Raw genomic sequence first — 107,065 nt, forward strand, 5'->3', positions numbered from 1 at the left:
TCAGCTACTTTTCCGTTATCTTCTAGACGAAACTCACTGTGCCGATCAGAAAGGCAGCCTGATTCTGTGGCTTACGAGCGGGAGATTTCCCTTGTATCTTTAGGAAACATCCAGAGATTCAGATCCGTTTTCCAATGCCTCATTTCCTAAGTTCCGTGATGCACAGCTTCCATAGCCTTAAGTCATACTTTGACAACACAGTGCTAGTAGTGGGTTCAGTGAGAATTCCCACCAGCTAGCTGTTGGGTAAGACCAAGCCCAGGCTGTGACTGATGGCATCTGCTGCTGATCAGGGGTCTGGCATTGCAGACAGACAAGCAGCTTCAAGGCCATTCTGACAACTATGCGGTGGCTTGGTGGTGAGGTCTCTGAAATTGGAGGTCCTTTCTGGACTGAGTGGCAGTTTAGAATGTGTGAAACTTCTCTTTCCCGTCGTCGTGGATGAACACGCCTCATCCAGCTGTGCCTCTCCTTTCCTCGCTAGTCCTCCGCAGTCTGAGCTCTCACTCAATTGTTCCGCTTGCCTGGCTAATCCGTGGAATCCGCGTGAGAGTAGTGGTGCCCTGGGAGCCAATGCCCAGCAGAGGGTACAGAGGTGCTATAATCGTGTCTGATAAGGATTCAACTTTGGGCATGAGAGACTCGCTTTACCAGACGAGTCAAGATTACTGTGTTCTTTGTGGAACCAAGAGCTAAATGGGCAGCCTTTTTTGAAGATCATGAATGTCATCTATGAACACAGTGAAGAGCTTTGAAAATGGGATAGAAATTCAGACTATCCATTTAGGAAAGGGGCTTTGGGGGAGGCCAGTTTTGTCAAAAATCACATACCCTTTATATTCAGTATTTAGCGTCAGAGTTTGAACAAATCAGCGAGCAGTTTAGAAGTAAAAGAAATTGAGTAAATGAGCTGTCATTTACAATAGGGGAGAGCAGTGCCTTTTGCATCCAGGAGAAGGAGTATTAATGTGTGATCAAAGGTCTGGCAATCTGTCCTCAGAAATGTCCAATGCCATAAAACCTTGCGGGGAGCTTGTCATCACCTCAGCCTTTCCATCTTCCCTTCACGCTGGGCTTCAGTTCCTCTTCCTGCTGGGTGCGTTGTCCTTGCTACAGCAGCCGTGTTTGTCGGCTGGTTTTAAGGAATGCAGACTTGCAGGTTGCATCTTTCCCCTGTAAGTTTGAGGAGTCTGCACACACCTTCCGTGCATCGTCCTGGAGCCTGCAGGTCTTCACTGAGGGTGAAGGAGCATTTGGGGCACCAACTCTCTGAACCTTTAACATACCACAGCTGTGGAGCAGGGCCCGGAACCTCCAGACTGGCCTTTGCTTCTGCCATTTGAAAAGGCGCCCGTGCTAGGCTTGCCACCACTTTTCCTCCTGAGCCACCTGCTCTCTGCCTCTTGTTCTCTCTCCAAGTGAATGTGTGCTGTCAGCTGTTACCTACAAGTCACCAGTTCTGAAACAGAAGTGATACTGGCTGTTGTGCACATGAGGAAACCAAGGACCACAAGCGCTGACTTCCTCAGCATCTTCAGTTTCCCTGTGTGCCCTGGGCCTAGGACCTGCAGTCCTCAGCCCCTGTGTGATTGCTGTTTTCTTTAGCTTAGATCACTGCCTGAAACGAGCAGGCAGCTGCTTAGACCTGACTCAGTGCTCTGCTGGCTCTTTGCTCTAGTGTGTGTCCATTTAAGGCTGCTACTACTCGGTAGTAAAGCTGCTCTTCAGGTCATGGTGGTTTCCTTTGTGGTCACCCAAGTGTTAAATGAGCGGCAAAAGGTGCCATCTCTGGCAGGGATTCAGAGCTCACCATTCATCAGGCTTCCCCCATTTCTCCACAAGCCTTTGATTTTATGTTTGGAGGTCTGAGAATGTTGCTGCCCGTCAGCTTGGTTTGATTTTCCACATCATTATGGCAGTGAGACACATTGCTCCCCAACATGAAACTTCATCCTCTGTCAACTTGTAGAATAACCCTGAGTCATTTAGCGTTGGTTTGGTTTGAAGTAGACTTGAGTTAAAAACAGCTCAGATGCAGCTGTGCCGTGTCATTGGTGAGAAAAATGTGGTTGCCAGGCTGGCGTGACTAAATGTGATGTTTTTGTCAGTGATTAGGTAGGTCTGGTGTCCCAGCTATCAAGCTCCGTGGTTAATAGTGAACATTGTCCTGGTGTATTTTTCTTTTTCCAAATTAAAATGCCTGCTTCTCACAGTGATTAACTCCCCAGGCACGGATCTTGCCACGAGGAGGATGACCCTGGAATGACCCATCAGGGGACTGGGACCAGGAACCTGCAGAGAGGAGCGCTGTTCTGCGAGCATTTGATAAGGTCGCGTTTCTCACCAGCCCTTCTGTGGGTGCAGTGTTCAGTCTGTCGTGGTATCTAGAAAACTGAAACATTTCAAATTGGAGCTCTTTTTGCTTGAAAGCGTTTCTGCCAGGCCTTAATCCTGTTCCTCGTCTGTCACAGCATTTGGGGGACTTTCACCATGTGTTAAAAGGCTTCCCTGAGAAGGTCGCAGAGCACAGGAGTGCAAGGGTGCGTCATCCCTTGGTCGGTGGGTGGTTCGGGTGTCGTTCCTGACCTTCATCAGTGACCAACACTGAGAGGAGAGGCCTTCATCGGGAGGACAAGGAGACGTGTAATTGTATTTGACACAGCTACCCTCCGTGGCATCAGGTTACAGTCACTGATAGCAATAGGATTTTATTATTTTCAATCCAGTGATGATTCTTGAAATAGTAGATGTTTACACAAAATCTAAACAATAGCTCAAACTTAGGGATCTGCGGGTCTGTGATTTCTCCATACCCCTGCCATTTAATGGCTTGCGCCTCTCTTCTGCAGCTCAGAAGTAGATGGAGCTCCTGGGAAGATGCGCACCACGTCCAGAATGCAGGCATTCATTCCCTCATACGAGTTCTGTGTTTTGGTTTTTGTTGTTGTTGTTGTTGTTTTAGGGTTTTTCTTTGTTGTTGGTTTTTGTTTTGTTTTGCGGTGCAGGGAGTTGAATATTATTCAGTATATACTCTAGGCTAACCCTGACACCCCTGACTACCTCCTTAGTTTCTGTATAGACCGGTTATCGGTTTTGGTTAAAGGGTCATTTTTTGTTGACTTAGAAAAGATTTTAAATGTCTAGTTTCTTCAGTCAGTGCTATACCGTGTCACAGTACAGGTCTGTGTTCATCTGTGACAGCTTTCACATGCGGATTTGGAGAAATGTGATAGAAAATGGTTTTGCACATATGGTGTGAGTCTTGCTGGTGTGTGTTTAATGTGGCGACACTTGCCAAAGCTGCTTGGCAAACACGTCAAGAAGGATGCTTGAGTCACAACTCTAATGCAAATGTGTTGAAACAGCGGTGTGTGTCAGTGTGGTGTATTTTTGTAAACATGGTGGTGGCTTCTTTCAGTCATTTAAGTACTGGATAAAAATAACATTGAAACACTGGAGGAAAATGTTATTTAGCTGTTCACAAAGCTACTTGCATTATCAGCTGTGGTGTGTGTGTGTGTGTGTGTGTGTGTGTGTGTGTGTGTGTGTGTGTGTATCTGTCTGTCTCTACAGGAGAGGGACAAATTGACATCAGCAATGTGGAGGACAAAAATAGTACCCATCACCACTTAACTTTTTTAAAAGTAAAGTTTAAAGCTTTAGCTGATGCATTTGCGCATTAGAGGCCACTTGTACTCTCCATAGTATATTGAACCTTGGGAAATACTGAGAACTGGAATTCTCGCATTTAATGACTGACTTTGTCAGTCTTGACTGTTGAAGGCAGTAAATCACCAAAAACTTGGCTTCTGAGCTTCCATAACTGGCTGTGAGGTCTGTGCCCTCATTGGATCACAGTTTCCGAAATTGCAGTAAAAGTACATCTGCTAGCGAGACCCACTTGAAAACTTGGGTCACTCTGAACAGTGGCACCCGTTCAGGTAGCCCGTGTGCCTCGCCATGCTGCAAAACAGTTCGGTCCTGTCGGAGATCACTCCCATGGCAATAGTTAACTACAGCCACCTGAGTGTAACTCGATTCAACTGTGTGCTAGTTGCTTCGATAAGCACGTTAATGCATCCTTCACAGCTGCCCTAAGCTGCCACGGCCCAGGGTGCTCACTGGAGGTCACTTTGAGCTCAGTAAGCAGAATGGTCCCTTCTGTCTGCCCCAGTCAAGCATGGTTCTCAAAGTCTGCCAACACTTCAGAGTGAACGTTTTTGTTTTTTCTGATGCTGTTGAGGGAAAGCCGTTTATATCACTGAATCTGCTTTGGAGGTGTGCAGGTGCTTAGATAACAGGTGTGTGAAGCTCGGGCCTCCGGGAGTCCTCAGGGGGCTGGCATGAGTCGTGGCCTGTTTGACAACCTGTGAAGGAACCAGAAACTCAAGGAAATGGATACATCGAAGTCTAGTTCCCTTCTACTTGAGTTCTAGGTCCCTGTGCAAAGATGCAGGGGCTTAAAAGAAAACTTGGAGTTTTAAGACTAGATCCTCTTGGGGAACACGTGGTGACCGCACTGGGTATTGGCCAGTGTTCCCATCTTTGTGTGGCTAGTTTTGCAGCCTCCTGGTGACACTTACAGTTTGGTGAAACAGGAGGTTTAGCTGACACCGTCACTGTGCGGGCGATAGAGAAGGTTGTGGAAAGAGTATAGTGACCTGTTGATTCTGCCCCTGTAGTTTTAGCTTTAACATCTTTTGAGAGCATGCCAAAGCCACAAGGGGCCCGGCTTGTGCCTCTTGGGAGCAAACCCTGCCGGAGGGAGGCAGGGAACTTGGTCACTGTCCAGCCTGACCCTGCCCAGGCTAAGCCTCGCCTTCATGTCTCTCCTCTGCAGAATGACGTGTTGCAGCTAACACTGGGGCCAGTTGCCTTTATTCTATTTTCTATGATGAATACTTGTGGAGAAACTGTGACAAATCCATTGATCCTAATATTTTTATTGTTGGAGTCTTGTGGCTTCTCTGAATAATTTCTATTTGATTGTACTGTGTGGAATTCATACACACTAGGGATATGTTAATAAAGCTAAAATGCATAGTATAATATAGAATAGCAAAAAAATTTTGTGAACAATTTATATAGAAGAGTAAGTTGTTTTTTAAGTGTTAGGCCATTTCTTTTAGGAACCTAAAATGTTATAAGAGTTTTTTAAACATTCAATATTTTTAATTATAAGAGACATTTGTTACTAGAGCTAATTATTTCGGGTGTTCTAATTGGAATATTGATTTTCTTACCTCATATACCTCTAGAATGCCACATGTTCTGTTGGGGATAAAATTGCACAATAAATGTCAAGTTATCTGTTAGATGTCTTAACTTGCCTTATTTTCTCTTTTCGTGTGTGTGTGTGGTAGGTATGCATATGTGTCTGCATCCTCATGTGTGGGCTGTACTGTACATGTGTGTGCACATTGTATGCACTGTGGAATCCCAAGGTTTATCTCAAGAATCTTCCGCTGTGTCTCTGCTGTATTATTTTTGAGGTGAGGCTTTACAGTCAATCCCAGAGCATATCGATAAGGCTAGTCATACTGGCCAGCTTGCTGTGGGCATCCCCTGCCCCTGCCTTCCAGACCTGGAATTACAGGCAAGCCACCACCCACACAGTACTTATGTTGCGGTCTGGGGCTCTACACTCAGATCCTTTCGCTTACAATACAGGTATTTCAGCCACTGAGCCCTCTCCCCAGCCCCTGGCTTGCTGTATTGCCTCCTTTGCTAATTCATTATTACTGGGTTTTGTTTGTTTGTTTTTCTTTTCAGTGTTTCTAGTTTCTTGTCTAGCGTCCTTTCCTCCCAAAGCTAAGGCATTCCTGGTTGTGTCTAAACGCAAGGAAATGTTCACTGCTCAACACCCAAATAAAAGCCAGCAGGATGGCTTGGTGGGGAAAGGTGACTGCTGCCAAGCCTAAAAGCAGCCAGAGTCTGATCCTCCAGATCTCCATGAAGGAGGGAGAGAGCTAACTCCCACATGGTATCCTCTGACCTCCATGCATGCCGTAGCATATGCATATCCACACACATTGAATAAGTAGAATTTTAAAAAACCCTATCGTCTGTTATGCCAGGGAAATAACCAAACATTCATCTGACCTAGTAAGTGGGAGAGTAGGGAGGAAGTGACGTGTGGTTTGAAGGAGTATGTGCCATCAGGAAGCCTGTAAAGCTGCAGCTCCCACCTACTCCGAACCCGCAGGTACTGCCTGTGTTTGGTGCTTGAACAGTGCACTGAGCACAGAAGGAAATTGACTGGCCAAATAGGGCTGTGGCTGTGGCTCCCCGCTTTGAGTTACTGCAGAAAATATGTCTGGCATAACCATTACAGAAACGTAAATTTGAGCAAATGTTATTTCATGAGCCAGATTATGTCCACAGCTAAAGTTTTACTTTTGGGGAAAAACAAAGGTATTTATTTTTGCCCTCAAGATTGAAAATTTTAGCCGATAATTTTGTCCGAAAAGAAAATGCCTCAGGCAGAATAGTTTTGGTTAAAAATGGCAGGAAGTTCCTCTCTAGCACTGAAAGGATAAGCCTGAAAAAAAAAAAAAAACAGCTAGGTTACATGGTTCAAAAATCCAGTATAAATAAATCCAAAACTGCACGAGCAGGAAGCAGTCTAAGAAGAAAATGAAACAATTCCCCTTATAGTAGCAGCAACAGAATAGTAGACTTGAAACTTTAACGAAATAAATTCCCAACACTGCAAACTATAAAATAGGGACGTTTAAGACATAAATAATGGAAAGTTCAATAAAGGACATTAGAATGCAGTGCTCCAGCCAGCGTGATGTACAGAGTGAGTTCCAGGATAGCCAAGGTTACACAGAAACCCTGCGTTAGAAAAAAAAAAAAAATGCAGGGCTCCCAGCTCTGGTCCCTAAGGAGCAGGCAGCTGCTGCCAGGCTAACTGCCAAGGGGTCCCAGGATTCATGGGAACAGAAAGGTCCCAGATACGCAACAGGATAAAAGCTTGTTGGCAGTTAACTTGTTGAAATGGTTCCTTGGAGGAAAAAGAGCCTTAAGCAGGTGTCACTCACATGGGGACAGCAGGATAGCCACCTCCTGCAGAGATGAAATGGGATCCCAGTATCTAGCCCCTGGAGGGAGCTCAGAGCTCCCCTCAAGGACATGCCCAGAACCTAGCCCACTTGGTGTTTGTGGATCCTCTCAAGTCGGCAGAAACCATCACAGAACCCAAGAGAATCAAAATAGGTACACAGGTGTTCATGGTGTTAGGTAAACAGTAGTTAAAGGTAGAAAGACTCCCAGTGCCCAAGCGGTGCATCGACGTGTGTTTCTCCATACAGAGGACCAGTAGTTAAAGGCAGAGTGGTGACAGCATAGTACTACGTGAACAAACCTTCAAAATACAGTAAGTGAGGGGGCTGGAGAGATGGCTCAGTGGTTAAGAGCACTGCCTGCTCTTCCAAAGGTCCTGAGTTCAATTCCCAGCAACCACATGGTGGCTCACAACCATCTGTAATGAGGTCTGGTGCCCTCTTCTGGCCTGCAGGCATAGACACAGACAGAATATTGTATCCATAATAAATAAATAAATATTTTAAAAAAATACAGTAAGTGAACAAAGTCAGACACCAAAGACTTAAATGCAATAGTCAAAATTCCACAAAGGCACAGCTTAGAGGGTGCTTCTCAGGACACTTGACCTAACTGAGGAACCCGATGTAATACAATCCCTTTGAAACTGGTTATACACTCAAGCAGTGTATTTGTCCAGAGCCCGATACGCCTGAGCAGTGGCATACTTTGTTCTTGGCAAACTGTAGTATAAGCCAGGGTTTGAGCAACTGTTAAAGAAAACTGATAAGAATCTACTAATATGGGAAAAATCCCATGTTCCGCTGGGCAGCTCGTTTCCAAAGGTGAAATTGTGCTGAGAAGGGGGAATCAATCATAAGTCTGACTGTCAGACACACCAAGGTTGACCAACGTGGTCATAGCCCTGCAGTTACAGCATCATTCCTGGATGGTTTGGTGTGCTCCCAAATACTGGCTGGGTCACTTTCTCCTCTCCTTTCCCTCTCCACTTTAAAATCTGTTGGTCAGACCTCACCCAGGCAGTCTTAGTGATACCATGCCTGGCGTTCAGCCCGCAGCTGCAGAAAACATCTAATTCCAGGACTTTAGTAGAGAGTGAGCGCAAGGTGACCTGAAACTCCTCAAAATGGTCAGGCTCAGAGCTGGGAGGGCGCCTGGCAGCTGGGAGGGGCAAGGCCAGCAGGGGACTGAAACTGGAGAGGGCTCCCTGCTAGGAAACATGATCTCCATGCCATCTGAGGAGCATTGCAAGGAAGGAGCCAGATTGGGAATCAACTTGCTACCACCCTTTCCTTCCCATCTCCTCTAACTGAACACACTGGAAACCACAGTGTGAATAACCCACCGTATCCAGTCAGCCAGCCCCCACACTCCCCACCCTCTCCCACCACAGGCAGGGAAGAGAGAAGACACTAGCACAGATAAGAGGGCAAAGCAGGTGGCTGCTCCCGAGAGCTGCTTGGCCTTTAGTCATTTGAATGGTTGGCATTTAAGGGTCATTAGGTCAAAAGTTCTGTGATCATTCTTTCATTCAGTCTTCCCAGCCCACAAGGAAGTTCTGACACCCACATTGTGTGGATGAGAAAGCTGGTACTTGGAGAAGCTCCAGCGTGCAGAGCTGGGAGTCTGGCTGCTTGGCTGCTCTTGTCTCTCAGCCCTCAAAGATATTCTCTTAAGACTTTCATCACTTGATGTAAGGGGGTGATGATAAAGCCAATGAAACACTACCTACCTGTAAGTCTCCCCAGCTCTGGCTGGTCCAACAAGAATGCATCTTCCTCTGTGACCCCAAGGCTGGGCCTCAAAATCCCAAACATACTTGAGTATTGCTGAGGTTAATGTTCGTGGGTAGTCTTGTTGTGTTCATACCAGGAGGCCAAGGTAAGAACTGGCCTTCATGTTTGGGGTGGTTTGAAAGAATATGATCCCCCAAAAGGAATGGCACTATTAGGTGGTGTGGCTTTGTTGGAGTAGGTGTGGCTTTGTTGGAGGAAATGTGTTACTGTGGAGACGGGAGCTTTGAGAGCTCATATATGTTCAAGCCATTCCCAGTGTCTCAGACCACTTCCTGTTCCCTGCATATCAGGATATAGGACTCGCAGCTCCAGCACCATGTTTACCTGCATGCCACCAGGTCACACTAATGACCCATAAATGCCACAATGAGAATAGACTAAGCCTCTGAAAATGTTAGCCGCCCCAGTTAAATGTTGCTGTGGTTACAGTGTCTTCACAGCAACAGAAACCCTAAGATAATGCTAAAGAAATATGCCATACCAACTTGTTAAAACCCTGCCTTTGAGGGCTTGGGAGTGAAGCAGAAGTGGAGAGGTGTTCAAATGCTTGCTTCTCTTGGAGGGAACCTGAGTCTGGTTCCCAGTACCTACATCAGGCCATGCCCAGTCGCCTGCAACTCCAGCTCCAAGAGATCTGACATGCTCTTCTGACCTCTGTGGGCACGGTACTCACTTTTACACACCTACTCAGGGACACACTCATAAACCCACACTTTTTAAAAATAAAATCTTTTTAAAGCCAAGCATGGAGGAGCATATTTATAATCTGGGCACTGGGAAGGCAAAGCTAGGTGACCCCCAGGGCTCACTGGCCAACCTAATCTACTTGGCAAGCTCCAAGCCAGTGAGAGACCCTGCCTGTCTCAAAACGAGGATAGGCACCTGAAGAACAACACCCAAGGGTGACCACTGGTCTCCAGAGACACAGGAACACATGCCCACAAATCATCAGGCTTGCATTGTCTTGGCAATTAAAAATGCGAGTTAGTTACAGGGGGCGGGAGGGAGGGCATGCTCGCTACTTCGATTAAATAAGCAGGATGGGATTAAACATGCCTGAAATAAAGTATCTTAGTCCTTGTATTTAATAGTTGTCGATGTTTAAAAACTGGGTTAAATTGTGGTTTCAAGCCACAGCTTTGATGTAAACATTCATTCTCATTCACACGCACACACAGGAATGGAGACTGGTCTTGTTTTAAGGCATTTCCCTCTCAGTTTCTGGTATAAAACTAAATATTTGTCAAAACACGAGTGTTTAGGGATCCCACTGATGGGAGGGGGAGGTAGGGTGCACTCAGGTAGAGTTCTTGCCTGGCATGCAGGAGTCCTGAGTTTGAACTCCAACGCTGCATAGCGGGCCTCATGCTACATGCATGAAGTACTCAGGAGGTGGAGGCAGGACGATCAGAAGCTCAGCATCTTCCTTCCATCCATGGTGAGTTCAAGGACAACCTGTACTAAAAAAGATGCTGCTTCAATAACAGCATCACTAGTGCATGTGGAATAGAGTGGGTAGAAGCAGGAAGAGCAAAAACAGTGGAGCTATACCATAGATGTTTCCAATCCCAACTCTGACCTGGGCTGGTGGCTAAAATACCTCAGGCAAACAGCACTTTCGTGGGCACCAAATGAAGCATGATTAATAAAAGCTCATGAGTCTGAAACTGGGGCTCAACCTGAAGATTCAAAAAGCAAAACAGCCAGCCACTGGCTCTTACCTCGACCTCAGTCTGAAATGATGATCCTGCCTCCTAGAATCTCAGAATGATACTGTGTGTAAGAGCTGTCTCCCCCGTCTTATATTCCTCTCTAGGGCTGGGATTAAAGGTGTGCACCACCATCATTAAAAGCACGCACCACTCAGTTTCTTTAATCCCAGCTACTGGGATTAAAGGTTTGGTGTGGTGTGTGTCACTATGGCTACTGAGATTAAAGGTATGTGTTACCATAACCTGGTCTGCAAGGCTAATCAGTGGAACTGTTTTACTCTCAAGTCTTCAGGCAGTCTTTATTTATTAAAATACAGTGGAAATGCCAGTACACTGTAGTGTGTCTGGCTGCACTGTGTATGTCTGACTGTTGGTGCATATTCGTGCATCTATGTCTGTGTGATGATGCGCTCCCTATTCCAGCTGGCAACGCAGAGACACATTCAACTCAACTGCAAAACTGAAGAATTGTGTTGATTGTGGAATTTAGCATTTTCTGCTCATTATCTTTTTGTTTCTGATACATTTTGGGGGTGTGTTTTTTTTTCTTCTGCAACTATAGAAGAACATCGAATCCCAAACTAGACACTTACTGTGTGGAATAGGATCGTTAAAAATTGTCAAAGATTGGGGCCTTTCCTAACCCACCTTTCTCCTTAAGGAGACATAAATGGAGGAGTTCCGTGATCCCCCTGAACCTATGAGCGCTCTGCCTTTTCTCATAAGGAAGTGTGAAATGGAGGAAGGAAGCCATTTCTTCCGAGCTTCGTTAGCACCCGACCAGGAAATCATACTGGAAGAAAAGGAACACTCTTCGAATTCAAACAATAATTACTATGACATGGGAGAGCATGACTCAGAAAATTCCAGAACCTGCCCAAGTTCATGCTATGTCCTAAGCAGTACACTAGCTGAACCAACGTAAAATGATTCAGCCTGTCCCTGAGAACCAGCTGACTAAATTTCTTTTTTCTTTTTTTTTTTCTTTTTTCGAGATGGGTTTCTCTGTAGCTTTGGAACCTGTCCTGGAACTCTCTGCAGACCAGACTCGAACTCACAGAGAGCTGGCTGTCTCTGCCTCCTGAGTGCTGGAGTTAAAGGCAGGTACCACCACCACCTCACAAATTTCTCCTGAGTATCTGTCATTTTTCCTTGGATCCCAGCACTCACATGTCTGGGGTGCTTGAATTCCATTCACTCACTTCTGTTCTTTGTAGTCATCTTTGAGGGTTTATTTTAACCATGCTTTCTTATAAGTGTATTCAAAAGTTGTACTAGTTGAATGCCTAAACTAACCTCAGAAGTGAAATCTCTCCGCACCTCTCCCTGCTACCTACTCCCAAGTCTTAAGCCACTAACAAAACCACCTCCAGCTATTTGTGCAGCTTCTTCATGTGAGCCTATCTTGTCAGTCACCATGTTGCCGTCCCACCAGGCTTCTGTACCTGTGTCTGTAGTGATGAGAAGTCTGAGCTATGATAAGATAAAACCTAGGAACCTGCTTGGGAGGTAGTGGGTCTAGGCACACACACACAGACATGTGCCCATAGGCACACACACACACACACACACGAGTCCTGGGTGAAGGTCTTGGAATGGAACAATGGGACAGTCGCCATGACTCTTTCAGAGAGCCAGATGCCATGAAGCCAGCCACCAGGTCAGACATGCTGAATCTTTCCCAGTAAGACACCACTCGTGGTGTTACATAGATTATTAGATATGGGTTAGTCAAGATGTGAGTAAGAGGCTGAAACTAATGTGCCAGGCAGTGTTTAAAAGAATACAGTTTGTGTATTGTTATTTTGGGGCATAAGCTAGCCGGTGGCTGGGAGCAGGGCGGCAGGAACGCAGCCCGCAGCTCCTCACTACAGAACAAGCCTGAACCAACCCTTGTTATCCGAGAAGCTAGAGAGGAAGGAACTTGAGGAGGGAGAAACAGCTGCTTCCAGCGGCTGAGGGTCTCCAGGCTGGTTTGCTATGGAAGTGGAAGTTAGTCTCACTTGGAAAATATTATGAGACTAATTCTAACTTTGAGGGTCAAGTCCGTTTCCCTATCCCCCCAAAAATACACTGGTTGTCCAAGGACTTCTGAGGTTTTTTTAAAGGCTCACTCGCGGTCCCCATGTTAAGAATGCTATCAGAACCTTCACCGCACAGTGCCAGTTTTGGTTTTTGTTTGTTTTTCATGTTAGTGCTTGAACCCATGGCCATACACACATACTAGGCAAATACTCAGCAACATCGCTTTTCCTTGAGACATTATCCTATGGCGTTTAATGTCTTCCAGCCCCTGTCTGCAATATAGGAAGGCATCAGAGCCAAAAACAGAGTTCTAGAACATTACAATTGCACACCCACAGTGCTGTTTAGAATGAGGGCATCAGAAAGACATGGCTGAGATGTTCCATAAGCAGAAACCCGACTAGTACATAGATGTGTGCTATAATCATCAAGAGGAAGCAGCTTGGGGCTCCCCCAAAATCCTAAACTCTAAAGTATAGCCTGTTTCCAAATTTATGCCACACCTCAATCTTAGAGAACTGCTAGTATTAAAAAGTCCAAAAAAATACACTTCCAAGGAAATGTTTTAAAGGGACAATTACTGCATGCTAGAAGCATCCTCATTTTGTTAGCAAGACAAGCTGGCCCATTTATATTGCAAGCAGGTGCCAACTGCAGGCTGCCACCACCACTCCCTGCGTGCTCCTCCAGGCCTCTGCTCCCTTCCGAAAAGCAGATGGAATTGTTCAGCTTTCACTCTGGGCGGTGGTAACTGTTCGGTGAGCAGATGTCTCCACTGCCTAAGCAGGCAGACCCTAACCAGCAAAACGTTCGGGGAGATGATTTAAAATTTTAAATCAGGCCACCAAATTGTGTGTGTGTGTGTGTGTGTGCTTGTGTGTCTTTGTCTATGTCTGTGTGTGTATGATCTTTAAACTATAAATATATATTGCAAACAGCTATACAATAATCTAATATTATACTACTATTCTCTGTTTCTTCTAAATGTGGTCAAAATACATTGTATGCATGTATGAAATTCTCAAAGAATTAATAAAAACAGCATATTTAAAAGGTGACACATATGGTTAAAAAACCCTACAAGACTAGAGAGATGGCTCGGTGTTAAGAGCGAGCACTTGCTGCTCTTTCAAAGGACCAGAGTTTGATTCCCAGCACTGATGTCAGGCAGCTCACAGCTGCCTGGAGTTCCAGATCCAGAGGATTTGATGCCCTCCTCCAGCCTCCTTTGAGAACCTACATACATGTTCACATACATACATAAATTTTAAAAAATCTCTAAAAAAATAAATCATCCCCACTCATTTTTTAAAATAGATAACCTGCGGGCTGGAGAAATGGCTCAGTGGCTGAAAGCTTTGCTTGTTCTTCCAGGGGTCCTGGGTTCAATTCCCAGCAACCACATGGTGGCTCAAACCATCTGTGGTTAGATTTGGTGCCCTCTTCTGGCCTACAGGGATACATGCAGGCAGAACACCATATACATAATAAATTAATTTAAAAAAATAGCCTGGAGTGGGAGTTTGTTTATTTCTCCCATGGAGTCTATAAAGACTGCCATATGCTGAAAAGTTATCTTCATTTTTAAAAATAATTCTTTTTTAAATATATAATTTATTTCTATTTTATTTGCATTGGTGTTTTGCTACATGTATGTCGGTGTAAGGATGTCAGGTGTTGGAATTACAGACAGTTGTGAGCTGCCACGTACGTTCTAGGACTTGAACCCAGGTCCTACTAGGAAGAACAGTCAGTGCTCTTAACCACTGAGCAATCTCTCCAGCTCCTAAAAATAATTCTTAATGAGACCCTGACTCAAACAAACAAACAAAACCACCCTCTGTGCTGGGCACAGTGGCAGACATCAGGTAAATCTCTGCAAGTTCAAGGCCAACCTGGTCTACATAGTAAGTCCCAGAGAGCCAGGGCTACATGGTGAGACCCTGTGTTTAAAAAACAAAGAAAACATTCTTTTAGCAATGTGAGAAAGGGTAAACAGCTTTAAAGACAATCGCAGCAGATGTCGCTGGAGAGATAGCTCAGAGGCCAGCGTCTTTGCTGCTCTTACCAAAGCCTGGATTGGTTCCCAGCACCCACACGGCAGCTCACGAGTCTCCCTAGCTCCAGTTCCAAGGGATGCAATGCTCTCTTCTAACCTTTTTGAGCAGCAGTCATGCACATGGTAAACATAAACACGTGCAGGTGAATCACGTATGCACATAGAATATAATAAATCTTTCTAGTCACATTTTTAATATAATATAATGTGATCCTATTTCCCTTCCGCAGCTCTTCCCAGATCCTCCCTGACTCCCTACCCACCCAACTTTATGTTCTCAAAAAAAATTGCAAAAACCAAAAATCAAAACAAACAAACAAAAACTAGTAAGACTTCCCCCAAAAAATTCCCCAAACAGAGCAAAAATGAAATAAAAAGGCCCCCCCAAAAGAAACATCACGGAGCTTGTTTTGTGTTGGCTGGCTATTCCAGGGCATGGGGCTTACCCTGGAGTGTGGTTAATATACTTAGTGACTCCACTAGAGAATACTAATTTTCCCTTCCCCATTACATATTTGCAAAGAATTTCTTGGTTGGGGTGGAGCCCTGTGTCCACTTCCCCCTCTCAGTGCTTGTGGCCCATCTAGCCTGAACCTTTGCAAGTCTTGTGCGTGCTGCCATAGTCTCTGTATGTTCCTAAGGGCATCGTGTCTGCTGTGTCTGGAAGACGCTGTTCTCTTGGTCTCTGGCTCTGACATTCCTTCTGACTCTGCTTGGAGCCTTGAGGAGGGGTTTGATAAAGACATCCCATTTAGGGCAGTGTGCCCTAAAGTCTCTCACTCTCCACTTAACGACAGTTGTGGGTTTTCATATTCTCTCCCATCCACTGCAAGAAAGGGGCTCCTCTGATGAGGGCTGAATGATGCACTGATCCGTGGGTGTAACAATATGTCATTAGGGATCATTGTATTGCTGTGGTCCTTTAGCGCAGTGATTCTCAACCTGTGGGTCACTCCCCCTTTGGAATTTAACCACCTTTTCACAAGAGTGGTCTAAATCATCAGAAAACTCAGATACTTGCGTTACAGTTCATAACAGTAGCAAGATTACAGTTACAGAGACGCGACAAAAATAATTCTGTAGTTGGGGGTCACCACAACATGAGGATCTGTACTAAAGGGCCACAGCCTTAGGAAGGTTGAGAAGCACTGCTTTAGCAGAATAATAGCAATAGGTTTTCCACTAGACCCATGATCTATCTGGTTCTTGGTTCTAGGTTCTTGGTCCTTTACAGCATCAGGTACAAGTTCCATCTCATGAAGAGGGCCTTAAAGCTAATCAAAAAGCAACTGGCTACTCTCAAAACATTTGGGCCACTATTGTAGCGGTATGTCCTGCAGGCCATTGTTGTACATCACAGTGTCTGTAGCTGGGTGATAGTGATAATTACTTTTCTCCTTAAGTACCAGGATAGCTTCTAGCACCATGAACAACAGTCAGTAGGGGTGAAGCTTCTCGTTTGGTGCCAGCTCAACTTCTCTGTAAGTATTGTCTTTAGCGATATCACCTGTGGACAGTAACCAATAGCCTTGGCAATAGCCTGTGATGTTTCTGGGGAGAGGAGTCCATGGGACCTCTATGGTCAATGACTCAACAAGACGTAGCTCATTCCAGGCACTGGAGGTTTTACTTGGTGGCATGCTATGTCCAACTGTGGCATTGGGGATTGATACAACCTCATTTAAAATGCATTGTAAAGCTGTAGCAAATTAAGGCAGTGTGGCACTAGCCCCCAAAAGACAGAAAAGTGAATAAATCCACTGGGGGAAAGAACTTTTTCCAACAAGGAGTACTGCAACAACTAGACATCCAGCCTGTAAAAAAAATAATGTGTCTAAGCACAGACCTTGCCATCCTTTGTTAACTTAGCTGCAGGGGAACACAAAACTACAAACCTTCTAGAAGATAACAAGAATCTATGTGCTCCTGGACCTGGAAATGACTTCTTAGTTTGACAACAAAGATTATTTGTAAGAGACAGAATTGATAGCTGATTATTAAAATGTTATGTTCCGTGAAAGATATTCTCAAGAGATGAATAGATCACGATCTGCAGAAAATGTCTACCAATGTTAATTAGAATATACATGGAAATCCTAAAGAGTGGCTGACTAAAGGAGGACTCATTTCAAAAATGGGCCAAATTCCTTAGCTGGTGACTCATCAGACATGTCACACAGATGCAGGGATAGCAGCACAGCTCAGATGAGAGAGTGCACGCCCAACGTACACACAGCTCAGACAGCAGGGTGCACGCCTAAGGTGTGCACAGCTCAGATGGCAGGGTGCATACCCAATGTACACAGATCAGATGGTAGGGTGTATGTGTAAGCAGTGCACATAGCTCAGACGGCAGAGTGAGTGCACGCCTAACGGGAACACAGCTCAGATGATAGAGTACACACACAGTCCTGGGTTCAGTACCCAGGACCCCACAAACTGGCGGTGGTGGTGCACACCCGCAAACACTGGGGAGATCGAGGCAGGGGGGTTCAGAAGTTTCATATCAGCCTTAGCTACACTGAAAATTTAAGGCCAGCCTGGGCTGCATCATCCTGTCACAAAACGAAACAACAGAACCTCCTTCCCCAAAAAACAGCTGAGCTCCAGTCCACTGAGTGCAGATGAGGATGCAGCAATAGGAGCACCACTCACTACTGATGAGAAAGTGAGACGGTTCTGCCATTGTGTAACTCAGTTTGACATTTTCTCAGAAAACTCCACACACCATGCAATCAATCAGCTATCACCTTCCTTGTTAATTACCTCACTGGAGTTCTACAATCCCAGGACAGCCCACACAAGTGGCTGTGGCAGTTTTACTCTTAATTGCCTAAAGTTGGGGCAATCAAGCATCCCTTCAGCGCCTGAGTGGATAGAAAGAAGCTGCAGTACATCCAACCAACGGAATAGGGTTGAGCCGCAGCGGGAATAAGCTGTGGAGTCACCAAAAGACATGGCAGGAGCTGAAATACTCATGCCTGGGCCAAAGAAGACGGTCTTAGAAGGGTCTTCAATCACATGACATTCTGGAAAAGTCAAAACTAGAGAGACAGGAAAAGCATCAGTGGTTGTCTGGATCTGGGGAAGGGGAGGGACGAGTGGATGACTCACAGAGGACATTCAGGCACTGAGATTACTGTGCCCGGAGTTGTGACAGAGGCTGGGTCTGTGATCTCAGCAACTTGAGGGACTGAGGCAGGAAGACTGCAAGACCAGGGTCAGGTTAGGGATATATCTTGATTGTGAACTGCTTGACTGGCATAGGCAAGACCCAAGGCTCAATCCATAGCAGAAGGAAAGAAGGAAGGAAGGAAGGAAGGAAGGGAGGGAGGGAGGGAGGGAGGGAGAGAAGAGGGAGAGAGGGGATGGAGGGAGGCAGAGGAAAGGGAGGAAGGGGAAAGGGAGGGAGGGGAAGGGAGGGAGAAAAGGAGAGGGGAGGAAGAGAGGGAGGGAGGAAGGAAGGAGGGGGAGGGAGAGAGGGAGGGAGGAAGGAAGGAAGGAAGGAGGAGGGAGGGAAAAAGGGAAAAAAGAAGGAAGAAGTGGGAGAGGGAGGGAAGGAAGGAAGGGTGAGCTGTGCTGGATACAGGTCATTATAAATTTGTCATCACGTACAAGAGCAGACGTAGGCCCTACAGTAAACTTACATGCACGTATATTATGTCAGTGTAGGTTTGTTAGCTGCAGCAAGTGTTCCAGACCAGTGTGAGCTGTTGACAATGGGTTAAAGCCTTATAAAGTAGGGGCAAGGCGGGGTGGGGGTGGGTAGAGGAAAATAAAATAGTTCTTCAATTTACTTAATTAACCCACAAATGCTCTAAAATAGCATTACTATATAAACAAATAACTTTGCTCCAAGCATGCAGAAGTTTAAAGGCAGGTTTTATGGCTAACCCGCACTACCATTGCCAGCTTTAGGCTTGGTGACTGCATAACAGCCAAGCCTTTGATGTTCATGATGGAAGAAGAAACAGCTAGCCATGCTTGCATATGTAGCGGACAGTGACTAGCCACAAGACCGCTCTCTACGTGGGAGCAGAGCACAGGCAAGAGGACTTACAGCATTCTCTAGTGTACATATGGGCAGTGTGTGTGTGTGTGCCTGTGCTTGTGTGTGTACCCCTGTGTGTGTGTTAAGGGCTATTCTATGATTGACAATGCACATCTTTAACCCCTTGAAGTCTGCCTTATAATAAAGTCCACTGTCTCGTGAAGTGTGACATCCCACACTGCCCCTATCCCCATGAAGTGTGACATCCCACACTGCTCTTCCATTCCCATCCCTGTCCTTTGTGCTACTGTTGCATATTTTAATTTTTCATGGTTTTAAAAATAGGATTTTAATTAATTTCCTTGTGGTTAAAGAATTTATTTGGGCTCCCTCCTTCCCCTACCCCTTCCCCCACCACAAAATAAAGGGAAGACAGAAAATAAGATAAAAGAAGCATATTTCATGTGATTTAAGCCCTATTAATTGTATTGACTTGTTTTTAGTCAAGCAGATGGTCCTTATTGGCAAACATTCCAATTGCCCTTCAGAAGACTGCCGATTTGGGTGGAAGGTGCTGCAAATTTCAGATAAGGGTGTTTGATGCTATTGTTCATGCCTGATATACTTTCTGATTTTTCTGACTACCTCCTTTGCTGAGTGTTGCATATAGGTGTTGGGATTTTCTCTATTTCTCTTCTGTGTTCCATAACTTTTGTCCCATGTGTTTTGAGATTCTGCATTTACATATAAATATTTAGGATTATTTTGACCTCTTGAAGAATTAACCCCTTTTTCGTGATGGTAATCTTTATCCCTGATAATTTTTAAAAATATTCCCCTAATGATGCTACTATATGCATTCTGGCTTTCTCTTTTCCCCATGTACCCCTACCCCAAGGGGTTTTTTGAGACACATTCTTATGTGTCCCTGGATGGCCTCAAACACACTATGTAGCAGAGCTGCTGTTGAACTCCTCATCTTTTTGCCTCCACCTCCCCAGTGCTAGATATACAAGTATTTTTGCCACCATGACCAGGCTTTCATTTTGAATGGATCTAGGATAAGGTGAGTTACAGTGGTTTTTATAGGCATCATATAATTGGAGCATACTTCTGGTCTACTCTGATGATCTCTGTGTTTAGACCATTTATATTTAGTGTGAATATCAACGCAGTTCCATTTAAATCTCCCATATTGCCATCAGCTTTCTATCAATACAATGCCCCTCCACTCTTTCTTCTCCCCCCCCCCCGGAGACAGGGTTTTTCTGTGCCCTAGTTGTCCTGGAACTTTCTTTGTAAACCAGGCTGACCTCGAACTCACAAAGATTCATCTGCCTCTGTCTCCCTAGTGCTGGGATTAAAGGCATGCACTGCCACCACCACCCAGTTCCAATTCCCTTTTTATTTAAAGTTTCTTCTTATGCGCTTTGTTTGGGATTGTATTTTTACTTATGGTTCCATTTGATGTCCTTTGTAGGCTTATTAGATATACCTCTTGTTTTCTTTACCTTTTTTTTTAGTAATGTCTTCATAAAGTTTATGGGTTTACACTGTGTGTCTTCAACTTATCCTAGTGTGCCTTCAAGTGACATTCTACATCCAGTGGCACAGATTTTCTCCAACTGGTCGAGCAGCTATAAGCTGAAGTAACACATTTTATTTTTGAGAACCAGGCTGGTTCTCAAGTGCTGGAGTTACAAACATGAAGCACCATGCTTGCTTTATATATGGAGCTAAAACCCAGGACTTTTTTTTTTTTTTTTTTTTTTTTTTTTGGTTTTTCGAGCTTTGGAGCCTATCCTGGAACTAGCTCTTGTAGACCAGGCTGGTCTCGAACTCACGGAGATCTGCCTGCCTCTGCCTCCCGAGTGCTGGGATTAAAGGCGTGCGCCACCGCCGCCCGGCAACCCAGGACTTTTTGTATGTTGGGCAAGCACTCTACCAGGTGAGTTCTGTTCATTTTTATTGATGATGAATGCTTAAAATGAATCAAGATAATAAAATATTGAGATTGATTCTTGAACTTCTATCGACAGGTGTGGATTAGTCTTAAGCATAATTACCTTGAAGGAACATGAACTTACTTAGATTTCTTCTTTACATTGATTTATTTGCACGGGGTGAGGGGGGGGAGGTTTCTCCATGCCACTGTACACTGGGTGCAATCTGGGAATCAAATTCAGGCTGTCAGGTCTGGTGGCAAGCGTCTTTACCCACTAAGCCATCAGACCATGAATTCATTTTTAATAACCTGCGTTGAGGGGGTGGGGATCCCACTGTGAAAAGAGCCAGTGAGCCACACATGCAGCATACACTTTATCAGTGTTCCTTCTTCTTCAGTGCAAAATAATAACCTGCTTACTCATCCACCGTATTCATCAGCCTTAGATTCACCAGCTTTGACTGCCTCCAAAAGGAATCAAGTTTATCTTCAGAAGATGAAGCTCCCCATCATTTCATCAAGCCTCTTTTGAAAAAGGAACGATCCCAGGCACTCCCACCAACTGTCAAGCAGGTGTCCCAAACATGCCGTGAAAATGGTAGCCTTGTTAGAGGACGTGTCAAACCAGCCATCACGATGCACTATTGCAGCCATCATGCTTGGGAGGACCTGGACAAGGAGAGTCACAGCGATGAGGGCCAGCCTGAGCTGTAGAGGGAACTGCAAACCAGCATGGCATATGTAGCAAGACCTCGCCTCAAAGAAACAGTCATATGATATTTATTAAAAATGCCATCGACATTTTCTTAAGCTCATACTTTGGAAGCTATCTGTGGAACAGCCCTGGCTGTCCTGGAACTCACTTTGTAGACCTGGCTGGCCTCGAAATCACAGAGATCCACCTGCCTCTGCCTCCTGAGTGCTGGGATTAGAGGCACTGCCCAGCACAAGTTGGATCTTAACTGCCCCTTTTGGGAAAACAAAACAAAAAAAAAATTTCTCACATGTTGAAGGTTTGGTCCCTGCTACATCTGTGTTCAGAGGTGGACCCTCAGGAATGTGACCAGGTCATGTGTGTTTGATGAATGAAGCCACTTATGGGTCATGCCTTAATGGATTTGGGGTAAGGAGCCCCTGTCATAAAAGTAACAAGAGAAACGAGCAGAGCAGCTTTGCTCGCCTTAGGTCTCCACCACCACGGTCTGCTCTTGGGTCTGTCTAACCCCAGGCCCAAAAGCAATGGGACCAGCTCACTATGGACTCATACCTCTTAAATTGTGATCCAAAACTAATCTTCATTTCAGGTTGTCTACAAGATGCATTCTGTCACAGTGATACACGCCTAATGCACACTCTTCCTAAACAAGAGAAGTCACAATGGCTTTTCTTTCAAACAATGTTTCAGTCTTACAGCCACATTCGTGATCTATATAGGACTCCTCGGGTCTACTGGAGAAGAGACACTCGTGGATGTGCAGGCTGGGTTATCTAGACACGGGGAGCCTAGTCCTTACACTCCAGCACACGCAGGCTGGATTATCTAGACACGGGGAATCTAGTCCTTGTTACCGAAAGCGCAGAGCGTGAGCCAAGAGCTTGGTGGGAAGACAGACTCCCTCGCACTCAATAAACTTGAAAATGTCCCTTTAACAGGATTCCCAAGTGAGTTCTAAAAAGGGTAAAGTTTGAGAAGCAAGGCTCTATCTGGACCTTGGAAAGACATAATTTACAATCCTGGTAAAATAGTTAATGACTGGAAATTTTTTTTTGATAGTAATAACTGTCCTTATGAAGAAAAAGTCAATTCTGTCTTGTCAAGACTGTGGTGAAGTTTAGTTGGACTGGAGATGTCACTTGAGTAAACGCCGCTCTAATGTGAAGACTGCCAACCATTCAAGACAGTTCTGTTGGGACACCAGGCCAGGCTTCAGGGTATACACGTCCCAGGAGCCTCAGAGGAGGGAAGGGAGCTGGAGTGCTGGAGGACCCTGGCCAGGCCCAGGCAGTGTGGGAGTTCCACTGACCAAATCAGGTGAAAAGCAGCTGTGAATCTATTCACTTCGGAAAGTCTAGACGTTTTCCACTTGAGAATCGGCTGTGTCTGCATCACGTGGAGCTGCCTGCATGGCTTTAAACTGCTTCTACCCGACTTTAGCAGAGTCCTTTGCTTTCTTATCCTATCAAATCATGTTAAAGCGACATCTGAAATTCAATAAGAAAAATGACAATAAACAGGCTTGGGGTTTCCCACATTTATTCAATGTCTCTAATGAGAGTGGATGAATCATAATTCAGAATGTCAGCAAGAAGCCCTGTCTTGAAGCCACACTCAAAAGGAGACAAGTTAGATACACGGAGCTAGGGTAGATGTAGATGTAGCGGCAGGGCTGCGTCCCGCCATCCGGCTAGCTGTGTTAATCTCTCTCTCTCTCTCTCTCTCTCTCTCTCTCTCTCTCTCTCTCTCTCTCTCTCTCTCTCTCTCCTCTCTCTCTCTCCTCTCTCCTCTCTTCTCTTTTCTCTCTCTCTCTCTTTTAAGCTTTCTCAGGTTTTTAAGTGGATTTAGTCCATCATGTTGGAGCGCCAATCTGTAGATGGAGCTTTACATCCGAAATAATTACACGGAAACTGTATTCTTTTAAACACTGCCAGGCCCTGCCTGCTACCTATGGATCCAGATGTGGAACTCTCAGCTACCTCTCCAGCACCGTGTCTGCCTGCATGCTGCCATGTTTCTGGCCATGAGGATAATAGACTGAACCTCTGAAATGTAACCCAGCCCCAGCTAAATACTTTCCGTTATAAGAGCTGCTGTGGTCATGGTGTCTCTTCACAGCAATAGAAACCCCAACTAAGACATCACTCCTCATCAGAGAAATTTCTTTTGCAACAGAGACAACAGAGAACCACAGTGACCAAAACTCATTAGTTATCTAATGTAGTGATGAGCTGCAGGCTGCATTCCTGCTGCCCGGCTTTTGGCCTCCGGCTAGCTTATACCCCAAAATAACAACACACAAATTGTATTCTTTTAAACACTGCCTGGCCCATTATTTTCAGCCTCTTATTCACATCTTGACTAACCCATATCTAATAATATATGTAACACCATGAGCGGTGTCTTACCGGGAAGTTTCTAGCGTACGTCCATCTTGGGCTGGAGCTTCATCGCATCTCTCTCCCTGAGCAGAGGCATGGCAGTCTGTCTAACTTAGGAGAGGCGTAGCATCTGACTGAGCCATCTACCTCACTTCCTTCTTCCTGTTCTGTCTACTCCACCCACCTAAGGGCCAGTCTATCAGATGGGCCAGGCAGTTTCTTTATTAATTATCCAATGAAATCATCAGATAGATAGAAGGCACACCTACATCAATCTAATACCAAGTGGCAAGCTGTGAGGTCATTTACATAAGGTGACACTATACAAACTGAACAAGTTATATTAACATATTTAAGAATGTATGTATGTGTGTGTGTATGACTGTAACAGAGAAAAAAAAAAGGTCATGATTTGAGAGAGAACAAGGGAAGATGTATGGAAGGGATTAGAGGTAGGAAAGGGAAGGGGAAATGATGTAATTGTAGTTTCAAATAATAACAATATTATTATAAAAAAGGAAAAATGCAAAAAGGAAAAAGAGGCTAAACAAATCACTAGGCAGAGAAACAACACCTGGTGGAGCATGAGCCTAGCATAAGCAAGACTCTGGGTTTGGTGCCCACGATCATGACAATAATTAAAATGAAAATTACAATGTAATTCTTTTCATTTTTTTGAAAGAGAATCTCACTGGAGCACAGGCAGGCCTTAAACTCATGGCAATCCTCCAGCCTCTGTGTCCTCACTGGATTATAGGTGTGAGCTACTACACCCAAGTCAACACTATAGCTTAGTAAGTCTGCAGGCGTCACTCACTCTTGCACCCTGGACCACTGCTAGGTAAACAGGTGACCTGAACAGAACTGTGGTAGGTGCCACAGCTACATGACAACTGACGTGCTACTCGGGGACTGAGAAGCAGAGTTTAGACACAGGGGTCAAAGGCAAGGTTCACATCCTGGGTGGAATGAGGCAGGACACTGATGTCGTCACGAACACAGGATGGCAGATATTCTGGAATTTTGCGTTTAATATTTTTAGTTATTTTAGGAAACAAACTCCACTGATAACAAAGCACAAGTAAGGGAGAACAGCTGTATCCAGTCTTGCAAATATGCTGATCTACCGAGCTGGTCTCTCTCCACGCTGAAAGAAAGCCTCCCATTAGCTCCTGCTTAGATTGTGACAAAATACCAAGAAACAGTCCGGTGGTGATGGCACCTTTAATCCCAGTACTTGGGAGGCAGAGGCAAGCAGATCTCTGTGAGTTCAAGGTCAGCCTGGTCTACAGACTGTTCCAGGACAGGTTCCAAAGCTACACAGAGAAACCCTGTCTTGAAAAACCAGAAGAAAAAAAAAACACTCAAGAAACAACTTAAATGTAGGTAGGGTTTATTTTAGCTGACAGTTTTAGAGGCTTCCTCCTGTAGTTGGCTTGCTCCTTGCTTTCAGATCTGTTTTAAGGTAGACATGGAGGAAGGAGCAAGGTGATCAACCTCATGGCAGATGGGAGGCATTGTCAGAGGGACTCAAGACAAGCCCTTGAAAGGCATGGCCAGGTGACCTGATGTTGTAGGAGGCCACTTGTTTGTTCCCAGCTGCTCAGCCCCAAAATAACCACACAGAAACTGTATTAATTAAATCACTGCTTGGCCTATTAGTTCTAGCTTCTTATTGGCTAGCTCTAACATCTTAATTTAACCCATTTCTATTAATCACCACGTGGCTGTGGCTAACTGGGTAAAATTCTGTCCAGTATCTGTCTCTGGTGGGGCTACATGCCCTCTCCTCAACCCTGTCTTCTTTCTCCCAGCATTCAGTTTAGTTTTCCCCACCTGGCTCTATTCTACCCTATTACAGGCCAAAGAAGTTTCTTTATTCATTAACCAAAAAAAAGCAACACATATGCAGAAGGACTTCCCACACCAGCCTGCTCCCCCAACTGGACCCACCTCCTGACAGCCATTTAGTTCCCAGGATCTAATCAACATTCAATCACATCAGCTGGGGGCCATGCCTTCAATAGTTTTTTTTTGGGGGGGGGGGGTTGGGACATTTTATATCCAAACTGTGGCATCTATGCTTCTAGAAGTGGAAAGATTAGGTCAAAGGTCATGGCTTTTTTAAAAGTGCTTCATATCTGCCAAATTATCCTCCAGACAGACAGTGACTTGTGCATCCATCAGGATGCCAGAGTGTCTTCATACATACAGTTCTGTCATGTGAAAATTGGTATGAATTCACTTAAACAATTTGAGAAGCACACTTTTACACTATTTGATGACCATCTTCAGGGACCCCTTCTTATGCAGTCCTTCATGGCATGTGTCTTTTTCCTCTTCTACCCTCTGGAACCAACCACCAAGCATGAGATGCTATTCCATCTTGGTCAGAGTTACTGAGTACCTTGATCTCTAGAAAGCCAGCTCTCGAGAACCTTACATTCTGGTGGGGATCAACAAGAGTAAGCCAGGAAGTGCTACAGCCAAAAACGAAGCAGGGAGATGAAGAAGGTGGGACAGGGAGTTCCATCAATGAGGCAGCAACGGAACAAACGTTTGTCACAACGAGGTAGGCACTACAGGTGTGTGAAGGCGACTTCAGGAAGTGCAAGTGAGCCAAGGGAGTGCTTAGACAATCTGAGAAGCAGTGAAAAGCAGGAAGGAGGTCAGTCTCTAAAGGATATTTTTGTTTTGTTTTTATGTTCTTTTTTTTCTGCTGGAGATTGGGGATCACTATTCTAGTGTGTTTTCTTAAAATGAGTAAGAACTGTTACATTTATCAAAATCCAGGAATTTGGTCAAGATTACTGCACTTGCTTAGGAAGTATACGTGAATCCAAAAAACCAGTCAATTCTTCATGGCAGCTGCTTGGGGTGTTTCTCTCTAAGTGGGCTCAGATTAGGATTCTAGCATCTTCTGTATTAGAGCTAGCCTGGGCATCGTTGGTCTGAGGCATGGCCTTAGTGGCTCCAAGAAAGCCAAGGCCCCAGCCACATGCTGCCCTGGTTCCTAGGTAAGGGGATGACCAGTATGCAATACCCACCACCCTAGACTATTATGAAGGAGTCATCTTATGTAGGTAGTAACACTACGATCACCTTCTTTCTAGAAGGGTCCAACTGGCACCTGTCCATCACAGCTGTTCAGTAAATTTTTTATATAGGTTCTTAATGAATACAGAAAATAGACCAGTGAGATGTCCCAGCAGGTAAAAACAGCCATGCAAACATGGCAAAAACAAGCCGGGCGGTGGTGGCGCACGCCTTTAATCCCAGCACTCGGGAGGCAGAGGCAGGCGGATCTCTGAGTTCGAGACCAGCTTGGTCTACAAGAGCTAGATCCAGGACAGGCTCTAGAAACTACAGGGAAACCCTGTCTCGAAAAACCAAAAAAAAAAAAAAAAAACAAAACCAAAAAAAAAAAAAAACATGGCAAAAACACAAAAACACAGGCCTACACACACACACACACACACACACAATTTGTATGTGCACCTGCACACATAAACTTGCACAACACACATACTAACATGGGGGGGGGGGTCGTAGCTGGATTGAATGAAAATAATCCCTATAGGCTCATATATTTGCACACTTAGCCCTCAGTTGCTGAACTATTTAAGAAGGATAAGATTTGAAGGTGTGGCCTTGTTGGAGGAACTGTGTCACTGGGGGTGGGCTTTGAAGTTTCAAAAGTTCATACCAAGCCCAGAGGATCATGTTGTAAAGTTCTCAGCTAATTGCTCCGCATGGGGGAGTGTGGCAGCACTCTGAAACTGTAAGCAAGCCCACAATTCCTTTTTTTTTTTTTAACACGAGTTGCCTTGGCCATGGTGTCTCGTCCTAGGTAGAAACCCTAAGAAAGCTACCATTCCTTCCTCCGCCTCTAAAAGCAGCTTAGCTTCTATTCTGTTGTGCAGTATCCATGGCTACATAGTAAAGCATTTGGATTACCACACTGCAGGGATCTGCCAGGCACAAGAGAAGTGTCCTTTACCTACCCTTCCTGTGCAACACAGTGGCCGGTAATCAAACTGGCTGCAGAGCACATAAACTGTGACCAGTACAACTGAGGACTTAGCTGGACCTCCTCTAAACAGAGCTCTGCTGTTAGTAGTTACCATAGGTGAACATAACACATCCTCCTAGAAATGTAGTTACTCTCAGTTAACAAAACAGGCAGATGGTTGAGCGCTTTTTATTCTTAAATTCTGGATTTTCTTTAAAAAGATTTTTTTTCATGTTTGAGTGCCTGCATGTATGTATATAAACCACTTGTGTGCATGGTGCACTCGGAGGCCAGAAGGGGGCACCAGATCTCCAGGAACTGGAGTTGCAGATGCTTGTGAGCAACTTGATGTAGGAGCTGGGGAGCAGCAGGAGCTCGTAAGAAACCAAGACATCTCTGCAATCTTGCTGAGCACATTATAAACAGAAGAGCTTCACTAGTATACAGAGCTTTTACAACCCATGTAAACAGAGGGAAAGACAGAGTACATGAATGAATCCATATTTGGACTATACACAGGCCACATTAAATGCGTAAGACGCTAGTTGTTCCCGAATGAAGAAAGTATTTGGGCTGGGAGGACATTCCCTATAAATGCCAGAACAATTTCAATCATGAATATTTTATCTATTAAAATACAATTTTATAATAATCTGAAAAATTGGGAGGATATAAATACAGCACAGTCTAAAGGAAACATTTTTAAATTGATACTTTCATGCTTTCTCTAGCTTTTTTTTCCTATGGCTCAATGACACTAAAATTAATTATAATATTATCTTCTGTTCCTGTAGCTTGAATTCTAATTGGTCTTAATAATAAAAAGCTGGAGTCAGATGTCAATGTAAATGCTGAAAAACCAGACAAGGAGCCAGCCACTAGAGAGGCCTTTTACTTCTACCGAATCCTCAGACCAAAGTGGGTAAGATCCCATCCCCACGAATCCTCAGACCCAATGTCCCGAGCTCCTGTCTCTTCCCCCTTATATTCCTCTCTCCACCCAGCCCTACCACTCCTGTCTTCTCCTCCCTAGTGCTGGGATCTCTCTTTTAGACAGATTCAATCTTGTGTAGCCCAGGTTGGCCTTGAACTCACAGAGATCCATCTGCTTCTGAGTGCTGGAATTAAAGGTGTGTGCCACCATTGCCTGGTCTCTATGGCTAACTAGTGTATCTAGCTCTGATCTTCAGGCAAGCTTCATTTGTTACAGCACTAAGAAAATCTCGGCACATGTTCCCCTAAATAAGACTTTAAAATCTTGGAAGTGGTCAGCAGGATGGCTCAGCAAGTTTGCCTGCTGAGCTAAGTTTGATCCCTAGAACCCATGTTGGAAATACAGAACCAATTCCACAAAGTCGCTTCTTACCTCCTGGCACATACATACACCACACACAAATAATAAAACTAATGAAAATCTCAGAATGATAGTGTACACTGTCCTGCCCCATCCTACCTCACCACCCCCATCACAAACTCCCAGAAACAGCTAAATTCTCATTCATATGCCTTGACAGCCACACAGTCCGAGTTCCCATCCCAATTCTACACATTACCAGCCAAGTGGTCACAAACTATGACTGTATCTGTTTCATCACCTGCAAAACCATCGACTTTAGTCTACTTTGCTGGCTCTTTGTGAGTACTAAGTATAGGTACACACCTAAAATCACAGCTGGCGTGAAGAGCACTGTATCGCTACCACAACACAGATGTTTCACCTTCACGTCTATCTTAGAACTCTTCCAGGCACGCATTCTGTATTTTTCTCCAAAATTCTAAACTATAACGCTTCTATTTTCAATAAGTTTTTAATTTGGAGAGATAACTACACCCTCTCAAAATACCAATGATACTGAGTAATTGGCTTAGTTGTTCATGAGAAAGAATATACAGCTGGCATCCCTTCGGGACGGTCTGAGATCCACCCTGAAGCGCAGCAGAGGCTGGCTCTAGGTCGTAGTCCTGAGCGCTGCGGGTTCAGCTCTGGGCAAGCACGGGCTAGCAAGCATGAGCTCTGGGTTCAGTCGCCAACACCACACCCCACAGCAGTCCAGCTAGACGGGTGGGTGATCCGGCCTTAACAAAAGTACAACAGCACATAACTAAGAGACAGAACCTTCTGGGTTTTCTAGCAAACACAAAGTATCCTCACCATATGCTAATAATTACTGCTGAATTCTGTAAAACCAAGAAAACATTTATTAGGTAACAAGGACAATGAGTGACAAATTCTGTCAGAAGGTGTGACCATGGCCTTCAGAGTGAAATGTGACATTCTAGAGTTTAGCTCTTTAGCATATAAGATAAAGAGCATACATATTCAAAAAAAACATTAATTTACTAGGGGAAAAAAAATCCCAAAGTAAGAGGTGAGTTGCTCTTACTTCCGTATCAACTAAGGAAAAAGATATCGTGAGGGGTCAGGACCGTCGTACCTGTCAGTCAAGTCAGACAGAGGACACACCATGTAATAGCAATGAAAATTGTCTTTCTCCATAAAACCAAGTCTAGGGAGGCAAGCTAGAAACTACAGATATAAAGGAGCCAGATCAATCTTCAATATATATTGAAGTTCCGTCTCAGGCAGGATGAGGGACTCAGGGGCAGCCAGCTCTGAACGGACACTCTAGCTTCAATTCTTCACCTCACTGACTTCTGACAGTTTGGCAAACTGGGGGTCATCACATTTTAGAGGCATGTCACCAAGACTTTACAGACGTGATCTGAGATGATATAAACTCTCTGTGGCTTTTCTGTCGGTCCTTCTGTAGATGGCATAATTTGAGCACAATTATCCTCCAGCTATGAGCTAACTAAAACGGCACTGAAAAGCTGTGTACCCAAACTCAAACCTTACCTTCTGTTCTCTCGATGACTTAGGGGATGGTTACCTTTGGGCACTAGACGATCAGGATTAACTTTCTTTTGAGTAATTATGGAAATTTTCCAATGTGACTCTAATTAAGGCGCTCCTTAGCATATATTCAGGGACCTACCTCTTTGACAACGGATACTACTGGCCAAGATGCTCCACTTAAAACAATGTTTCCTGGACTGCCAAGATGGCCCACAGGGTAGGAGTGCTTGCCCCACAAACCACCCCTGGAAGCCATATAAAAATACTTGGTGTGGTGGCTCAAGTCTGTAATCCCAACCTACACTGAGCTATGGGAGGTGCATGGGGCACAGGTGCAGAAAGGAGAGAAGCTCTGCTTCAGGTGCAGGTGGAAGCAGAGGACCACGTGCTGAAAGTCGCCCTGTGACCTCCACACACATGCTGTGATGCATGTGCGTCCGCCTGTATGCACGCTATAAACTGTAATTAAAGCCAGGAAGTTTGTGCCTCTTTCTTTAAAACTAAGATCTAGTTTCTCCAAATTCCCATGTTTTCCGCTAATTAAATATTTCTCTAAGCCTTGCTTTGGTGCACAGCATTTAACAGATGTGTGTTCCAGGTCGTCTGGCTTCGCAACAAGTGTTTTTACCTAAGCCATCTCACTGGCCCTGGTTTTAAAATAAATAGAGATCATACATTTTCTGGTTTCATATACACTTACAGATATGTCAGATTTATACAAAAAACTTTAAAATACCCGAACTAGAAAGACATTTGCAAAATATAATTTAGGGTTATATCCTTAACCTGAATCAGATTTAGAAATTCAAAGGAATATGAGAACTGGTCTTTCTGTGTGTGTATTTACATATGTATTCATTCATGAGGACAATGTATGCACATGTGTGGAGAGGGACCAAAGGACAGTCTTGCTCCTTGTGGTCGCCGTGTTTGAGACGGTCTCTCTGTTGCGCTCCCCTCTGACCTCTGTGCACATCAGGCTAGCCTGCCCTCTACTCTCCTGTGCCTGCCTCCTCCCCACAGGAGCACAGGACGGCAGAGCTGGGACGCCACAGCCAGCATTCCACAGGTTCTGGAGAACTCAGTATTAGCCTGTGTGTGCACAGCAGGCACTGCTTCAGGCTTGAAAACTACGCGACTTGGAATAACTTCTAGATGTCTGTTCTGATGGGCTTAAAAAGGGATTAATTCTTGCTGCCCAGTTATGTGAGTTTTCCTAAGAGGAAGCAGGATACAGCTCAGCACTTTCCCTGAGGCAGGGGCATGGAAAGATGAGCGGCGAGTGTGCAATGCGGGAAGAAACTGAAACCACAGGGGAGTTGTGACAGGTGAGGACGGTTAAGAAAGAAGGCTCTGGAACTGTAGAGCAGAGAAGCAAGTCCTATGTGTTACTTACGCTGTCTGACTGTTACGGGCCGTGGGTCAAGCGCAGGCTTTGTACATACCGACCAAATTCTCTACTAGTGAGCTCCACCCCAGCACAAGCATTTTATTTCTTTAAAAAAGTACTTACATATATTTGGGGAGGGGGCACACCATGGCACACACAGAGCTGTCGGTTTACGCTATCCATAAGTGGGTCCTGGAGATCAAACCGGGTTGGCAGGTATGGTGGCAAGTACTCTCACCCAATTTCACTGATGGCCCCAATTTTATATTCAGAGAGACTAGGCTATACGCAGGGAGTTCCTGGCTGGCCTGACCTCCACAGAAAGAACTCAGCAACAAAACCCGAAGGGTAATAAGCATGCTCCCTACGGTTACACAAAGCACTGCATAAATCCTCACAATTTCCTACCAACTGTCATTTCTGGATCAAAAACTACTCTAACATATCCTTTAAGCAGAGGTCTGTTTTTTGTTTCCACATTACAGTTTGCTGTAATTCACAAACCTCCATCTCAGAAAGTCTGGAGACACTGAACTCACAGAGCTGTCAGGCCTGTGCCCCCAGCGCTCTCGCCCAGAGAGCAGCCACTGCTCGTATGAACGACGCTTGCTGCTCGCACATCTCTGAGCTGTCTGGGCGGTGACAGCTGCAGCTTCTCACTGAGTCTTCAGTTACTAAACTGAACATTTCTTCCTCTGCTGCCTTACAGTCATCAGCGAGCTATCTGCTCACATGTGTTTCAGCAATGAACTCTGCTCAGTGCCCGACTTCATGTTCAGGATACAGACGCACAGCTGGCCCCGACAGCACACAAAACCACCACACAAGTTTCAGTTTAAGAGATTTACTTCTCCCTCAAAGCAAAAAGTATCCCACAATTCAGATTTACATAAGTAGTGCCTTCTTTTAAATAAATTAAAAACAAAATGCTATCCTGCCTGTAAAATTATAAATACTTCTAGTCCATTTTACAGCAAGTTAAGACATTTACAAACGCGTCATTCCCAGTAAATAACACTATGGCACTGAAGCCAGTTTAAAAAAGGAGTCACACATCTAGGATTATGTCTTTAACATTACAAAAATTAAGCCAAATAAGGAAAAAATGAAGGAGAAAGAAGAAAGTTTACAAAGTGGCAACTACTATGATCCAGAAGATGCTGAAACGTCTCCCCTCCACTCAGGACTGCGCCATTTCTGGAATGAACATCTGTGGATAACGAAGTTAGGAGAGTGTGCCTCTCAGTGTTCAGGTCGAAACCACAAAGTATACAGAAATACTTTCCCAACTGAGCAGGAAAGACAGACCTCAAAACACGGTGACTGTTTGAAGACCACACAACAAGGTTCAGCCAGAGTATTCAAGAAGACTTCAATGGACTAAAATCTTCAGAGGTACCCGAAGTTACAAGTCCACGGGGAACCCTTATTTTACCATGTTAAGAAAGGAAACATGATTCACGGTCAATACAGACTGGCTAAAAGGAGAACTGTGGGTGATCTAAGCAGCCAAGGTCCCTACAGAAGCATGAAGACATGATTAGAAGAAGGGAGTTTTAGTTCTGCGGCCTCTCAATTGCTCAGCACATGGAATATCCCATCCATCTTAAGAAGCACAGCTTCTGGACGGCACCGATTCCCCTTCAGTGGGGAGGAAGATGTCTCTATGTCCCAAGTGACTCGTCATCAGACCTATAGGATCTCTAGATCTACATGCCGAACTTCAGGATTTCGTTTCTGCAAAGAAAAAAAAAAACTCCACATTATTCACAGCAACAACCCCCACCCCATTTTTAAAAATTCTTTCTGGTCGCTAGAGCAACTAAAAGCATTTACTATCCTACCAAGTGGAGTCTATGCATAAGAAAACCGTCAATGTGAATATACTATGAACCATACAGGAAGTAACCCCGCCTCCCTGAGTCTGTTCACGTGCTAATACAAAGACAGATCTCGTATACGTCAATCACGGAAGTACCAAAAGCCCTAATGCCCCTTTGCACAGTGAAAAGAAAATCACTGCAAAGCAATACCAATCAGAACTAAAACATTTAAAACACTGCTTGATATAGTTTAGTTGTCCATATAGTCGAAGGCAAGCATTGTGCTAAAAGAATTGGAGATACGTTTTTTAACTAAGCCTGTCCTTACCCAACACACACACACACACACACACACACACAATTAAAATGTAATTGCGAGGGAAGCACCCCAGCTTTGCAATGGCGACTGTAATTACACAAATGTTCACTGGGATGTATAGGCTCTGGGTCGGCACAAGTGCTTGCTTGAGTGGCTTACATTAATTTAACTGTGATTTCTTTTTCTTTTTTTTGGTTGTTGTTGTTGGGATTTTGTTTGCTTGTTTGAGACATAGTTCTGGCTCTCCTGCAACTTAAGATGTAGAAGAAGCTGGCCTTAAACTTATAGAGATCTGTCTTCCTCTGCTGGAAATAAAAGCATATGCCACAATGACCAATCATCTGAAAGTTCTTTACAATGAAGTGATCACACATACACACACACACACACACACACACACACACACACACACACACACACACACACAAGGCTTTCTCTGACCCTGAGGCTATATTCAGATTAGCCAGCAAACAAGTAGAATAATACTTCATGTTCTTTAATCAAAACTATCAAAATGCATCACAGACTGAATGCAGAAACAGATAAGGAAATCTGTTTTCTATTAAGACAGCTACTGGCTTCTAATCCTTTCCACTCAAGCATTTTTGCAAAAAAGGTGAAATAACTGGAGAGACGGCTCAGTAAATAGGAGCACTGACTGCTCTCACAGAGGACCCGGGTTCAGTTCCAAGAAGCCTCACAGTAGCTCACAACTGTCTGTAACTCAAGTTCCAGAGGATCTGATGCCCTCTTCTGGCCTCTGCAGACACTTTACATGTATGGTACACAGACAGACACACATGTAGGCAAAACACGCATACATATAAAGTAAAAATAAGTAAGCCTTTTCAAAAACCATCTGAAGTAATACTACCAGTAACAAAGCTAATAAAGTAACCACCTCCAATCAGACAGAAGCAAGCACAGGCTAATGTAAGGGCACGATCAGTACTATATCCCAGTCTTTCTGCTTTCTGACTAATGTCTCAAGTTTTCTTTTTATTTTCCTCTAGAATTTTTTTGAAATGTTTTCTATTTAAAGACAAAATACCTTTTACTACCTTAAATGCAAGTTAGGAAGAACAGTGATAAAAATACTGAATTTGGAGTTGAACAAAGGTTCAAACCATTATTCCCTACTTTACTGGTTGAGCGTTATTAACCTATCAAATCCTGCCTGCAAATTACTTTATGGGATAAAATAGAGTACACACATACACACGTGACACACTTTGCACAGTATCTACACAGAATAAGGACTCCCAAAGCAGCTGTTGTTGTCTGAAGACAATTATGACAACTCTATCTTACTTTCAGCTCCTTCTCGAGCCTGTCCACTTCAGCTCCTAGAGTGTCAATAATGTTTTCTCCATGTTTAAGCATAAAGGCCTCTAATTGTTCAGGAGTTTTTACTTCTTGAATTTCCTATAAAGAAAATGAAAGCAGAAAAACAGAATTTTAAAATGACAGTGAGATATATATAAAATTTGTAGCACCATTAGGTTTAATGAAAAATAAAACCTTTAGGCCAAGGCAATGAATCCCTTGTTTCTAAACAGCTCAGAAAGAATGCTCTGCAGGGAGAGCACTACAATTGCAGGCAAAGGCAAAGACTGTTCCCCAAGTACGACCAGGACAACGGCCTTCCGGAATAATAAAAGTAGCTAACCTTTACTTCAGTATGGCAAGTAAACAACTCAAAGTGGATTAAGTCACAAAATCTTTAGAATGTTTTTATGATAAAGTGATAAAAGAAAGACTTTTTAACACATGAGATGAATAATAGCACAGAAGACCTGGGATAGTCCTAGGGGAGCCCAGCTCAGGAGGCAAAAATGGGGGAGAGAGAACTCAAGGTCTCTGCGTGTGGTAGGGTCACATGATCTCTCTGAGTTGCAGGCTATCTGGCCTACATAGTTAGTTCTGGGTCAGCCCCAGCCCTGCATGGTGAGACTCTGTCCTTTAAAAAAAAGATGCACTAGAAACTTTGCTACCCTGGACGTGGGAGAGAGATGGGCACACTCTTGAAGATAATCTGGAGCCATCTATGGAACCTAAAGCAGGCTTGGTAGTCTTCATCTACCTTAGATTTAGCTGTCCGCACCTACCCAGGGCACTTATACACATGACCTAGGGCACACGTATGAAATGCCACCAGGCATTACCTCTTTTCCTTTCTTTCTGAGATAGAATCTATATAGCTCAGGATGCCTCAAAATCATGATCCTCCTGTCTCAGCTTTCTCAGCACTGGGATTATAGTTTTGTGTTACCATACCTAGTTTGTAGCATTGTTTCTGTTTAACATGGAAAACAGTATTTTCAGATTCATATTTTAGAAAAACATATACTGTGTTTGTCTAAGGTCTTGGAAGAAATCATTACAAAAACAGTTTAAGCCTTTTTTTTTTTTTTTTTTTGGCTAAATCTCATTCTCATCCCTAGAGTTAACTAGTACGCCAAATCTGAAAATCCAAGCTCTTCTGAAGTCTACCACTCTGTAAGCACTGACATGACTCTCAAAACTACTCGGGCAAGATGTAGCTCGGTTGGTGGGTATCTGCATGAAGCCCTGGGCTCAGTCCCCAGCGTATATAAACTAGGCGTGGTGGCACATGCCTGAAATCCTAGCACTAGGAAGGAGGAGCAAGAGCTGCAGAAGTTCAGTTATTCCGGGGTGCACAGTGAGTTCGAGGCCAGCCTAGGCTACACCAGACCATGGCTCAAACAAACAAAACGACAACAACAAAGCCAGACACCAGGCCTCTGACATTTGGATTAAGAACTCAATGTGTACAACTATTAAAAAAAGAGTCAATGGCGGACATTTCAGTTCCCTAGTATTTTCTACCTAGGATACTCAACCTACATAGCAGGTGTTAAGATCTGACAAACCAAGAAGTAATACTTGTTCTGATCACTGCTGGCTTCTATAAATTGTCTCCTAAATTACAGCATTATCCTTTATCTTTGAGGTTTTATCCCAATAGCACAGAGATCTTAAACATCTTATGTTTTTTTTTTCATATACAAAAACCATACCAATGATAAAGTTGAATCAATTAATTGTAATCATAGTAGATTAACAATAATAATAAAATACAACTGTAACAACATACAAGTTAAATGAACACACCTCTCCTCTCCTGCACCAGCTCAGCTTGAGTGGCACACACAGATTGGCTATGCTAAGGGAAGGAACATTCATGTCTTGGGAACCAACAAAACTACTCAGAAACTCAATTTAAAGTTTACACTTATTTTTCTACTCACCAGTTTTGGATTCTGGTAACCTAATCCACAGAAAATAAAACAGTAAAGTGGGCAGGTGTACTATTGTATTCTTAAGAAAAAGTATCGATCTGGAGTTAAAGACCAGGTTCATGTGACTTTCTGGTTCTGAAACCTTAGACAAGCAATTAGTCTGTTAAGTCTGTCTGTATGTTAGAACCTGTTATTTCATCACCATACAGGGTTATTGAGAGTAGATTACATAAAACATGTAACAAGTATTAACAACTTAATGATTACATTTATTCATTTGGCTGTCTCCTCTGACCCACTATAAAAAAAGTTCTCTAACAGATTTGGGAACTAAGAAGTTCACAGCTGAAGTGACTCTAAGACAATAAAGACAGAAGGCGACTTTAAAATGGTGGCTACAGAAGAGGACGATGACTACAGACACTTACTTGCATCATACGGTCAAAATCCTGCTTTTCCAAGTACGATCGTGTAACAACTCGTCCATCAAAATCGACTTCTGCCTTAAATCTGACTTTTCCTAAGCCCAGATCTGTGGCTTTAACATCATGGATTGCCCTGTGATTAATAACAACACGGGTAAGGCTGAGTGTAACACATCTATACTCTCATGGCAGAGAATTCAGCTTCCCCAGCAACACTGCAGACCACTTACCACCAAGCGCATCACTTTCTAAGACTGACCATCTAGTTTGGTTTCTGTGCATAATGCCATACAAAAGAAAAAGCATAATAAATACTGTTTTATAATAATTTACATACATGAGTTATAAAGTTTGTATATTAAAAAATTACTAATTCTAAAGTGCTTTTCCAAAATAGTATCAAGTTAATCAGTATCAAGTTAATTTTATAAACTGTCCCATAGTCTATCTACTTAACAATTTCTCAACATTTATAAAAATAAAATTTTTGTTGATAACAGTATCTTTGAGGATGCAAACCTTCCTTATCCCTCCTTCCCTCCCTTCCTTCTCTGTGGTCATGAGGTTCAAACCAGCGCCAGTGCACAGCAGAGCAAGCAAGTTCTGCCACAGGTGTACATGGCTCGTGTGCTGGCTGGCATGCAGCGTCTCTCAGTCCTGCAGTTACTGTTGAAATGGGCTGAATAAAACTAATGTGCAGGACCCATGAGGGCAATGGTGAGCACATGCTCAAGCTCAATGCGGCACAGACAGGAAGGCAGTCATGGAATGAATGGCTCCAACAAATCATAAGGTGGCATCTATATCGACAGAAGGTGATTTTCCCAGGCTGCCCAGCTAGTGCCCTGGCTCACCAGGGCTCCTCGCCTCCAGGAGTCTACTGTGCAGTTCTGCCTCCCTTCCAGAAGGGAGTGCAGATGAAGCATTAACTGCTTGCTTCCTTCCAACCTTAACCCCAAGGAGCAAATCTCCCCTAGGGAACTGTTGAGAAGCCTCTACCTGTGATCAGTCCAATCTGCTTTCTTTACATAAGAAATAATATCTAAGAAATACATATTATTTACATAATACATAAGAAATAAAGCCTGCATGTCGAAAACACAGAGTTGTGCTAGAATGGCCCCTTAAGAAAAACTCTACATGCTATTACAACCCTGGATTCTAATTTCTGAGTGATCTTGAATTGACTGAGTCCATGATTTCTAATCCACACGAGAAGCTTTATTAACTCCCTGGGATGATATGAAAACAGATGACCCAATGGCTCCAAAGCCACAGACACTCAAGTTAAAAATAAAATCTGTCCAGATTGGCAAGATATTATCTTATTTTTCCATTTGTTTGCATTCTGCCCTCACAAAGCGCTGTGATGTGTCTTTCTTTGTTTAATACTTAAAGAATGGCAGATGCTATTCTGATGTGGTTGTTCCTTATGTCCTTGGAGCTAACTGCAGAGAAAGCTCTTTGTGTCAAGCAGTCTCTAAGATCTTTCTGCTGATCAGTGCCTCCTCTATCCTGTGTGATCCCCTCTCCTCAGATGCAACCCACCAAGAGAATATAGCAAAGTGATGAAATGTCATGTCCCTTATCAGGCAGGTGTCTGTCACTATTTTCTTGCTCACCATCAATGAGTGCCCATCAGCTTACACATTTTGACTAAGCACACTGCCATCGTGTGGCAAAGGATCTAGTCTTGCCAACATCAAAAAGCTTGCAATCAGCTCCTTTCCTAGGACACAAGTCAATCATGTAGCATACAGTCCGTGAGAAAGACTGAAGCAGGGGAGCCACACATGCAGAGCCTGAATCCCTGACTACAGATATTATCAGATAATAGACATTGCCTAAACCACTAAGCTTTGGACTAGATGTCATATTGCAATAGATAACTAATACACTGTTCAAAAAAAAAAAGAAAAAAAGCAACTGCATGAATTTCGATTACTAACACTGCTAGTTTCCAATGATACAATCCATGTATCTTCATTCTTGGACACAACTCACATTTGCTTGAGTTCTTTTACTAGCTTTTAATTAGAATAGTGCAAAATTGCACCAAAATAAACAAAAATGGACAGAAATAAAGTAGAAACAGGAAAGTCAATAACAGTTGAAGACTAATACCTTCCTTCCAGACAAAGGCGAGATATGTTCATGTTGCATGAAATCAGCAGGAAGACTGAGTTTTGAAGGCGATAAACCAGTTAACCCTACTAACATCTACAAAAATCTCCCTGCCTAGCAGAGTATTTCAAGTGCACAAAGAATACCCACGAATCTGATCCACTAATCATCAGATGCTACAAAAATGTAGTGAAATATCATAAATACATATAATCATTATATGTTAATTTAAAAAATAAAAATGAAATTTTAAACAAGCAGAATGAGAAGATGCTCTGAGAGGAGAGAAAACGCTGCAGGAGAACAATCCTGGGTGTAGAGAGGGCAGAGGCTGGGGACGAGTTCTGTCTGCGAGTGTCTGATTTGAAATGACACCAAGTCAGTTAGAAAACTTATCCTACCACCTAAAGACAATGGGGAAGAGCACACTAAACACATGGCAGCCAGAAAGAAGGGAATGATGATTAAAGAAATGAATGAAAAGGGAGATGTGCAAACAAAGCCAATAAAACCAAAATGACAAATATTATTTTTAAATAGTGGCGGCGGGGGGTAGGGGTAGAGATTTAAGCAAATATAATCAGAAACAAAAGATGTGGCATTATGAACTTTAAGGAAAAACATTTCAAAGGAATCATGTAAAAACCCCACATATTATACATGATAAAGAAAGGTTTCTAAAAAAACCAGAAACTTCTAAAGTAGTCCAGTAAGAAAAGTGACCTGAAGTCACTTGCCCCGGAGATTCAAGGCCCAAGGTTTGTAATACAGGAAAACAAAATGTGTAACTGTCTATAACAAGTAAGGGAATTATATAAAAAACAAAACAATAGCAACGACAACAAAAAAACCTAATTCATATAGAAAAGCTCATGTCAAGATGGCTTTACTAAAAAAGAAGTTAATGCCAGGGGCTGGAGAAATGGCTCAGAGGTTAAGAACGCTGGATGTTCTTCCACAGGACCCAGGGTCAAGTCCCTGCACCAGCACCACGGGCTTACTCAGTCACCTGTGACTACAGTGCCAGAGGATGCCTTCTGCTCATCTCCACAAACACAAGCCACTCATGTAGTACGCAGACACACATGTGGACAAAACACCATGTCCCCCACACATAAAAACAAAAAATATATAACAAGTGTCAGTTCTTCATACACGCTGCACCCAGTGGGGGAAAGACTTCCCAACTCACTCTACAATGTTAGTATTGTAGAGAAAGTATGAATGGGTTATTTCACATGAAAATAGTCAACTTCAACTTCAAATTATGATCTAACTAATTACTTGCAAACTATATAGATTTTAGGATATAAGTCCAATAACCACTAATGTTTTACTAATTCAGGCATAGACAATTTTTAAATTTCAAGGGTTTCAATTATAACATTGCATGCACATTCATGCTGTGTCCTTAGCATGGCTTACGTGTGGTGTGGGTTGGGGCCTTCACAAGTAGATTTGTGCCACCTCTGGAGGACACTAATTTCTTGCTCTTAGGATTTCATCAGTTCCAGGAGCCAGCTGCCTCATATCAACTCCCACCCCGCCATTCTCTCTGTGTACCCTCACTTTCCACCTTGAGTTCAAGCAGCATTAAGACTCCTGCTAGAAAGTTAGAACCATGCGCTAAATAAGCCTTTTTTGTTTACAAATTACCTGCTGTCTGGTATTCTATTACAGCAACAGAAACAGACTAAAACCAAAACAGGGAACAGAATAAATACTTTCCTATTTTAAGTTTGAATAAAGGAAACTTACAAGGGGTTTCTTACATATGCTTTCTTCCCTTGAGGAACAGTTCAGTTTGTGTGAGACACCCAGAGAGATCATTAGACAAGGCTGACCTTACTGAGGGGTCGCTCTCCAGGAGTTCAGTAAGTCGCTGCACTTGCTCTGGTTGTATAGATCTTCCTAGGAGAGCTTCTGTGTTAGTGTAGATCAGGAATGCTGAGACCACACCTAATAAGGTGCCCACACCCAAGGAACCCAGGCTGTCATACAATGGATTGCCTGAAAGAAGAAACCAAAACATTTCTATCATTCCAGTGAGCTTTAGAAAGCAAACAACCAAGATTTCTGACATTCACTCTTGGCTCCTTTAGTTGTGGTGTATGCCTTTAACCTCAGCATTTTCGAGAATGAGTTTGAGGCCAGCTGGGTCTATATAGAGCAGTGGTTCTCAACCTTCCTAAAGCTGGGACCCTTAATACAGTTCCTCATGTTGCCCCAACCATGGTTGGTTAACCCCAACCACAAAATTGTTTCATTGCTACTTCATAACTGTAATTTTGTTACTATTATGAATCATAATGTAAATATCTGGTATGCAGGATATCTGATATGTGACCCAAGGGGGGTCACTGACCCACAGGTGAGAACTGCTGATATAGGGTGTTCTAGGCCAGCAAGGGCTATATAGTGAGACTCTGTCTCAAAAAAAGAAAAAAAACTTTTTAAAAAAGCAAAACCAAAACCCAAAAACCAAATCATTTTAGTGCCAGTGTGGCATGTGCATGGAGGTCAGGGGTACTGGGGGACTGTTTCTTTTTTTTCACTACATAGGTCCCAGGGAATACCTCTATCTGCTGAGCTATCGCAATGCCCTTATTTAACTTTTAAAATTCTTAATATAAAACTTTTATTTTACTAAAAATATCAATTGTTTTATTAACATGTAGTTGAAGTATATGACACAAAAACAAATTTATCTTTCCTAATTGATCTACTTGTAAAGCACAATCCATTATAAGAGTTCCAATTATGGAATCCAAAATTTCTTTAGAAATAAAAAGTTAAAAGAAGTGGTCATTAGTCATTAGCATAGACTTTGATTTCAGCACTTGGAAGGCAGAGGCAGACAGACCTCTTCTGAGTTCAAGGCCAGCCTGATCTACATGGCTAGGCTAGCTAGGTCATACAGTACAACCCTCTGGGGTGGGGTGGGGGGTGCTTATCAATAATATATGACCAAAAGCAGGTTAAAGGTCAATCAGATCATCCTAGTTCCACTGAAGAATGCAGCGGCAGCTCATCATCTGACATGATTTTACGTAAACGAGAACGCATGGACAAGGTTAATCCCAAGAGAATCTGACCTCACAAGCAAAGTGAACACTCAAGTGGTTCTTGTTTTAGAAAACAAAATGAGCTTTCTGTTCCAATTTGCCTTTTAGCACTCAAAAAACTCAGCCAGCAACCAAAACGAGTGGGAAGAACCTGAAGAAAATTAGGCCTATGAAGGCAGCAGAGGTCATTCCTGGTACCAGGAGCAAGAAGACACGTGAACAAGAGCTCCAATGCATATGTGCTTATTAAAGTCTCTGCATTACCTTAATGACCCATGCCATTAGTAAATCCCAACAGTACTGTCAAAGGGAAGGGGTCAGAGTTCAGAGGGACCCCAACTTTGACTCACTGCTACTTAGGTTACAATAATCTACTAATTCCTTTACTTCTCATCTCAAGATAATAAATCTAACTCAGAGAAATCTGCACACCAAGTCCCCATATATTAGAGAATTAAGTAGTAGAAGAAAATCACACATAGTTTAAGAAATACTTACCTGTTACAGAGGTGAGGCCCATGCAGGTGGCCGCTATTACCACTCCTAAGACAGCTGCAGTGTCCTCCAATAGTATAACGTTTGTACTGGGATCACGACTTTCCATGACTTAATCATTGTGGCAACAGACAAGAACAGAGAACTTTGAAATCTTAATTTGACACTACCAGAAGCCATTTCAGTAACTACCCATTCAAAATCAATCTATTAACACAAAGATATATTACAGATTATAGTTTTTAAAACCCTATTTATTATCTTAAATGTTAATAATAATAACTTAGATAGTAAAATTATCTTTCCAAATTATACAGGTATATGCAGAAATATAACGGCTCACCTAAGTCAAATTGCTATGCTCAGAAAACATCCCTGTGCTCAAATGTGCCATCCCTATGCTAAAAAATTCTTTTTAACAGAGCTGATTTGTGTTCTGAGAGCCACATACAGAAGACAGTGAGACATGTTTTATATCATTTCTTAGCAACAAAGCAATAGCACTAAATACTTTCAGCAGGATAAAAGAAAAAAATAAATACCTGGTTCTAAACTACATACCATACTTATAAAATGATGTTCCTTTGGCCTGAGCACTCCTGCGAAGTTCGTTTATGGCAACAAGAAGTGTTGCTGAAAGAGAAACACCCTATTAGCAAGGAAGAAACTTCACGTCTCCAACTTTAAAGAGAGCACTCCAAAAGCAAACAGAACACCAGAGTGGGCAATGAGACTCTACGTTAACAGTCACCGTCAAGACTCTAATTAGCCATTATAACAAAATGAATCTCCTACTTCAAACCATAATAGCTAAACATAATTACTACAGCAACAGCCTTTACCAATCGAGCAGCCACTACTGGGTGGCACTCACTAAGCATCATCACTTCTGATCCTCCCAATCTTTGGCAGTTTATCCATTAAGGAAAACCCCATAGATGTACAATTATAACCTGCCAATTAGAAATCAAATTAATTTTAAAAATGGATGAGGAACTAAGGAGATGGTTTAGGGGGTAAGACCTTTGCAATCTCGAAGATCTCTGCCCTCATATAAAAACCAGGCATCTGACAAACACCTGTAATTCCAGCTCTGAGGGATCTGGTGCCCTCTTCTGGCCTTTGCATGCCACAGACGTGGGTACCCACACTACACATGTACACACACTCAGACTTACACAGAAACCTACACAAAACTAATTAATAATAAACAAATGGATCTTCTAAAAATATAAATGAAGGGAATACCAAATACAGAAAGTAATAATCTTTCAGAGATAAAGAGCACTGAATTAGGTATTTTATGTTGATATTAGAAACTATGTTACAAGCTGGGCGGTGATGGCCCATGCCTTTAATCCCAGCACTCAGGAGACAGAGGCAGGAGGATCTCTGTGAGTTTGAAGCCAGCCTAGACTACAAAGCCAGTTCCAGGACAGGCTCCAAAGCAACACAGAGAAACTTTGTCTTGAAGGAAAACAGAAAGAAAGGAAGGAAGGAAGGAAGGAAGGAAGGAAGGAAGGAAGGAAGGAAGGAAGGAAAGAAGGAAGGATTGATTTTACAATGTTTTTGAAGTAATATATTTCAGAAATTATTATTATTTAAAGACAGCTTTTTTTCTGATTAACACTGCTAAAAACCAATTTAAAAAGTTAGTATCATTATGTTTTTATTTCCAATGGTTTGAGCAATATAGGCTATTCATGAGCACAGCCCATTCCCCTTGCCCTCACCCATACAGCAACAACCACAGAACACTACAGAGACTTTCTACCTTGAGAAGCAGACAAGACTCAGGTTCCTACCTCCACAGTACTATTACAACTTGAGAAACTGTAATGAATGGGCTTTCAAATATACTAAACTGAAAATAAATCATTTTGACAGTACATACCTCCTTCAGATACCAAAGATCCTGCTAAAATACAATATGCCTGGAAAATAAGAAATAAGACAAATAATGAACCAAGTATTTCATTGAAGAATTACAGCTTACTCATATGTAAAATTTGCAATATCCAATAAAATTAAAATATAAGTGCTAATTCAAGCTAGATACTAAGGATCCTGTTAGTAACAACTCAGAGGAAGAGAATAAACTATAGACAGAAGCCAGGTATAGTCATGTACGGTTGTAATCCCAGCACTAGGGATGCAAAGGCAGGCAGATCTCTAAATTCAAGGCCAGCCTTGTCTACAGAGTGAGTTCTAGGACAGTCAGGGATTTTCAGAGGAACCCTGTCTCAATGCCTACCATCCCAAAAAAAAATTTTTTTTTTGTTTTTTTTTTTTTGTTTGTTTGTTTGTTTTTCCGAGACAGGGTTTCTCTGCAGCTTTAGAGCCTGTCCTGGAGCTAGCTCTTGTAGACCAGGCTGGTCTCGAATTCACAGAGATCCGCCTGCCTCTGCCTCCCGAGTGCTGGGATTAAAGGCATGTGCCACCACTGCCCGGCCCGAAAAAAAATTTTTAACTAAAAAAAAAAAAAAGTTTTAAAAGACATAAAAAAAATTTGTTGCGAAAAAAAGGATAAAATACCCAAAGTCAAGATTCTGAAGTAATGCCTATTAAGCAAGTTTAGTCTTCCAAATCCATTATTTATAAAGTGCCTCATTTCAATGGAATCCTACTCAGTTACTCAAAGACAAGATATGCTAGAAATTTTAAAATTTAAACACAATTAAAAATTAACCTCATCACTTTCTAACTCCAGAGACTGTTTCACCTGTCTAGTGATGCTATTCAAATGAGATGACCTAGGACAATGAGGGGCAGCAAAACATGTGCAGGATGGGGGAGGCGAGTCTGTCCATTTAACTACACAAAATGTACTATGGTTAAAAAACAAAGAAGCTCTCCTCAAAAATGTAAATAGAGGACTAGACATGGTGGCATTTGCCTATGATCCCAGAATAGGGAATGGAGGAAAAGAATGAGGCAGGAGTTCAAAAATTCAAGGTCAGTCTGAGTATCACAGCAAAACACTTTGTCTTAATAACTAAACGACAAAAATAAAAATACAAATAAGCCTAGTTTAACTGGCTTGTTATTGCAGAGATATATATGGGATAACAGAATACTGCAATTAGACTGGTCATGTACTACCCTATGAACACAACAGGAAAAGGAGTTCCAAGTTCACTCTTATTCCAGCATGTCCCAACACCAGGATGGATATATAATCTGAAGAGGCTTTCAGAAGGAGCTGGAGGCCTCTTTCTACCCACCAGACCACACCTTGGTGTTATACCTAGCACTACTGAAGACAAGCCGCAGAGTAAGGAGGCCAAAGGAGAACATTTCTATGATGAATGTGCTGAGTTGCTGAGACTGCTCAGTAGACTTAATAGGTGCTCCGAGGAGATCAAAGCCAACTGTGTCTGATGCACCCACGAGCAATAATCTGACGGGGGCTGTCAGGAGAGAGAGCACAGAGCCCCACAGAAAGTAAAATGTCTCACAATACAGGTCTTAGCCATGGGGCCCTGAGGTGGAGTCTTCTGAAATATCTAAAAAGCATTTTTGCCAAATGCCTGGAAGCTGAGAGGGACAGTAGACAACCAGTCTGTGTCTATCAGAAGCTAAGAGGGGCAGGAGATAGCCAGTCTGTGCCTATCACAGCTGAGAGGGGCGGGAGATAGCCAGTCTTGTCTATCTAAGGAGCCAGAGCAGCAAAGCAGCATACTCTCTAAGGCCTGACTGTGAAAGTCAAGGTAGTTTAATGACCTACGAAGGCCAGTGCAGACCAGTGTTAGTACATACTGTTCCCTCCCCAGTGTTGGGCATGGCCTATTGAGCAGAAGAACCTGGTGTAATAAGGCTGAAAGCAACCATCCCCCTTTTCCTGTTCCCCAGGGCAAGCACCCTACCTGATGGAGGCCTCAGAGAAAACACAAAACAAACAAACCAATCAACTCCCTTTCATTTTGCTTTAATATTAACTGCAGTTCCAGCTTATGACAAGTGTCTGGAAACAGCAGTTACTGATATAAACCACTCCTGGTGCTAACGGTGAACCGCAGTTACTGATATAAACCACTCCCGGTGCTAACGGTGAACCGCAGTTACTGATATAAAACCACTCCCGGTGCTAACGGTGAACCGCAGTTACTGATATAAAACCACTCCCGGTGCTAACGGTGAACCGCAGTTACTGATATAAAACCACTCCTGGTGCTAACGGTGAACAGAGTTCTTTTTGTTCAATAGCATCTCTAGGAAATCTGTAGAACTGCTCAAAATTTTAATCAAAGAGGATGTGCTTATTAATTATATCCTCTTGTTTAACATCACCAAATTAGGGGCTAGAGAAATGGTTCAGCAGTTAAGAGCACTGGCTGCTCTATCAGAGGACCTGGGCTGGACTCCCAGCACTCCAAGGCAGCTCACAGCCTTGTGCTGGTCCTAGGAGAAGCAGCATCCTCTTTCAGCCTTTGCCTGCATCAGACATGCATGTGCTGCACAGACATGCATGAAGGCAAAACACTCATATACATAAAATAAGTAAGAATTGTTTAAAATTACCCCATCTGTGGATTTAGACGTCATAAATACTCATGTGTAAAAAAAACAAAACCATAAATAAATAACGTGTGACACAGTCAAGAGGCATGCTATTCCTATTCGCCAATACAATATGACAAAGTCATAGCATTCCATATATGAAAGTGAGGGAAAAAGAGGATCACCCATAGAAGGGATTCCATTGGTTGAGGATGAAGCAATCCCATGATTCCATGGTACCAAGAGAGTCCTGCGCCCATCATGAAAATACCAACACCACTAATCAATGAAGAAATATAGCGCATATTTGAAAAGCCATACCTGGAAGATAAAAAGATCATATAGTTTGCAAAAATGTATAATAACTTTCAAAATGTGTTTAATAAGTCAATGAAATTGAAAACACATTCTTAGACGATTAACATGGTGTAATTTTATATATTAAACACTGTAAGTGCAAAGTTCAAATTTCATATTAAAAACTCACAATATACAACGTGGGGGAAAAGGCAAGATCTTTGAAAATATATAAAAATAAAATAAATATTAATAAATTCAGGTATTTTCTCATCTCTATTTCTTATAGTCTACTTTGATTTATCAGAACTACTTTATAATTACATTCCACACAGGCCAGGAAAAATAATCTTTCTTATATTTATTTGTATTTTATGTACATTGGTGTTTTGCCTGTATGTGTGTCTGTGTGAGGATTTCAGATCCTCTAGAATGAGAGTTACAAACAGTTATGAACTCCCATGTGGGTGCTGGGAATTGAACACGGGTTCTCTAGAAGAACAGCCAGTGCTCCCAACCACCAAGCCATCTCTCCAGCTCCAAAATTCATCTTTTAAAAAATACATTAAGATATTTAACGAACAGGGAAATACTTCAATTTCCTTGAATTGTAGCTTCTAGTTGAATATTATGGTCTTATGGTTAATCTATGCTGTGTATTACCTATAATTTTTTTACTTAATACTGAACAATTTAATATGAAATTTACTCCTGGTTCTGAACAGTTTAATCGACAGTTGAACCAATAGCTTCAGTTTTCTGCATGTTTTCAAGTATAATTTTTGAAAATATTAATTATTTGTCTAATCATTTTTGGTCAAAATGAACCATTAACTTGAACTATTTCAGTACCAATACAACACAATTAGGGGCCTTGGAAACTATGACATACTATGAGAAGTAGAATCATTCATTCACAAAAATGTTTCCTGAGAAATATACTCTTAAGCCCAAATACTACTACACTCTCTGGTAGCTTCACATTCAAACAAAGAGTATTAACTTGAAAGAATTAACAGAATTCTTTTTGTACAAAGCTGTAGTCTAGCCATAGAGAATCCCGGTTCATTGATATAACAATGTTTTACAGATTTGACTTGGAAAATTTTATTTTATTTTCTAAACTTTTCTCCAAAGTAACACTAAGTATATGCCAATTTAAATTAATAATATATTAAGTTGTACTGGGCTTTTGTTTTGTTTTTCTTCACTATTTGTTTCTTGAGGCAGGTTTCTCTGTGTAGCCCTGGCTGTCCTGAAACTCAATTTGTAGACCAGGCTTGCCTCAAACCCACAGAGATGCTCTGCCTCCTGAATGCCACCAGACTTGGCTGCACTGTAGGTTCTTACTGAAAACTTGTATTATGCAGATCTGTACTGCCTTCTACAGTTAATTATGAGTCACATGTGGCTATATAAATGTCTTTAAACTAAACACTGCCTAAATTTAATTACTGTACTAGGTAGTATTAAAATGAGTTATTTAAAATAACTTAAGAAGCAATCTTCAGAATACAAAATTTAAAATTTTTACCCTCTTATTTAAATTTTTTGGTGTGGAAAATCAGTAAGGAAAACAATTTGTCAAGAGATAGTAAAACACAGTAGACGTGTAATTAACATTTGGTCTCATACTAGAAAACTCCCATTTCTAGAAAATTTAAATGTGTTATTACAGAAATAGCAATGCCCTGCTGTCAAGTAAGGGAAGGTATTTACAAAGCACTAAAATGGACACCTTCACAGAGATAAAGGTGCACTTTTCTGCCTTAGCATTGATCAAACTGTATTAATGAAGGTAGTTAAAAGGACAATGACTGGGAGCTCAACCATTTGGGTGGCCGTTAACAGATGGAACAAAAATAAATATCCACATCAGGTAACTGACACACTCAAAGTACTATATTCTAAAATACACACTCACTTTACAAATATCTAATTTTGAAATGTTATCAAAATATTTCTCAATCACAATAAAAGCATTAGAGTAAGTATGAAGTATGCATTTGAAAAAGGTTAATATCAAAACTTTAGATCACAAAGCCAATTGTTTGAGCAGAAATATACTTCCCTGAAACAAAATAAAATAGAACTCTAAGTGGTTTTTTTATTATCAAATATGGAGAAGATCTCCAGGCTGTATTATTATAAAGTATAAAAATTATTTCAACTCCATTTTCAAATTATGCTTTGACTTTACTTTGACCCTTACACTTTAGACAATACAAAGGAAATGACCAAATCTCGAACAATCTGATGCTATATAAAGTTCAGACTTCTCAAAAATTCATTGGTTCTTATTTCAATGACTTATCGCAAATTCAAATCAGAGGTCGTGTCCTTACGGGTGAGAAGGGTCTGGTGTTTGAATGGACTTGCTGATGCCCAGTGCTAGCAAACCCTATGGAGAAGAACAAACAGTAAACAGCCCTTACCAAGATGGAGAATACAATGATACAGTAAGTCAAGCTGGGCAGTGGTGACGCACGCATTTAATCCCAGCACTCAGGAGGCAGAGGCAGGTGGATCTCTGTGAGTTCGCAACCAGTCTGGTCTACAAGAGCTAGTTCCAGGACAGGCTCCAAAGCTACACAGAGAAACCCTGTCTTGAGAAAAAGAAAAAAAAATGAGTAAGACAAACTGGAAGATGTAAAGGATAACAACAAAGATATCATATGTGTGCATCACTGGCCAAGCAACTGTAGTTTAGAAAAAAAAATCCTAGTATAGAAAAATAAAGAGAAACCCAAGGGGATTCAGGACAGCATTGTTTATAAGGAGGAAAAGCTCGAAGACACTGGGCACAGAGGCACGTGCTTAACTGCTAGCTCTTGAAGCCAGAGAATTAACTTGAGTCTATCTTGGGCTGAAAACTGAGACTCACGTCAAAAAACAAAACTATAGCAAACTAAACAAAGGCAGTAACCACAGAAGAACCTAAAATCTCTTCAGTAGGGAAATGAATGCAAATGATGAACCACACTAAATTACATCTATAGCAGCTTAAAATAGCCAGCCAGTTTTCTGCACGGACATGGGAAGCTCCTACAAGGTACTATTCAGTGAAGTGGTCTTGAACGCAGGCCAGTCTGAGTCACTACATTTCAAGGCTCTGTCACAGACAAACAAGGCACTATGATTAGAATTGCAGCCAATCTATAGATCACTAGTTCATCTGCACCGAATTCTCCAACTCCACTTTTCTCTCCTTTGTGGTCCTGGGGGTCAAACCTTGGCCTTACATAGTCTAAGCAAGCACTCACAACTGAGCTGTACCCCAGCTGTTCTTTAGATCTTCCTAAAACTCTCAGCAAGTTCATAGTAAACTGATGTAAGTTTTGTGCACCTTTTGCTAGATTTATTCTTTTTTATTATGTATACAGTGTTCTGCTTACATGCCGAAGGAGGTGACCAGATTTCATTATAGATGATTGTGAGTTACCGTGTGGTTGCTGGGAATTGAACTCAGGGTCTCTGGAATAGCAGCCACTGCTTGCTCTTAACCTCTGAGCCATCTCTCCAGCCTGCAAGGTTTATTCTTAATGTTTTGTGATATTATAGAAAGGGAAAAATTTTAACGTCTTTCTGTATTTCCTGGAAATGAAATGCACAATTAGTACCTATTTGCCCTCTATAGCTACTCATTTTTTACTATTAAATCAACTTTATATTTTAGAACAATATTTGCTTGACTATACTATGATTTTTATATATTGCTTGATCTCATTTGGTTCTATTTTGAAGAATTTCTGCTGGGCGGTTGTGTGCACACCTTTAATCCCAGCACTTAAGAAACAGAGGCAAGCAGACCTCTGTGAGTTCGAAGCCAACCAGTTCTACAGAGTGAGTTCCAAAACAGCTAAGGCTACATGGAGAAACCCTGTCTCAAGAAAAGAAAAAAGGAATTTCTATTCTATATTGATACTGATGGGTATGTATGTTTTTCTCATATGATGGCATTGTAAGTATATCAGGGCTATGTTATGTCCATAGAGTTGAAAGCCATTGCTCTCCCTATCTCTCAAAGTCTGTGCATTATCACTATTACTTTCTTAAACAATAGCTGAGTTCTTTTGGCACTGTCTCCATAGTAACTGAGGATTCCTTCAGTCTTTATCTCTGGTTCTTGTACAGATGCTTTCTATTATGATAAATTAGGGCTAACCCTTTTCTTGGATTTTTAGTCTTCTGTCAATGCTCTGCAGTGAGATTTTGTGTCAGACACAGTTTTCAGTTCTAAAAGTCCCACTAACTTCTCTCATCTGCCAACTGAGTCTGTTTTATTAACTAATTTTCCTGCTAGTTCAAGCCTATTTTCTTGCTTCTTTCACTGTCTAGCAGTATTCTGTTACTAACTGGGAAAATTAGTTGACCACTGTGAATGTCACACTAAGTGTTTGGGGTCTATTATATTCTCGAAATAACACGAAGCTTTGTTCTGCAAACAATTAAATTATTTAAAGGTAAACTTGATCATTTACATTCTGGGATAGTCTGATAAGAAGGGGTTTGAACAGCCTTTACACTAGGGATAATTTAACTCTACTGCTAGATTTCTGCTGACCTGGGGTATCAGAACAGTCTCTTTTACCTCTCCTGGTAAGCTCTGGATGTACTGGAGCCCTGTGTGAGCACTAGGAATTACTCAGCCTTTGTCTGTTTGGTGTTTCTGCCCACATCTTATAGATGGGTAATTGAACATTCAGCAAGAATTCCAGAAGATCCCTATATGTATAATTATGCAGATTTTTTTTAGTACATAGCCTTTCCTCTGAGGAACTCCACCTCTAATTTCCAACGAGTTTGGATTCCTTAAACTTTCATATTTCTCATCCTGGCCCACTGCTCTGAATGTATCTCTAAATAAAAAGCCAGAGAGAAAGTGTAGGAGAAATCAAATCCCATCTCAGAGGTATGGTCTTATGCTTCTACTGTTCAATGTTTGAAAGCAGTTATATATTTTGTCTAGGACTTTATTGTTTAGGCATCAAAAGAGTAAATTTAGTCTGACTCATTTATAGTTAAAAGCAGAAGTTCTATACATAATATTTTGCAACCTGACCTTTTTACTCAATTTATCATGGTTATTACTCCAGTTAAAAGCAATCAGCCTTTAAAACCCATACATAATATTTGTGTTGGCTAGTTTGATGTCAGCTTGACACAACTTATAGTCACTGAGAGGAGGGAACTTAATTGAGCAAATGCCTCCCAAAGTTCGGGTTGTGGGCATTTTTTAAATTAGTGATTGATGGGGAAGGGTCCAGCCTATGGTGGGTTGTGCCACCCCTGGGCTTGTAATCCCAGGGTCTATAAGAAAGAAAGCTGATTAAGAGGGAGGAGCAAGCACATAAGCAGTGCCCCTCCATAGCTTCAGCCCCAGCCTCCAGGTTCATGTCCTGTTTAAGTTCCTGCTCTGACTTCCTACAAGGCGTAAGCCAAATAAACCCTTCCCTCCCCAACTTGTTTTTGGCCAGTTTTTCATCATAGCAACAATAACCCTAAGTAGGACAATATTTTAGAGAATAGACACTTAAGAATTATCTCCAATGTCCTAAAAACTAATACTCAAAATTAATCTTGTTTCATAATTCTTTGTCCTATGTCCTAAAGCTTACACGGTTCTTAGACTGTTTTTACACATCCATTTCTTCTCCTTCCACCCAAGTGACAGGGGTTATTAAGCATTTACGAATGGCTCCGTAGGTACAGTGCTTCCCATGAAAGCATGGGCACAGGAGTTAGGATCCCTAGCACCTAACTACTAGGGGGTAATAATGACCATTCTGTAAACCTGGCCCTTGGAAGGCAGACAGATACTAACTAAGCTGACTAACTAGATTAGCTAAACTAGTGAACTCTGTGATCAAATAAGAGACCTGTCTTAATATATAAGATGCAGAGCAACTGAGGAAAACATCTGTGTTAACCTCTGGCCTCCTTACACAAGCCCGCAGACATGGGCACACATACACATCTCATACACAAGCCACAAAAAAAGAAATGAAATCCTGCTAGCATAACAGCAACTGCCTACCTTCTTCCTTTACTTTTACAGAGGATTTCAATCTACTTGACAGTGAGATGCATTCTTCTGTTTAATCTGTAAATAATATTGCCTGCTTGCTCTTCATTTTATTATTCCTTTGAATTTTAGGCTGGGCAGTGCTGCGTACCAAAGTCAGGGCCTCTCACCTGCTAATCACATACTTTATTTAGCACTGGGCCAAATTAGCAGGCTTAAATATCCACTCCTGTACCTGTATCTTTCACCGAAACGTCTCTCAAATTTGTTTCAATGTAAGTCAAGTTTAAATAAATACAGAACGGATACCATTCTCCTTAAAATGAGATACAAATAAATAAATAACATTTATATAGAGTTTTCACAAAGGTTTAGATTATTAGTATTCACAATTTGGGCCAAAGATACTTCAAAGGCTATCTTAACCTTTTTCTTTTTTTAAATCTTCATTTGTAAAGTCAAGGTAAATAATTCAAGCTACCAGTCTAATGTATGTTAAACACTTAACCAGCACTCTACCTTTATTCAAAAAAGTTATTGGCTCTCACAGTAATTAAGAATTTACATTTAGCTGGGCATGGTGGCACATGCCTTCAACCCCAGCACTCTCGAGGCAAATACAGGCGGATCTCTGTGAGTTCGAGGCCAGCCTGGTCTGCAGAGTGAAAAGACAGTCATGGTTACATTTAGAAACTCACCTTAAGAATCTCTTCTAAGAAGTACACTTGAACACATTGGCACAGGAGACCACTTCCTAAATAGAACCCCAATAGCACAGACACTGAGAGAAACAATTAATAAATGGGACATCCTGAAACTGAAAAGCTTCTGTAAAGCAAAGGACACGGTCAACAAGACAAAACGACAGCCTACAGATGGGAAAAGATCTTCACCCCATATCAGAGAGAGGTCTGATCTCCAAAATATACAATGAAACTCAAGAAATTGGTCATCAAAAGAACAAATAATCCAATAAAAAAAATTGTGGAGGGGCTGGAGAGATGGCTCAGAGGTTAAGAGCATTGCCTGCTCTTCCAAAGGTCCTGAGTTCAATTCCCAGCAACCACATGGTGGCTCACAACCATCTGTAATGGGGTCTGGTGCCCCCTTCTGGCCTACAGGCATACACACATATACAGAATATTGTATACATAATAAATAAATAAATATTAAAAAAAATTGTGGAGTAGAGACCTAAACAGAGAACTCTCAACAGAAAAATCTAAAATGGCTGAAAGACACTTAAGGAAATGCCCAACATCCTTAGTCACCAGAGAAATGCAAATCAAAACAACCCTGAGATTCCATCTTACACCAAAATTAAAAAACACTGATAACAACTTATGCTGGAGAGGTTGTGGGGTAAAGGGAACACTCCTGCATTGCTGGTGGGAATGCAAGCTGGTACAGCCACTTTGGATATCAGTGTGGCGATTTCTCAGAAAATTAGGAAACAACCTTCCTCAAGACCCAGCAATACCACTTTTGGGTATATATCCAAAGGATGCTCAACCGAGCCACAATAACATGTGCTCAACTATGTTTATAGCAGCACTGTTTGTCAAAGCCAGAACCTGGAAACAACCCAAATGCCCCTCAACTGAAGAATGGATAAGGAAAATGAGGTACATTTACAGAATGGAGTACTACACAGCAGAAAAAAATAACATCTTGAAATTTTCAGGCAAATGGATCAAGCTAGAAAACATTATTTTGAGTGAGGTAACCCAGACCCAGAAAGACAATTATCATATGTACTCACTCATAAGTGGTTTTTAAACATAAAGCAAAGAAAACCAGCCTACAAACCACAATCCCAGAGAACCTAGACAACAATGAAGACCCTGAGAGAGACATACATAAATCTAATCCACATGGGAAGTAGAAAAAAACAAGGTCTCCTGAGTAAATTGGGAGCATGGGGACCTTGGGAGACAGTTGAAGGAGAAAGGAGAGGCAGGGAGGGGAGCAGAGAAAAATGTAAAGCTCAATAAAAATCAATAAAAATAAAAAAGAATCTCTTCTAAGCCGAGTGGTGGTGGTGGTGCACGCCTTTAATCCCAGAACTCAGGAGGCAGAGGTAAGTGGATCTCTGAGTTCAATACCAGCCTGGTCTACAGAGTGAGTTCCAAGACAGCCAGGACTATACAGAGAAACCCTGTCTTGAAAAACCAAAAATCTCTTCTATAGGGACTGAAGAGCTGGCTAAGAGCTCTTGTTCTTGCAAAAGATCTAGGTTTGATTTCCAGTACCCACATGGTTCACCACTCCTCAGGCACCAGGTACACATGGAGTGCACAGATGTATCTGAAGGCAGAACACTCATACACACACATAAAATAATAAAAATAAATCTAAAACAAACAAAAGAATCACTTCTATAAAAGATTATGACCAAGCACATATTAAATGATAAATTTATACTTCCTATCTCATTACTGATAGTTCTTAAAGCATAAAAACTTACTTAAAAATACTATGATCACATTTCTTTTTGGAGTTAGGTTACCATGTTGTCCAGGGTGGTCTTCTATTTACTATGTAGTTAAGGATGACACTATAGAAAACTTACTCAAATGTTTGTGTCACATTTTCAAGACTACGTTATAGCTCCTGACCCACCCCACCTCGGCACATGCCCCACAGGCAGTCTATGGTCATTATTTCTGTGTGCTGCTGTCCTTCATTACTATTCAAACATCAGTTTCAAAACCCTTCAAGGAAACTTCGGTTTTCTTTCTTCCTTCCTTTCTTTGAGACAGGGTATCACTATGTAGCTCTGGCTGTCCTGGAACTCACTGTGTAGGCCTGGCTGGCCTTGAGCTCAGAGATCTGCCGGCCTCTGCATCCTGAGTGCTGGAAATAAAGGGGCGAGTGCCACTAAGCTCGACAAAAGCTAAATTTTCAATGCTCAAGTTTCTTATATAAAATAGATAATATTTTCAAATAACCTACAAGTATCCTCTTATATTTTAAATAATTTATCTATCATTTTCATGCCTAACAAAAAATATAAATAGCATATACATTATTGTTAAACTCCTTTTTCACCACTGTATAAGCGAGGATAGCCTCTATTTTTAATAGTAGTTATGGGGACTGGAGATGGCTCAGTGGTTAAGAGCACTATCCAGAGATTCTGAGTTCAATTCTCAGCAACCACATGGTATCTCACAACTATCTGTAATAGGGTCTGATGCCCTCTTCTGTCATGCAGGTTTACAAGCAGAACACTCATATAAATAAATGAAAAATTAAAAAAAAAAGCATTGTAACAGGGGTGGGGGTGGGGATGGAGATAAGGTTCAGTCATTAAGAGTACTGGCTGCTCTTGCAGAAGAGCCAGCTTTCATTCCCAGCACACACATGGTGGCTCCCTAACTCCAGTCCCAGGAGATCGGATGCCCTCTTGTGGCATTAGATATCCTTTTGGCACACAGACATATATGCAGACACAACATCCACAAACATAAAATAAGCAAATTTTAAAAACAGAAAGAAAAAGAAAAAGAATAGTGATAAGGGCAAAAGTTTGTACAGTATAGTATTCTCTCCTATCTATCTACCTATCTATCATCTATCTATCTATCTATCATCTATCTATCATCTATTTATCTATATATATATATCATCTATCTATATATATATATCATCTATCTATATATCTATCTATCATCTATCTATCTATCTATCTATCTATCATCTATCTATCTATCTATCTATCATCTATCTATCTATCTATCTATCATCTATCTATCATCTATTTATCTATATACATATCATCTATCTATCTATCTATCTATCTATCTATCTATCATCTATCTATCATCTATCTATCTATCTATCTATCATCTATCTATCATCTATCTATCTATCTATCTATCTATCTATCTATCTATCTATCTATCTATCTATCATCTATCTATCTATCTATCTATCTATCTATCATCTATCTATCTATCATCTATCTATCTATCTATCATCTATCTATCTATCTATCTATCTATCTATCTATCTATCTATCTATCTTTCTCTCCTTCTCAGTGTGTTGTTTGAGACAGTGTCTCTCTGTGTAGTTCTGGTTGTTCGGGAACTGACTATGTAGACCAGGCTGGGTTTGTACTCACAGAGCACTACCTGACCCTGCTCAAGGGCTGGGACTAAGGGTTTGCTACCATGCCCATCTCTTTCTCATATTTTTAATCCACAGCTGGTTGTTAGGCTATGGAAGCATAGATGCAGAACCCACATACACAAAAGTCACTGTTCTTCAATGCTCAAATTTAAAAAGCTGCATTTCCCCAAAAGGCAACTGCAGAGTACTTTTTAACAGATCACTTTCTGAATAAAGCCTATAAGAAATCAGTTTAAGACTAAGCATTTCCTCCTTACCTGGTTACAAGTATCAGATAATGAGTGTATAGCTTCTGAGAACATACTTGCTGAACCCGTATAAATCCAGGCAAGGAATTTAAAGAAGCAGTTTAAGCCATTTCTAGAGAGAAAGAAAACAATTTAGCATATGCTTGAATTATAACTTTATATCAAAAGTTTATTTAACTGACTTTATACTAGATTCTATTAAAAGTAAATTTAAAAGAATTTCCTAAAGGTTCAGGTATAAATATAAAACATACAGATTATGATATTATTAAGTATGTAAGTAAGAGGCAATGTAATATGTTGAAGACTTTGTCTTCCTAATTCTTAAGATAATCTTAAGTACTGCTATGGTCTTAATTATTATCTGTAGACTATTAATTCACAACTCTAAATCTCTAGCCTAGATCTCCCTCCCTACAAGCTTGAGACCAATATACAGTAACAATAATACTTGTCAAGTACATATTATGTATTAGGTATGCTAATTAGCTTATATGTTACATACATTCCTCACAAGGAAGGTTATAGTCGTCAACTGGACTCTACTGGCAGAAAGAACTGCTCCTGTTGACCATCTCCTCATGGACACCCTACAGACACCTCAAAGATCATTTTCTCTCCTCCTATCCTGCCCCATCTCTGGTGCCCTGTCAGAGCAACATTTAGCAACCGTCCAAGCAGAAGCCTGAGCACCACCTGTCACAACAGCCCTAAGGCTTCTAACTAGACACCATCATCCTTAGTCATGAGAGTCCTTCCTCCAGTCTAGGGCCTTCCATTCTCCAAGAATCATGTATTAGATATTTTCAAATCCTCTCATAATTTCTGAGATGTATTTTTAAGATGTTATAAAAACTACTGATTTACAGAAGTGATGTTTTCAGATAGCCTGTCTTAGTTAGGGTTTCTATTACTGCAACAAAACACCAAGACCAAAAAGCCAGCTGGGGAGGAAAGGGTTTACTCTGCTTACACTTCCACATCTGTTCATCATGAAAGGAAGTCAGCAAAGAACTCAAACAGGGCAGGAACCTGGAGGCAGGGGCTCATGCAGAAGCCATGAAAGGGTGCTCCTTACTGGCTTGCTTCACATGGCTTGCTCAGTTTACCTTCTTATAGAACCCAGGACACCAGCCCAGGGATGGCACCGCCCACTATTGATTAAGCCCTCCTCCCACTGCTTACTAATTGAGAAAACGCCTTACAGCTGGATCTCATGGAGGCATTTCGTAAACTGAGGCTCCTTCCTCTCTGATGACTCTAGTTTATGTCAAGCTGTCAAAACCAGTTAGTACATAGCCTAAAATTAACTAGCAAAATGGATAAAAGGTAAACAAAATAGGAATCAAAAAGCCAGAAGAAAAAGGGAGTCAGTTATGAAAATGCTGTTTCTGAGTTAAGTGGAAGAAAACACAAACACAGATATATTCCTTAGCTGGTACCTGAGCTGGCCTGGGCAACACTGGCAAACCTAACTTTAAAAAATGACTCTGGCTGGGTAGTGGTGGCACATACCTTTAACCCCAGCACTCAGGAGGCAGAGGCAAGTGGATCTCTGTGAGTTTGAGGCCAGCCTGGTCTACAAGAGCTAGTTCCAGAACAGCCAGAGCTGTTACACAGAGAAACCCTGTCTTGGGAAAAAAAAAAAAAAAGAAAGAAAAAAAAAAGAAAAAGGCCTGACAAACTCCAATTAGTATTTTTAGGAAGAAACTTAGATCCACATAAAAAATACACAAACCCCAGTACAAACGTCAATACACTTCCGTATCACTAAACTGGCCATGACATAGCTTAACTTTCTCCTAAAATAACAAAAGCTCCATGTCAGTTCTATGCAGCTAGCTGCCAAACGTTCAAGAACACACATATTAAAAGGTATATATTTCTACTTTAAAAGCGTTGTTTTCTAAAACTCACATGCAGATAGCAACCATCACCACTTTTCCCGGCCCCTTAAGGAACATTGACAGGGTCCTGGAGCGCGGCTGTAAAACAAAAAAGAAGACTCTCAAGTCTCTCAGAGAAGCACGGTCAGAAGTAGCTCTGACACGGCAAAAGAGTTATCCTTTTTCAAAACCTCTAAATGAGGCTTACTTTTAGATTCTTTTCATCCAAAATTTCTCTTTAAAAGGGTCTTCGAGAGATGGTTGTTAAAGAATGTATACTACCTCTGCAGAGAATGCGAGCTTGGTTTCCCACCCATGCTGGGTAAATCACAGGAGCCTGTAACTCCAGCTCCAGATGGTCTGACCACCTCTTCTGTCCTCTGAGGACAAATGCATCACATGCACATACCCGAGAGCCCCCCAAACACACACATACATATATGCACAATTAAATAATGTTTTAAGTATGTACTTTCCCAAACCTCAGATGCTTAATTGCTCCTAGAATTAATTCCCAGCCTGTCCACACCTAGAAGAGCTCTGAAACAGCTACAGAGAAGATCACACTAAAGTGATAAAACATTTTGACCCGAAATTCACATGCTCGAAAATTCTCGATTTTTTGAACAACTTCTTCACTTTGAGGAAGGAACAGCAAAAGGTAACAGGTCTGCTGCTCTGGCTTAACTGAGTCTTCTCTCAACACCAAAGACCTCCAGCAAAAATTGTTCAATTGCCTAATCTGCCTCCTCTGCCTTCCGAGTGCCGGATTAAAGGTGTGTACTCCCACTGCCTGGCCATAAAGCTTTACTAACCACCCACAGAGCCAATCTACTATAAATTTATTATTGTATTTGTTGTATTATTAAATTTAGACCTATGTTTATCTTCATGTCATTTATTCGCGATGCTTACTATGCAGCTACTGTATGTCTGGCAGTTTTAGGAGCTAGAATCCTTTATTCTAGTAGATGCAATAGTAGAAGCAATCTGTAAAGAAATGCCTAACATCAGATAGTGAGGCACATCACAAAGAAAAGACTGAGAACAGTGGGGGTGGGGAGTGCTACTTTAGCTGTAACAGTCAAGAAGAGAGGCCTAATGACAAGGAAGCAATCATGAAAAATATAAAAGAAGCATGTTTGAGGAAGTTGTAGCAAGTTCAAAGACACTGAAATAGAAATTACCTTAATTGAAATCAAGAACAAAGTAGGACACATAGGGCTACTGTGCTAAAGCCAGGAAGCAAGAACAATGGCAGAAATTGGGGAAGAATGAATGGGAGTAGACAGAAAGGGAGAGAGGTAGTAAGAGAAGGCACATAGAACTTTGTAGACTACATTTTCAATTCGACGCTAATGGTGAAAAGAAATCACTCGATAATTTTAAGCAGAGACAACATAGTCTAATTTATGCTTTTCAAAGATATAGTTTGTGATGTAGGAAAAAAGCAGTAAGAGGAGAAACTAACTAAAAGGGTATCCATGTAAGAGATTCTAATAATTTAGGTAAGGCTAAGGCTTCAATAAGAGACACGGTAGTAGGCAGCCATATTAGGAATCTATTTTGAAGATGACAGTGTTCCCTATTAACAAATTTAAAGTATAAAAGGGCCCATAAAGAATCTTATGGGAGCTTAGAAGATGGCTCAATGTTAAAAGTCTTACTATGTATACTGGCTAGTTTTATGTTAACTTGATATAACCTATGGTCATCTGAGAGGAGGAAACCTCAATTTAAAAAGGGTCTCCATAAGATTGGGTTTCAGGGAAGCCTGTTGGGCATTTTCTTAATTAGTGATTGATGGGTGGGAGATAGCCCATTATAGATGGTACCATCCCTGGGTTGGTGGTCTTGGGTTCTATAAAAAAAAGCAGGGTATCAGGTGGTGGTGGTACATGCCTTTAGTCCCAGGACTTGGGAGGCAGAGGCAGGTGGATCTCTGAATTAGAGGCCAACCTGGTCTACAGAGTTGAGTTCCAAAACAGCCAGGGCTACACAGAGAAATCCTGTCTCAAAAAAAGAAAAACAAAAAGAAGAAGGAAAGAAGGGAGGGAGGAAGAGAGGGAGGGAGGGAGAGAGGGAGGGACGGAGGGAGGGAGGGAGGGAGGGAGGGAGGAAGGAAGGAAGGAAGGAGGGAGGGAAGGAAAAAAAGCAGGTTGAGCAAGCCATGATGAGCAAACCAGTAAGTAGCACCCATTCTGCATCTGCTCCTTCCTCCAGGTTCCTGCCTTATTCCTGCTCTGACTTCTTTCAATGATAGACTACGGTATGAGAGTGTCAGCCAAATAAACCCTTTCCTCCCCAACTTGCTTTTTGGCTAGAGTGTTTTGTAACTGACCAACACTGACTAAGACACTATGAAAGCATGCAGACCTAAACTTGGATCTCTGACATGTATGTTCATACAGTGTGCATCTGTAATACAAACATTGGGAAGCAGAGACAAAAGGGGATCCTGAGGGCTTCCTGCCAAATTAGTATGGCTTAATCAGTGAGCTCTGGGATCAGTGGGAGACCCTCTATCAAAAACTAAGGTGGGAGAGCAATAGCACTGATACTTGATGTCAATCTCTGGTTTCTCCATGAGTACACACATGTACATGCCATCTCTTCACCCCAAAACTAGTCTCTAATGTTTGAGGATCAGATAACTAAGTAGAGCCATCTGCAAAAAGGACTGAGCAAGGGAAATTAATGAAGAGGAAAAATGGTTTGGGGACCCTAGTGAGCAAGGAAGCTGCTGCTGCTGGACTTCAACACTTCCTCCCCGCTCTGGTCGCCACAAGGTGACCTTCCCCCATCCTGCTGGCCTCTGTCCACGTCCTTACCACCCTCTACTCTCCCTGGAGGCTAAGTTTAGTAACATAGTTAAACAAATCTTGTGAGGATGCTGGGCATGCCTCCTAGAGCTGACTACAATACTGGATAAGTCAAAATCATAAGAAATGGGGCAGAGGTGTGACAGGAGTTGAGACTGGATCTTGCTATATGGCTCAGGCTGACCTTGAACTTGCCATCCTCCTGTCTCCACCTCCCAAGTACTGGAACCTATTAACACAGGGTTTAGACTCTTGAGTAATAGGTGAGAACAATATGTAGTGCAATTTGAGGTTTTTGTGGGACTTCATTCTTGGTGAATTACACAGCTGATAACAATTCTGTCTGGCCTTCTGGCTATACTGGGTCTTGAAGAGCCAGGACATTCCTTAATAAAAGTGCAATAATTATCAAGACAATTGTAATTCAAACTTGTATTTTATACATGCAACTTGGCAAAGGAATGAGACTTCCATTTAAGACTGTTTGAATTTTGTTGGCCTATGCAGCTTTGCTTTTGTACTTGCCTGGTGCTTTGCTTTGTTTTGTCTTAAGCTAGCTCTGGAGCCTAGAAATTTAAAGAACACACAAGTACCACATGGATAACAGCAAAAACATGAGCTTCTACCTTTAAAGGCCAGGCTTTTATTAAAATATAATCCAAAGCCAGCTGTCCCTGGTTTTGTGCTGAACTGCCTTTGGGGCAAGAGAAGAAACTGTGAAGAATAAATCTCGTGTGTGTAGCTTCAATTTCACTCTGATTTATAAGATAGAAACTCCGACATGGGTCTAGGTTTCTACAATCTCCTGTTTATCGAAAACTATAGACTGTGTATACTTTTATTATATTGGGAATATGTCAAATTCTTTGTGAAGAGATGGAAATAGTAAAAAAAAACACAAATAGTGAAAAAATGTTGCTTAAAGTGGAAAATAAAGATTTCTTTAATGGGAAGATTGAGGGGAAGGTAATAAGACCTGTAAAATCAAAGCAGAATGTCATCAGGAAAATACTCCCCAAACCACGCTGCTAAAGGACGGGGTAAGGAGGAAAACACGCTGTGATATAGGTGTGTCTTCTATCTATCTGATGATTTCATTGGTTAATTAATAAAGAAACTGCTTGGCCTGATAGGTCAGAACATAGGTGGGTGGAGTAGACAGAACAGGATGCTGGGAGTGAGGTAGATGCCTCGGGTAGCTGCCATGCCTCTCCTCTCTGGGACAGACGCCATGGAGCCAGCTGCCAGGTCAGACATGATGAATCTTTCCTGGTAAAACACCACCTTGTGGTGCTACACACATTACTAAATATGGGTTAAAGCAAGATGTGATAATTAGCTAATAAGAGGCTGAAACTAATGGGCCAGGCAGTGTTCAAATGAATAGAGTTTGTGTGTTATTATTTCAGGTTTTAAGCTAGCCGTGTGGGATCCAGGCGGGATGAAAAGCAGGCCTGCCCGCAGCTACTCACTACAACGCTGCATTAACTAGACCAGAAATAAGGACAAGGCCCGAAAGGATCAAGCAGGAGAATAAAAATCTAGAGAATATGAAACCATGGAGAGCTAGGATCCACAGCCCTCTTGGCAAATAGCCTAGAAAAAAACTGTTCATAAGTTCCACAATAAAAGCCTGTCTCAAAAAAAAAAAAAAAAAAAGCTAGAGAACCCCATCTTTTTAAAGATCAGAAAGACAAAACAATGATAATTATTGAAGCTGGATCTCTTTATCAATTTTTTTTATGTTAATTTATTTATTATGTATACAATATTCTTTCTGTGTGTATGTCTGCAGGCCAGAAGAGGGCACCAGACCTCATTACAGATGGTTGTGAGCCACCATGTGGTTGCCGGGAATTGAACTCAGAACCTTTGGAAGAGCAGGCAATGCTCTTAACCACTGAGCCATCTCTCCAGCCCCTCTTTATCAATTTTTTATATATTTGGAATTTTCACAATTAAGTTTGTTTCTCTTGTTTTGTTTTTGTTTTTCGAAACAGGGTAGCTTTGGAACCTGTCCTGGAACTAGCTCTTGTAGACCAGGTTGGCCTCGAACTCACAGAGATCCACCTGCCTCTGCCTCCTGAGTGCTGGGATTAAGGGCAGGTGCCACCTCTGCCCAGATAAGTTTGTTTTACATTGTTATAAATATTGCCACCAAGTCTGATGACCTGAGTTTCCCAGAGAGTAGAAGGGAAGAATAGACTCCTGCAAATTGTCCTCTGTCCTCCCCAGAAGCACCATGGCATATGCATATGTATGCACACTAAATAAATAAATATTAAGTTTTTTAAAAATTACCACAGATGTCATAGAGGACTACAGGGAAAGTTTCACACACTGCTCAAAGCACCACTGTGCATTGTAGTCCTGTGGCTGTGGAGCTAAACTTAATCAGGGGACACAGGAACTTTCAAGGTCCTGAAGGACTAGCTTAAGACATTCACAGACAGGAACCTAAGGTAAGGCATAAGAAAGTAGAACCAATTAAAGGGGAAATGAATTAAAGGGACATTGCAAAATTAGATTATCAGAGGGTGAGCTACTGCTCTGATGAGAGAATGCTTTTAGTAAACCAAGGACACTGTGACTTTATCTCTTGCAGTTAGAGCTCCCGTGAGACAAAAGGAGTATAACAAGGAAGTGTCTGCATCCAAAGTAAAAAATATAAAGACAACATGAAATTCTAGCAAGCATGACTGCTATATGAACAGATATAAGGACTCTTATATGAACAGCTATAAGAGGCAGATGTCAGTGGCCGAAGTCATTCCACACTATAAGGCAGTGACAGTCACCTTGCAACACAACGAGTGAAGAGAGGAGAAACTGCAATTGGGATCTAATGTATGAGAGAAAAATAAAAGTTAGAAAAAAGAAAAAATGAGGTACTTTGAACAAATTAAAAATGGTCATTGACTTACAGGACTATGTCTCTATAAACCATCACAAATTTAAAATACTGTAGATTGAAAATACATCGAATCCATCTAACCTAACCACAGCACACCTAGGCTGTCTTAAATGTGTTCAAAACCCTTAGATCTGTCTTGCACTGAGTAAAATATTGAGTATGACTAATTGAATGCTACATAGAAACTATAAACAGAATGGCCATATGCTTATGATTCCATACCACCAAGTCAATAAATTACAAAGTGAACCACTTTATGACAGGAGACATTTGTACACCTGTTTTGCCTTTCAGTTAAACATGAAGCAGGGTTGGTAGCAGAGAGGCAAAAGGTAAGGCTACAGGAAGTTTGGGAACAGAGGGAACGGCATACACTAAGCTACTCTACAGTGAAGGAGTGTACTAATGAAGCCACACAAGTTTCCACTGACTGTGTACAGCACATAATAAAGAACAATCAAACTGGCTGTGTAATTTTCTCTTTCGAGGGATGCTTTTATGTGCAAAAGCAGAGAGCAGGCAGCCTTGATACTGACTAGAACTAGGAGAAGGAGAGATGACAGAGGCGATTAAGGAGCTTTTATACAAATACATATGTCTCTGCGTGTGTGCATGTATGTATGTGTGTATGTATGCATGTATGTATGTATAGGCATATGTATGAGAGACATAGACATGAAAGACAGAAAATTCTTCTAAAAAGGAATCAAACAATCCCTTTTATCTATATATGTGTAAGAATCCTAGGAAACTTATGTCACAATTTTAATTTCAAGAAAACAAACAGAAATGACTAGACATCAGTTCAGCTAATTACAATGTGCTCAAGAAAATTCTTGGATTATGATCAAAGACTTGCTAGAATTTCTTGGATTACGATCTGTAGCACAATTAATAAAAACCCAGAAACAGATATTGGGCTTCAATATTGGGTTCTGAAGGTCAGAAAAGCAAAACAGCCAGTCACTAGTTCATGAAATATCAATACAATGATCATACATAGCTCACACTATATTTAGTTTGTTAAGTAACATGAGTATAATTAAAAACATATCCTTACCTTTGTGTTTCCCAAGAAATCACCATATTCTTTTAATATTCTTTGGTTTCTAAACAGTCCTACAGTAATCAAAAGATAAGTTTAGGTCATATATTGTCTTACTAATCAGTCTATATTAATACAACTATTCTTTTTAAGACTGTACTAAATGGTTGAAGGTATAGCTCTGTAAGTAGGATGCTTGCTTACTATGTACAAAGTTCACTACCCAGAACAAAGTATGCCAGATGTAGCACACACCTGCAATCCTAGCATTCAGGGGTGGAAACAAGAGAATCAGGAGTTCAAAATCTTCCTTGGCTACATAGCAAATTTGAGGCTAGCTTGGGTTATGTGACACCCTGCCCATTACCCTCACCTGAAGGAATATATTCAGGAAGTTTCTTTCCACAGATATGGAAAACTAGGATTACACTGTTATCTATGAAGAGCATGATGTACAAATCTATGCACATGCAGGGTACCTTCCCATTTCTACTATGGAAAGAGGTGCCACAGCAGCTAGAAGAGCCCACTGTTCAATCATGAGGATCAGACTGTGGATCCTAGCACTACCTCCCATGTCGGACAGCTCACAAGTGCCAATAATTCCAACACCATGGGACTGAATGCCTTCTTCAGGACTCTGGGGACACCCGCACACACATGTGCATACACTCACAAAGACACACACACACATACAAATACATAAATCTTTGTAAAGTGTGTATGTAAATTTTAAAATGTATTGGAAATATTCTGAAAGGAGTATCTATCAATAACAGTTATCTCTAGAAAGGAAAATGAAAACATTATAGAAAAAGAAAGAAAACATCACTCTATATTTCTGTATTTGTTTGGAGTACTGGGAAATCAAACTGCATTCTTTTTTAGTCATAAATACATAAATTACTTTTGGCATCAATAAATATATTTATATAAATCATGTACAAACAAATCTTTCAGTGCCCTAAACCAAAGCTCTAAACCACTGAACTCAGTACCTTGAGAGTCTTGCATCTGTAGTTGAAAGACAGTTTCTTACTCATGTTGGACCAGATAAATATTTGCTGAATGAATGAATGTGGTTGTAGAAGCAGTAACTACCACTTTTATAATGGTAATCATCAAATCAGATCCAAAGTGTTTCTAGTGTTGTTTACCAGAAACTACAAAAAGTGTTTTTCATTTCCTCTCATCAGCTCAGAAAGTTATCAAGGAAAAAACAATTCCCACAGTGAAAACTGGTACTTGCTGGAGCAATAGAGTCAAACCATGAGGTGCAAACACTAGAAACTACCTGGCTATCAGGGGCATAGCTCTTACCTATATGTTACTTTTAACAAACCCAGCATTAAATTAAAAAAATACTTTGTTGGGGAATATTAATTTAAGGTGTGTTGCTTTTGTTTATTATGCATTTGTTTAGCTCCGTGAAGCTGTGGTCCTTTGCCTGTTGAAAATACCTGATGTCTAATAAAGAGTTGAACGGGGTCAGCTGATGGAGGAGTGTCTATGTGTTACTTTTATTAATAAAAAAAAACTGCCTTGGCCCTTTAAGAGAACAGAAAATTAGGGAGGCGGAGTAGACAGAACAGAATGCTAGGTAGCAGGCAGTGAGGCAGACGCTTCAGGCAGTCGCCATATGCAGTCGCCATGCTTCTCCTCTCCGAGATGGACGCAGGTTAAGATCTCTCCTGGTAAGTGACCACCTTGTGGTGCTATATAAATTACTAAATATGGGCTAAAGCAAGATATGAGAATCAACCAATAAGAAGCTACAGATAAAGGGCCAGGGGCCAGGCAGTATTTAAATGAATAGTTTCCATGTAATTATTTCGGGTATAAAGCTAGCCAGATGGCGGAATGCAGCCCCGCCACTCCTTCTACAGTCAGCTACCCAGCTACACCACAAGCCAGAAAGAAAGAAGTCAAGAAAGATGTACAGAAATAGAGAAAGAAATAAATAAAAAATAATAAAATAAATAAAAAAAATAAATAAAAGCCCAGAGGCAAAAGGTAGTCAGGATAATTTAAGTTAAAAAAAAAAAAAAGCTGGCAAGAAACAAGTCAAGCTGAGGCCAGCCATTCATAACTAAGAATAAGCCTCTGAGTGTGATTTATTTGGTAGGACCTCCAAAAAAACAAAATAGTAAAACATCACACAACAATACTTACTTTCTCTGTATTCTATTTCTGCTTCTTTACGCAATTTTTTCTCCCTGGCAAGAGCTTCAAGGCTTCCCCAAACTTCCAAAGCTCTGTGTATACATACACACACATGGTCACCACCAAGAGACACTTTACTTTATAATAATTGTACTTAAATATAAATGAACTGTAAATATATAAGAAGCTTACTTAAAAAAAAAAAAAAAAAAAGCAAAAGGTCTCTCAGACCAAAAAAGAACATTTAAACTTCTGAGTCAAATGTACAAATTCAAATAAACTCATCCACAAATTTATTTATTTAACTAGTACATATAAGAACAAATTGCAAATAAAAAAGAAAGCATCATTTAAGAAACACGTTGTTTGAAAGATCCTGTTTAAGATGTTGTTATAACCTAAATCCAGAATGCACTGTTGAGAAGGAATAGGGACTTATGCTCTTACTTTGCTTCCACATCTGACCTCAAGAACACGGTAAAGGACTCAGTATCATCGTGGGGACTTCGTCGTCTGATTTTTCGAAGTTGTTCTAAATCACTGAGACATAAATATGTTGAAATTAATCAGATGATGCCTGTACCTTATAGGTTAAGGACAGTAAACAATTACAGTGACCCCCATCTTGAAAGAATGAATCTGTACAGCTTCTAAACATCAGTTTAAAGATGGCATTTTAATAAAAAAAAAAATAGTCTGGAGATAGTAAAGAAGATAATCATTGAAGAATACCACACATAGATTCCATACATATAACCCTGACTGCACGGGGTCTCATCAGAAACTTAACAGAGTCAGGCCTGATCACTACTTCATTGGGAGTTGCAACTCCCTCACTGATACTTGTACTATGGACATAATCATCGCACTTTTAATATATGTAAAATTTAGAATATACACAAGTATCGCTCTTCTATTTAAGAATTTAAGTTGAGTGCCAGCAAGATGGCTCAACAAGTAGAGACCTTTGCTGGCAAGCCTAATGACCTGAGCTGGGTCTCTCAAACCCACATGGTAGGAAGATCCAACTTCCAAAAGTTTTCCTCTGGCCTCCACACATGCAGCATAGCTATGCACCCACATAGTACACAAGCACAATTAAATGTCCCCAAGTTAGTGATTACCTGTAATCACTTTTCTTTCTCTTAAAATCTGAAAGATTTATATTTTAATCAAGCCACTATGAAAGTTATATTTAGATAACTAAATATAAAATAATATTTTATATTTAATAAAGAATATTAGACCATTATTTTATATTTAATGACTGGTTGGGTTGTTTTGCAGAAATTTTGTGACAGCAATGAACAATTATCTTCATGACAATTTTGAAATTTAATAAAAGATAAAGGATCATACTACTTGCACAGACTACTACATTGAAAGAAATTACTATACCTGGATTTAAGGCAGAACTCATTTATTGCTCTCACTCCAGTGATGAAATTATTCTTAGTGTATTTTGGTCCATACTCCCTCTTCTTAAGGACTGCTTTGACTAAACCAGAAACAAAGAGATATGTAAGCATGAACACTGTAGACACTACTGGAAAGAGAATACTTGTTGAATTCCACAGACATCTGTTATGTTTCCCTGATGTATATACAGGATGATACCACAGAAAAAGAAATGTCTCCCCAGTATAGAAAACTAGGATGGGTCATAAATCTAGTGTTTACCTCTATAGCTCATCTCTAACTGATGCTAAAATACCAACCTTTTATCTAGTAGACACCTTATATCAGTACTGTTCTGTCTAAAGCATTAAAACAATTTAAGTTGCTTTGGCTCTATGGGCAAATAAAGTTTCAATAAAAATTACAGAATAGTTCAATGTTTTATAAACTGTAGAGTGAAACCAGAATTCATGAAAAGTCAAAACAGAAAACAATAAAGGATACTGAATATAGAAAAGGAATTTTTATAAAATGTTTTGATACCCTTGAATATATAATAATCTGTATGTTTCTTAGATCATTAAGTAACATTTCTTGTTAAAAAACTTAGGGCCACCGGATAATTTCACACAAGACTAAAGGGAACTAAGAAATACTTCTATCAATCAAAAATTGCAAGAAGTCTTCAAATTATAAAAAAATATTGCATTCTATTAAACTACTGTCTAACTGTTGGGTATCAAACTGTCAGACACAAAAATATGATACTAATTTGGTACAGATTATAGTTTGAGAGTTAAAAAATTACATGATACATTTCTATGCTGACAAAGCATATAAACTGGGTGGTGCACGCCTTTAATGCCAGCACTCGGGAGGCAGAGGCAGGCGGATCTGAGGCCAGTCTGGTCTACAAAGTGAGTTACAGAACAGCCGGGACTGTTACAGAGAAAAACTGTCTTGAAAAACAAACAAACCCAAAACAACATCAAAAAAATAAAGCATTGGGGCTGGAGAGATGGCTCAGTGGTTAAGAGCATTGCCTGCTCTTCCAAAGGTCCTGAGTTCAATTCCCAGCAACCACATGGTGGCTCACAACCATCTGTAATGGGGTCTGGTGCCCTCTTCTGGCCTGCAGGCATACACACAGACAGAATACTGTATACATAATAAATAAATTTAAAAAAAAATATAAGGCATATACAGTAAGACTTTCTGTCCCATGACATAAATAATTTAAGCAAACCTCTGAGCAAGACTAAGACAACAAAGGCTGTGCTCTGTGTTAAACTGTCACCTGGCCACTCCACCAGACGCTGCTCTCTCAACCCTAGCTTTCTATTTTACTTCCAAATAGAATTAAGTCTAAAATGATTCATTTCTGTGGGTAAAAAACACCCACTGAAAACAATAAAACATCAGCACTAATATTAAATGCACAATACATCTTACTAAGAACATTTCAAAAATGAAGTTCAATACAAAAGCCAAAACTTTATTTGAATTAGTCTATAAAGGCATTCGGATTACTTTCTCTTTGAATTCTAAGTCTCTAGTGAACTTTACTTCTATCATTCTAAAACTAAAATCTGGGTGTGAGTTATTCTAGAACTGAAAGGAAAATTACATCTCTCTTTAAAAGGATGCATTCTTTAAAGTTCAAAAAGAAATCCTTCAGAACAGTTAGCAATCCTGCTGGCCTGCCCGAGACAGACCACGGATGGTTGGTTGGTGGGTGGCAGTGGTCACTGCTATTCCAGCACTGTTTCTTTGTTAATGGAAAGAAGGTTGCACCGCCTAACCTGGGGTCCTGCCCCAGCCTCTGACAGGCTGCAATCACAGGCAAGTCACACACACAGTCCAAATGCTGATGACTCTTGATTACCTAACTATTTGCATGTGTAATCTTCAAAGCCACCCTGATGAGTGGGTTTTATTTTTTACCATCTCAGAGAAGCAAGCTAAATGTCAGAGGGTTAAGTAAGTTGCCTTATATTAGACAGCTAGGAAGTATGAGAGCCAAAACTGAGCCTGTTTGTCTGACACCACACTGCTCACATTGCACAGACCCACTGACTTCATGAATTAACAGTCAAACTCCACCTAAACTTAAACAAACTATAGCTGAAGATACTGGCCTCTTGCTCTTTAGTAACATTAATTTTCTAAAAATATAAAGCAAACTGAAGATTTTGGCTCCTTACACTTTTAAAGTATTTGTCATCAAAATGCAAAATAAACTTCAGGATAAAGAGGCATATAAATAGAATAAAAATTTATGACCAATCTATTTAAAATAAAAGCAAATTATAACCATGTTCTTAGGATGATGTTAAAGACCGTCACATAAATTCTGCATATTTATATATACCCACATACTAAAACATCAAATAAGATATATTTACCTCTTACTTGGAGAGGATCTTGTTTAAGTGGAGCTTTGAGTTCTGCGCCTATATTTTCTGCTGTAAAGTTTATTAAAACAAGTTTACATGACGTTTTCCAATAAAACTAACTTATTAGTTAACTTAAGCAATATATAACTGATCATTTATCACAAATGATATAACTGATCATATTATTTTTATTCATTCTATAAAACACAAGAGTGTCAAACTTCATAACAGATATTTATCTCCTCATTAATAAACTACAGGAGAAAAGGCATGCAATCATTTCAAGAACTAAAGACAAAACAAAGCATTTAGTAAAACTCATCCCCACACACATGCCAAAGCCTTTCAGAAAAGTGACAAAAGGATTTGTTTTAAGGGTAGAACAGACCACTGACATATGCCACTAGTAGTGAAAGGGTAGAACAGACCACTGACATATGCCACTAGTAGTGAAAGGGTAGAACAGACCACTGACATATGCCACTATTAGTGAAAGGGTAGAACAGACCACTGACATATGCCACTATTAGTGAAAGGGTAGAACAGACCACTGACATATGCCACTAGTAGTGAAAGGGTAGAACAGACCACTGACATATGCCACTATTAGTGAAAGGGTAGAACAGACCACTGACATATGCCACTATTAGTGAAAGGGTAGAACAGACCACTGACATATGCCACTATTAGTGAAAGGGTAGAACAGACCACTGACATATGCCACTATTAGTGAAAGGGTAGGTGCATTTAAAATAAGAAAACAAAGGTACAAATAATCCTTCCACTATTTTAGAGACTTCAGTAAAGAAGTCTATTAAGTCATGTTAGACAACTGTAGCTCCATTCACATCCCCCAAAACCATTTAAAAGATGAAAAGGAACAGAATCTACCTGCCACTATAAGCAAAAGAAATGCTTACAAATACAAATACAAATGCCAGTGCCTTCCAGCGCCCCACTGTAGACACACAGACTATTGTTATGATAAAGAAAGATTTTCTTTCTTTTTATGAAGCAGGGTTTCAGAATGGGCTCAAATCCATAATGCTCCTGCTTTAGTCTACTATGATGAAATTACAGGAGAACACCACCAGCCCAACAAGAAAGTTTGTAAGCAGGATATAAATAACATAAAGGGAAAAAATCAGTAAATTAAAATTCAGAAAATCTAGTCAACAAAATATCCTATAAAACAAAAAAAGAGGCCGGGCAGTGGTGGTGCACGCCTTTAATCCCAGCACTCAGAAGGCAGAGGCAGGTAGCAGCTATCTTGTGAATTTGAGGCCAGCCTGGTCTACAGAGTGAGTTCCAGGACATCCACGACTGTTTCACAGAGAAACCCTGTCTCAAAACAAAACAACAACAACAAAACAAAAAACTGGTGGGGGGTGGACTGGAGAGGTGGCTCAGCAACAAAGAGAACTTGCTGCTCTTCAGAGTCTGGTGCCCAGCACATGGGTGGGTGGCTCACAGATGCCTGTAGCTCCAGCACCAGACAGAGGATATGCTACCCTCTTCTGGCCCCCACAGACACCTGTACATACACAGACACAAATGGAACAATAAATCTTTTTCAAAGGAAGAAGATAAAGTCTCAAATTGGGAGAAATTATTTCCAACAAATAGAGCCACAGAGCATTAGTATCAAGAATACTTTAAAACTTCTTCTAGGGGCTAGAGAGATAGCTTAGAGGTTAAGAGCACTAGCTGCTCTTCCAGAGGTTGTGAGTTCAATTCCCAGTAACCACAGGGTAGCTCACAACCATCTCTAGTGGGATCTAATGCCCTCTTCTGACTTGTGTATACATAATAAAGAAATCTTTAAAAACAAAATAAAACAAAAAAACTTCCTCCAGATCAATAAGAAAAAGTTCATTAAAATAAGCATTAGAACAAATACACATAGAAAAACAATTATGCATTGCCATTAGATGTATGAAAAGGTGATTATTTCATTAACTGAATCTAAATGAAACCAAAGAATTTCAACTTACAACCATTACACTATGGAAAATGAAAAACCATAACACCCAAGTTTGGTGACCGTGTGAAAGAATGGGAATATGGCTGCTGGTGGGAACAGGTACAAGTATCGATCAAAACTATAACCCAGTAATTCTCTCAGGTCAGTAAGAGCAAAAATATCCTTGTACAAGGGCAACAGAAGAGAGGAATGTGGCATTCACAACAATATTCTATTTTAAAAATTACAAAAAACAAAATGCCCACTAGTAATATAACAAACAATGAATGTTACATTCCTTGGCCCTTTTGTATGTAGTGGTGACAATCATAATAATGGCTATCTTTCCTTAAGCCCTCACTGTGAGCCAAACACTACTGTATCACTGCTTTTAATTCACACAACAAATAGCCCTCAATAGTATGTGCTATAATTATAATTATGTGCTATAAATTATTTGAAAATATCAAATCCACAAATACATTGATAGGATAAATCTAGCAAAAAAACGATGAAAACACAAACAAAACTTCAAAGAATACATGTAAACCAACAAAGCAAAGTTCAAAAACAGACAAAACTAAGTAACTTAGAATACACAGATATGCTATTCATTTCACCTCCCCTTTCTAAGAGTTATTTATTAATTATGTGATGTGTGTACGTCTGTGTGAGTTCATGCACACTGTATGCATGCAGAAGCCTGTGGAAGCCAGAAGAGGGCATCAGATCCCCTGGAACTAGAGTTAAGGCTGTGAAGCCACTTGGCATGCTGATACTGAACCTGAGTCCTGAGAGAAGCAAGTAGTCTTAACCATGAGCTGTAGCTCCAGCACCCTCTCATCTCGCTTTTTTTTTTTTTAAACCAAGGTACTGGGGGCTGGAGAGATGGCTCAGTGGTTAAGAGCACTGGCTGCTCTTCCAGAGATCCTGAGTTCAATTCCTAGCAACCACATGGTGGCTCACAACCATCTGTAATGAGATCTGGCACCCTCTTCTGGTGTGTGGGCATACATGGAGGCACATTGTTGTATATATAATAAATAAATAAACCTTAAAAAAACAAACCAAGGTACTAAGGCTGAAAACTTCAGGAAAATGACTTTGATACACACAGCAAATGCAAATTAAAGACAGATGCTATCAAGAAGTTCTTAGGCTGATTAGCAAATTCCAAGATTCTAATTTTATTTTCTAACTTTAAAATAAACATTACAATGTACACATATATAATATATATTTAACATATGTTTAAAGATTATATTTAAATAATTGTTTAAATATATAAAATATGCATAATTTAATAATATATTGTTAAAGATAAAGTATCTATAAATGCATAAATGTAAAATATAAAAACCTCATCACACTTAAAACTTCATTCAATAAGAGGATTCCGTATTTTATCACAGCTTGATTGCAGACAATATCTACTCAGCATTCAACTGGTGTCAAGCATTATTTTATGTATTTATGTGACCTATTCTACTTAGTTCCTACAAAATCATTTTGGTATAGGTATTATTACAAAGAAACTGAAGCAGAGAGAGGTCATAATGTTTCCCAAAGTCACACCACTACCAATAAGTCACACCACTACCATTTCCTTTTTTATGAGCAAAGAGATTCCAAGCAAAGGGGTTCTATAACTGCACAGCTGATATTTTAGACATAGAAACAGTCAGAATCGAAACCTAAGACATTCCTATTGGTGTGATGTGTTCTGTTAACCATTTTCCTATACTACCTTCATGTTTACAACAATATCCGATACATAAGCAAGCATCTTTTACACTGGGGCAAAACAGAAGGGGTTCATGGTGCATGCTGAGCAACTAGTGACATGAAAACCATGGGAGCCTCTTGAATCCTTTCTGCGGGAGAATGAGGATGGGCAATGGAAGAGGCAAGCAGAGACAGAATCCATCTGGGTTTTCAGTAGAAGCTGAGGGAGAACAGAATCAAGGAAGGGAAAAGTGTTGGTATAGTTAGAAGATAAATCACAAGAACAAGTGTTGAAGCAGATGAGAGAGAGGAACAGAATACAAAGAAAGTCTGTGTTTCCACCTCTTTGCAACATGCACGCATTTAAATGATATGCCTCTGCATTAAATACAGCCATCTGATTGCTGTGTTTCTTACTGTCCTTTTTCCTTTGCTTTTATTTTTTATTTCATATTTCCTGCCATCTGTTAAGAGTCGAATGATTTTCCATATGTTCCTTCCATCCCACCCTCCAACAGTTGGTTTGGAAATTATAAACTTATATTTATACTCTTTAATTTAGTATACATAGAATATTTCCTTTCAGCCATCTGCAAAGTCAGTAAATATTTCCAATCCTCTAGAACAAAAGAAACCTTATATATCACTCTAGATTAAAATTTTAATATCAAATACTAAAAGAACATTTGTTATTTCTATTATTAATACTTAATTTTATCAACATAATTTAGCCATTTCTTGTTCTTCGCTATCTTTTCTGTATTCTTATATCCCTGGGTTTATTTTGTAACTTAGGGAAATATTTAATTTAACGATGTTCTTCTTTAAGTCTGAGGGAAATGGCTGTAATATCCACCTTCATGCTTAATAACAAGCTTATTTTCACCTTTAAATTGGCAGGAAATTTTTAGAGTAATTTTGCAGAGTAATGTTTAGTTTTCCTCTTGTGATCTCAAAAGTATCACTCACAAGGAGCATTCCTTTGGTTTTCTGCATACTGTCGATATATAAAATGATTATTTCAAATGAGAAACAACTAGACTCACAACATCCTGGATTCTCTGTTGGGCAGCTCTTAGGCTGAACTGTTGCCTGATCTCATTTTCCATTCTGGTTTCTCTACATAAGATGTCTCCATAGACAGTACAAATGTACTTGTTGCAGGATATTCGATCACACTGCAAACCCTGAGTTTGCATTTGTGTTAATTAAATAAAATCAAACTTGGTTCAGGGGGTGGAACAAGGACTAGAAGTAGTTGACTAGAAAGAGCTAGAGTCTGGAGGAGCCAGGGATATGAAGAGACACAGAGGAAGAAGAGCATGGGACTTGGAGTCCCATGCTTCTTTTTAGTTTCAGACGAGTGGTGAGATGCATCTCTTGCTGGATCTCCAGCCAAAAAAGGAAGGTCATGGTTCTTCTCGGCTTCTCTGACCTAGAACGTTTTCACCCCAGCAGCTAACTCCCAAATCTTTATTGGTAAACAGAATAGAGACTTAGTTAAAACCCACACATTGTGGCCATGGCAAGGTCAGGGTTGTGGGACCAGAAGTCCCTTCAGGCTGCAGCCTGAGTGGCAGGTGGGTCGCTGATGGAGGGGCTGTGGGGCAGCAAGCAGATAGTAATTAAAATATCAGTAGACTGATGTGCAGCCATGAAGCTGACAGAAAAATATCATTTGGTACCAAATGTGGAGGCCACATACATCCACCAAAGAGCCTGAGAAAGCTAAAATAAAAAAAGTTCCAAATATGGAGCCAGACATGGATTCCTGGTAAATACAATCTCTCAGGCAGTGACAGGGTTTGCCTTGTACAGAGGCATGGCTCCTTTAAGAGGCCCTGCTAGCAGAGCAGTTGAGCACTTGAGAAGCTGGCCTGCTACTTGGCATTAGGTAAAAAGCCTGTAGTGGACCTACCAACTTCACAGAGCTGGGGCCAGTAAACAGGGCATGGCCAATGCCTGTAGGCATGAGGCTCAGCTCTCACTGGTCAAACAGTGACCCCAGCCCAGAATTAGTGGGAGTAGCCTGCTAGACCCATCCCAGGAGGTAGAGGGCGGTAGAGCCAGCAGCCAGCACCATGTGCTAAGTGGAGTCGCACTGCAGATGGGCTGGCAATTTAAGGTTTGGCTCACATGGTCAGAGAAAATCTGCAGGCATGCAAAAAGTCAGGTCCAGACCAGGAAAAAAAAAAAAAAAAACTGAATAGGTACAGTATACTTGAAAATGTGTTTAGATGCTGAAGAAAAGAAAATGGGTATGGACAATCATAGAAATATAAAGTTTTAAATAACACAGTACAGTCTTTGAAGAAAGAGTAAAGTAAGACTAAGCCATGTGAGGATGGGAACTACACAGGGCATCTGGATTTTGTATGGTGCTTGGCTGACTTATGTTTTTGAGTGATAATGAGTGAAGGGCAAATGCTGCTGAGACACTGGATTGTAGAAAAAACTGCTAAGTTAAAGCAGCCTATATATTTTAAGGATGACTTAACTTCAGAGTGGAGTCAGAAATGTGTTGCATTGGGGGAGAGGTGATGTCTTTTTTTTCCCCCACAGGAAATGAAAGCTATGTATTTCTTCAACATTAATAAAGACGAGATTAGATTTGGGGAGACCTCCTGAAAATTGTGGCTCAGACATGAAGGAAGAAACTAAGAAAAACTACAAGAGGAGATATATGCTGATCCCTCTACATAGGAACAGTTCTGAGACTAAATGAAACATGAAAAATCTTGTTGGCTACAGAGTCCTCATGAATTATTATTATATGCCATCCTTTCATGTAGCATGAATGTTTATATTACAGTTTGGATATATATGACCAACAACTTATAAAGTTGACAGATGTCTTTTGCCTGTTCAAACAGAAAATAGAAAATCATCTTTAGCTAATTTGTGCATACTGCACATTCCAAACTTGTGTTTATACAGATATGTATATTACCTTTATATGAAAAAGTTTGTTGCACTTTCAGAAAAGAAAAAAAAAAAGACACCAATGAAGACAAGTAGCCCAGGTGACCCAGCCTCTAAGAACACCTCGGTTGCAGTCTCCTCAAAAATCTGCATCCTGAACAACTTCAAAGAAGCTAGCTGAGATAGTTTAGCCTCACAGACTACGCTAGCTAGGACTTCAGGTAACCATCACACAGAGACTGAACAAAAAATAATAAACTAGCCAGGCGTGGTGGCGCACGCCTTTAATCCCAGCACTCAGGAGGCAGAGGCAGGCGGATCTCTGTGAGTTCGAGGCCAGCCTGGTCTACAAGAGTTAGTTCCAGGACAGGCTCCAAAGTCACAGAGAAACTCTGTCTCGAAAAACCAAATAATAATAATAATAATAATAATAATAATAATAATAATAAGCTAGGTTTTCCAGGACTTAACCATTACACCAATTTTCTCAGGATCCACTGAAGATGCCACTGGCCCCAGACAATAGGAAGTAATTTTAAGAACATGGCCTCCACATTCCCAAGAGGTAGGGTGGGTGGTTTTTGGTCATTTGGTAGGTTATGGATGTCTTGTCATTGTTTGGGGAGGGGAGCTGGTTCAAGTTGTTACTGGCCATGGTCAGGGGAAAACTACACAAATGAAATTAGATTCTGAAAAAAAATGGGGAGGATATAGGAAGGACAATTTACTTAACTAAAAAGCATCTACTAGTTTTATTTACATTGGTATGGATTTTTGTACACTCATACAAATTTAAGGTTATTTTTGTTTTAACATATTGTATATATGTTTTTACTCTTGTTTAAGGTACTTTACCTATGCAGTTCATTTTAAAATGTAATGTTAAGTTCTAGTTCTTGAAAGCTATTATTACAAACTATTTAGGATAATTAAGAAATGCAGGTTAGTAGTTAGTCATCTATAACAATCAAACTTTTAGTCATGTTAGGTATGTTTTCAAGGTCCAACAGATATACTTTAGGTAGATAGGTGGTCTTAAAACACTTCAGAGACCTTCAGAATACGACATTTAAGATGCTTTAATAACACAAGGCTTTTCATGACAGAGAGATGTCTACTGGCAATGTCCGTCTACTTCAGAGATGATGGGCACTGAAGAACCTCCACATGGAATTTGCTTTTATTGTGGCACTGTCAGTCACTGGGTAAGAGACTGGCCTTGACTCAACTGTTGACAACATGCTGTCCAAATTGGACAAGCCAGACAGAAAAGAAGGTGACTGCCAAACTCTACCAAGACAAGATAGGAAGTCCTTCAAAATTCCTGTTTCAAAGAAAAACCTGTCAGCTATTCTAGGCCTGTAGACCAAAGATGGATGCCCTAATACTGCAGAGAACCTTAGATGACTGTCAAGGCAGCCACTGTCTCTATCATTTCTACTGCTTTAGAAGCTGCTTGCTCTGCACTTCCTGGTTACTCAAAACTTAAAAGTTTATCCTCCTTGGGTCTCTGATGGGGACTGACTACTACACAGTTATATCATCTTCTTTGTTACCAAATTCAGAAAAGAAAATTATAAAAAGAGATGCAAAGTTTATAGGGATGAGAGACATAAAAGCTTAAGTTATCTAAGAAAATGTTTTTAACTCTAAAAGAATATTTTTAGGTTAGCAATACAAGTGTGTGGTGTATGTGGATGTCTGTGTGTGGTGTATGTGCACATCTTAATGTGACTGTAGGCACAAGAATAGACATGCACCATGTGGAGGTCAGAGGACAACTTCTACCCTCTTGCTGTTTGCTACTGCATGCGCCAAGCAAGCTGGCCCATGAGCTGGAATTTTTCCCATCTCCACCTCCCACTTTTCTGTAGGCATGCTGGGATCATACATGCTCTACTGCATCATCTTTATGTGGGGTCTGGGGATCTGAACCCAGTCCTCACACTTGACGGAAAGCACTTTATCCTCTGATCAATTTTCTCAGCCCTCCATTATCTCCATAAATTACTTATTTTTCTGTCTTCTCACTCTTAAATGACTATGAAATATTAGCTAGAGCTTCATTCTTTTTTATTTTGTATGAGACAACATCTAATCCAGTACAGTACAGGCTGGTCTCAGACTACAGCAATTCTACCTAAACTAAAATATGTCAAAAGCTTCAGAAACGCCACTTAACCCCCACAATGATCATTTAACCAAAGCACATAAAATAAGTTGCTCTCAGATGGAAACTTGTGACTATTCTCATTAAGAACTGTCTAGATGTTACTATATATATATAATGCTATGAAGCACAAACAAGGAGGTTAGCAAATGGCTCAAACACATGCATGAATACTTATTTTTACAAACCACAACCATCTTAATAAACTCACACTACTTGCTGGTATAGAATCTTCATAATTTCCACAAATAATCAGATATTCTACCCATGAATACCTCTAGACATTTGTTTTAAGCTCAAATTCTGGCTGCTTGCCACACATCTGCTATCATTAGTAAAATTGAAACTAATTTTACTAAAATTCAAACCATCTGAATGCTCCTTAAAAATTTGAGGATGTCTTAGCAAGCCTCTGCTCCTTAATGAGCTTCACCATGTGAAGCTCTGCTCCTGACTTCACCATGTGATTTGAATTATTCAAAAGTCAATCTAAAACTCTTAAGTATATAAATTATCTTTCAATCAAGCAATTACTTGGTATCTATCTGATAGCTAACAAGGTCTAATTTGGCTTAGGCAAATCTTGAAAAAGAGCCCAAAATAAAACTGTCAATAAACAATGTATTTCTACTATAAGACAATTAAACTCAAATTTTTATTAGTTCTCAGAGAAAAAAGAAACAAACTCATGGATGTCAATTTTAAAGATCCTGTATAGTGGAGCCAACATTTAATATATTTGCCTGAGTTTATGTTTACCTAAGAAAACCACTATCTAATACATTTGCCCTTAATTATGTCGTCTCATCAACTGTTCTGTCCTTTACTGAGTTTTAATAATAAGCATGCTGAATTCTGAACTTAGAGATTCATTACACTTTTTATTCCTTCAACTAGTAATACCCAACTCTTTAAAAATTCAATCAATTAATTTGTGTGTCTATATGTGCATATATATGAGTTATGTAACCCATGTGTGCTATGACATGTGTGTGGAGATCAAAGGATTTACTAGAAAGGCTCACAGGCTGTGTTTCATCTAGTCCAACACTGGCTGACTGTCCACCACCAGAAGGTTGAAGAATCCATAGCTGTTTGGTCCATGTGGCCAGAAGCCCAGTCTCAGTCTTCAGTGAGGAACACAAGGGTTTAGTGAATTATCATTTTAGTGCTTCTATGTCTGTATGTCTGAAAGTTTTTAGAAATAAAAAGCTGGGCAGGATATCTTCTCCAACAAATCTCTCTCTCTTTCTCTTTTAATTTTCCGAGACAGGGTTTCTCTGTGTAGCTCCGGAGCCTGTCCTGGAACTAGCTCTTGTAGACCAGGCTGGCCTCAAACTCACAGAGATCCGCCTGCCTCTGCCTCCAGAGTGCTGGGATTAAAGGCGTGCACCACTGCCGCCAGGCTCAGGTGCCACATCTTGTTCCCCACCCAGTTCTTCCTCCTGTCTAGGAAGCAGAGAGCCTAGCTACAAACTCTTTGCCATGAGTTCATGGCCAGTCTGGAATATGTAATCTTGTCTCAAAATATAAAATATTTATATTAAAAATATAAATAAAATAATAAAGCTGATGTGCTTAGTGAAATTCTCTGTGAACAAAAGCACTTTTTACACAACTTTGGTGAGCAGGTTTGATCCTCCACACTCATAGGAAAGTAGAAGCATCAACTTCACAAAGTTGTCCTCTGAGCTCCAGATGTGCATGTACATGCATGTAAACACACATGCACACACACACACACACACACACAAACACACACAATAATAATAATTTTGTTAAAGGCTGGGGTAGCTCAATGGTAGAGTACTTGCCTCTTGTGTGAGTTCAATCACCAGAACAGAAAAAAAGGAACAAACAAAAAACAACAAAAAAACCAATGTATGTTTTATAAAATTGAATGGATATAAAATATTAGCCAATAAATAGCACATCCACTGGTAATAAGTTGTCAAGAGTTAGGTATTCTAAGGTCTTTGCATTTTCCAAGGGAACTTAAACATTGATTATCTTTAGTCTTTGAAGTAATAATAGAATATGTAACTTCTATATAAAATTGGAAATTGTAGATATTATTTTATTTTATTTTAATTTTGGTTTTTCTTAAGACAGGGCTTCTCTGTGTAGCTTTGGACCCTGTCCTGAAACTCACTCTGTAGACCAGGCTGGCCTTGAACTCACAGAGATCCACCTGCTTCTGACTTCTGAGTGCTGGAATTAAAGGTGTGCGCCACCACTGCCCGGCGTATAAATACTATTTTTAAAAAGATTTTTAAGCAGATTATAAATCTATACATATATAAATCCTGTCTCAAGAAATCAAAAATACACATTGTTTTCAAATACATGAGGGCCACTTAAGAAAACTATTCAGATACACCAAAACTTAGGCAACAAACGTCATGCCTTAATCAGAGACCAAATATTGTGACAAAACAATACAACACAAAGCCCTAGCAAGCTTTAAAAGTAAGGAAACACCACTAGAAGTAAAAAAGAACCGCATATGCAACATAACAGAGTAAACAAACATTATGAGTTTATGCAAATAAACTGGTGTGTATGTGTGTGCACATGTGTGTGTGTGCACACCTGCACATGTGCTTGTTTGTATATGTGAGTGCAGGTACTTGTGTGGCCCAAGTGTGTGTGGAGGTCAAGATAAGCTCAGGAATTGGTCCTTCCACTTTGGAATATTTTTGTTTGCTGCAGCTCCCCTCTCCCCCAAACACACACGAGTCCAGATAGTTTTACAAGTAAGTTCTACTATTCAGGAGTCAATAAGTTTACACTCTTCTAATACAGAGGAAATTTAAAAGCTTTCAGCAAGTTTTCACATACCTGTTTCCTTAGGTGCTGGGGGTTTTCCTGCTCTTGGAGCTTGTGATCCCTGCCCTCCTTTGTGGACTTCTGTAGAGTACAACTTGACTCTACTCAGAGTACAAACATGTGGGTGACTGTTGGGAACCATGTACGTAAAGCTTCCAAATGTCATTAAATTCTTCCATCCTAAGAGGAAAAAAAGAATCACTTTACTTTCAAAACAACTCTCAAATATACAATTAACAAAACAAGTGTTTGACTTGAGGTATTTCCTTAGTAATATAAGAATCAAATATTTCAATTTTTTCCTATTTATATTCGATTTAGAAACTTTAATATAGACATATATGTACATATATTATACCTATATACACAATATACTCTCTCTCTCTATACACACACACACACACACACACACACACACACAATCAAGCAAAACACTCATACTCCATTATTCCAAAAGGTGGTACACTGTACATAACAGATACTCTCTTATTTTGTATGCTGGCTGCATTTTAAAAAAATAAAACTGGCATAATATAATGAATAGCAGACTCTGGGTAAGGGATAGTCATGAGGACTTCCTGCTCAAAATTATTCCATGTCTTCTTTCTGTGAGCTGGAGATTTAGTCCTTTCATGTCATAATCAATAAATGAATCCTATTAGTAGTGAGTCCTGTTGTCTCTGATTTTTAATCAGATAATTAGATCACCATTTGGTGAATGACCCAGCACATGAGAATTTTCACTGAGAGAAGAACAGAAGATAGAAAGCCCTTGAGCTGCTGCATCTTGGTTGACAGTGGCTTTAAAGAGACTCCACCATTGTGGTCAAGTGACAAAGGAAGTGAGCATCCACTCTCCTGACCTTCCCTTTATGTGTTACTGTGTATACTCTGAATTCCAGCTCTTCAAAGAACTCAAGAACTATTTAGATAAAATTCATAATTTTGAAGGTTTTACATGAATCCAACCATGTCAGAGATAATCCAGTGTTTACAATGGTTACCATCGAGTGGGCACTGAAGAGCTGACAGTTGGGAGGAGGACATAGCTCAGAGATAGGACCTTACCTTCTTACAGCGCCAGGGGGTAGAGCAGTACAATGTCTAATTGTTGAAAACTGCTTTTTCCAAAACAGTGATTTTGGGGGAAACTCCCTGGTGTCAATGTATTCTTTTGTCTATTTGGCAAATTGATCAAGTCTTGGTTATATGCATCTATTTCTAAAAGCTGAGTGACAAAAACTGAGACATGTAACCTACCAAACACATCTTCCTCACTGTGGCCACTAGTATTCTTAAGGCATATTCCTTAAGAATAGGAAGGGGAATTAATGGCATATGTGAGAAAGGAGCAGTGGTGCACACCATTTACCCCAATACCTGGAGAGCCAGAGGCAGGTGGATCTCTGTGAGTCAGAGGTCAGCCTGGTCTACACACCAAATTCGAGGCCAGCCAAGGCTGCATAGAGAGAACCTGCCATAATAAAATAATAACAACAATAATAACAATGATAATAATAATAATATAATGAGAAGGGAGGGAAAGAAAACAAACAAAATGTACCTTGGGATCTAGTTTGCCTTTCCTGCTGACTGAGAATCCAAAAATAAATTTTAGCACAATTAATAATCAAATTTGCCTGTAGTGATAATTTGTGTTTTTCTAAAAAGCATCTCAAATTTCCCAAGCTTATTTAGGGCCAAATGTTTGTAACTCAAGTTTTAGCACAGTTCTCATCCCTAAATATAAACAATGAATCTCAAGAGTCAGAGACTGGGTGGGGGTGGGGGTAGACGAGATGGCTCAACTGAGAAAAGCACTAAGAACCAACTCCAGAGTGTTATCTTCTGACCTTCACAAGTGTGCTATGATATGTGTGCTCTTATACCCCCCAAACACACATCAGACACAGTCACCTACAATAATAAATAATTCTCTAAAAAAGAGAAAGTCTTTGGCCAGTTGTCACAAACATGGTTTTTCCATTTCTGTGAACAGACCCATACTGTGCCTGAGATCTTTTAAACATTTTTAAATCTGTACAACTGTTTTTTTTCTATTTGCATTCTTTAAATATTGAATAAACTAAATTGTTTGCCTGAATTTCTGCCCTGATAGTTTCCAGTCTGGACTTTACTGACTGAATTTCCAGGATGCTGTTTAACCTATTCCATGTCCCACAAGTCAGAGTGTGTGTGGTAGCATTTTCTGAATTCAGTTACATGTATAGGTGGTGATGAAGCCTCTTTGCGGGCTGGTTATTCTGGGCTCTGACTACACCTCAGTGGTATAGCACTGGACCCTGAGCAGCACAGTACAAGAAAAAAACTCACCTAATATCTAGTTGTCCCTTTATTTACGGCAATGACTACTGCTATTCCATGCTAGATCCATTTATTCATTAGGTGGCTTTAAAACTGTAGCTCCGATTGTATTACTTCTCCACTCAGTGAATACCTTCACCCATGGAAAATTCCCCCTCTGGTTACTCAGTAGCACCGTTTAAGGCAGGCTCAGAGCTTAATGCTTCCTTCCCTCTTATGCACCACTTCTCAAAACGCTAAGAGCACCACCTAGCAGGCCGCAGAGATGCCTGGCTTTAGTTTGCACATTTCATTACAGTTCCAGATTTCAGTATCATGTGCTGTGCATTTCAGTCCACTTCAGTCAGTCTCAAGTAATGCTCAAATGCTCTCATTTCTGGCCAGTAGAGGTCTCTCAAATTCGAACACTATAGGGTTATCTTAGATAGCTCCCTTGCTAGCTGTTTGGAAACAGACTTAATTTTTAATTTCAATAGAATGCCAGGTATTAACAGCTTTCAGTATACCTTTGCCACTAATACACAGCTGAAAACTGCTTATAGGGCAAAACTATACAGGTACACATCTGACTCAATAAAACCAATATAAAATCTAACACAGCAGCAGAAAGCATAATCAATCACTGTGGGATGAACTGCTGAATACATTAATTCCAGCTGACAGAAATATAGTAAAACATATTTCCCAATCTTAACTCCCTTTCTTCAAGGTGATATCTAAAATTAGTTGCATATGAACGTCAGTCTTTAGTCTGGCACTACCGTTCTACTTGAATAGAGTTTTCTCGCTGCTGCGCACCTAAGGACTGTGTTGATCTAAGTTGTAAAGCTGCTGGAGTCTTACTGGTCTGGTCACAACAACCAGGGGCCTAGTTACAAGGCTCTGCTTTTGTTAGCCACTGCTACTGCTCGCCGCTTGCTGTCTCCAATCTAGCTTGTCGTCTACTACTTATTTCATTGGCTTTCACTTTGAGACTAAGAAAAATTTTATATATATACTATAATATATACTATTTTCCTCCCTGCAAACTGACAATTCAGTCTGTTATGTATGTTGCATCTGCAAAAAAAAAAAAATCAACAAAAAGACATCTTGTAGTTTGGGTTTGTTTCTAGCTAATTTTAGGGCTTGAGTCAAAGTTGTAGCCCATGTTCCACACATCAGTCCCTTTACCTAAGAGACAATTTCAGTAGTGTCTTCCTTCCAGATTCTAAAGCACTGACATATTAAAAACTCATTAACTGCATGGCTGGAGAGATGGCTCAATGGTTACGAATACTGGCTGTTCTTCAAAAAGATCCGGGTTCAATTTCCAGTACTGACATGATTGCTCCATAAGAAGCATCTCCATCTACAGAAGAAAATAAACTACTGGATACGGCAACGGCGCTTGAGATACTTAGGCCATGTTATGAGAATGATTGACAGCAGATACCAGGAGACAGCACTGCTTGGAGGAGTGCACCGCTGGACAGAGAGCATAAAGGAAGACTGTGGAACCTTGGCTATGACAGTACACAAGCATCTAGGGCTGCCAGGAGAGGACCAGCTGGAGGACCGCCATAAACGGGCTGCCCACGCATGTTTAAGTACTGCCGGGCGCAAATGATAAAATGATGACGACATGGTAGCTCACAACCAACTGTGACTCCACCCAGAAGACCCTGTCTGGCATCCTCAGGAACGAGGTACACATGTAGTACACAGGCATACATGTAGGCAAAATATGCACACACATAAAATAACTTTTTTTTAAAAAAAAAAAGTAAGCAATTGGGCTGACAGTTGAATTGATAAATTGTTTGCCTTATAACCATGGGAACCTGAGTTCAGTCACCAGTACACACATAAAAAGCTGGGCATCCGCTGGAGAGGCAGCTAGAAGAGGATCCCCAGGACACTCCGCCAGTCTATGACATGCTGAGCTCCAGGCCATGAGAGATCTTTTCTAAAACAACAAGCAAACCAACAGAACCCAAGGTGGATGGTAACTGAAGAATGACAACCAAGGCTGTCCTTTGGCCTCAACACCTTTACATATGAGTACACACACACACACACACGCGTGCACACACACAGCCCTAGCTGTCCTGGAACTCTCTTTGTAGACAAGGCTGGCCTCAAACTCAAGAGAACCACCTGCCTCTGCCTGGTCTACAAAGTGGGCTCCAGAACAGCCAGAGTTATGCAGAGAGACCTTATCTCAAACAAACAAACAAAAGACCAGTGTACAATAAGAAGAAACAGAAAGCACAAGTATCAGTAAGCAATCTGGAGCTCCATTAAGAGACTAGATAGAGGGGCTGGAGAGATGGCTCAGAGGTAAAGAGCACTGACTGCTCTTCCAGAGGACCTGAGTTCAATTCCCAGCAACCACATGGTGGCTCACAACCATCTGTACTGAGATCTGGTGCCCTCCTCTGGCGTGCAGGCATACATCGAAGCAGAATGTTGTAAACATAATAAATAAATCTTTAAAAAAAAGAGAATGAGTTTAAAAAAAAAGAGAGAGAGACTAGATAGATGGCTCAGTGGTTACGAGCACTTCCATGGGACCCAGGTATTCGCATGGCAGCTAACAATCTTCTACAGTTCTGATTCCAGGGGATCCAATACTCTCTTTTGGCTTCCATGAGCACTGCACACATACGATGCACAGAAAAACAAGTAGGCAAAACACTCATACACATAAAAATTTTAAAATAGTCAATTTATTTTTTTAAGAGAGCTTATTAACAACACTGTCAAGTGTGGCAGTCTGTGTGATAGTAACACTCAGGAGCCCCATTTTACTTGTGTCCTTTCTGGTAGCCAACACGGCAGGAAAACCTTGCCTACTCATCTAGCAAACAAAGGTGTGTACAAGACAGAGTAGCCCTGCCCAGGAGAATGGGCGTGCTATGCTTTTAACACCTGCTATGAAGAAAGTCACCCCCACACCTTTTTTTTAAATTTAGTTTTGAAGAAGGCAACAAGGGCAAACACTGACAAGTCCTGCACTACCTCTTGGATCATATCTTTACTGTCTTGCTTATTACTTCTGACATTTTCTAAGAAGAGGTAGAAACAGCCTGAAATCCCAAGCCTTGAAGATAGAGACAGGAGAATCATAGTTCTAGGTCAGTCTAAACTTAATGTTGAGACCGTGTCTCAAAAAGAAGGGTGTGTGTGTGGGGGGTAAAATCAATAAAAGCATCTAACATAATGTAAATCCTGTAACTATAAATAAGTTTACAATTTATTAGTATAGTAATGAACTGAAATAAACATTTAAATATGCATTTATTTAATGTAAATCATTTTAAGTGCAATTGTTAGGTCACAGGGCACAAACCTCTTCAAGTTCCTTTTATACAGAGAAGAACCTTCTAAAGCAATGCTCAATTCTGCGGCCAATCAGTACAAGGGAGTTTGTGCATCTCCAATAAAAGGTATTGGGGCTGAAAAAATGGCTCAGCAGCTAAGTACTGCACACGGTAATAATTCAAACTCCTAGTGATTCCTGCTGGCTTCCATGTGCACACAGCACACATACATAGGCAAAACATCAATGCACATAAAATAAAAATAATTTTAGTTTAAAATTTTGGCTACTGAACAATACAAGACTATATTATGTGGCTGGGCTCTTGAATACTGTCCTTTTTTTCTTTGCTTCACAGAGGTTTCTCATCTTTAAAAACTGATATCAGTCAGTGTTTTCCTCCTTTGTTCTTTTTTGTTGTTTTTCAAGACAGGTTTTTTTTTTTTTTCCTGCAGTCCTGGCTGTCCTGAATCAGACTCTGTAGACCAGGCTGGCCTCGAACTCATGAGATCAGCTCGCCTCTGCTGGGACTAAAGGCATGCACCACCATGCCTGGCCTCTCTTGTTTATCCTTTAGAAGCCTTAACTAGACAGGTAAACATTCTAGAAGCAGAAAGTAAACTTTATTTCTTCTCAAAGAAAATCATCTGCTTTTAGATCCCAGCTCCCACTCCCAAAACAAAACAAAACAACAAGAGCTTCAAATAGTTTTTCTTGTAGCATGCATCCAACTTAAACAGCACTCTTTCTCCAAATGATTTTTAAATTTAACCATAGGTATGACTGCTCTCTCAAATACTGTACAAGATTTCTACAAAGGTAAATTTTTAGTCCGAAAGGGTTTTAAGTGTAAAAACATTCAAATTTTTTGTAGTAGTAAACGTCCTAAAGAACTCTGCCAAGTCATCCCTAAATGGATGAGATAGGCAATTATTATCTGTGTTGCACAGATGAGGGAAAGAGCTTAACATTTTTGGTCTGGTGACAGCTACAAAGTAAGAATTACAAATTACACTACTTCAACTCGTTTTACCAAGACTGAAAGGGAAGTGTGGACCACATTTAACAGTCACTATTTGAATTTTATTATGTATGCCAAAGTTTACTTGGGGTTTTAGAATAGAGTATATAAACAGACAATTCATTCTGCTCTTAAGACAATCAGGCATTTTGCCAATATGGGAAAACTCCATAGCTACAGTTTTCTGTCACTGCCAAAACCCCTAAAAACCAGTGCTATTGTAATAAATTCATTTGCAATCTTAGGAGCTAGCTTTTATGTTTATTACAAATAAGATATAAATATATTCTGCTTTATTTGCACAGCACAGGAGTCTGGTACCGCTTTTACCACTCAAAAGCCGGAATGGCGACAGTTTTTGACTTCCACTTAAAGTTTTTGAAGCCTGAATTTTGAGAAACGTTTCTGTAAACCCTCTTTGCAACTCCCAAAGATCTGGGGGATCAGGTGAGCAGTGGATTTGGTCCTGTGCTCTTCCTTCTGGGCTCTGCCATGAGTCCTCTATGTCATGCTGTGACATGCCAAGCTATGGCAATGAGAGAGGTGAACAGAAATAAGACTTACAGGTTTAATGTCATTTCAGAAATTCTCGAACAACTTAAATTTGACTGAGAAAGAAACGCTGAAGATCAAAACTCAATCACTGCCACCCCACAGAGGGATTATATAGTTTCAGAAGACATTTTCACCAAAAAAGATTATTCAATGAAACCGCAAAGTTTTGGGGGGTTTCCGGTCCCCAAACTAGGCTCATCCGATAACTATAAGATGCCCACACCTTAAGATCAGTATGTGACATCCACTTTGATTTTGGGAGACTTAAGAAAACAACAACGCAGGAGTGGCTCAGTCCAACTAAGAGGCAGCTAAAATTGCGGCTGCGAACTCAAGGGACCCTCCAAGTTGCTGGAATCCACCATTTCCCACGGCCTTTGGGTCACTGCGATAGGCGCTAAGCCCTCCGGTCCGGCCTCGGGGTGTCCCCACGCCCGCTGGCCCCCGCGGGAACTCTGCGGTCGCTGCTCGCGGGGACGCCTGCGGGGACCGTGCGAGACCGGCGGGCTCTGGACTGGGGAAGGACAAGCTGGTCAACCGCCGAGGCCAGGAGCGGCCTCCGCCGGTCACTCACCCTGGCTGCGGCCGCGGGCCACTGCCCGGCCGCCACCGAGCCTGCACAGCGTCGCCCAGCTGCACCTGTGCGCCGCGACGGCGGCGGCCAAGCCCGGAAACATCCTGGCGGGGCAGAGGCCCCCACTCGGACACCACCTCCTGCCTCCGAGCCGCCGGCCGCGCCAACTGACTCCATAGACTGGACCCCAGCGGACACGGCAGTGTGCGCCGCCTGCGGCGGCCTCGGCGACCCGGAAGTCGGGGCGGTGTGACGTCACGGCGGAAGCGACGCAGTACGCCGAGCAGGGGGCGGGGGCGCAGCCAGTGGCGGAGACTGGGTGTGCACGGTGTGCTTGATCACCAGCGGTTGGCATGTGGAAGTGCACGTCGCGTTGTTTGAGGGATGAACAGTCTCCCGACAGGCTGCCTGACTCCGCGGGGTGGGACGTGGGAGGCGAAGGCAGGATCTAAGCCTCTGCCCCCCCCCCCCGCCCCCGCCACCCCGTGCCCTTTGAACCCTCGGCACCGTGCTGTCCATCACCCGCTCGTCACTCGACCTCAGATTCTCGACCGTGGTACACTAAATTAGACGCGTTCGTGAAATTAAAGATTTTTACATGATCATCATGCTATGTGTACACGAAGATGGAGCAATTTTGAAACAGCCTAGTCCCAGAGAGAAAGAAATTTGAACACCCTTCGCCTGTTTCAACTATTTCCATGCCAGGTTCATTCGGGTCTTAAACCTACGAGACCTTCTTTGACCGCCGTAACTATAATTAACATGGTTATTATTCTCTAAGTCGTCCTTGCATGCTTTTCTTCAAAATACTACTACTGAAGCCGAGGGTGGTGGCACACGCCTTTAATTCCAGCAACCGGGAGGCAGAGTCCGGCAGGCGAATCTCTTTTGAGTTGGGGACCAGGGTTTTTGTGTAACAGCCCTGGCTGTCCCGGAACTCGCTGTGTAGACCAGGCCGGTGTTGACAACTATTACGTCAGACAGACAAAAGAAGTGGAAAATGATGAAGTGTCATTTTATGATTCTCATACACCGTAATTCTGCGAGGCTTTGCCATCGAAGTTCCAGCATGTATCAGACAATTCAAATACCAAGCTTGCCGTCCTTGGCTTCATCCTGTTTAGTTCTGGGACAATGACGAGTCTAGTCAGGAGACAAACCTGGCTAGCTATCTGGAAAACGGACTTAGATGATTCATTGCAAAGTAATGGGAATGGTTCCACACAGGCTAAGGCTACACATTTACGTTTGAGCACAGATCTTTCTGCTAGGGTGTGTTCTTTTCCCCTTCATGATTAGTGGGGAAGGACCTTAACCACCTGAGATGGCTCAACAGGTAAAACTGCTTGCTGCATAAGGCTGATGTCCTAGGGTTTCTATTGCTACGATGAAACACCAGAATCACCATGCCCAAAGAGAAAGTGGGGGAGGAAAGGGCTTATTAGGCTTACACTTGGCTTTGCTGTTCATCACTGAAGGAAGTCGGGAACTCAAAACAGGGCAGGATCCCAGAAGCAGAAGCTGATGCGGAGGCCATGGAGGGGAGCTGCTCACTGACTTGCTTCCTTATGGCTTGCTTAGCCCACCTTCTTATAGAACCCAGTGCCCAGGGATGGCACTGCCCACCACGGGCTGGGCCCTCCCCCATTGATCACGTAATAAGAAAATACCTTACATTCCCATCAAGGAATTTCCTCAACTAAGGCTCCTTCCTTTCTGATGACTCTAACTTGTGCCAAGTTGACACAAAACCAGCCAGTACCACTGATGACCTAAGTTTGATACCCAGGTCCCACATAAAGGTAGGAGATAAGACTCCATACAGAGTTGTCCTCTGACCTCTCCATGTGTGAAATGGCACATGCACCCCCCATCATGAACACATATGTGCGTGCACACACAACAAAATTTAAAAATAAATCAGAGGGACTGGCAAGATGGCTTGGTAGATAAGGGCACTTGTTACTGCACCTGATGAGTGAAATTAACTGAGTTCACTCCCTGAAACCCACATGGTGGAAGAGGAACAAACTCTCACAGGTAATCTGTCTGTTCTCCCAAGGCACACATATCTGGCGCTCACCATGAATGGCCTATTCAGTCAAGAATAGACTATTCTTACTCATTGTGACTCCAGTATTGTTGCGTGGGGGATTTCACAAGTGTTTAGTTTCCCAGACAAGATCTCAATGTTGCAAAGAGATGGAACACAGATCTATTCTAGTCAGATGTTAGGGAGATTAAAAAAAAAAAAAAACTAAATTTGAGCTTGTTTTAAATGAGGACTAAGACCAGACACCTGAAATGAAAAACTTAATGAGGAAGGGGATTGACAGCTAAAGGAGTGAAAGTTTGGAAAAGGACAAGGGTTGAAAGGAGGCATCTGGCTTGTGCCTCCCACGAGTCTCAGTCAAGCAGGTTAGAGCTTTGTCTCTCCTGATGCACTGTGGACATCTTCAGACTGGGATTTTCTCCTCGTCTTATCCTGTGTGTTAACTGTAATTATAGCATGAGGCATAGGATATGTGTAGTGAAGAAAGGAATGGAAATAAAAAAACCACATACTTTTTATTCTCTTTTAATATCTAGCCCTTCATTGAGAAGGATAAAGATGAAATTTCCATGAAATCACTCCAACTTCTACCATAGACAATGAACTTTCAGTGCACTCCCTCATTTTCTGGCCAACTCCCCTTCTCAATATAAATAAATCTCCTAGGATCCATCGTCCTCTCCACCCCTTTTCCCTCCTCTTCCCTCCCCCTTCTTTCTTCAGTGGGTTGGTTTTGAAGAGGCAGGAACTCCTGACCTTGGCTTCCTATCTGCTGGGATGATTTCAACAACATAAACACATTGCTTACTGTTTGTTTATGACTTTTCCTAACATCTTAAACATGCTTTTTCTTGTCTTTGTTACTGGAAATACATGTCTGACACCAATTTTTAGCCCATTGGTTTCAAAAAACAGAAGTAGGTGAAATTATGCCAATTTTAGTATTAACCTTCGCCATTCCTTGTCTACTTCTGGACATAAGTAGCTCTAGAGAAATAGAAATGAGAAGAAAATCCTGTTCCTGCCCTGATTTCTGTTTAGGAAGAAGCAGATATTGCAAAAGGGAGGCCAGAGATGGCCATTTTTGCCTTTTGAAGATGAAGCCTCCCTGTGCCTGAGAAACAGTAAACAGTCCTGACCATGAGTTTGGCTTCGTTCCAAAAAGGAACTAATTCACTGAAGCACGGAATCGCAATCTTCTGCCAAAAGAAGGAAACTTGAAGGAGCCACAAAACTTCCCAAAGATTTTGGGCACAGGGAAAAAGTAAATAAACAGAAACAAAAGGAAAATTTTAAATTAGGAGCTAAATGTTCTTTTTTTAAAGTTACAAATATGAAGTATCAAAGAATTATTACTAAACCCACGTGTCTTTAACAAGTGAATTGAGTACAAAAAAGAGGTCAGAGTACAAAAAAGGAATTATTAACTTGAGCCAGAGCATCGACTACATGTTGCTTTAGCAGCTTTTGTGCCTTGCTTGTTCTGAGTGTGATTCCTTTTCCGTGAAAATTAGGGGGTTTGTTTTGTTGTGTTTTTATTTTTCCCAGTAGTTAACTTGCCTCTACCCCTAGTCAAGAAATATCAGTCCATAATGGAAGCTATACTTCAGTCAACCCTTATTCCTTTTCCATGAAAAAAAAATTTTCCAGTTGTTAACTTACCCTTCCCCCTAGCCAAGAAATACCAGTCCACAGTGCAGGCTGTGCTTCCAGTCAGGGGGCTGGGCTATTGCCTGCCAGGCAAATGCACTGTAGCCAGTCGCCTGGCCTCAAATAGAGGGTAAGGAGATAATTGAGACTAGAAGCCTGAGGCCAGTGCAGCAGTCCCAGGAACAGAAATCTGTGTGTTGGGTGTGTGTATGTTGGGTGTGGGGAGGTTGTATGTCACTGCAAGAGCTTTCAGAGTGAAAGCCACTGAAGTTCAGATTTTGTGGGAGGAGATATGTTGAGACCATTCAGCAGACCAATGGTTGCTACACCAGAAACCAACTGCAGAAAGGGGTGGGCAAATGCAGAAGAAAGTGTCAGGGAGCTGCTGTTGCAACCTAGGGAAGAGATGGATCGTTTCTGCTCATGTGGTAACAGAGGCTGGTGAAAACACAGTCTCATTTGGGGTATACGTTGCAATTGGGGGACAGGGTCTTTTTGAGACATTCTAATGAGTTAATGTCTTTTTTGTCTTTTTTTTTCCCTTTGGTTTTTTGAGTCAGGGTTTCTCTGTAGTTTTGGAGCCTGCCCTAGAACTAGCTTTTGTAGACCAGGCAGGCCTCGAACTCAGAGATCCACCTGACTCTGTCTCTCAAGTGTTAGGATTAAAGGCGTGAGCCACCACTGCCCAACTGACTTAATACTTTTGACAGTTTGTTTGAGTTGATGCATTGCTAGCGATATAAACCTTCTACATTAATAGTTTTACAGTTCACACTACTTTATGTATGAAACAAGATATATCATCTGGGAATTGAACTCGGGATCTCTGGAAGAGCAGCCAGTGCTCTTAACCACTGAGCCACCTCCAGCCAGGTGTAGAAAGAAGTGGCGGGGCAGCGTCCCGCCACCCGGCCGCCGGCTAGCTTTACACCCGAAATAATTACACGGAAACTGTATTCTTTTAAACACTGCCTGGCCCATTATCTGTAGCCTCTTATTGGTTAATTCTCACATCTTCCTTTAACCCATATTTAGTAATCCGTGCAGCACCACGAGGTGTGGCTTACCAGGAGAGATCTTAACTTGCGTCCATCTCGGAGAGGAGAATCATGGCGACTCACTATGGCGAATGCCTGAAGCGTCTCCCCAACTCTGCTTCCTTTTTCCCACAATTCTGTTCTGTCTACTCCGCCTACCTAATTTTCTGTCTCTTAAAGGGCCAAGGCAGTTTTCTTTATTAATTAACCAATGAAAGTAACATAGACAGATAACTCTCCTCCATCATTCTCTGTGATTTGTTGCATGTTTTAGAAGTTGTTTGAATGCACTTCCTAATTACTCAGGTAACATTATTTTCCTTCTCAGATCTTCAATGGGGTTGAAGACTATATAAATGTAGTTACTTTCCTTTCATGACTTGGCCAAGTTATTTATTATACAAGACTTAAGCTAGTTGGAATAGGATATTTGTGCTTATTGTATATAATTTCATAGTAGGTTTAGAACTCTCTTACTTAAACAAAAGGGGGAGGTGTTGCGGGAGCTCCTTCTGCTCCTTCAGCCAATAGCCGCTGAGATACCAGCCCATTGGGGCGTGGTCTCTCTTTTTAAAAATGCGGCCACTTCCCTCCGCTCGCTCTCTGGCTCCGCTTCTGACGACTAGGCTCCCTTCCTGATTGTGCAGAGGGCTGTTGTCTGGGACGGTGATCTGTAAGTTTTTTCCCCTTTAAATAATGGCCGGGCGGTGGTGGCGCACGCCTTTAATCCCAGCACTCGGGAGGCAGAGGCAGGCGGATCTCTGAGTTCGAGGCCAGCCTGGTCTACAAGAGCTAGCTCCAGGACAGGCTCTAGAAACTACAGGGAAACCCTGCCTCGAAAACCAAAAAAACAACAAAAAACAAATAAATAACCATTCTATTAATCATAATTCCAAACTGGTGTGGGATTGTTTGTGATTTACGCCATCAGCCGGGGGAAAGGTGATTTAATCTATAGCAAAACAGTCTTTAGTTGGCCAATTTAACACATACACACTCCAAGAATGTTCAGTCATAACTTCATATTTAGGTCACACAGTTTAACCACAAGGTTCCCAAGCACTAGTTGCTGATGTTAAGTTCCTGGCCTTAAGTTCTATTCACAACCATGATGACTTGGGCTCTGGAGAGCAAGGTGTGGTGATATGACAGTCAGCAGAGACGCTCCAGAGAGCCTTTTCATATAGGATGTGATTAAAATAACATAAGTATCAGGTTTGAAAGACTCAAAATGGTGAAAATGAAACACATCTATAAGCTTGCCTGTCTATTGCTGAAATGTTTTGAAAATATTGGAGCCAATAAAACATTAAAAATTGGTGGTTTTATTATGTTTTATGGTGCTGGGGATGGACCCCAAGAATTTTTATATAGTAACGCAAAGCACATACTAACACTGACCTACACCCCAAGTCCTTTTTTGTTGTTGTTTTTTAATGTGGCTGGCAGAAAACCTAAATTTACCTACATAACTGGTATCGCATTTCTACTACCCACACATACTTACCATCCCGAAGTCTACGTCATCTTGAAGTGTTCCTTCCTTCAAATGTCAGCTAGAATTCTTTTAAGTCATCTTCAAAAAATGCAATCTTTCTCTGCTCTGACAGGTCTTTGTTTATGTGTGTGGTGATGGCAGCAGCAGCAGGCCAGTGGAGGGATTGTGCATGTGTGCATGCCCACCTGCATGTGGAGGGAATGTGCATGTGTGCATGCCTAACTGCATGTGGAGGAAATGTGTATGTGTGCATGCCCACCTGCATGTTGAGAAAGTGTGCATGTGTGCATGTCCACCTGCATGTGGAGGAAATGTGCATGCATGCCCACTTCCATGTGGAGGAAACATGCATGTGTGCATGCCCACCTGCATGTGGAGGCAATGTGTATGCATGCATGCCCACCGGCATGTGGAGGAAATGTGCATGTGTGCATGCTCACCTGCATGTGGAGGAAACGTTCATGCATGCATGCCCACCTGCATGTGGAGGAAACGTGTATGCGTGCATGCCCGCTTGCATGTGGAGAAAACATGTATGTGTGCATGCCCACCTGCATGAGGAGGAAATGTGCATGCATGCATGCCCACTTGCATGTGAAAGAAATGTGCAGGTGTGCATTCACACCTGCATGTGGAGGAAATGTGTATGCGTGCATGCCCACCTGCATGAGGAGGCTACAAGAGGACTAGAGATACTCTGCTCTGCCTGTTATCCCCTTGAGACAGGGTCTCTCACTGTTCTAGAGCTACTTACGCCCCTGCCTCCTGCAGTGCTAGGGTTGCAGGTGCACATGGCCATGCCCAGTTTTTTACGCTGGGGATTTCAACTCAGGTCCTAGTGTTTGCACGGCAAGCACTCTTACCTGCTGAGCCATCTCCCCAGCTCTCTAAATGGTTTAACTTCAACAGTGGGTAGGTTTCAAAATGTGTGTGAAGGCACAACAATGAAGTCTTTATTGGGCCTACAAATGCATTTACTGCATTTAAGTCCTTTCTCACTTCACTGCGTGCTTTTCCTCCACTACCTTAGGTATCATTGTTTTTAAGATCACCCTTCTATTACAGTAACCTTTAGAGATTCAATAGCCTAGAAAAGGGGACCAACAAGAAAACTACATCCATCACATATACTTTAATATTTGGGTCTTATATTACTTTTTTCCAAGAGAGAACAGATGTTTTTTGTAGTGTGGCGAGCTGCAGGCAAGGCTGCTTTTCATCCCGCCCGGCTCCTGCATGGTTAGCTTTACACCCGAAATAACAACACACAAATTGTATTCTTTTAAACACTGCCTGGCCCATTATTTTCAGCCTCTTACTCACATCTTGACTAACCCATATCGAATAATCTGTGTAACACCACAAAGTGGTGTCTTACCAGGAAAGATTCAGCATGTCTGTCCTGGTGGCTGGCTTCATGGCACTGGCTCAGAGAGGAAAGGCAGGGCAATTGTCTGAGCCATCTACCTCACTTCCTTTTTCCTGTTCTGTCTATTCCACCCATCTAAGGGCTGGCCAAGGCAGTTTGTTTATTAGCCAATGAGAATCCTCCATCAGTTTTTTAAAAATATTTATTTATTTATTATGTATACAATATTCTGTCTGTGTGCATGTCTGCAGGCCAGAATCGGGCACCAGACCTCATTACAGATGGTTGTGAGCCACCTTGTGGTTGCTGGGAATTGAACTCAGGACCTTTGGAAGAGCAGGCAATGCTCTTAACCTCTGAGCCATCTCTCCAGTCCAAGAGAACAGATGTTTTGAGCAAGTAAATGTGTTCCCAAAGTCAGACAGTTATAAAGATAGCTACTGTTGAAATATGGGTCCTTATGATATTTTTATAATTGTATTACAATACCATGTTTGCAAACTTCAAAATGTAGGCCTTTTGAAATTTTAAAATTTGACAACCTGAGGAGCTAAAACTGTGTCCATCATTACAACAATCACCTATTGCTACACAGTGTCTAGAGAACTATGGTTACTTTCTGACTGAGGTATAAGTACACAGGAAAGGAAGCCATGTTAGTCAGCTTATCCAATGAAGCAATCTCAGAATTATTCTAAGTTATAGATGACAGTGAGACCGACAGCCAAAATTTACTAAGTTCTTGTATGCAAAGCACCGTTAAACACTGTGCTTGGTCATCTATCAAAACGTGCATTGCATTGCCATCCTGCCAATTTACAGGGATACAAGCACACTGAAATTGAGATGCAACTGAAACCAGTCCTGTTTGACTTCAGACCGCTGACCGTGGCCAGATCACATGACCTTTCAATGCTATGAAGCTTCCAATATCTTCCTAAGGCAGGCAGAAAAATGTAACACTGCCGGGCAGTGGTGGTGCACACCTTTAATCCCAGCACTCCTGAAGTAGATGTAGGTGATCTCTATGAGTTCGAGGCCAGCCTGATCTACAGAGCGAGTTCCAGGACAGGCTCCAAAGCTACAGAGAAACCCTGTCTCAAAAAAATAAAAGCTAACTAACTAACCAAATAAATAAATAAGTAAATGCAGCACTAAGATACATTCTCACGGATGCTTTGAGCATCTCACAGACTGCTTCTGCATCCTACTTCGTATTCACTGGGGATAATTTGGAAGGAGTGGTGTCTTTTAATCATTTGCTGATTTCAAAGATGTTACTTCTGCAAAGAGAGAGCTCTTTCAGACAGACACGTGACATGTGAAGTTTGGCTAAGTAGCCACACTTCTAGTTTCTACCTCCTGCATAAATCACTGGAATTGGAAGGCAAAACACAAGTCTTCATTCTTGAATAGGGAAAATTTTTGAGTAGGTTCAAAGTTCAGTTTCTTTTTACTTTTTTGCAGGAGATTGAACCCAGGGTCTTACAAATGTTTAACTCAAGCTCTGCCCCTGGGCTCCATGCCCAGCCTCGAGTTTCATTTTCCACTAGTGTTGTCTTAAAGCATGAAGGTCACAAAGATTATTACACAGATTCATCAAGTACTCCCGAGAGCAGCTCCTTACGCATTCTCTCTGGAGGTCGGAAACTGTAAATAAAGCCCTCCCTCTGTGAGGCTCCCATCTGTGAGTGCTTTTCGCATACACCAAGTTAAGCAATCTTTAGGGTTTTTTCTACTAGCCACATTTAACAAATGAGAAAATTTAGTCCATGAAAACTGAGAATGTCCAAGTACTAGAACCATGATTTCTGATAGACATTTTTATTTTTGAGACAAGGTTTCACATGGTTCAGGATAGCCATAAACTTGCTATATAGCTAAAGTTTGTCTTGAATTCCAGATCTTCCTACCTCCCTCTCTCAAAGGTGGGGATTACTAACCTAGGCTACCACACTTAGCTTCTTACATGATTCCTGATTCTGTGGGTATAACTTCCTTATATTTTAACTTTTGAGTGCTAAATCAGGTCTACAGTGTGATTGGCAGCATTTTGGTATTTGGAGGTTGCTGCTAGGATAGCAAACCCAGGGCCTTGTTTGTGCTAAGCTACCACAATACTACTGAGCTGTATCTGCCAGCACTAAACTTTGCATGCCTGTCTTAAACATGTACTCTTCTGCTCAGTTCAATTTTTCCACTTCTGCACGTGTGTGCCCATGTGTAGAGGCAAGAGATCAGATGTCCTACTCGTCATGCTATCTCACTGAACCTGGACTCACGGTATGTTTTCAGCTAGGCTCATGGCCAGTAAGCTTCAGCAATCCTCCTGCCTCTACTTTCTGAGAGCAGGGTTATGGGCATTGGAGACTTTACTTGCATTTTTAAGTGGATGCTAGAAGTCCAAACTCAGGTCTTCCCACTTGTGCAACAAGTAGCCTCGTCCAGAGCCATCTCTAAAATCCCTTTCCACTTCCTGTCACTTAGTCAGGCAGTTGGCTAATTACTGTGCTGGGGCTTCTAATCACCATTCAATAGCAACAAACGCATTAAAAGATCGTGTGACTCTGTGCCTTGACTTACATCCGCACTTGCTAGTTTATGTTAATCAAAAATTTTCTTTTGCTATTGTCATTGAGACAGGGTCTCACTCTATACACCAGACTGATGACAAACCTACAGTCAGCCCCCTGCCTCTGCCTCCCAAATGCTATGACTACAAACATCTATCAGCAAATCTGGAAAGACAATGATTTTAATATGAAATCCTTCATTTAGTGGTTGGGCTCCAGATTTCCCCCTTGTTGACAATCTCCTCACCTGCAGGGCTTTCTCCTGCTGTTTGTGAAACCAGCTATGAAAACCCCTCACTTGGTCCAGCAAGATGGCTCAGTGGTGGGTAAAAGCACTGCCTGCTAATCCTGACAAATTAGAATTATTCCCTGGACTCACAAGGTGGAAATAAAGAACCAATTCTGCAAGTTGTCACCTGACCTCCGCAGGTACACCATAGCAAGAGCTTATGTACTGCGCTTACGCGCCTCAGACAGAGGGGGGAGCAGGGGAGAGGGAGGGAGAGAGAGAATAAGAATAAAACCTCCTAAATGCTGGTCACATTTTCAAGGGAAAATAGTACACTACCTCCCTTAAGAAGGGAATTATAGTACTTCTAATCCTAATACTTGTGAAGAGGAGGGAGAATCCATGGTTTAAGCTTGAATTACATTAAACACAGTGGGGAAGAATTAAATTTAAAAAGCCAATCTCCCATTCTAATCACTTCCCAAGGGGGCTGATGTCTCTGTCTTACTGAGAGCATTAGAGGGAAGGAGGCCAAGTCCTACTTTGGCTAAGATACAGCAGCACCTGTCTTAGTTAAAGTATCTGTTGCTGTGGTAAACACCATGACCAAAAGCGACTCAGGAAGGAGAGGGCTTATTTAAGGAACGCGAGGCAGGAACCTGGAGGCAGGAACTGAAGGAGAGGCACTACTTGCTGCTCTGCTCCTCATGTCTTGCCCAGCCTGCTGTCATGATAACCCAGGACACCTGTGCAAAGGACAGCACCACCCACGGTGGGATGGCCACGCCCACATAAATTATTAATCAAGAAATGTCTTGCCTACAGTCAACCTGATGAAGGCATTTCTCTTTCGGCTTTTCGAGACAGGGTTTCTGTCTCTGGCCACCCTGTAACTCACTCTGTAGACCAGGGTGGCCTCAAACTCAGAGAACCGCCTGCCTCTGCCTCCAGAGTGCAGGGATTAAAGGTGTGCCCACCACTACCCAGCTCTAAGGCATTTCCTTAGTTGAGGTTACTCTTCTTGGCAATATAAGTTTGTATTAAATTGACACACAAAAAAACAGCCATTATAACTGACCCCTGTAAACCTGACAAACATATGACATTCCACCTGTGATCTTTCTTTTCTCATTTGTTCATCATGTTGACATTAGTATCACAATATAAAACACAACTTTAAAAATCTCGCAGTCTTTAAAAAAATTCAAACACCTTTAAAAGTTTGGTCTCGGGGTCTGGAGAGATGGCTAGTGATTAAGAGCACTGCCTGCTCATCTAGAGGTCCTGAGTTCAATTCCCAGCAACCACAAGGGGGCTCACAACCAGATCTGTAATGAGATCTGGCACCCTCTTCTGGTCTACAGGCATACATGCAGACAGAATACTATATACATAATAAATAAATTTTTAAAAAAGTTTGGTCCCTCTCTTTAAGTGCCTATAAAACTAGAATAAGTGGGCTGGAGAGGTGGCTCCGAGGGTAAGAGCTTTGCCTGCTCTTCCAAAGGTCCTGAGTTCAATTCCCAGCAACCACATGGTGGCTCACAACCATCTGTAATGAGGTCTGGTGCCCTCTTCTGGCCTGCAGGCATACACAGACAGTATAATGTATACATAATAAATATTTTTTTATAAAACAAACTAGAATAAATTACATACTTCCTTACTTTAAGGGAGGTGGGAATCAAGAGCACAGTTACATTCAAATAAAAGCAAAACCAAGATCCAACAGTGTGAAAGCTCAGCTTCATACACTCGGGACTCATAATTTTCTGGGTTCCAAAGCTCCAATCCTTCACTCTGCCATCCACAGTATACATTGCCTCCTGGGCTCAGGCCTGCTCCACGTCACAACTACTGCTGTCCTTGGTAGTTGCCCCTTGTGCTGGCATCTCCAAAACACTAGAGCCTCTTGCTGCAACTGGGCTGTGCCTTCACCAACAGCCTCTTCTGGGTTCTCTTCAGGGACTCTGTCTGACTTGTCACATGGTGCAAGCCTCTATGAACTCTTCAATCCTGAGGCTTCTGCTGCAACCGAGCCTGTACCTTACCAACGGCCTCTCATGGTACCAAGCCTCGGCTGCTCTCCACGACTCTTTCAGGCCTTCAAAATCAATGCCACCTGATAGACACACCACCAAGTTCAAGTGTCAGTACAGGGTATAGCCTTACCCTCTCCAGACCACAGCTTGTATGCTGACCCAGAGGAAATACTTCCTTTTACTGGTTCAGTTAGTTAATGCGTCTCTTTGTCAGCCTAGCTGCTCAGAACCACAGCTTCTCAATTCAAAATATCAGATGCACCAAAAAAGACTTTAGGAATTCTCTCTTTTAAGATTTTATTTGTGCATTATGTATATAGTGTTCTGCCTGCAGGCCAGAAGAGGGCATCAGATCTCTTCTGGATGGTTGTGAGCCACCATGTGGTTGCCAGGATTGAACTCATGACCTTTGGAAGAACAGCCAGTGCTCTTAACCACTGAGCCATCCCTCCAGCCTGGCTTTAAGGGATTCTACTTCCCCCTGAAAGGTCACGGGCCAGGTCTCCATTGTCGGCACTGCACTCAGCATAATCTTCTACGTTTGCTGCTGTGGAACAATCTTTGTAGACTGTAAACATATACTGCTCTCATTGTTAATAAAAAGCTGACTGGCTAGCCAGGCGATAGTGGCACACACCTTTAATCCCAGCACTTGGGAGGCAGAGGCAGGCAGATCTCTGTGAGGTCGAGGCCAGCCAGATGCAGAGGGAGCAGATGAATGTGCCATGCTAATAAAGTACCGCCACATGCAAAGCATAATAGAAATACGGGCTAATTTAAGCGTAAGAGTTAGCTGGTAACAAGCCTGAGTCATCGGCCGAGCATTTATGTTGGGGAATGTCTTACTTTTAGTTATGTTGCATTTGCTTAACTCTGTGAAGCTGTTACGGTGTTTGTCTGAAACACCTGATGGTAGAGTTAACAGCTAATAGTGAGGCAGGAGAAAGGAGTATGTGGAGCCGGCAAGCAGAGAGGATAAATATGCGGAGAAATCTGGGGGAAAGGGCTGGGAATGAGAAGAAAGGAGGACTTCAGGGGCCAGCCACCCAGCCGGACATGGAGTAAGAATGAAAGAAAAGTTTATACAGGAATAGAAAAAGATAAAAGCCCTGAGGCCAAAGACAGGTGAGAGCATTCAAGGTAAGAAAAGCTGGCAAGAAACAAGCCAAGCTAAAGCCGGGCAATCATAACTAAGAGTAAGCTTCCATATGTGTAACAGCATTTGTAATTCATGTTCAGCCACCGAGTCAATTATTTGGGAAGCAGCCTCCAGGTATGTGGGAGCAGGTGGGCGGGAAAGAACCATCCGCCAACAGTTCCCACGACAGCTCGTTAAGCTCTGAGCACTCAATGGCTTTTCCAGCCCAAAGCTGCAAAATTCTTCCAACAATCCTTAAAGACAATATGGCCAGCTCAGTCAAAGCAGTACCACACTCCTGACACCAACTTCTGTCTGAGTGTGGGGTTTCTACTAAATACTATTGCCAAGAAAAAGCCTTGAGGGGAAAAAAAGGTGACTTGACCTTACAACTCTTTGTTCACACTCCCTCACTGAGGGAACCCAAGACAAGAACACAGAGGGAAGACTGAAGAGGCAACATGTAGGATGTTAAGGCCTACCAGGCCAAAAAGAGCCAATCTGGAGTCTGACTGGTGCTGTCAGAGGCCCTGACCGAGCCCAGCCAAGTTAAGGAGTAACCAAGCGGTGTTTCCCGAGTGCCTAGCAGCAGGCGCTGTCAGAGGTCCGGATCACACTTAGCTAATGAGAGCCGAGCATGAGCTGTCTGGGGTTTTTGAATTTTTCCCGTTGTTAAATAAACAAGTCTGCTGTAAGCCTTCTACCCGACTCCCTGGCGGCTGTGTTCGTTGAGATTGCGCTTTTTCTCCCCATCCCAAGGAAGACGTTAGGGTTCAGCCATGGCCACAGAA

The 107,065-nt window shown here is 41.5% G+C and overlaps 1 protein-coding gene across 2 annotated transcripts; it reads right to left on the reverse strand.

The window, feature by feature from the left end:
• Nucleotides 1-32,779: 32,779 nt before the first annotated feature.
• On the reverse strand, nucleotides 32,780-92,930 carry Slc30a9 (solute carrier family 30 member 9). 2 transcript variants are annotated; one of them, XM_038324134.1, is made up of 18 exons: nucleotides 92,683-92,930; nucleotides 84,916-85,083; nucleotides 73,304-73,363; nucleotides 70,899-70,998; nucleotides 69,948-70,040; nucleotides 69,510-69,592; nucleotides 67,353-67,411; nucleotides 60,588-60,655; nucleotides 58,680-58,782; nucleotides 50,608-50,663; nucleotides 48,151-48,286; nucleotides 45,360-45,399; nucleotides 44,027-44,098; nucleotides 43,469-43,576; nucleotides 41,750-41,915; nucleotides 37,785-37,914; nucleotides 35,405-35,518; nucleotides 32,780-33,688 (listed from the first exon to the last, which is right to left on the reverse strand). In XM_038324134.1, exons 1-18 carry the CDS (start codon nucleotides 92,783-92,785, stop codon nucleotides 33,644-33,646), a joined length of 1,704 nt encoding a protein of 567 aa, XP_038180062.1. In that variant the 5' UTR covers nucleotides 92,786-92,930; the 3' UTR covers nucleotides 32,780-33,643. The 2 variants fall into 2 exon arrangements, with proteins under 2 accessions (XP_038180062.1, XP_038180072.1); XM_038324144.1 differs by lacking the exons at nucleotides 48,151-48,286; nucleotides 50,608-50,663.
• Nucleotides 92,931-107,065: the final 14,135 nt, after the last annotated feature.

Source organism: Arvicola amphibius, chromosome 1, assembly GCF_903992535.2.
Source record: "Arvicola amphibius chromosome 1, mArvAmp1.2, whole genome shotgun sequence".
NCBI lineage: Eukaryota > Metazoa > Chordata > Mammalia > Rodentia > Cricetidae > Arvicola > Arvicola amphibius.

Bases quoted from the DNA above. Each gene is read 5' to 3' on its own strand.
- Slc30a9 (XM_038324134.1), bottom strand. From the start codon at position 92,785: ATGTTTCCGGGCTTGGCCGCCGCCGTCGCGGCGCACAGGTGCAGCTGG. The intron at 58,783-60,587 runs GTGAGTTTTAGA...CTTTCTCTCTAG, and splicing joins GTGATGGTTGCTATCTGCAT to AAATGGCTTAAACTGCTTCT. The intron at 44,099-45,359 runs GTATGTACTGTC...TTTCTCTTTCAG, and splicing joins ATCTTTGGTATCTGAAGGAG to CAACACTTCTTGTTGCCATA.